Source organism: Lagopus leucura, unplaced genomic scaffold (assembly GCF_019238085.1).
Source record: "Lagopus leucura isolate 7727_CA_CO unplaced genomic scaffold, USGS_WTPT01 Super-Scaffold_100008, whole genome shotgun sequence".
NCBI classification, from domain to species: Eukaryota; Metazoa; Chordata; class Aves; order Galliformes; family Phasianidae; genus Lagopus; species Lagopus leucura.
Window position 1 is genome coordinate 20392832 of NW_024962265.1, and position 129962 is coordinate 20522793.

Genomic DNA, 129962 nt, shown 5'->3' on the forward strand with positions numbered 1-129962 from the left:
AAAAAAAAAAAAAAAAAAAAAAAAAAAAAAAAAAGCCCCAAACCTCTTTATGTTCATCTAAGTAATATTATATTTTATTCTCACTTCCATCTCTCAGGCATACAAGGCAGGATCTTGCTGCTATGGCCCATTTTGTGGTGAGATGGGGTCTATCTGCTGAGTTCTGCCCTCAGTATTCCCAGGCAGGAGCAGTGGATGTAGCAAAGGATGGTCCCTGGGCATTGGCCACCTCCCTGGAGGCAGGGATGGGCCCTGAAAGATGTGTGCTTCTTATTCTCTTGCCCCAGAATTAATTAATTTATAATTTTTGGCCACAGATTTCATACAACTTTTGGCCTATTGATACAGCCAGGTCAATCTGCAATATGCTTTTGCATCTATGTGGCTTTCCTACCCAGCCAAAGTTAGCCTTCAAAGAATCTTTCAGTTTTGATGGAAATAAGGCAGAAGACTGGGGTAAGAAATAAAGTACTGAACTGTGCTGGGCTGGGAATCTCAGTCTCTCAAACCAAAAGAAGTATTTCCAAAATATTAATGTAAGTGTTACAAAAAGAATTGAAATATCAGATTAAAATATAGGATTGATGACTTCAAACATCTTTTTTTTTTTTTTTTTTTTTTTTTTTTTTTTTTCTCTCAAAAGCTCTTCTTTCATAAAATTATCTCCTTGCAAGGAAAAACAACTCAACCAGCAAAAAAAAAATATTTGTTCCATTTCAGAGTGATGAACTGCTAGAAAAAGATACAGGAAGTATGGGGTAATGATGAAATAAACCTCTAACAGTTTCACTTGGCTACGTCTCTCTGATTTCATTGTTGTCAGGCTGCAGCACGCTACTGCAATCTAAAGTAATTTGAGAAAAAAAGTATCCTTATGAAGAAGCAAATCAGCATTGGGAACTAATAACAAAGTTAAGCAAGAAGTGGTCATGCGTCCGAGCTCTGTGTTTTCTTTGCACGATAAATGCCATCGGCAAACATAGTCATGATTTAAGTTACATTTATTCTACCAAAGTGAAATTCATTTCTCTTTAATAATCCCATTCCCATTTCTAATCCTGAGAGGTTCTTCAGTTTATTATTTCTCCATCTGATAGAGAAATATATAATCAAATCCATGCTATAGCATTTTCATTCAGCTGTGATACATCATACAGTATTCTATTTTTTTACTGCAGGAAGGAGAAACATAAAGGTCAGCTTATACCATGCAACCATATCACCATGGCCAGAAAAGGATGAAATTCAGCAGCGTGTGTATGTGTACATTTGTTCACTTCTGTTTTCTTCTTAAAATTAGCTTATTGGAATTGAGTTATACTGACCTTTCTCAACATCCTTTCTGACTCTCCTCAGTATGAAATATGTGTATACATGCAAGCATATATATATATATATATATATCAAATATAATAGGTTAACTAAAAGAAAATAACAGAATAATGGTTACACAGTTCCATTCCATGCCTGTCATTTCAGTAATACAAACAGTACATGACTTATTTTGTTTTCTTTTTCCTCCGCTGGAATACGAAACAGGACAGAGGAATTCAGATTCCCACACTGCCAAACATTGGTTAAGTTGCTAGGTCAGTTATTAGCCAGATTCTTCTTCAATGTGTACGACAGGCTACTGGGATAGTTGATTGTCAGAGGAATCACAGTAAGAGTTCAAACACTGCTCTGTTACACAAGATGAGCATTCAACATGACTCCACTTACTTGACATCAAGAAGTAACGGAACTGCTACAAAATTACAGCATCCTGTAGAACAAAATATAACCACTGAGCAGATGATCTCTCTTCAATAGATACACACCCAGTGAATACCTTCAAGCAAAGACACTGATCTTCAGCCAGGTTATGCTGACTCCAGTGCCCACTGGAGTCCGTAACTAAAGTACAACTAGAAACCAGGCTATATTCTCTCTGCTCCCTGCAACGTTTTATGCTGAACACACTCACTATTTCAACGACTGGCTTTACAAATAGTTTCTCCAGTGTCAAAATGAAAGATGAAGTAGGAACAAAGTCACTGTACAGTTATTGAATGAAAGAAAGTGGATCATATGAAGAAAGCTGCAGGGCAGAGTATAGATCACTCCCAGAAATGCTGCTCTTAGCTCTCTTTCCTCTGTTCAAAAGTTTTAGGTGTTACTTTAAACATAAATAAATTTGAAAGTTCTCTCTTCAGTATGAATCTCAGTTATGGGGTATCCATATACGTGCTTGTGTTTCTATAATTAAATACATCAGTTTAAAACAACAGCAAAACCAGTACACTATGTTATCTTGTATTTCTTGTACTGTTTTACATTTGCAGTCCATTTTCCTTCCATTCTGACATTTGTCCACAGGGCTGCTTCCAACTTATTATTATGTGCAAACATCAGCAACTCTGTGGGACAGTGTTTTAACGAGGATGCAGATATTCCACTTAAAAAAAAAAAATCAGGAAGAGAAGGGAAGGGAAGGTATTAGCACCACATTTTTTTTCTAAAGTTCATCCTCTGTCAATCAAAGGAAATCCACCATTGTTACTTTTTGTTCTAAAAGTGTATAATAAAAATTAGCTGTAAGTAATTTTTACAAAGGAATGCCCAATGGATTTAATTATGAAGAAAGACTGTGACACATATGGAATAAATATGGCATTATATTCAAACCTTTCATGTACCCTTCACCCACCAGAGATTACAGAGTTGACCCCTCTGCAGCAAAGGAGTCAGCAGTTTGATTTTTAATGTCATAATCAGAACAATTAGTATATAGTGTCTGGATTTTGACACATCACGGCAGAGGCAGAAGAGGATGAAAAAACATGGCCTAGAAAGAGAAAAACAATCCAAACTAAAGAAATAAATGATAGATTTATAATAGATAGATAGATAGATAGATAGACCAACCAACCAATCAACCAACCAAGCAAACAAAGAGAATTAGAGCAGTGCTGCAGAACTGATTCTGCAAATACAGATGGATCAATGTCTCCAAATGGCTCAGTTTCATAACCTGTAATACGATTTCTGGGTGACATATACCAGGTTTATTAATTTTTAACAGCTTTTCTACATGCTGAGTTACTTCATATTTGTTACAAACCCAAAGAACAGATTTGGAGGGCAACAGAAAATTATTTGCATGGTCTCTCCATGGGAGAGCAGGACTACTGAGCACTCTTCCATTCTTGCTATCTATTTGATTTATCCTTTTCTCCACCTGATGAGGCATACGTATTCTTATTTCATAGAAAAGGCCACTGCCTGACTTAGTATAACATCTATAATAGGATGAGAGACTTTTTATTTCAACAACTGATAATATTCAGTGGTACATCATATGTGATTAGCCAATCCTACTCAATGTTATTATTTTGAATAATGGAGCTCTTTGCACAGCAAGTGTGTATTATAAATACATATAAAGTAATTCAAAATATTTCAGTTAAAGGGAAATGGTAGCAAATGTAGATAAATGGGTACAATGCTGATGTAATCACAATTAACACAGTCTACGTAGGATTCAAAAAAGCTTTTGACACTGTCTCCCACAGTATTCCTCTGGAGAAGCTGTCAGCCCATGGATTGGACAGATACACTCTTTGCTGGATAAAGAACTGGATGGTGGGCCAAGCCCAGAGAGTGGTGGTGAATGGAGTTAAAGCTGTCAGCTGGTCATGAGTGGTGTTCCCTGGAGTCATTCCTGTTTAATATCTTTATTGACAATCTAGATGAGGGGATTGAGTGCACCCTCAAATAGTTTGCAGAGGACAAAAAAAGCAGGGAGGAAGTATTGGTCTGTTTGGGGAATGGAAAGACCTACAGATGAATCTGGACAGGCTGGATTGCTAAGATGAGGCCAATGGGATGAAGTTCAATGACACCAACTGCTGGGTCCCACACTTTGGTCTTAACAACCCCGGGAACTCTACAGGTACACACTGAGGAATCAATGAGAGGCAATCAGATCCTTCAGCTTTCCATCTTCATCTTCTTCTGGATATAAGGGAGACAGAGGACCAAGGGTCTTGAAACCATGTTGCGAATTATTATTCAGGATATCTTTTCAGTTCTCATCTTTCAAAGCACTGTTGCTCTTTCTGCTGCTGCTTCTCACCGAGAAAGGACTGAATATAATTTGACATTATTAAGGTATATTTTGACAGGCTTCTTTTGTCTGTGATGGAAAGTGGAGATAACAAAACGGCCTCCATGGCTAAAACATCATCTGCTTTTAAGTTAATGGAACTAGATCTCATCACATGATAGTAGTGAGTGGGAATATGCTAATCAACATGCAGTAGTGCAGAAAGAAGTTATGTAACTTCATTGTTGAGCAGTTTCAGTTCAAAGCAGTTGTGGGTCCGATTTTTTATTCAACAGAAGAACTGAATTTCATTTTCAGTGGTCATTAAATACACATTCTTAAAATTATTTCAATAAGTGGTTATGTGAACAAATATCTCAGGACAATATATATATCCAAAGTAATTGGAGGAGGGAGGTCAGTTGACTAAGTTGAAATTTCATCTTCCCCTTTAAATTGACCTAATGTGAGTTTCACTCATTTAATAGCAGGATTTATTTCACTTAACTAGATGCCTAGTCTGGGCTTGTCATTGTTCTCTAACTTGTGGAAAGAAATGAGCACGGCCAGAGAGAATCCGTATTGGAGACCTATTTTTGGCTATTATGACCCACTCTAAGAGCCATCTTGACAAGCATCTAGACATGTAATTTTCAGGTAACTGAGGTCAGATGAGACATATCCTATTAAGCTGTCAATGAAGTTATCTTCATAGCATTTTCCATTCTAATAGCAAATAGTTAGCCACAAAATTCACATGTACAAATCTGTATTAGAAATGAATGCCATGTTTTAAATCAGCATTTTCGATGTTTTTCAAGGAAGTAGCAAGTTTCATGCAAGCAGCTGTATTGGAAGTCTGGAGTCCTGTGTGAACATTGGCCACTGCTTTGTGCTTAGAGAAAATCTGTAAACTTTACTCTTCTGGATTCTTATAACGTAACCTGTGTTTCAATGAACAACATCTGAATCCTTGAAGGAGAGTAGAGGAGATGTTTTCATACCAACGGGCAGCTGCCTGCTCATTCCGCCTCCTCAAAGAGGGGGAGCAAACAGAATGAAAAAGGGATTGAGGGCTGAAATGAGGACAGGGAGATCACTCACCAGTTACTGACACAGGTAAAAAAGACTCAGCGTGGGAAGATTAATGTAATGCATTGCCTATAACTAAAAGACTAACGCGGGGATAACTAAAAGCGAACTAAAATACCTTCACCCTTTCCACCTTCTACAGCCTGCCCTTGAGCAGCACAGGAGAACGAGGAACGGAGGCTGCGGTCTGTCCCAATGCTTTGCCTCCGCTGCTCCTTCATCCTCACTCCCCGTCCTTGCGGGATCTCTCCCACGAGATTCCGACCTTCCCGAGCTGGTCCTGTGCGGGCTTCCTACGGGCTGCAGCTCTCCTAGCACTGCCGTACCCCTTCAGGCCGCATCCACTGCCGCACCGCGGGCCCCTCCGGGGCTGCATGCGGGGATCTGCTCGGCGCGATGCCCGGCTCTGTGCGCCTGTCCTGGGCTGCATGGAGCTGGAGCACCTCCTGCCCTCCTCGTGCCCTGAGCTCGGTACCGCTGCTCTCTCGTTTCTCCTCCCTCTCTCCCAGCTGTGCAGCGGTTGTTTCCTGGCAGCGGCGCTGCCCTGCTGGAGCAGCCCTGCTCTGACACGGGACACTGCGGGGCTCTGCTTGCACAGGTTACTGCTGAAGCCCCCACCAATCAAGACCTTGCTGCATAGGCCCGATACAGTAGGTGAGATATTTTGTTGTTAAAAGTGGACCTTATTAACTTATTGGGAGTTCTTTTTACGTAGGCATTATGGACAAAGGCTAAAATACTTGCTTCTAGAAATGTAAACAGGGCAAAATTAAACTCCTAAATTTCCCCTTAAGGTTTTCACCTTAGTATTTGTAGGAGTTCAAAGTGTAACACAAATCTGTTGGTTGTACATTAATCTTCTTCACGCTGCCACTAAATCCTCCAAATAACACGCAGTAATTTCTGGCTGTGAAGACAATCTACAGACATCTTCTTTAAGTGTTACGGATTTCTGTATGCAAGCAGCATGCAGTGGTAGTGAAAGGTACTTTGTTCTTACTGCCAAATACAGAACAAGCTTCTTACATTTTCTCTAACCTGGTTTTATAAAGAATATCCTCTTAAGTGCAACTAATACTATCTGAGACATATATTTACATTTATACTCGGAGATTAAAGATGGAATTTGTAAGCCAAAAGATTTTTTGAAATTATCTCAGATGGTGTTTTCCAAAACCAGAGACATAGTGATGCTATTTTTACACCAGCCCCTCTGTCAAATCATTTGTGCTGTCATCAGGAGATGTGCTGTCAGAAAGGAAGGCAGCAGAATACAGTGCTTATTTTGTACGTGACAGCCACGTCTTAAACCTGCTCCTTACCTACAAAATGTGAAATGTTTGTCATGTTATTGGCACAAATATACCAGTCAACACAGCTCTGCAAAGATGATGACACAGGCTATGAATAATTCCTTTTTCTATTATGTTTTCTTTTTATACCCAGTAGGCTATGTATGCTAGATATTACTTTCTTTGCCTGATCTACATAATATTTGGAGTTGTTGGTGCTGAAGTTAAGATCAAGTTTTCTGATTCATGATCACAAACCTGGAAATCCAGTTTAGCTTTAGTGCATAGCATTGCTCCGTCAGTACTGGGGAAGAAGAACAAGAGCTGAGCCTTTGAAAGGCCTAGGATGGCATTTTGGAAGGAGAGAATTTTTTTCTTTCCCCTAATGTTCTGAAGATGCAAAAAATGCTCATAAGAGTGTTATTGCATATGTAAGCCCTTTCTGTGCCTACTTTCACACTATGTGTAAAAGACCTTCTACTGTAAGAGACTTTGCCAAGAGCTGTAAAACATTTTTTTTAACCTGATATACCTGCTAAAATAGTCATTATGTTCATTTGAGAAGCCCAAAGACTCTCAAAAGAATGGTCATGCATATTTCAAGCCCAGCGCTGTCAAGAGGTGCTTCCTATCTTATGAAATTGCATCTCCCTTGAGCTACAGAAGTGCAATTTCCATTTAGTTCATCTGCAACATGTCAAAGCAATATAATACTATATACTGCAAAACTGGCATGCACCATTTTCATTTATTCTTCCTTCTCGTAGAAAAAGAACACACAGTAAATGTTTATGTGTTGTCTTGGGATAATGGGAGCATACTAGATGGCATACAGACCAACATCATCATACATAGTTGAAGCTGAAAGCAGTTTTTTCAATCAGCTATTTCCCTTTTATTTCCTGCTCCATATGCAAGGAGCAGACACACCACACTAAAGACTGCATGTATGAATGCATATATGCATACTGTTTTGCTCTGAGTACATCCCAAAATATTAATTTGCCAAAATTATCAATGCATAATGTAAATCAGTTTAACAAACTAAAATCCAACAGAACTTGACTTAAAATCCTATTCTGTGATCTGGGAAAACACAAAGACAAGGTAAGCTTTCTACTAGTAAATTAGAGAACAAATTCATAGAAAATCATATAGTGTCACTTCCTGATTTGAATACAAAGGAGATGGAAAACTAGGCAGTCAAAGATACAGTGAAGAGAAAGACTTCAAGAGGAGGAAAACTGGTAGAGCTACAGGAAAAAAGGCATAGTGTAGAAACAGTCATTCACAGAAGATATCCTAATATATTTGGAAAATTTGGTGTGGGCAGTAAAAAGCTAAGAAAGCTTGTGCAGTGTTGAGAGGAACAAAACAGAAGGATCTGAATTACATCTGTAGAACATAAAAAGATACATTTTACAAGTGGTGGACAGGCAAGAATAATAAAGCATAGTTTCTGAAAGATATCTATTATTAAAGATAGCAAGAAATAAAAGTGCTGAGGAAACACTAAGCAAATAATGCTACAGGGAGAAGTGATAGAGCAAATAAAACTGAGTCAAGTGCTGGAAAACAGAATCGAGGAATCTGTATCAAGATCCAGAATCAGCTTTAAATACAGAGACCTGTCTGAAATCCAATGATTATTCATTCGTTTTTATTAGGCATAAGATTGAAATAATCCTGAGAACTCAGACTGGAGCCAGTGCTTTTTTATGCAGCATTTTGGTGTTCAGTTCTGTCTTGTTAACTTTTTTTTTTTTTGGGGGGGGGGTGGGGAGGGGAGGGGGAGTGGGGTGGAGGAGGATTTGTTTTGCTCTGAGCCTCTCTGCTGACTGTTAATCTGGACATTCCAGAGGTAGGCACTTGTTTTCCCCAGACTGGACTGCATCTATGCATAAAGATGAGACTGAGTCCAAAATGATGACTTCAAATTAAGTGACTATTCATGGGGAATAAACTTCCTTAATACTTGTGTTGTATGTTCCAGCAACATTACTATATTCCACCAAATAATAAAGTTTTTGGTTGCCAAAGAAGGCCATCTGAATCTCATCCATCCTCAGCAAGGTTTAAAAGACAGAGGTTGTTAAGACCTTCACTTTCACAAAACTCTTTTTATCATAGCACCAACATTTCTTTTGGGTTTAGATCATCTACTCTTACTTGTTTCCCTAAGCTCATCTGCACTGCTTGTGGAGAAGTGTTTGAGGCAGAAGCAAGACAGAACAAATCAAATGAATGGTAGCACATTTGATTTGAAAAGTCAAAGACAGATTAAGAAAATGGGCCATGATCTCAAAAAAACCCTGAGCTTTTTACCCCTGGCCAATTGCTGATGCAATTCTTTCATTATTTTTCAAACCAGAGATAAGGAAGGTATACACTTACGAATGTGGTGTTCCCTTCTAAATTTCTTTACAAGTGTGTCTATACAAATTTGCCAGTATGTAAACAACTGCATGTTTACCTGAGGTGAATCTAATAAATGTTTAATGCATTCCAAAGGAAAATAACCTTTTCAAGCCAGTGCTACAGCTGAATCTAATGCTTGCTGACAGACTCTATTTTGGCAATTATTTTTAAAGGTCTGTTTCTCTTCATTTTATTAGTGCATGATAAAGTCAAGCCCTAAGGCATCCGATTTCTGAGGTAAGTGATGAAATGCAGTAGTTACTGAAGAGGACTAAATTAAAAAGATAGAAATTATATTATATTTTTAAAAAAGATCTCCATGCAAAATGAGTTTTCAGAAACTTGGTATCTTACAAACTGTAGCTAGTATAAGGGGACAGTACTTTATTGACAACCCATTCTTTATATTTAAGTTTGTATGTCTTCCTATTGTACTAGGCGATAAGGAACATGTTGCTGAATGCAAGGGAGAAAATTAACTCCTCTGACTTTATGCTGTTTGGAGATAATTGTTAATTGACTTGGTAGGAAATGTATTGACAAAACTAGTAAGAAGGGCAGAAAGCTGGCAAGCCATCAGCATCTATTCTGCAAGTTATTGATGATAGACCTCTTCATTTTGGAATTGCAGTGACGGACATAATATTCTGAACAGAAAAACTGTCTGCCATTTCAGAACATGTCTTCTTGTCCAATAAAAAGACAGGTTTCACTAATTATCTACATGTTTCTAACACCAGGAGAAAAGGATTTATAGCAGAACACTGTTTCATCTTCCTAGGACTACTTATTTATATTGTAGGGAAAAGTCTTAAGACTAGGTAATGTTATAAAATATATAAATTTAAAGGGAGCTTAACTCTTTTTTGGATGCATAAAAATACTAAAGCGTCAGTAGAAAACTAATCAATACATATAAATATCTTAGAAAACTAATCAATACATATAAACATCTTCTGAATGTAGATGTGATGGAGAAGCTAGTGAGATCAGCAATAATCCTCACTTACATTATTCAAACTAAATGGCATTTAGTAATAGCACAGCAACACTGTTTCTAAATGACTTATGAGTCACAGTATCAGAGAATCATTTAGGTTGGAACAAAATGATCTTAAAGGTCCCTTCCAGCCCAAACCATTCTATGATTTCCTGTGTTTGTTGCCCCAGACTTAGATGCAGTACTCCAGCTGGGGCCTCATGAGAGCAGAATAGAGGGAGACAACCCTTGCCCTGCTGGCCACCCCTCTTCTGATGGAACCCAGGATGCCACTGGCCTTCCAGCCTGCCAGCGCACACTGCTGGCTTAGTTTCATTGCGTTGCATCATTTCCCACTCAAGAAAAGTGACCAACACCCTCCTCACTGCAACTTCTTTTCAAGTAACTGTAGAGAGCGAGGAAACCTCCTTTTGGAGATTTCTCCTTTTTTTTCCAGACTAAGCAGCTCCAGTTCATTCAGCCTTTCCTCATAATCATTGTTTTTTAATGCCTGCCTCAGCTTCATTGCTCTTCTATGCACACACTTCAGCTCAACTCCATATTTTTTTTGTATTGAGGGGACCAAAGCTGAACTTAGTACTAGATACAGTACCAGATGTGAGGTCCCACCATTGCCACATAAAAGGGGACAATTTTCATAATGACTGGAATGGTGCTGATAACACACTGATGTGTTTTAGTACCAGCTGAGCAATGCTTATAGTCAGGGACTCTCCAGCTTCTCCTGCTTCCTTTCCAGTAAAGAGGCTGTGGTACATAAGAAACTGGGAGGGCACACAGCCTGCACACTGGATTGTGGTATGTATCATGGTAGAGTTCTTATCTTAAAATAAACTGGATCAAATATTACTGCTTTTCCCTTTGATGGTGCGGGATATGTGCTTTGAACATCTCAATCATAAATGTATCCAAAGAGAATATGATGAATTCCAACTCCAAATACAATGGAATTGAGTGGCCTCTGTACATATCCATGTATGAGAAAGCAAGAAATGAAAAACATACCTATTTTAGGAAGCTCCCACTTTTACCACTTGAACACCTCTTCAACTTGAGTGAATGGCTTTCTGCAGTTCCATTAGTAGGAATGTATTTTTAAAAAGCTTCTTCTACCTCACTGACAAGTTCTAACATCTCTTTTTCAAGTAAACAGAAGTATGACTTCCAAAATACGCAAACCAAGCCAGTGAATTTTGTTCAGTTATGGTATGAATTCAGCCATAGTGAGATGTTCCGATCTGAGTATTGTTCTCCAAGAAAGATGCAGACCAAATGAAAAGATAAGATGAGAATAATGAGAATATATAGAAACATGCCATATGAGGTAAAGCCTGAAGAAATAGGATTGCTTGCAGTCTTTAAATATATAAAACTGTTGAGAAAGGAAGTAAATTGTTCATAGCTTCTGTAGTGGATAGGAATAATGTGTTTCAGTTTTGCCAAAACACATTTAGACAGTAGGCAGTAGGGAAGTTTTTCATAAAATCAAATGATGAAACACTGCCAGTGTAAGCTAGGTTGTTTTTGCCACTACAGGTTTTTAATTGGTCAATCAATTCCTCATCAGAAATTTACTTCTAGTTTATCGTGTTGAATATAGTAGCAAATGGATTACATGGCCTTGATCCTTTCAGGTGTATCATCTATTAGGCATATTTGCTAGACTTGAAATTCTTCCCAGAATCTAAGAGAATTTACCATTCAGAAAAGGCTCATTATTCTCTACGTTCTGATCTCCCAGCAATTAAACTGTCCTCAGCAAAGACAGACTGTGAACACGCTTACTCCAACAAAAATAAACAAATCTACTTGAAGAAAGAGGACTTGACTCACCAATAATGTAATCATAATTCAGGTTCAGAAGGAACTTTAGATATCATCTAGTCCGTTCTCTTACTCCAGGCAGCTACCTAAGTGCACCAACAAGGTTCAATTGCCCTGACCACTCTTAAATCACATTCTATGTAATCTCTTTGCCAAGGATTTGCTGCATGTGTCAGTCAGCTATGATGTGGCACAGCTATAACATCCTGGTTCAGACTTCTGTGAAGACAAACTGTGATAAAGAGCAGTGAGAAGCTTTGTATGGTTTTTCTGATCATGCACACTATGCACATTGGACCCTAAACTGCATGTGACGTAAGGTTCTTGCTTTTCATCTCTGATTGAGCTGTAATGTAGGTATGTGTGCTTTATATGTTGTTAAGCCTGGCCTTGTTGACTTGAATTTCTGGCTTAACCTCAAGCATGCCTTGTCACCACAGAGATCTCTGGTGATCAATGGACTGTTGGATAAACCTGCCACCACAAGGTCTACTCTCCTTTTCTCTTTAGGGTACTGTGGGATAGTATCCCACATCTGCAAGGGAAAATTTGTTTGCAAAAAGCTATTTGTGCCTGTTGCTTCTTGTCCTACCTGTGAGCACAACAGAAAACAGTATGGCTCCATCTTTTCCTTCTCTTTCATTAGGTTTTTACAAACATTGACATGATTCCCCTGAGACTTCTCCAGGCTGAACAGTCCCAGCTCTCTCCGCCGCTTCACATGTAAGAGATCCTTTAGTCATCTTCTTGGCCTTATAAGGGACTTGTTCCAATATTTCCTTGTCTTATACTGGGGATTCCCGAACTGGACATCATACTCCAGCTTTGGCCTTACTAGTGATTAGTAGATCGGAAAGTCCCTCTGACTGGCAGTACTACTGTCTGGCATATCAACCACTCTTCCCACTGTATCATATTAGCTTGTATCATATTAAACTTGCTGACAGTATACTTTGTCCACTGTCCAGATCACTAATGAAGAAGTTAACATGCACTTCCCAGGATTGAATCATGAGATATTCCACAAGTGATTTTTATACCAGTGATCACAATTCTCTGGGCCAGTTGCTTAGCCAGTCTTCAGTCCAGCTCACTGTCAGCTTATCTAACCTATATTTTGGCATCTAATCTGAGAGGATGTTATGGAAGACTGTGTCAAAAGCCTTACTAAAGTTAAAGTATTGTAAAAGACTATCAGGTTGGTAAAGCATGATTTCTCTTTTGTACATCCATGCTGACAACTCCTGATCACCTTTTTCTGCTTTTCACTGTGCATCTCCGAGAAGAGTCTAGCTCAACCTTCCTCATTTCATCCTTACCCTAAACAAATTCAGCTTTGCAGTCTCTATATCTGAATTATATGCTAAAGTCCCAAAAGCACCTCAGTGGCCCTCCACTGGATCCTTTCCACTTTGCTGATATTCATCCTCTACTCAGGTAGCCAAATAGGGTGATATATTCTGGCAGATGAGGGAATGGTTGTTGATGTAGTCTACCTAGACTTCAACAAAGCCGTTGACACTGTCTCCCACAGTATTACCCTGGAGAAGCTGTCAGCCCATGGATTGGACAGATACACTCTTTGCTGGATAAAGAACTGGATGGAGGGCCAAGCCCAGAGAGTGGTGGTGAATGGAGTTAAATCCAGCTGTCGGCTGGTCACAAGTGATGTTCCTGTGGGGTGAATATTGGGTCCTATTCTGTTTAATATCTTTATTAATGACCTGGATGAGGGAATTGAGTGCACCTTCAATAAGTTTGCAGCTGACAAAAAGCTGGAAAGAAGTGTTGATCTGCCTGGGGGATGGAAAGACCCTACAGAGGGATCTGGACAGGCTGGATTGCTGGGATGGGGCCAGTGAGATAAAGTTCAATAACACCAAGTGCTGGGTCCTACACTTTGGTCACAACCCCAGACAGTGGTACAGACCTGGGGCAGAGAGGCTGGAAGATGAAATGGACCTAGGCATGTTGACTGACAGTTGTCTGAACATGACCCAGCAGTGTGCCCAGGTGGCTGAGAAGGCCAAAGGCATTCTGGCTTGTATGAGAAGTAGTGCTGCCTGCAGGAACAGGGAGGTGACCTTCCATCTGTACGGGCAATGAAGCTGATGAGGAGTCTGGAGTACAGGCCTTATGAAGAGTGGCTGCAGGAACCAGGATTATTTTGTTTGGAGATGAGGAAGCACAGGTCAGACCTTATTGCTCTCTGCAACTACCTGAAGAGACGTTGTGGAGTGGTGGACAGTTGGCCTCTTCCATGTAACTAGCAGTGAGACCAGCTGGAATGGCCTCCAGTTGCATCAGGGGAAATTCATGTTGGATGTTAGGAAAAAAATTCTTGTCCGAAAGAGTGGTCAGGCACTGAGACAGGCTGTCCAGAGCGGTGGCAGAGTCACTGTCCCTGGAGGTGTTCAAGGAATGTTTACATGTACTGAGGGATGTGGTTTAGTGGGAAATATTGGTGATAGATGGGCAGTTGGACTGAGTGATCTTTGGAGGTCTTTTCCAATCTTGGTGATTCTATGCTTGGTTAATAAGACATACAACAATAATAATATAAACTATCTATTCCTTCTCACTGGTGTTTCTCATTTCCATGACACTGGGATGAGGTGGAATGGGATGGACATTCAACAGATAACAGAAACAGGGAAACTGAAATTAGAGTAAGGCAAAACTGAGATGTTTTGCTTGTTTGAATATACTTTCTGTTCCTCAGAAAGTTAAATTATTGTGCATTTGCTTTTGTTTATTCTTTCCAACAACAAAAGAAAGAAGAAAAGGTCTTCAATTATAAGATTTTTCAAGTTGCTTTCAGTCAGTGTCATAGGAGTCAGAGCTTTTATCACTATCAAGAAAAAAAAAAAACAGAAAACAAAACCAACAATTTTATACAACCTTGTTTTAATAAGTTCCATGTGAAAAATGGGACTGAAAATTTTAGGCCAATTACTGAAACTCATAAAAAAGGACCAGGATTAAATTAAAAAAAAACCAAAACACAAAAACAACACATCATAATAAGGAAAACAAAACTTATAGAATTTACTTGTATAAAAATGACTGACAGCATTATTGATAATGTTCTAAAATATAATAAAAATTAAATGAAGTCATAAAAATATATATCTAATAAACATTTAAAACATTAGCTAGCCCTCATGAGCCATATGCTGGAAGGTTGTACATATTTTCTTTCTAACTTTTACTACGGTATTTCCAAAAAGCAACATTTTAAGGTTTAATAGACATAGTCTATAATAAAATGGTTAAAGCAGGTAGTTTAAAATGCAAATTGTATATTCTCATGCTTTGTGTGAAGTGGGCCCGTATGTGCAATATGGTTATGGTGAGAGTTTCCTGACAGCAAGAAAGATTTGCCCATTTTTTCAGAGGTAGTTAAGAAATAAAGCAGCAATCAAACAACATTAGCGTCATGCAACATTTCAAGCTCCTAGTTTGAGGAGAGCTACTACTCCCAAGTTATAATTATTATTTATGATTAATTCTTATCTCATACATTCTGTCTGGGATCACTGATTTTCTATAGAACTTTTCAGATTATTGTCTCAGAGGAGTACATTTAAGCTAATAGCAAACTAGGCTGACGCTGTGATGAAACTGATGCCGAAGTGTTTTAAACAGAAAGGGCAGAAAAACAAAAAAAGAATCGAAGCAAAAGGACAGTGTGCAATATTTACATCTTTGTTCTTGCTTTTCAACAAGAAATTCAATAAAACACCTGTCTTAAAGTCTGTTTGCTCCTTTCACTATCTTTACCCTTTTGTCTTTTAAAAATAGCTCTGCTGAATGACTCTATGCTTTGCCTTCACACTGAGCTTCTTTTTAGTTTCTCGTGCTACATAAATTGTGTTACATAGACAGCTTGGTTAAAAAATACATGTACTCATACAAGCTCACACTTATTCCAACCAAATTAAAGTTCTCCTTTAGATTCAGGACAGATTATTCAGAAAGCTCTGTTTAAAGCCTCTCTGCTTCCACTGCCATCTGGTTGATCATTTAAGCTAACATTACATGACTGCTAGTGCAGATGAAGTCTTTAAAAGCATAAAAAACTTTAGCCTATGCTTCCATTGAAACAACAGGGATTTATTACTGAAATTAGTGGGTGCTAACTTCATATATATGCCATTTTTTCTAAGGCATTTAAAGATTAGGCTAAATAGTTTTGTAATGACAAATCACAGGAATAGTAGGCCATTGGAATAGATTTCAGCTTTTTTTTTTAAGGCTTTCATCTTAAAATGAAATCACAGAAGTGGGATTTGAGTGGCATTCCAGTCCAAATCAGCCTTGATGATGTGGTTGAACTGTGCACCAGGGACCCAGCTGCTCTGGGGATAGATGTAGATCTCACACAGTGCTGCAGACCATGTGTCCTGTTGGATTTAGCTTTACAAGAAGGAAACAAACACTGGATTAACAAAAGATCACAAGACAAACCCCATTCCTTATCAAAACTACTGCTGTGGAGCACAAATGGGCAATCTACTTCACAAGGAGGGGAAGCCACAGGTGAGGTTAGCTAAGCAAAGGCATCACAGTCTCCATCAGCACACAGGCCCGTGGTATCTGAGCAGGGTGAGCATAGCAGAGACGTCCAGTGAGGGTCCAGTTAAGCAGACAAACCACAGGAAACAAATCAGGCATAGCAACCATCCAGAAAATCAAATCAACAGCTCAGGAATGGCAGGGAGAGTAATGAAAATAGGAGCTGTACAGTGTAGCAGTGATGAGGACAAGGGGTCCAGGATTTAGGTTCATGGGGTTCATGGCAGAGGACAGGCTGGGTGGTTGGGGGACCCAGGTGTGGTACTAAGGTCTCTCAGTGTCCTCAGGGTCTTGTCAGCTATTCCACGTAGGAGCTCAGGAGCCAGGAGCCTCAGCAGAAGATATTTTCACTACTAGGAGGAAAATGTTCTCAGCAGGGCCTCTAACTTGTCCCCCTACTTCTGTAGCAAAACATCCCAGTCTCATTAAAGTTAGAATTACCCTGGGTAACAGACTGTGAAGGAAAAGTAAATGACTGTAGATAGACCCATAAAACCAAAGAAATAATTAAATAGGTCCTTGTGGATAAGTAGCATTCCAGAAAACACAGCAATGGTTCAGCCTATTTATTATTTGGTAGATGATGTTCTGACTTTATGGGAAAGTGCTTATTACTTCTCCCATTTTCAGTATTGATCTTGGTATTGTAAAAAATAGTACTTGGATTACAATGCCAGCTGGTTCCTGGAAAGATATAAAGTACACAAACACATACCATCCTGGTCATTTCATCCATGATTAGAGTTAGTTAAATTTAGAAAGAATAAAAACCTAGAAATACAGATCAAAAGAGATATTCCGTTCACCAATTCTAGACTCTTGCTTTCGATTCCATTGTTCAATTCATAAGCTTACCATTTGAAGTATTGGTGTTTTTGCCCTCAGAAGCATCACTGATTAACTCTTAATGGTGTTTATCAAACAAGTTAAATAAATGTTCTGACCAGGATTAACAGCTCCATTTGATATCCAGATAGCACTGAAGTGTTGCAAATAACTGTGGTAGAAGGACTCTTCAGCTGACAAAAATTCAAGACAGAACAAGCTACCAAGCGAGATTACTTTGTTCATCAATTTTGCTTCACTCTTTGTCCTCCTCCAACTTTTCTCTAGTCTGGGGCAGAGGTATGCTAAGAGTTGCCCCATAATGGATTAACATTTAGAAGCATTCACTTTCCTCCAATTCTACTAGTTAGTTCAACTATTGCCACTCTGTGTTTATATTATATTTATTTTATATTTAAACTTCCATGGCTACATCACCACCACCAACAGTGAAAGGTCACTAGAAGCAGCATTAGTATTGGCAAAACAGTTTGAGCGCTGGAGTAATAGATTGCTGTGCAAATTTGGATAACCTCAAGCTAGTCTTAATCATAAGAGAAACTAAACTGGCCTCTGGCTTTCTAGGATCATAGAAACATAAATTTACCTTTAAGCATTTTTCAAGGGAAATAGTATGGGCTAACACAGCTACTCATTAGTCTTGTGTAATGTCTGATTATTTTTTAATACAGTTATAAGGAGCTTTATAAAAAATAAGCATCCCAAGAAAAAATGCTGGTTTCTTCCATTTGAATTGCCAGCTGCCACTCTGAATGTTGTGAGCTGGATTCATAACTTTGTGAGCACCTGCCAATACTTTTGAGGAGGGAAATTTGATCTAGGACAAAAAGAAGAAAACACAAGGCTAGTCAGAAGGGCTTGTAATAACTTACCTCAGATACTTAATAAAATTATGATGGTTTCTTTCGAGGGAAATCACATTTTTACAGCATTGAAATCCATAAATTATATTTTTTAAGCCTGCAGTAAAATTTCTAAGGGGATAATTTTTTTCTTTCTTAGACGAAATTCCACTGGAAGAGAGAAGCAAAATGGTATGCGTTATATATACATTGATTATACAATTTATGTATATATATATATACATATTGCATTATATTATATAATATCATATATAGAATCATGTAATCATTTGAATTGGAAGGGACCATTAAAGGTCATCTAGTCCAACTCCCCAGCAGCAACCTGGGACACCTACAGCTAGATCACATTGTTCAGAAGGTTCAGAGGGTGCAATTTTTTCTACATGGAAGAATTCAATGACAACACCTTTGCTTATATGCACTTTCATGTCAGACATTATTTTGTCAGACTGCCCCTCTGCTGCCATCTCTCACACAGTAACAAAGTAATGGAATACTGGCAGGAAGGTGCAACCTCTACTGCCGTACCGCCACCACCCACCTCATTTCATGGGCCAAAATGATGCTATAGGAGACATTAATTTTGGAGCAGCCCTTGTAAATATATCACACACTGCTGGCTCTTTATGCATCATGTATTGCTTTTCCTGAGTTGTGGAACTTAACTGCCTGTGCCGGCAAGGTTTTTGGGGGTTTTCTGCAAGATTTTGTCATGTGCCATCTGTAACTCATCCAAAGACTTCCTGGGTGTGTTACTGGAGTTAGAAAATTCCAGTGAAGGTTTCCAACAGGTAGTTTTCATGCAGCCACTGTATTTCCCAGGGTAACAGTGATTAGGAGCAGGTTTTTCTGTATCAGCCGGCGGCAGGATCCAGAAATATTCTCAGTAGATTTAATTTACTAGCATAATTCTCAAGTTCTCATCTTCCCTTAGTTTTTACCTGATCTCTGTAAAAATCCCTCTGATCTCCTACAACCCAGAATTAGTAATACTATGTTCAGATAAAATGAGTTGGATTTTTCATACTTCTTTTTAGTAACAGAAAATAGAAAGGGGAATGCTATGGTTCTTGTTGTCAAAAACTAGCAATGATCATTTCCTGTAGCTGTTTTCAGATGATGAGCAGAGTGAACAGTGTACTCACATACAGGAAATCACTGAAGGCTTTGTGAACAATCTGCTTCATGAATTGCAAGCTGGAACAAGTATCTGGGATGCAAAGAAAGTAAAAAAAAATCATCCTTATATTATGCAGCATTTTTCATCTCAAACAACATCAGGGTTTGGGAATTTACAAGCCTGCCAGGTGAAACAGTCAAATTGATTTCCTGAAAAGTGTTTTGAGAAGAGTGGTTCAATTTGTCAAATTTGGTAGTTCTCTTTGCTGACAGAGAAATGTCTGGTGTAGTAGCATAAATCAAACTACCTCCAGTAATGTTTGTATGCATGTAGCAAGAACAAAAGGATTTTGTTATTACCCTCTCTGACACATAACAGGCACAGCAGAGCCAAGCATGCAGGTTAGTGCCAAGGCTATGAGGCAAAAGCAATTCTATAAAAGATTGAAAAACACATTTCTAGTCCTGTTTGTGTCATAAATCCTTCAAGGACTTCTGTGACTTTGTGAATATCAATTGCACATCTCTGCCCACAGAGAGCAGTCTCAAGCTCATACTTCTGCTTACAACTGAAAAAGAGTCCTGCTGATTTGGTCAGCACTAAAAGATCACTTACAGTCCTCTGAAGCAACACCGTGTTCGCTGCTCTGCTAAACAAGTTTGCTTTGTCTCTGTACAGAGCCCGCTGTTGTTGGTCAAAAAAGCCAATGCAGTTCTCAAAAAACTGATCTAATCACTCCATGCAAGATACCACCAAATCAATACAGAAAACGGGGGAAAAAAAAAAAAAAAAAGTTGGCATTCCTCCAAATTTCTACATCATATCATGCAATGCAATGCACTGTCAATAGGTTATCTCATTTGATGACGTTTAATGATCACAGTGAAACTTAATTCTACCTTGGAACTCCATAGATTCAGATTTGTTATATGTGTTTAAATTTTTATTTTTCTTTTTCACTCTTTTTAGATAATTTTGCTTCTTACAGCTTTTGGCAACTGTTAAAACATTGACAAAATCAATTTGAAAAAAAAAAAAACCAAAACCCACAAATCATGTATAAATAGAAAGCAGGAGAGAAAACCTACCTTTTTTTTTTTATTTACTGCTGTTTATATTCCAATAGTTTAATATCCTGTTCTTCTCTGCAAGAGGGAAATAAAAATAATGAAAACTGTTAAGTTGAAAGGATAAAAATATTTGAGTAATGCAGGACTGAAATTGTTTATCCAGTCAGCAAAATAAGTGGTTTTGTTTTTATTGCCTGCTGAAGTGCTTGAAGTTAAAGGCTGTATTCTCCTCATTTTTTGAACACACATGCCAAGAACTTACAGATACGGACCAAACACATCCTCAAGGAAAGTATGTTGAAGCACTGTTTTTTTTTTTCCTAGATCAGCGAGATTTTCTGAGGTAAGTCTGCTGCATGGCAACGGTTGTTAGATAATTTTTAATGAAGCCTTCCTGTTACCTTCCAGATTCCTTTCTTTCATTGAGATTTAAAAATAGCTTGCACTATTTCTGAATTAGTCACATTTGAAGCCAACACTGGAAGTTTCCTTGCAGGTCTCTCAGAGTTGTTTCCTGCACAGAAATGTTGACTTCATGAACTGTGAAGAGACGGAAGAAACTGACAAATTTTTCGGCTTGAATTGGAACATAAAGACAGATTTCTTCATGAAATAAATCATGTGAAATCCATTTCCAAGGAGACATTTGACAAGCTGTCAAGATATTGGCTGGACAAGCATTGGGTAGCACTACACAGGAGTGAGACAGTGACAACAGTGAGGAAACGTGTCATTTCAGCTCTGTATTCTATTTCTTGAGAACCAGATGTCATCAGAGAGAAATCATTCTTCCTGTCAGATTGATTTTATGTACTAGAACTCTACAGGCTGACCATTTCAAAGATGCACATTCACAGAATGTAAATTTTGAGCCCAAAGTATGCAGATTCCTTTCACAACCAATGGTGAGACACACAGGTGATTACTTTCATGAGTTCACTCATCTCTTGGGCTCTTGTTGGATCATTTCTCTAGTCTGTCAAAATCCCTCTGAAGGAGAGACAATACACAACCACTCCTCCCAGTTTTTTATTATATTCAAACTTACTGAGGGATACACTCTGTGCTGTTATCCTGGCCATTAAGGAAGATGTTACATTGCACTGGACCCATGATTAATTCCTACATCTCTATCTGTCCTCCCACACGATTTTGTCCTGCTGATTACAATCCTTTCAGACCAGCTGCTCAGCCAGTCTTTATTCCAGCTGTCAATTGTCTCTGAATATATAAGAAATAGAGTTGATAACCCTAATAAAGTCAAGATAAACTAAAGTCAAGTCTCCACAAGCAAGCTTGTCACCCCATCGTAAAGGGTTATCATATTGGTTAAGTATGATTTCCCACTTCAGAAATGCACGCTGACTATTCTCTACAACCTTTTTGTCCTCTTTATGTTTGGAAAAGGTACCCAGGAGGATTTGCTCCATCTTCATCCTACTTCAACATTCACAGGTTCATCTACCACAGCATGTATTCAACAGTACTCTTTAACTAAAGACAAGTCTTAGTTCCTCCCATTGGTCTTACCACCTGGAATTCCTCTTACCAATAAAGACAGTCAAAGGGGGCACTGACTAACTCAGCCATCTCTAGTCTGCTATCACTATGTTTTTTGTCATCGTGCCTTTTGTCACCCCAGCAACATGCATTTTCCTTAGTCTTCCTTCTGCTGCTGATACATCCAGAGGTCCTTCTTGTTGCCTCTCATGTCCCTTGCCAGGTTCAATTCCAAGTGGGCTTTAGCTGTCCTCCCTTTCAGTGACTGTTTTTATTCAGAGGGATTGAACTGTCAGAGAGAAACATCAGACCAGGACATATCAGCTGTATGTCAACAGGGCTTCCTTTTCCAGGAAATTTCTCAGGAAATATTTTGGCCAACTTTCTGCATAGCAGCAGTAAAAGTTGTTCAGAACTGAGATCAACATCTAAATTCTAATTTAAGTTTCTAAGTTCAAATTCAATATTCAACATTTCTGGAGACAAATAAGAACAGTTAAGTATTGCTAACCTTCATTAGAAATCTCCCTGAGAATGAATAGTTTACAAGTGTGATCTTTCCTTCCTTTTCACCTCTGCTTGAAAAAAATACGAAGTTAGGACACAGACAAGCATGTGCGTACGTGGCAGGCTTTATTGCGCATGTTACATCTCCTGCGCTTTAAAATCCTGATGAAAAATCATGAACATTTTTCCAACAGTATTAAAGAGTATCATTATTTTTCCATTGATTTAAAGGAAAGGTATTATGTTAATTAGAATCACAGAATCACAGAATTGTAGGGGTTGGAAGGGACCTCCAGAGATCATCGAGTCCAACCCCCAATCCCAGAATCATGGCCTCACCTGATGAGTCTGACATCTCACAAGATCCACCCTTACTTAATATCTTTTGGGTTTTTATGAGAGCCTTATAAAATAATAAATTCTATGGGGGGACTCTTCTGCTTAAAAAATCAATAAACCTAAGACCTAATTGTTAGTCTCCTCTTTCTTGAAGTTCTTAATCATCTATGCCCTGAGGAATATTGTATTTGTATTTTTTAAACATCTTGCTTGCAAGGAAAATGTTAGATGTCTCTTTTAGCGTTTCTCATAGTCATCTTTTTCTCATCATATTCATTTTCTACCTCACTTTCCATTTCATTTTTTCATATTACTTTTGTTTGGACTTCTATGTAGACACGCCTGTGACAGTTAAATAATTCATATCAGGACTGCTTATGATTCCATAAATATCCATTAATTTATGATATCTCACTTTGTATAGAGGTCCTGAATCAGTTCTCAGGTAATAATAAGCAACACCTATTGATACTGGTGGAAGCTGTGCTCTATCATAGGTTATCATCTTAAGTGGTACTGTTAAATTAAACATTTCCTAAAAAATGTTTTCTGACATATAAGAAATGAAGACTTTTAACATTCCAAGCAGTGTGTGATACATTCTCTTGCAAGTACACTACGTGGGGAAATCACTTTATATTTCAGTGATTATTATGTTATGAGTAAAATTATGGTAGTAAACAGACTACCAATTCATCAGTGTCTAACCCTAACCATACCAAATCATCACTGTATTACTGTCTTGCCTGGATCTTCGTGGATCTTGTGTTCCTTCTCAGATACCAAGAGTTTCATGAAACTTCAATGAAGAAGGCTAGGTGAGTTAAAAGGCAGAATTAATAGGCAGGGATGGTATTTTCAGTGTTTAAAGACATTTACAAAGTAATTATCCTTAATCACTATTGCATTCTTTTCCTGAAATGATCTCATTTTGTGATTTCCAATATCATTTAACCAAATACACTAGCTGCAGGGTATTTGAATCCTCTGAAATGGTTATTGGATATTGCTCCAATGAAGTTAATGACCTATACTTTTTTTTTTTAAATCTTGTCCACCACGGTTCATGTCTTCTGGCTTTTTTCCCTCCTAACTTTTTCTCATACGTTTGAGATTAGTTTGTGTCAGACTAACAGGAAAATGCACAGATAACTCACTTAGAAATTTGACTGGTGATGCTGCCATTGTTCAATTTGCTGCTCTTTTAAAGTTATGTCTCATCAGGCTGACCACATTACCTCACTGCCCTTTTTCCTCTCCCAATGTTTTCCTCTTGTCTTCTGGCTGAAAGAACTGTCAGTAGGTGTTGCTCCCTTTACTGTAATTTAGTTTTAGTTCTTATTTTCTACTGTAATAAAGATAATGAATAATAATCAAATTTGTCCACTCAGAGAGAGATTTAGAGCAGAATGTCAAAAGAAATGATAAATTATTTTTTCTATTACATAGCAATGTCTGTTGAATATCAGGTAATCTCTTCAGTACAATGTGGTTTTTGTTCTCATTTTCTACTGTAATAAAGATAATAATCAAATTTGTCCACTAGGAGAGAGATTTAGAATTGGATGTCAAAAGAAATGATAAATTATCTTTTCTAGTACACAGCAATGACTGTTGAATATAAGCTAGATCAGACCAATAAAGTACATATCTTATACATTATTTATTTAAATTAAAATCCACAGGCTGAAGTGGATTTCCCATCAGTGAACCTGTTGGCACCTCTGTGAATGCATATTTAAGAAAGAAAATGCTGGCTAATGGAGTAGAGAACAGGGGGATAATTAGGGAATAGAGATGGAAACAGAAAGAAAACACCATTTCTAACACCAAGGTCAGAGGGGCAAAGGTGGTGGAGATGTTGCTGAAGGGCTGTGACACCCAGGCGACCCACAACACAGCAGAAGAAAAGAGCAGAAAGGAATGGGTGACGAACAGAAACGTCTATGCCATGACTGGCACCTTCTCTGAGCCCTTCATGTTCTCAGTGGGAAAAGGAGGGATTGGATCTCACTCCCATTCTTTCTATTTGCTCCCCAGTTAGTTGAGGGTGAGGAGAATGAATGAGGCAAGGTGGGTGCTTGGTTGCCAGCCAGGGCCATCTCACTCCAATCTTTTCAGTAGCTATTTTTTTTCTATTGTTGCTGACCTCTTCACCAGTCCCTACCCTTAAAATGAAATTAACTTCCACTGAAGAATCTACCGGTATAAGTCAGAGTAGCAAAAACTCACACAATCCTCACTGTTTTAAGTATTTTAGAAATAGCCTGACATTTGATAAGACATATTTAGACGTGGTGTGTTTGATCAATTATGACGTTGTTCAGTGAACAGAATCACAGAAAAAATAGTCATATTAAAATAGCAAATAAATCCTCATATTCACCGGGGTTAAGAAAAACGTGACTACATGAGTGTGCCTGAAGAAATGTCCTGTTTTCTTAAAGTATGCCTAGATCCCTCTGAACACCATCTCTACAGCTGTAAGTGATATCAACATTAATAATAATATGCAAACAAATTTATCTTCTCTAAGAGAAGACTGTGTTGGCAAGCGTTGCAAGCTTCAAATTTGGTATTCTTTTTTGCACCTTTAGGTAGGCTTGACTGCTTTCTTAGAGACACTGAAATCAGAATCAGGAAGCCTTGTCCATATTCGTTGCAAATTCAGCATCCAACTGCAATTTTTCAAAATAATGAGATGTTTGGCTGAACACCTAAATTTAGTCAGTACTGGTGAAATTATGATGTATCAGAAAACATTGTTAACAATGTTTATTGCTTTATACTACTAATCAAATTATCAAATAAATTAATAAACTATTTTAAAAGCACAGCATTTCTTCCTGAGATATATGAAAGATGACAGTTAAGCCAATAACACTAGAACATTCAAGGCACAAAACTGAAAGGCACCGTCAATACACAAAAAAGAAAGAACAAAGAATTGATGTGGCATGAAAATGTGACAATGAAAAATGATAGAAGATGTTGTAAAATTAAACTAAATGATAGTTTCTAAGCATTTATTAACCACATTCAAACAGATGCAATGAACAAATGCTGAGCCACAAAAAGCTGCATATTCTAAATATCTATTTCATGGTCTGCACAGGAAAAGACTCCCTGACTGGTTCCTGACTACTGGTCTGTTTGGGTTCAGGCAAACAGCTTTGAATAATGCTATCTGAGAAAAATACAGCTTTAGCAAGTGAATAAACTTGAATTAGATAAATGTTTTATATAAAATCTTAAAGAATCATCAAAAAATGAGTTGATCATCAAAAAATGAGCTGAAGTGACCTTAAGAGGATACCTTACCCATCCATCTACTCTGAGACAGATCAGCTAGTCAAACTAAATCTTCTATTAATCTGGTACAAAAAAATCCACACATCAATGCAAATTTGGGGAAAATTATTCCACACCTCAACACTTTATTTTTTGTCAGAAAGTCTACCTAATGTGAATAATTCATTTTGGAATTTAAGCTCATTAACTTCCTTTTTTATATACCTTGGACAGGGAGAAACAATTATTTCTTCTTTAGTTGCATTTTTGTTGTATCCTACATAACTCCACATGAGAAAAAATGCCCTTGACTTCAAACTAAATAACCCCAGGTCTCTCCATCCATCTTCGGAGGTCAGGTTTTCTAAGCCTCTCATCATTCTCACTGGGATCCTTTCAACTTTCTCCAACTGACCTATGTTTTTCTTGAAGTTTTATGACAGAAATTGAACACATTACTTCAGCTTGTGAGAGGCCTTGGACAGGAAGGTTACTTTATGTATCTTACAGGTTGTATATGTCATTTATTCTTCTTCAGAACAGAATGACACGGCTGACTCACATCCAGCTGTGAATCAGTCCTTTTTTTCTCTAAATGGGTTGCCATTTAGCTGGCCCTTTATCTCTACATGTTTATGCAGTCAATTATTTTTGCTTAAGTGTAGTATGTTTTGCTTGTTGCTCTTGAATGCATAGTATTTTTTTAAATAATAAATAATATATAAATAATAATAATAAATAATAAATAAATAATTTTCTTCAATTTGTCAAAATGCTTTTGTATTACAACAAGGAATCAACATCTTCAGTACATGACATTTTTTGAGTGCTTTTCTTCAGATTACCATGCTTCCTAGGTGTGCTGAATTTTGGAGACCACAGCAACACCTTTGTCGCCAAAGATGTCAGATCACAGGTATATTCTTATAATTCTGGAGGTTCTGAATATCTGTTTTGACAGCATTATGAAAATTGAGCCTGTTAGCTCTCAGTTAAAGCTGAGTAGTTTACTAAATGAGCTCTTAATGCAGCTGAAGAATCCTCACTCTTGCAAAATTTCAGGTGGATTTAAGTCCCACCGAGTCCACATTAGAAAATGAGGATCACACTATTGAGGATTCACTTAAAAAACTGGCCAGTAATGGATGAACTCACAAGCACTCTTAAGCAAGCACTAGAAGTAAAGATGAGTGCATCATCACTAAGCTGTTTTAACTGGTGTTATCTTAAAGATTAGAAGTCTTTATTCAGTTGTTGATGGACACTTACTCATTTCATCTAAGGTCAAAACCCCAAAGGTATACTTCAATATTTAGTGTATATATATATACATATATATATATGTATATGTATATATATGTATATATTTTTATATATAGTGTTTACCATGTTTTGGAAAATGCTGTTTCTCTTAGCCTAACAAAATACACTGATTAAATAATTGGAAGATTGAAGACAAGCATATTTATAAAAATATTTTAAAGTAAGGAGGTCAGTCAGTCATCACAGATAAAGTTCTCTTTAGTTTTTCTTAAAACACTTAAGTTAAAGAGGTTAAAAGCACGGGATTTTTTCATTTCAACGTGTCTCACTGCATTATAGATTAATTCCAGTTCTAGAGTTCTTAGTGTATTTTGTAAATCTAGTGGGGTGGAGACTGGCTTTTTTGTTCTCTATTAGGTTGTTAAACACTGAAGGATTCTACTTCATAGAATTCCACAGTGAGGACAGTGATGCCTGTGATAATAACCAAAATTCATTCCTGAAAGAGAATATTTTCAAAATAAACTGGTTCATAAAGAAAAATGATAATAATAATTTTCAGGCTTTAGTACATATCAGAGGAAAGCAATTGTTAATGAAAATAGCAGAGCAAGAAACAATTATTTTGCAGGTAATACTTGAACGGCTCTTGCAGAAATAATTCTATTTATCTGTGCTCACACAATTGGACCCTTAAATAAGTTCTTTAATGACTTCCTTGAAAATATAAGCCTAGTTTCCTATCTGCCATTGTATACACCTGAAGCACACTTACCAAAACTCACACACAATAAACGACATGAAAAGACTTCTCTGATATGAAGTTAAAAAAAAAAAACACTTCAGTAGTACCATATTCATTTTAACTATCTTCTATGTATGAACACTGCATATTTTTTTTTTGTTTATTCTGTTGAACAGATATTCTTGGTTTTATTCCTGTGTTTGAAATGAAAGAAAAGATCATTATGTCAAAAATGTTGAGGTTTCCTTTCATTATCCTACACCCAAGACATGCATCACACTAGCAGGTCAACTTAGAGAGAAATAAGCCTTTAAGCATCAGTGAAGAAAGTATGAACCTCTGCAGCTGGTCAGACAGGTGAGGTGTTAGGGTAAAATACAGTCTTTTCACATTCTTAAAGCTAAGGAGTATTTCATGTAATGAAATTTAATGAAAAACAGCTACAAGTACCCATTATTTCTCATTCCTACAGAAAGTTGTTGGATGGCTCACTAGAAAATAAAATCCTATTGCTAAGCAAATTACCTAAGAACACTAAGCAAGAATATTTAATGAGTGTATTCAATTTAGAAAAGAAAAAAGTGTCAGATTTAACAACAGCAAACAAAAGTCTAATTTTCAGTATCTCTAATGATTCAGTGGATAGGAAAGCTTTGAAAACAATGGAAAAACTATCAATGACTTTCAACAGCTTTGGGTCAGGTTCCAAACTTTAAACCAATTACAATAACTCTTCATGTGCTATTAAAGTCTATCTTAATGCTCAAAAACCCTGTAAATTTTGAAGCAGCCAACAGGCACAAGAGATTCCACATATCATGTAACACCCTCCTTACAGGAGAACTTGGAGATTTTCAGACTTTTTTTTAAAGCTGCTGAACTACAGAACTGCCACAAGCAGAGAAACCTCCAGAATCACAACAGTGGAGACCTTCCTTCTTCACACCACTGCCAACATTCAGCCTCTTGCTTTTTCCTAGATCATCTCCTGTTTTGTTTACTTATCTTGTAGGAATGGGAGAAAATTGTTTCCTGCCCTGAATCTTTCTTCATCCACTACTTCATTCATGAGTTATCTGAAGCTGGCTTCTTCTGGCCAGGGCGCCAGTTATGATTCTGCAGTGTGAGCCAGCTCCTGAAATACCAGCAATAGCCTGTGAAAGTGTTTCATTGCTATCATATAGCATATACAATCCCTACCCTATGCAATTTGGCCTAATAATAGGCATTATCCTTCTTTGCAAAATCTTGTTTCTTAAATTACAATAATTTATCCATTAAATACCCACTAAATGTATGCTCTTTTTTTCACATCCATATAAGCTATAACATAAGTGAGCTCAAATTACACAGAACAGTACTGTAAAACAAACAATGAAAAATTAATTATTTGTACTTCTTGTACATTTATTTCAAAAGACTCTCTTATCCTTGTTTCTGCATTTCAGGCTTTCCAGCAGTGACAACAAAAACTTACAGATCTTTTAGAGAAGGAAAAATATTTAAGCACAACACTTCGTAGGCAGAAGTATGATATAGTCATATGATTCCTTATTGATTCATTGCACACAAACTACGTCTACAAAGATGCAATTAGTCAAAATGTTTTCTGGGAAATCACTAAAATTAACTAAATACTTACACAGCCATCATCTTAGTCATTGTAAGAAATTTGAAGTAGCGTCTATTAGTCTATCAGTTCTTTTAATATCTAATTCTAGATGTGCTGCAGATGATCTATGCCCAATAACTGATTGAACTTGGCTTGTGTCCATAAGAATCTACTAAAAAAATCAAGTGCTGTGAACAAAAGCAAGCATTAAAGGAGCTGGATTGGGCTGTGTTTAGGTATGGAAGCAGTTAGGAATAGTTTTGATTATTTTACTCTTTTACAGCAGCTCTGAAATGAAATCAAAGCTGACCCTTTTTGAGATCTGCATTATTTGTCATCTGTGTATTTCACATTTAACATTGTACCAGTAGCCTATAAAATGTCTCATGTTCAACATAGAAAACATTATACAGAGACAGCTTCTATCAGACAATTCTGCTATTACTTAATAAAATATTGGAATAAAATAAAGTTAGGCAGTATTTTCAATATTGCTTATGGACTTGACCGTCACTACAACATGTTTTTTAAAACACATTTGGAAATCATAGAATAACAGAATTGTCTGAGTTGGAAGCAATCTTCAAAGTTTATCTAGTCCTACTCCCTGGCAATGAATAGAAACACCTGGACACAGCTACATCATGTTGTTCAGAGCCTCCTCCAGCCTGATACTGAATGTTCCAAGGACAGGGCAGCAGCAACTTAACTAAATGAACTCCAAAAGAACATGGAGAGGGAATTGCAGTGGAAGAATAGCACAGGTAGGAAAAGGAGAAAATAATTTCCTGCGGGATTTTCTGGCGAGGAGAAGCAAAAAAAAATGAAACCAGAGCCAAGCTCCCAGGACTACAGAAAACAAAAGCTACTGAAAAGCGAACGCCCCACCACGCCGCCACTTTTCCCTTCCCTCCCGCCCACCCAAGACCGCCCCGCCCCGCCCCGCCCCGCCGGCCTCCCCGCGCTGCCCGCCCCCTTTCGGGCCGCGGTTGAGGGCCGCGCTTTCCTGCCTTCTCACAGCGCATGCTCTTACTACCCATCGGCACGGGCAGTACGCATGCGGGGGTCCTTGCTGTGAGCAGCGGGCGGAAGCGGGAAGGTCCGTTCCTTGCCGCCCTCTCGAGCAGGTAGTGGCGGGACGCGGAGTTGTGTCCTCACCGAGGGCTGAGGGGAGGAGTGCAGCTGCCCTGTGCTGCCCGGACTAGGTTCTGCTTTCAGTGTGAGCTCATGCACTTCTCTTCTGCTTGAACTGCCCCGCAGCCGTTCTCTACGGAGACCGAGTCCCCGCTGTGACAGATACAGTGTTATAACGGTTAGAAGTATCCATATATATGCTATTATTTCTTTTCTCCTAATCCTGTTTAAGCTGGTTTGGCGCTGAGTGCTCACAAGAAAAACGTTTATATCATCAGTGCTAATAACCTTGTAGTTCTCATACTAAAGTAAGCATTCAGGCCATTGGTTTTAAACGTTGTGCTTTCTGGTAGTTGTTGGCTTAATGGTAGTCCTCACAGTTTGTGCACTGAGCTTCCTCTCTCTGCCTTCACAAGAAGTGCAGTTCTGCTGCTTCTCAGGGCTGAAGTGCTGCTGAGATAAATGGCAGTAACAGAACATTTTCCACCAGAAATGCATAGATTTGGCCTGTTAAGCTGTACAATTAGTAGATTACAAGTTGAAATGAATAAATGAGTTTGTATTAATCTGTAAGAATTCTAATTGTATGATAGTAGTCAGCTCTGTTAGAGCAAAAATGGGCTGAACTTACTGCTGTTCATGTGCCCCTGAAGGCTTGTGCCAGCACATGCTAAAGCCCAGCAGCCAAGGGAGCGAGGTGTCATGCTGCTCTCTTGGCTTTTCCTTTTGTTTAGTTAGACGATGTCATGTTTTCTCCTCAGGTTACAACATGAGGGGGAAAAAAACTTCCAGACTAGGTCTTTCTTCTTAAGTTGTCTTCTTGGTTTTATTAAAACTGCAATACAACAAAAGATTGCTCCTGTCGATGATGGGAGGATTGATCCAGGTTGTAGGACTTCTGTTTGTTTAATGGTTTTTATGAGAAAACTGAACAGAAACTATAAGACTACATTACTGTCTCTACGTACACGTTTGTGTTAAAGGTGGACCATTGCCTTCTTCAGACTTGTTTTAGATCTTTTAGAGTGATCCCAGATATTGTGCTGAGTCCTTTGCGTGTTTGCAGGGGCTTCAGAAATATACCATTTTGGCTCCCCCCATCAGTTATATGCTAATGTTCTTGGCTGTTATGTCATTCTTCATGGCATTTTGATGAGATTTCCTCTGAGTCCACAAAATAATGCATTTATTCTCTGATTTGGAGAATGACTTAAAGCACATCTCTGCAAGTAGCATCTGCTTTGATAGATAAGGAATTTCCTTGTGCCTTAAACTGCTATAGCTTGTCCCAAAATGACATTAATCCTCTTTATGGTATTTTCAGTGAAATGTTTCTTGTTACAGAGAAAAAAAGTAATCTTTCCAGTTTATCTATTGCTTCTTGAGATTTCTTTATTTTTCTGCTTCAGAGCTAATCTCATTTCTGGAAAGAGAGTACAGAAGAACAATCTATTAGTTGCAGTAATGCCTAAAAATAGGACCCATAGTGTATGCACACCTTTGACTTGAACAAAAGCTAATGGGTTGGATGGGTCTGTGTAATCTAGTTAGAAATGTAGTTCTTTTTTATCCCATGCTGGATAATCTGTCCTGGATTAATGTACTGTTAGAATAAAATGGATGCAACTTTGGTTTCCTCCCGCTTGAACTTAATTCTAGGGTCAGGATGAGGAGTATCAATGGACTTATTTTCCAGTGTTGTTCTTTTCATGATTAAGAGCAGTTGCATTATCACACTTGCAGGGTCTGCAAGGTACTTCTATTGTCTGTAGCATGTATTTCATATTCTGACTATTTTGGTATAAGCAGTAAGCAGTGAAGGTTGTCTTACATCTCTTAGGATTGTATTATGAGCTCTTTTTTTTTGTTTGTTTTGAAATGTCTTTTGACTCCCCTTCTGAAGATAATAACAGAATTGTATGTTTCAGAGAACTGGACATGGAAGACAAAAGTGATGGACACATTCAACAAATAAATGCAGCACGCAGTTCTTCCTTTGTAATCTCTTTGTCATATTTTTGACTAAATGCTTGTTTCCCTTGATCTGGAGTGGAGAAAAAAAAGCAGGACTTTAACTGTGATTGTCATTATGTTATTTTCTTTATATTACTGGTTCCTCATATCTACTCAGAGGTACAAAGTCTTTTGAGTGATAATTCCATTACTAGTAAACTGAGTTATTTATAATTTGCTATGATTGTAAAAATTCAGTTGATCTTCATTGCATCCTAGAGATTCTCGAAAAGCATTTTCCAAAAGAATTCAGCAACCTGTATATCCAGAATGTATGTGAAGTGATTCTAACAGGAGGCTGACTTGACCTATCTGTCATGGCTGGTGTGTTTTCAACTGCAAGAATGCCCTCTAGACTGTTACAGCATGTTGGTATATTTAATTTAACATCAGCAGTACACGAGAATGTTTCTGTGTGCCTGCAAGCTTGCAACCTGCAGTTTTCTGTGTTGAAAATATTGTAGAAAATTTTTACCCCTTTACTATGCTAGCTGAAGTGTAAGATTTGCTGTTTTGTGTTTCTTAGAGATACGTGGAGGAAAATCAGAAGTAGTGATTAATCTTTTGATGATAAGAACAAATTTATACTTCTTTACATTTCTGTACATTTCTTCTTGCATGTTTCTTAGTAAGAAAAATATTGCTTACTTTTCTGTTGTTATTCTCTCATTCATGCTGTGATACTGTTCAGATCAGCAGTTTTGTTTGTGACTGTGTGGTGTTAAATGCATTTGCCACTGCATCTTGTGTTGTCTTAATGATTTGCAGTGTGCCTTAAAGGATTATAGAGCTAATCTGAGAGTTCAAGTTCTGGTGTTTTTTTTTGTTTGTTTGTTTGTTTGTTTTTTTGTTGTTTGTTTGTTTGTTTGTTTCCCCAAACACATTTAAGATCTTTTAGTTTTAACAAAAGTTTAAAAAGCCTGTAGGGGGGAAAAAAAAAGAATATGACTTTCACAAAAGGACTTCAATGCTCAGGCTCTGCCTAACACCCTATCTTGCAGTGTTCAGTTCAAAAATTACAGTCTTTAAACCACATCTAAGCTACTGCTTGATTCTGTAAGTGCTTAGGCTTTTGGTTATATACTTTAACACTAAAGTTACCAGGCTCTCAAAGCTTGTTTCTGAGGTGTGTTGCAAGTAAAATGGAAAGCTAGTTCTTTTGCCTTCTGTCTGAATTGATGAAAGGACTGTGAGCCTGACAGCTTTTCTTGTGCCTGCACCCGAGACAGCTTCTTAGCTTCCTGAATGAGGTGTGAGATTGGTAAAGTTAAGCTGCAAGAGAAAGGAATGAGGTGGAGTCCTTCTTTATTAAAACTTATTTTATTGTAGCATACTGTTTTCTTTCTGAACCTCGAGATGGAGACATCCTATGATTGCATTATCTTGGTGGGACGTCTCAATGCATCCAAAACAACAAATTCTAAAATTGCTGCTTATTTTTGTTGAAGGTTAACCTTTGTTTAAAGCTTTTTCTACTAGGCAGTTGTTCTCCAGTGTACTGTGGTTTAAGGCGTTTTATATGCTTTTGGAACATATGTTAATATTCCCTAGACAATTAAGATAGAACTGTTGGATTATAGTAGACTGTTCTACTGTCAGAAATATAAAAGTTAGAAAATCAGGTAAAATTAGGTAGAAAGACAATTATGGGGTAGAGCAGAATGTGGAAAGTTCAGCCCATAGCTGTCTTCAAAGTTACATTTCACTTAGTAAGCAAGTGATGAATGACCTCTTTTTCTCTCTCTTCTGAATTCACGTGCAAAATGAAATCATTTACATAATTCTTTGATGGCTAAAATTATTAAGCCTTTACAGAGGCTGATCTGTATGTTTGTCACTTTTAGCTTTTGGAAGGCAATAGAGGTTTTTCGTTCACTGCCTTTTTCTTTCTGCTGTGTGTGTTTTGAACCCATCCACTTTTTCTGCTGTTCGAGGAGTGCCCCGTGATGCTTCCTACCTATCACAGCCTGATGAGTAACTGCAGTGCCACTTAGAGAATTCTACAGCAGCAGACTCAGATTTGAAGGGATGCTTGTCAGTGCTACGCAGTTAGCCTTTTGAGAACAAGAGACACCTGGCAGACTTATTTTCACTGAGCTGCTGTTAACACTGAGGAGAGCACTACAGACATCTGCATCTAGATTTGGGATGCCCGTGCTGTATCAATTTGATCTCGAAAATGTATTTCTGTGGGTCTTAGAACTACAGCATATACATGTGCATATGCATGTGCACACATCCACATTAATGTCTTTATGTTTTAATTGCAGAGAACAAAAACCTGAGAGCGTCAGTGATTATTATTTAAAACACATGAACTTATTTTTACATGTATGGAAACTTAACATTTACAAAAAAAAGAACACCATAAACCATCCTTGTTTTCAACTTGTATATTATTTACATAAATTACCTAAATTGTAGGAGTAAACATGAAGTAAGTAGTGGAAATAATATGGCTGCGTCCCACTGCATCAACTGACATATGGCTCCTTTTCATAAATTTTCCTTTCTAATCATAGAGACGCTTGCAGAATATTTGTCCAATTGACATAAATGGCAAAATCTTTTGTCTCAAAAGAAAGCAAAGGGGCTGCAAAATTTGAAGGCGGTTTTTGAACCTGAATTTCTTTCTTTGTTTTGATTTAACAGCCATCTTTGAACGGTAACAAAATGCATCTTGCTGTTACACATCTCTGGGAAAAACAAACATCTCCGTAATTGCTCAAGTACTGTAACTGCAAGAAATTTAAGAAGTGTTAATTCATTATGTTGTACATCTTCCTAGCTCATTATAGTGCTGCTGAATGAAAAGTAATGTTACTGATTAACTCTGAAGTTCACTGTTTCTAGATGAAATAGATCAGATGAAATAAATTGTCATCCTGTTAGGATGTAGTACGAAGTAGAATCATGGAATGGCTTGAGTTGAAAAGGACCTCAAAGATTATCTGGTTTCAACTGCTACATGCAGGGTCACCAACCAGCAGACCAGGCTGCCCAGAGCCACATCCAGCCTGACCTTGAATGCCTCCAGGGATGGGGCATCCACAACCTCCTCAGGCAACCTGTTCCAGTGCGTCACCACCCTCTGTGTGAAAAACTTCCTCATAATATCTAACCTAAACCTCCCTTGTCTCAGTTTAAAACCATTCCCCCTTGTCCTACCACTGTCCACCCTTGTAAACAGTCATAAGTAGATACTTCCAACTGAAAAGTTTTTTGTTTTTGTTTTTTTTGGAGCTTTCTTGTCTTGTGCATGCTGAGGTGGAAGTTACAGGAAAAAAAAAAAAACAACTTGCTGACCTAATGTATGTTGTGAGGTAGGATGCATGGCACTGTGGCTTTGTTACTGACTCTGAGTACAAGTGGCTGATTAGTTTTTTCTAAATTGCTTTTGTGGTTCTGGGGTTCGATGAAGGCTGCTGCAATTAATTCTGGGGATTACTGCATTGCATCTTGAGATCAGTGCCAGGTGAGGCAGCCTATCTGTGTCTTGGGCAGCATCATGAATGCAAGTCCTCAGCGCAGAGATCTGCTGTGTGACTGATTCTCACTAACAGCTTCCCATTACTGTAAGGACCTTTCTGTAGTGTGTGGTAAGCCTAGTCAGTTAACATGCAGTAACTTAGCTGTTTTTAGTTTTGCAGAGTTGAAATCTTTCCTAAAGCACAAAATGTTCTGAAAAACAGAGCAGTACAAACATAATTTGTCACTTGTGCACCCTCTTCTCTAAATTGCTGAAATACTGTGATTGAGCTCGAGCTTTATGTCTGCTTTTCGTGGCAACATGATTCTGCTTTTTCCATTCAAAGTCCCTGCTTGCTTTCTAGCATGTATTTTGTATATAAAGTATTCATATTCTTTATCCTTTATATTCACCAGCTGCTATTAATCATGAGTAAAATAATATTTTGTTGCCATTTTCAACACAATGGAATGTTTTCAAAATAATCATGGAGGTCTGTCAAATGTTATCAGATGTGTAGCAAATGTTACTGTCTCTTCCTGATGTATTTAATACTGAGACTGATCCGTCTGAAGTTTTTTAGTCATTTAATAAAGCTCTCCCTTTAGAAAATAGATTTCCCCTTCTGAGTATGCTGGAACTTCTAGTAACTCTTAATTTGATGTATTTGGGTAACATCAGGAGTCTGTTTCTTGTCATTTAGATATCAGCTATGCCTGTTCAGTTGCTAAAGATCATTAAAGGAAAACTTGAGACTCAGCTTCCAAGCCACTTGCAGAGGGAGGAGTTAAAACATTTGCAAATAGGACTTGACCATACCAACAAATATTTCCAGGTAATTTACTAACAAACAAATTTTGGTTTGCTTTGAGATAGCTCCTGCCTAATTTGTGAAGTGTCCCCACATTTCAGCTATGTTGTTGACTTACTGGTGCTGTTTCTGTTCATCTGTTGCATATCTTTTTTGTTGGCAGTGTTGAACTTCATTGCATTGTTGCTATTGACTTGATTGGTTTGCAGTTCTTCCTCTTACCTAATTACAGTAGTATACAGAAGACTGCTGAAAATTGAGGGTTTTAGGGAGGGTGTAAATATGTATATTTGAATAGCATTAAGCACTACTATGCTCCTTATAGATCATGTTTCTCTGTTACGACCGTTAAAGCAGTTTTCCTTTCTTGTATGAAGCAATTCAGTATCCATTTTTATGAAAAGATGTCTCTGTGGCAATTATCTGCACCACAGTGCTAATAGTTTTGTTATTTATTATCAGTTGTGCACTATATTTCTCTAGGAGTCCCAAATATATTTCAGATTCAAAGTACAGTCCTAGTGAAGTGCAGAAGTAATATTTTCATTCCTAAAACAAATATACTATGTAAAATGCAGCATCAGTTCTTGAGGGTTTTCTTTTTCAACCTGTTTAATTTTTTGCATATATGCTACTGAAAATCCTGTTTGTCATCTTCGGTACTTACGAGGCAGAAAGTCAACATTATCCCAAGCTTACCTTCTGACCAGAATGAAAACAAATTCTGGAAAAAACCTTAGGCGGCTTGCATCGTAAAGAAAATGGCACAAATATTTTAGAAACATAAACTGAACCAGTTTGTATGCAAAAAGAACATCTTGCTTCCCCACCTGTGTATTCCCAGGTCCAGCCCTAGTGCTTTTGTGACTCTGTGTTGAGTCAGTTCAGGGAAATAAATTGCACAAGTCTAATCATATTAACAGTGAGAGGGTAGTTTTCACCTATTCTTGTTCTCTAGACTGATTCATTATGGTGTCAAAGAGATGCCAGGAGTACTGCAATTAGATAAATCAGAAAGGAGCAAAACTGCCTTTTTTGGAAGCGCAGCAGCGTGTGATAGGAGGTGAATTGATGTCATGAATAAGAGTGATCCAGTCTCCGTTGGGTCTTGTAAGGGGACAATTGGAATTATCAATGAAGAGTGCTGCTTGTAAGCAGGGTTTTTATTCCTCAGGATATAGTTTTCTGTCTTCGTTCACCTGCAGGGCATATAGGCTTTCTTACTTTTAAAAGTTCTTTCTGCAAGAATGGTTGGACACTGACAGGGATTCTTGTTTGCAGAGGAAATACTCAAGTAGGCAGAAGTTGAATTAGAAAACGATTCTGCCAAAATGTTTCCAATAGGTAAGCAGAATGATTATTAACAGACTAAGCATACATGTGATATTGTAATTGCTGGAAGTGCACAGAATCTTTCTCAGAATTTTGCTTGAAAAAAACTTCATGCTGCATGGATTAGTAGGTGACTGAAATGGCTTGGCATAAAAACAGAACAACTGCAGGACTGATAAAGCTTGTGCTAATACACCATTAAATGTGTCGGAGATTCCAGTTCCGCAAGCCAAGCTTGAAGCAAGTGTGAGAATGCACTGATTGCAGGTTATCTTAGTGATGGCACAGCGTGCTACTCCAGAGTTTCAAAAAATCTTTCTGAAGAATATGGAGTTTAATTTGAATTTATGGTAAAACAGTACAAAAAAGTCCTTACCTCCTCAGTTGAGCTGTGCCCTGACTGAACCTGATGCCACCTCCTGTTAACTTTCTGTCCTCTGGACTTTACCCTGGCAGCTGAACCGAAAGTTGAGAATGTGCTGTCATGTCCCTACAGCACTGCTACAGCTGCCAGGTCGGCTTTTGGACCAGACTGAGGAACTAGGCTGTGGCAAGGAGGGAGACAGATTCACTAGAGGCATTGCACATAAGCAGCGTGAGGATGAGTTTAGTGGCATATGGAATGAGGAGGGATTTGGAAGAAGTTTGTTGAGTTTTAATGTACAGTGCAAGATTTGTGGGGGAGGATTGAATTTGAGCAGGTTTTTCCAGGGCAAATTTTAGATAAGTTTGGAGCCCAGGGGTTTTAGGTGAATTAAGAAAGCAGTGGGTGGCATTTGTGCTGGGGAAAAGGATTAGAGAGTAGGTGTTCAGGATACAAAGAAAACTGATGGGGGCAGGCAGTTCTACATAAGAATGGGGTACCAGAGTCTGAGAAATCATTTGAAGATACTGGAATGTAGGAGGAAAAAAGTGGAAAGTAAAAATGGCCAAAAAGCAGAGTCCCTTTCTCATAAATGTATGCTGTTTTTTAGTGGATTGAGTGTTCTTTACTAAAAGAACATCGTGTGCCTGAAATGATTTGGTTTTATTGCAGATTTCATTACAAGAAAAAAATCTGTGGAATTTCTTTTACTGGTGAATACAGTTCAAGACAAATAATCGCAGCAAGAACAATTGTACCTAGTAATTGCAATTCCAAAGTTGTGATTTTGAGAATGAGTGAAAAACCTGTCTTTAAGTATTCATACACAGATCTCAAAACATTATTCTGCGGATGCTGATTGCTAAAATAAATATTTGATACCGCAGTCCCTCTACAAAATGTAACTGTGTTCCTTGTGAAAAGCAGGAGCTTAACTGCTCAAGACACGTAGTCATAGATCTTTGACCTTTATTTTGGTCTTAAGTTATTCCTACTGTCTAAGAAGCAATAAAGCAATATGGTAAATATTAAATTAATTCAACATAGGGTGCTTTGTTTGTTTTAGTGTAGTGAAATTTGTATGCTTTGGGTTGGAAATGGAGAACCTGTGAATTTTAATTCTTTATAGAAAATAGTCAAATAAGCTATGTTGAATTTTATTTGGATCCTTCCTTAGTTAATTTGTTACTACAGTGTTAACGTTACTCTGAAAAGCCTCTACAATAGCAATTCACTGCTGTATATTTTATCTTAATGTGGTTTAAGAGGTGTTTACTAACATTTAAATAATGTTTCCCACAGAATATGTGCATTATAAGATCACAGTGATTTACCTGACTGTTGTCTTAGTGTTGTCTTTGTGCAGTTACAGATGATTGCATCTGTTGTCTCCTTACAAGAACCTTCTTATTTTATTTGCTGTCTTGTTTTATAGTTCTCTTAGATGTTCGTAGACTCAGTTTTCAAATTTCTGTATTTTTCTTCATTGAACCAATCTCTGTGATTTTATCTTTGTGGTAGATATAGTGCTTTATCTACCATACTGTGTAGAAATACGTTTGGCTGACATCTTTGTTTCTACTGAAGATGAAACTTTATTGATGAGGTGCCATGTTTCTGAAAAGCAAAATGAAAACCAACACATTTGTTCCGAAGGAATGTTAACATAACAAAAATTGCTACAGTTTGCTTCAATGCAAGTTGGAAATTCACTGTAATGATTGAATATACACACACATACATATATTTGCATCTTTTAGAGCATTAGTGTTATTGATAAATCAATATATTGCTGAGTTTCCAAGTTTTGTGATGCGTTCTTTGTCATCCCAACTATTTTTTATATTACAGGATGTTGTTTATCTCTGTGTCTTTTATCTCTTGACTGTGATTTAATTTGGATATTTATGTTGTAATCCTTTGACAATAATTTGATATAAGGTTTTGAATGTCCTATTTATTTTAGCAACTTATTAGCCTTTGTGCAAAAAGTCTAACTGTTGTGTTAATGATGTAAGCAGTAAAAAGGTATTTCCATAGCTACAATTTCTGTTTACTATCCAGGCCATAGCATCTAAGTAATTTAAACTTGTGCTATTTCATTCATAGTGCTTCCTTTAAATCTCTAGAAGCTCATTTATGCTGGCTTGTGCATGTTTCACCAATTAAAACAAAGAAAGATATGTTCTCTTTTTTTTTTTTTTTTAAGCTTATAGACATTTCATTTGTTATCAGTGCTTCGGTAACCAATAGATTGATTGTATGGTCCCAGTTCATATATTTATATATATGTATTTAATTTTGTTCTTACTTTTTAGGGAATAGTTATTCTTTCCTACCCACTGACAAAACTTGGAGATGGTACAGACTTTTTCAAGATTGTTCTTCAAGGTACTCCATCTAAATACACTTTTATTTTTGCTAGACTTCTCAACCTTTTTTTTTTTTTTTTACGTTATACTGTTCCACCACTACTAATTGCTTTGTTTAGTATTCAGTAAAATTTTTATACTTGAAACATGTTCATTCTCCATAAAAAATAGATTTATTTTAAACTTTTCCATATAGGCTATATGGTATTTGGATTTACGGTTGACTTCTTGTTACAGAATCTTTTAAAATACTTTTCAGAAAATTCATTAGTCATGAGTACAGCATATTTTTAAATTACTTATCATAGAGAAGGTCTAAGAAAAATACAGAGTCAACAGTTACCCAGTGTATGCCATTTCAGTACACATTTGATATAGAACAGTATGCTAATTTGCAGTACATGTGTTGCATTGCTTTAAACTAACCAGTTCAGAAAGGGATTTTGAGATGGTTTTGAGGAGCTTGCCATTTCCTTGAACTTCTTTCTCAGCTTCTTCTTTCTGTTAGGGAATCATCACTTGCTCCTTATGAGCCTTTTGGAATATATAAATTCTGTGTCTGTGACCCAACTGTAGGCTAAGGAGTTCAAATCCTACATGAAAATGCTGCCTGTGTTTAGTGTTACCAGAGGTGAATGAAGTTGATGAGAACAAAGTCGTTTGTCTTCTAGCTTTGGGATTACTGAGGACAGCAACAAAGCTTCTCAAGTCGTGCTAATTTCACAAGGCTTTTCAGGAAGGTTAAGAGTTTTCATATATTCTGCACAGTCTCAAAAATAAGTTCACACATCTAAATCATTAGTGTTATTTCTGAAATGATAACAGCTAGAATAACCTTCTAAAATAACTTGATGTCTGTTTCAGTCTATCTGAAAGACTACTTACTTGATAGAACCATGCAGTGACTTGGGTTGGAAGGAACATTAAAGCTCATCCCGCTCCACCCCTTCTGCTATGGTCCGGCTGCCCAGGGCCACATCAGTCCTGGCCTTGAATACTTCCAGGGATGGGACACCCATAACTTGTCTGGGCAAACTATGCCAATGCCTCACAGCTCTCTGAGTAAAATGATTTCCTCATAATATCTAAATCTCACCTCTCTAAGTTGAAAACAATTCCCTCTTGTCCCATTGTTATCTGTCCATGTAAAGGGTTGGTTTTCCTCCAGCTGATAAATTTCCTTCAAGTACTGGAAGACCACAGTGTCGTCTCCCCAAGAGCCTTCTTTCTTCACCTCTCTCACCATGCTGGCCACCATCCAGATTGTTGATTTACCTATAGTTAGCACATAAACTCAATTGCACAGCTATTTATGTAATTTTCTGTTTGTAAATTAATTGGAATGAAAAATGTTATGTTCTGTAGATGCGTTTATTTTGGAAACCTTTTCCCATTGCTGTTTTAAAGAAGGAATGATAATTGGATACATTTTTTTTTTCCTAGATGACACATGTTCAAGGATTAACAGCCTCAATGTTCTAATATATGGAAAAATGGCAGAGGATTGTGCAAAACTTATACGTAATGGGGTAAAATATATTCACTTTTTCTTATGTTATGGACTGTTTTCCAGAGATGTTTTTATTTTATCTTCATATAGCTATTATCAACATTAGAAATAGTTTATTCAGTCTGTTCATATTTATAATTATAAACTCGAAAAAAGTATTTGTTTATGTAAACTTTTTGACAGTAATACTGAAATAGAGCAGTTCTTTTTGTCTGTCAGTGCTGTTTCCTTTACCTAGCAAGAAAAGGATTGAGAATATGGATGAAAGAGAAGCCGTCCATTTATGCTTCTAAGTCAGATGTCTTGCCACACTTTTGATAAGATTTTAAATTTTAATTGATTTAAGGTTTAAGTTACACTAAAACTTTTCTTTTTTATAATTTGAAGCTACATGCACAGACTTTTTTTATTATGTATGTTGCTAGCATCTTACTTCATTAGAAAAGGAAGCTTGGTTTTATAGTTCCGAGGTAAAGGACATTGACAAATCAGTCTGAGTTTGATGAGAGTGTGTTGCAAGCTGAAAACAATTACCTCAACTTAACAATTTTGATTAGATTGCCTGTCAGTTTGCTGACAGATAGCCAGATATCAACCTAAAGTATGCTGTATGCTATGGGCTCGTGTTAGTGCTTTATTATTTATGGTAGAAATTCATATTGAAGATGGAAAGTTATTTAGTAAAGAAAACTGGTTTTTGTTTTCAGGTTCATGGAAATATTTTTATGAGCAACAATTTAAGGCTTTCTCAACCATGGAAATAGGAACAATTAAGTTAAAATTTTGTCAAAGCTTTTCGGCTCAGATAATAGAACCACAGAATGTCTTGAGTTGGAAGGAGCCCACAGGGATCATCAAATCCAACTCTTGGTTCCATACAGCATCACCCAGAACTCAAACCGTATTTCCTGAGATGATTGTGCGAATGCATCTGGAACTCCAATTGGCTTGGTGTTGTGATCACTTCCCTGGAGAGACTGTTCCAGTGCCTAGCTACATTTTCAATAAGGAACGTTTTCCTACTCTCCAGTGTGGTCAAGTATGCTTGGAATTCAGTTGATTTGAAAAGGCAGAAATTTCAGCAGAGAGGAGAGCCTATTAATTTGACCTTGAAATTGATGCACAGCTAATTTTAGCCATATGTGTGAACTTGGGGAAATGATACAGAGGGTCATCAGTCTGGATAGTAATCTGTGCAGGTCAGAGGGTATTAAGTTCTACAGGAGATTCTGCTATGAATCAAAGCCTGGTTTTGATGTTTGTCTCATGCCATGCTGTTCTGCTTATGAGGAAGCAAAATTGTTTCTGACAGGTTCTTGGCAATACCAGGCAAAGTATTTGCAGGTAGGCCAATAATCATATAGGGAGAGAAGAGTTGAATTCACCCAACTGGTAAAAGGGACCTCTGGCCATGCAGCGCTCCTTCCCAGGAAGCAGCCTAGATGTAAGAGATGTTCTCTTTTCAGTGTCTAGCCATCATGTTGAGCCTAGGGTGGCTCTGCCTGTGTCCATGCCTTCTGGTGCCTTCTGGTCATGTGGGGAGCACAGATACAAACAATTTGCCTGTGCTACCTGGGCCAGCCACACTCCTTCACCAGGTGCTTAATGACCAGTTAAGGCTCTGACCTAACAGTTCCCCTACATGTGCAGAAGAAACATACCTTGAAGATCAGCAGTCAGTTTGGGACAGAAAAATCTTTCTTTTGCAAATCTTAGATTTGTATGTGAGATAACAACTGTCAGTCTTTATACAGATTCCTGCATTCCAAGAATTTTGGCAGTAATTCCTGGTTGGGAGGTCTTTGAATTAATTTGCTAAATATACAGGATGCAGAATTTTTAAATATGAGGAACTGACTATTTTTATTGTCCTGATTAAAACACACGTAAAAGGCCCTGAGCAGCAATGAGAGGATAGAAAGATGGGTCCCAGAGAGTGCTATAGGAAACAACAACTCTTAGCAACCCTTCAAGTGGTAGTAACCACCAATGATCTATTATTGTTCACAAGAAAAATCCTCAATTTATTATCGACATGTGTACGCACTTGAGTCTGTGTAATACTAAAGTTCCTCCTGACAAAGGAGAACAAGTCAAGTCAGCTCTACAGAGCTCCAATCCTGACTCAGCAGCCAAGTCCCAGAGCCTTATGCCTCCTGTAATCTAACAGAATGCTGAAACAGGAATAATGCATGAAGGTTAATTGCACTATTGAAGGAACACCATGAAAGAGCATCAGCAACAGAGAAAGGAAAGATGTGCTGAACTTGTTTTCTGCAAAAAAAAAAAAAAACAACCTTAATTTTCCTGAAGTGTGTGTTTCTGTGTATTGCTTCTGTCTGTATATGAAAAGAATGAAACAACTTTAATGTACATTAGCTGGATTGTGTGTTTCATGTGCAGAGAATATTAATCCATGTAATTGTTTTCACCTGTTTTAATCTATTTAGTTCTGAGTACATCTTACACTTAGGTGACTTGCACATTATCTTGTAGTCAAAATACACATTTTATTCCTATATATGGCACTAGTTTTGTGTATCAGACTGTCTGATCAAGCAATCTTTTTTGCAGGGTGTTTTTTTTGTTTGTTTGTTTGTTTTTTTACTTTAATGATTATATTGATAAAACCTAAGGTAACAGCCTTTTTTAAAAAAAAAAAAAAAGAAAAAGATTTGGGGCCCTTTATTATTGAGGTCAGCATTATCAGATTGCTGACATAGCTAAAGGAACTACTGTCATGCAATATTAAACAAACTGTCAGCTTTAATCATGTATATGTTGCAGTGTGTATTATATATATATATATAAATATATATATATGTTATAATCAAATAAAAACATGGACAAAAGTCATTCATAAAAAACTTCAGAAAGTGCTTTTGGTAGAAGCTTGGATTAAAAAGGCACCAAGTCTAATATGGTAGTTCTCAGGTGTGTTTGTATGTGTGTGGAAGGTTTTGCAAGAGCAGGTATGATGGAACAAGTTTGCTGTATTGTTCCGACAAGAAAGCATTTGACTCTAAAGGAGCTTTGTTTTGTATCGTAGTTCCTAGCGTTGTGTTTCTTTTGGTCAGAAATACATTTCTTAACATGTCTATCTCCTAAATGTGTTTTCCTTCATCTGTCTTCTCTCATTTATTTATTTATTTATTTTGTAAGGTTGCTACTAAAAGGTGATCTTCTGCAGGAACTTAGATCTTTTTCTGCTTAAGTAATTCTTTTTCTTCTTTGCTTTGTGATGTGTGAGGAATTTTGTACCAAAAGTGAGCATGCAGCAGCAAATGGATTTGCCTCTTGTGCCAGAAGATTAAGAGGGACATCACAGAAGTTTGTAGCATCTGTTTTGCTACCCAAAATTTAGTCATTTACTTAACTGTTGGACCCCTGAGGAATAAATTGGAGGATATTGATCCAACTAAATTGAAAGTATCTACGAGAAGACTGTCTTTGAAGTGAGGCTGTAATACACTAACAAACAACCACTAAGAAGGAATGCTTTCTCAATATTAATTGGTTGTGTGACTGCTTTTTTTGGCTTAGTTAATTTTATGCAGGAAAGAGTCAATGTTCAGTATATTCGAAGAGTAATGATTCTCTTTGAATTAGAATTAGGGTAAAATTGCTACGTAAAGGAAATTAAAGGCAATGTTTGGATTTTTTTTTTTTAACTGAATGTCTTAAGACTTGAGAGTGAAATTTGACATTAAATCCTCTTTTAAACATAATGTCATGCACAGCACTCATCTGTTTATCACCTGTCTCCGTAGGACACCTTTGTGGTTTCTGGATTTAAGGTGACAGAATCTCCTACAGCAAGAGAAGATGGTAGACATGCTTGTCACCTGCAGGTGTCTGAAGAAGCTGGATCAGCCATTTATGTAAGTGGGTGCTTAGATTTTTTTTTTAACCTCTTTTTTCCAAATACCATCATTAAAATTATGCTTTACAATAGAGAAAAAATCTATTAGAATTTGAAGTGCTGCAGATAATTACAGCATGACCATGAGGAAATGATCTGGACACATTTGTGTGTGTGCCTACAGTTATGTAATACATTCTTCCATCCATTTTGTCAAAGTAGTGTATGTGGATGAAACATTTGTATTTATCTCTGATGGATGAGAATGGGTTTTATCCTTTCTGCCCAAGACTCTGTAAGGTCTGGATGGGGATTGTGTGCTTGAAAGTCCTTCATGGTAATACTCTGTGCAGAACAGTCCACGGCAGTGAATAACATTTTGTAGTAGATGACAAACGAGAGTACAGTGTCTGTGTCAAAGTATACGATATAGAAATGATGCAAAGTGTTGCCAGATCCAAATTATCTTGATCTTCAAGGTAAATTTCTACCTGCTGAGTGCAGGAATTTGACATTAGTTAGTTTGAGATAGCTCCTTAGAACTTTCTGAACTGCTCTTGCACATAATGGAAGGGAATAATGCATATAAGGTAAAGGGTGGGAGAGGAGTTTCTGCTTCAGAAACTGTTGTTTAAAGTTGCTTTTGTCTGAGTGTAATCAGAACAGATATTGTTTATTGTGTAGAATAAAGTTTATTAGATTCAGAGGTGTCAGAAGTGATTCCAGTAGCAAAGTTGTTTATTATTCAGCTGTATGAGATGTTACAATATTTGTGCTGCCTTCATTTTTGTAATCAGTTAAGTTTGTGTTTGTTTTTTTTTCTCCTCAGATTCGTACACAGCCAAGCATAACTCCTTTTTCAGAAACTACATCTGCAGTGAGTTTATATTTAGGATATTTTTTAAGCAGGGAATTTTCTAAAAATTCAGGATATTTTTAATATGAGGTGAACTGCATGTAAATAAGAATATGTAGAATTCTTTTTCTTTCCTGTTTTACATCCATGGTCCTATTCCGGCAGTCATTGTTTAGCTTGTATTTCTACAAATGGCATGCCTTGAAAAGAGGATGAAATATGAGAAAGTAATATTTCTGCCATTGTTTCTGTCTGGTTCTCAAAATAAGCTACACATTGGCTTAGGAAATATGAATAAATAAAATACCTTCCATACCAAAGGAGGTTGTTGTTTTTTTTTTTTAAAAAAAGGTTAATCTTCCTTTGATTAAAATCAGACTTTGTGTTTTAATATTTCTTTAGGTTTCTGCTAGGAAAAAGCCTTTACCTATCTCAATTACAATTCTACAGGAAGTAGTACATTAAAGGCCTAAAATTTGATAGATGATATTTAGTTGTTCTTTATCATCAGGTTAAAGATTTAGTACTGAAGATAACGCAGCTTGACTTTGTATTAATTACCTGAGAGTTTTATTTTTTTCCACAATTCAATCAGTAAAATGCAGTTTTCAGTCAGTTTGGGAGAACTCGTTAAGAGATTCATGTTCTGTAATCTTAAGTTGAGAAGAGAGTTGTCCTTAGATAGTAGAAATTAGTCCTTGATTTCTTTTAATCCTCTGACAGGTGTGCTATTAAAAAATAAACTTACATATAACTGTGAGAAGTAAGATGCCCAAAGTGGTTATTCTGTGCAGCAGTGCTGCCAATATTAGTTTAAAAATAATTTGTAGCTTAAAAAAGCCATTTGGATGGATGTGTTAATACCAGCCTGTAAAAAACAAACAAACAAACAAAAAACATTATTATGATGACTTTCATCTTCTTATTCTTCTGTCTTCATTTCTGTATCTTACTTGCACCTACTGGCTGACTAGTTTGTTGTAAGAAATATTTCACAGAAGAAATGGAATGAGGTTTGCTTTTTTTGTATGTGAATGAATGAATAAAATTCTGAATAGCATTTAGAAAATCTTAAGTGAATAAGCTAGGAAAAGAATAGGTAGCTTTTAGTTATTAAGACAAATTAAAAACATATCTGAGTCTGAATGGTGTTAAAAGCACAGAATTCTAGATGAACATTTGCATAATTTTTTTTCTTCTGTCCCCTAATTTTACCATGCCTTTCTAGTCTGTTGCACCAAAATACGTGTATACTCCTTTGAATTGCTTGAAAGATGGGACTGTAGTGAATTTGTACGGCGTTGTGAAATTCTTCAAGCCTCCTTATATAAGCAAAGGAACAGGTATGTGCTACTTTCAAAAAAATTTAAAATCTCTTTTCACAGAACTAAATTCATAGTTATTTCTGTTACAATTGATCACAGAAGTCCTTTGGCAGATCCTTTGGCAGTGGTTCTCAGATAACATCAGGAGAATAGAATAAGTAATGGATATCTGAGCCAGTGTAGGCAGACTGGTGCAGATAGCAAGTGAAGTAAATATTTATCAGGCAGATGACAAAATTTGCTCCTAGAAAACCATTCCCTGCACTCTTAAGAAATGTTGGTGAGACAGTTGTATTTCTCAACTGTGAAACAAAAAGCAAATCTAAAGAACATAGGCAACTGAATTTCAAGCATTAGAATTTAAAAATAGATGTTCATTTAGGAATGGGACAAGTGATGGTCCATCTGTTTTGTAGCAAATACAGTGCATGTATTTTTATCCTCTTGAAAATAAATAAAAATGATTATGTATTTTTATATACTCATTTATACACAAAACTTAATAAAGGAAATTATACACTGCAAATGTTTCAGATGAAAGTCAATTTTCGATTTGTGTAGTAACAAATAAACAGTTTAACATTTTGCTATTTGATCAATTCTAAAATCTTCCCTTGCATTGCCTGTGAGGAAAAACGAAATCTTCCAATTACTCTTTTCTTTTTCAGCACATCTTATATGGGGGCATATTAGAGAAAGGAGGAAGGCATTTAGGGAGTAATTGGTCAATTTTGGGTGGCAATATGATGGTTTTGTAATGCAAACCTGTGGAACTTTTTTACATATCTAGAAAAACAACCAGGAATATCTGTTTAATCTGCACTATGTCTAGACATCTTAGTAGTCATTTTAATTTAGTAATTACTTTTTTAGATTTACTGATCTGTAGGCAGTTCTCATTTTCTGAATGGTTGATGAATGCGGCCTGCTGTTACAGAACCCCCTGCCCAAAGACTGATTACATTCAGCTATTTGAGCAGTGAGTTGTGTTTTCTGAGAAACAATGTTATATACATCTTAATTTTTTCTGATTGTGAAAAATGTTTCTTTACAGTGCTGGCAGTGGCAGGTTACCTTCCCTCTTCTCTTAAACATTCTAATTCTTTTTATAATTTAGTTGTTGAAATAATTGTTAAAACCTCACCAAACCAACAGAAAGGCCAGCCTTGGTTTCTAGTACCTCTTAGTGATTGACAGACAAAATAATTGTAAATCAGTGCCTCTGTAAAACAAGCTCTATCAATTTGTTTAAAAACATGCAGAACTGAAAAATTGTTTAAAATTGACTTTGTAAGACATTACCTGATGCTATTCTTTGCAAGTATAGCTCTCTAAGGCAGATGAAAGATAATAAATTCAAGTGATAAATTCAAGCTACTGCCTTCCCACGCAAAGAATGTCACGTTATACAATTTATTGTATATGCATACTTGGACTTCAGTTTGAGACAAATTATTGTGAGGAGAACACACTTGCAAGGTTCTTTTAGGTTTCATAGCTACAAGTCTGTGTGCACCAATAATTGGAAAGTGTGTGTGGTGCTGGGGGAAGTCATTTGTCCAGGAGCAGCATGTGCCAGCTTGCCAGGAGGTGCTGCTTCTTGTTATAGTCTGCAAGTAGCCTTCACATCAAAGCAACCTGTGGACCTTTCAAGACTTGCTCCATGTAGTAGTTCAAGACAGCAGGCAACTGAAGCGTTCCACCATGCAATAGCAGATGCTCCATCAACTGCTGGTAGGTGGGAGAAATACAGGAAGGCTGTCAGTCTTATTTTTATGGAACAGAGCAATTACCTTGCACGTTTTGACAAGAGGAGAACTTAGTTCAGTTATCAATGGAAGGCGTGTGGCAGTTTGTTCCACTGAAGATTTACTTCATGATGTGACATTCAGTGACAACACTGAAGTTCCACTGTGGAATTGCATGTTCCATTAGAGTACTTGAAAAGTATGGGTGTTTTCAAAGTGCTGATGTGGAAGGTACTCTATACCAGCCCATTAAAAAAGTAAATGTTCTTGTTTCTTGTTCAGCTTGAAAGTACTTCTTTTCTATTTTGATCTTATATATATATTATATATGTGTGTGTGTGTGTGTGTGTGTATGTATCTATATATGAACATATATATATATGTATGTATGTATATGTATATATACATATATTTTTTGACAAATGTGATTTTTTTGTATGCTCATGCCCTTTCTGTAACTTTATTTTAAAGAAGGAGGAGAGGGAGGGAGAAGAAAAAACTAATTGAAACCTAAGGCAGCATTTTAACATTAATTATGCTCTAATACACTGCTTAAAGATTAAAAAAAAAAAAAAAAAAAAAGGTTAAGGAGAAAGTAAAGGAAAAAATAATTTGAGTAATTTAATGTCATTTTTAAAAAGAAACAAGGACTGAGAGATGAAATAACTCCAGTATATGAATGAAGTATATTGCATATAGAAAAAATCTGGTTACGTTGAAGTCTGTCAGCATATTTTGTAAGTACTTCTCATGGCATAGTAATAGAACATCTAAGTGTTGTGTTCCGTGCTTTCACTCAAGAAACTCCCCCAAAAAAACAGAACAGAAATGTTTGTTATGCCCAGTTGTTTGTTTTCATCACCTTCAGTGAACCATAATACAGCAGTTCGAAGATCACACTTCAGCACAGGTCTTAACATTTTTTTTCAAATATTTGTTGTGTTTACATACAGAGTTTTTTATTCTTTTTAAAGGTAGTTAACTAATATGAGGGAAAAGTAGATTATATTAAGACGTTTTTTAAAATCACTAAATTTTCATGTTATTCATGGATAATTTCAGATCCTCCTAAGATTTTACAAACTTGATACATCTGGAAATAGGTGACTTCATTCTTGAAGATTCTTCTGTAGAGTTTTGTAAACTGCTTTTCTTACTGTGAATTTTCTTACTGTTGTAGTTGTGATTCATTTCATACTTCATCATGAAAATCTCTAAAACACTTTTAATTGATTTTGGTTTTTGTGTAAAAATGTTCTCAGTTAAATATTTCAATTTTTGCATGATCCAGGGCTCTATCTGCTTGAGAAGGTATAGAATGCTTTGATGATTGCTCTGAGTTGCCAAGGCATGAAATAGCTCTTGTCAGAAAATTCTATAGTCACATTCGGTCTGTCACAGTCCTGCACTAATACCTTCTATTTCTGACACAGTGTTAATGGAATCATATAGCTTTAAGCTTGTCCCTGCTGGAAGTGTGGGTGGTAGAGCCACTCTTGCTTCATCCATCTGGATCTTTATTCACTATATGGATATTCCCCTAGATACGTTTCTCCTTACGTGTATTAGAGCTTAAAGCTGAAGCTTTACTTCCTGTTCCCACTGAAAGCAAGTGGTACCCAATTTAGTCTTGTCATTTTATAATTAAAGCATCCATTTAGCCAGATGCATCTCATTGTTACTGAAAGTTTGAGTACCTCTTAAGTGCAGCGCCACGTTACGAATAAGCTGCATTAAAGCATCTTTCATTGGATTATTTAGTTTGGACTTCAGCAGTATCAGTGTGTTTCTGTGTGTATATTGGAAATAGATAAGTGCATAATATATGTATGTTCTCATGTTTTTTTGCTTTCCCTATTTTGTAGCACGTATTTAGTAACTTAGCTGGTTCAGCTGTTCAGTTTTAGACTGTTCTCAGTAACACTGGAAAACTTTATTCATGATTAGTGTAGTTTTGAAGAGAGAATAGCTTGCTACAGAAAAATCTTTTTTTAGTATTGCAATATAAGAAGCAGAAGGTAATCTTTGAAGTCTTTCCTTACCAGCAGCCTTTTTATCATTTTTGTGGGAAGAAGTTATTGATCCAGGATAGTCGATTTTGTAAACTTAGAAGTTTGTGAATATATATGCAGTTAACCAAGAGGGGATTCATAATTTAATCAACGCTTCCTAGCTTTAAAATTGATTTTACGAGCATATTTGTTATGGACTGCTGAAGTCCTAAATAAAACCAAAATAAATGCATTTAATCAATAAGTACTGAATTGCCTTTTTACAGAGCTTTTGCTGCAGTTTTTTTTTTTTTTTATGACTGTAAGTGAAACTGCTTTTTTTTGTTTTCTGGTATTGCTACTCTGTGCAGAGTGCTGTCTTTCTGAGCATGCTAATGACTACTGTAATAGTCCAAAGAGGAGTACAAATGCTAATGCATTTTATAAAACAAAAGCTGTAATGTAGAGAGCAAGCTTGAGTTGCCATAGCAGTTGAGGAAACTTTGGCTTTTCAGTGACCGTTAAAATTACACAGACAACACATTCATGTTTTATGCTATTTTAATTTAGAGCTCAGAAGCTTGAAGGTTAGCACCCTCCATATTGTTAGTGTAACTTTCTATTGATGTTGACTTGGAATTTTACTGATTTTCAGATAGTCCTTGTAATAATAATGAATTCGTTTTGTTTATTAAACTCTTTTATAAGCGCTGTTTCACTACACGATTGTGTTTTGTTCTCTTTGTTTTATTTAACAAGGTGAAATGAAAGACTTCATCTTGTAAAATTACTTTAACTATTAATTTGGTAATAGTTTTGAAAGAGCCTTAAGGAGTTAGTCTAAAAGAATATGAGGAGCATGTAAGGCAGACAATTCACTCTGTGCTTCCCATTTAAGTGGCTTCTCTCTCCTAGTTATTTTAAGAAGTGCCAATCCTGAGGTGTTACAAGTGTCCTTGTAGGTTAACTGTCCATTCTGGGTTGTCCATCACATGCTGTTAACCTCCTAATAAGTAATTTCAATAAGTATATTGAAAAAGAAAAGAGAAAAAAAGAGAAAAGATGCAGTTTGGAGTGCTGTTATTGTAAGACCAGTCCTTTTGCTGAGTCAGTATAGTATTGAAACTTGATAATTTTCTACCATTCAGATGACTGTACTATGCCAGTTTTTATACTGCTTGAGCTAAGGTGTTGCTTCAGCTGACCAGCTGATAACTTCTCTGAACTGAACAGTACAGAACTTGCTTATTTAGGAGTCCAGAATTTAAATTTTGCTCTGGGTGTTTGCAGGCACAATGCAATGCTGAAGTCCTTGTCTTTTACTGGAAGCAGATATTGCAGAATATAATAGTTACGACTGAAAGCAACAACTTGAATTGCAGCACTGTTCATGCTGCCGTAATGATTGTCTTTCCTTCTCTGTTCACTTTTAACTTTTTGATTTTGCAAGACTACGGATCTGTGAAACAATAAGCTCATATAGTTCTCACTATTTTACACATCAGGACAATTTCAGGTGACTGGCTTTTATTTCAGGCTTTCTTAAAAATTCAGTTGTACTTTTTAATAGCTAGGAGACTCATTCCATAATCGTTTTGTTCATTAAAAAAAAACTGGTTTTGGCCTGCAGATCCTAAACTGTTGAAACTTTAAATTCATTTGTGCTGTTAAGAATGATTTCATTATTCATTTTGTTAGGAAAATTCAGCCAGTAAACAGTTATCAATATTTTGGATTTACTTTCAAAACAGTTTAAAACCTTCGCTATTTAAAATGTTCTTGATCTGGATGTGATACAATATGCAAGTAACAATCAGTAAGTTTTTTAACAGCTTAGATTTTATGCATCTGTGTTTTTTTTTTTTTCCATTAAGGACGTCAGTCAACTCTAGAAACACCAGATTTTTTTGTGTGTGTGTAATAAAACTCCAAGCCAATTAGCAATTCACCACATTGAAGAAATTAACTAAATTCAACATTCCCTTTAATGCTTAACAGAAATCTTCAGCCATCGCAAAACAGCTGTGGTGAGAAGAGATCTGCAAAGGTCATCTTATCCAACACACAGGGCCACCTAAAGCTGCTTGCCCAGGACCATGTCTGGATAGTTTTTGAGTATCTCCAAATATGGGGACATCAAACAAGTTAAAGCATTTTAAAAGGTTAAAGCAAACTTTTGTAGTATGTAAATGTGCTGAGCTTTAGATTTATTTTGCCTGCTTTTTGAAAGGTATCTGGTCCATGGCCCTTTTGTGAGACAGTAAGTACAATAAGGCAGGGAGGCAGTGAACCAAGTGTGGTTAGCCACACTAATTTGTGAGAGCCGATGAGAATGTGAGATTTTTTTATGCCAGCAGGGTTATCTGATGGAGGTCATCTTGGCTGGGAGACAATCTCAAGAAACAAACCTCAGTCACTAACTGGCAGACTAAGGAGCTACAGGCACTGCTTCTAACATCACTTGTAGCTGATCATGTTGTGAAATGGGGATCCTGGACTGGGAGGATGCTGAATTTTCCTAACAAAATGAATAATGAAATCATTCTTAACAGCACAAATGAATTTAAAGTTTCAACAGTTTAGGATCTGCAGGCCAAAGGAAAGTATGTTGTAAAATAAAAAATCAGAAGTTTGAGCAATTACATTTATGATGTTGTTTCATCTACACTAGGACTCTATCTTATTATTTAAATTCATCAGTTCTATCTAGAGTTTAACTTACCATTTGTACAGAGAAGTAAATTCAATCACTGAACTCTCATACTCCTTTGGAAAGCAGAAAATAATTTTCACATTCCGTATGGAAAAGGAAGGACAGATGACTTTTTCTTTGTTCACCTTCAAAAAGGACTTTCTGGTTCAGGATTTCTTTAAAAGAAAATCAGTCCTTATGCTTTGTTCTTGAAGAAAATTAGTTAGATTTATTGTAGAATTGATGTTTTGAGGTCTTTCTTGAGAATGAAAGACTACAGTCACAGAGAATCTATATTATGTAGAAGGTCTTTTCTGATTGTTTAAAGTGCAGTATTTTATACTATTTAGAGTAGGAAGGATACTGATCTTCAGGGTGTGCTAGTTGCAAAGAAAATGGAGGAAATGCGTTCACTTCCCCCCCCCCCCTTAAATAGGCAGCTGCAGGTGTATGAAACTGACTGGGGTGTATAATAACAGCTTCAAACAGTAGCAACAATTTTAGTGTGCTGTGGGCTTGATATTTCACTTTGGATTCATGGTTGAATTATATCAATGCACTGTAATGTGCTATCGTGTATCTTTACAGAATTGTAAATCAGTGAACCATAAATTTTTCTTCTTTATAGCTGATTTTGCCCTTGTCTCTGTGCATCTGACCTGTTCAACTTAACCCAGAGAAATAAAACAATCAGTATTTGGATTACAGTAGTAAATACTTGCAGTTTCATATCAGCCACTGGCTATACTTTATTCATATCTGCTTATCCTAGCACAGAATATTGGATTAGATGATACATAGTATTGACCTTGTGTCTTTTGTGGGAGTGTGCAAAAGAATGATGCTTAGCAACCTCTACGTGCAACAGATCAGAATTTATCAGTGTGAGAAAATATTTGAGAGGAAGAGAAGCATCCATTTTATGGAAGTACATCAATTTTTGTTTCTGGAGGAAAATTAGTTTTGTTTTTCATCTTAGTAAGCCTTCAGTGATTTTTGTTCTTGGAACAATCATTCCGATCAATAGAGAATTTGAACTTTTAAGTTTACATGATAGTAAAATTTAGGGATGTATTTGCTGGATACAATGGAGTATTTCTTTTGAAAGCACAGTAAGTACACAGACAAGCATGCATTCTAATTCAGTGTAATGTATCTGTTGTCTTCAAGTTCGGGGACTTTTTCACTGTGAATTTACTCATGACAATCATCCACTTTTGATTGCATTCCTGTAGTTATTTGCATTATACTGATCTGTTAGTTTCAGTAGACTGATAGTTTTCTCTTTTTCAAAGCTGCCTAGAACAATTTATTTATGTTTGTATCTTTGTTTTAATGCTTACAGCATCTTTGTTCAGTTCTCATATTTTTTTCTTTTTCTTTTTTTTTTTTTTTTTTTTGAGAGCTGGGGAAATTTAATTCATTAGCAGTTTACATAAATGTTTAATTACTGCTTCAGATATTGAGAAACAGAGAAGACAGACATTTAAACTCTTAGGGAAGATTTGTTTTCCCAAGCTCATCTTCACTCTAGTTCTCTCTCCTTGCAGTCTCCAATCTCCTTTCAGTTCAAACTTTAGAGTTCCAACTTCAGAAGTTTTAAACTATAAATTATTTATTACTGTTAATTTAATGCCTAAAAAGTGTACTTCTTGCTGGAGGATCTTTACTAGCTTTATTAAAGCCAAAATGCTGTGTACCTTAATGTATAGTTAAAAATAATAAGTTAGGATGCAACATTCTACAATTTTTATCTGCTTAAAAAGTTGTGATTTAGCTCTGAAGTGTAAGTTTCAGTAAAAGCCAGCATAATAAATAACCAAAGGAATCTTTCCATCTTCTTGATTAAAACTTAATAGGATAAGATTTGCAAATGTTTGAGGTTCTGAACATACAGCTGAGTTAATACTGGGTGTTTGAAAAGTTATGAGGAAAGTTAACCAGCTACCATACCAAGAAAGAGCAACTGCATGCTCAGTGACTTCAGATATGGCACAGAAGAATAGATGTTCTTCTTTAATGTGAAATGGCAAATAGAGTTTTGTTTTATGTTGTCTGTAAATACTGTCCTGTACTGGACTGTTTTGTTCTGTCCTGTTTGTTTTGCTTTGAATTTGATTTTGTGGGTCATAAATAAAAATAAAATTCTGTTATGAATGTTTACCCTTAAAAGGGCAGGTTCCACATTCTTACTATACTTTCTATTAATTACCTTGTGACTGTGTCCTTGCAGAAAATACCTTGTTTGCATATTTGGGACACAATTAATGCTAGATAACTTTTATAATTTGCTTTTAGAGCTTGTTGAACTCATTGCATCTTCAGAAAATAGTGAAAACAAGTCTTCGAAAAGAATTGGATAGTGGACATATGCGTCCTCATATTATAAAGAAAATCATTGGAAGTTTAAAAAAATAGCACACCTGTCAAGTACTGGAGAAAATGTTTTGTGTGTTCCTGGCTCACAGACCTGTGCTTGACCACACATTTTGTTTTCAGTTACCTGTGTTAATTATTTGCATGGTTGGCCATTTGCCAGTTGTTCTGCTGCTTTAACTTTGGGAGAATTGCAGAGATGACAGCAGAAAAGATTTGTCCGTATCATTGTTCACTCCATCTATAACGTCTGTATACCAGTAGCTTATGTAATGTCTATTATTCATTCAAACACTTTCATATTTTACAGATTATTGCTCAGTCGTAACACTGGTGGACCAATCGAATGTGAAGTTAACATGCACTCTTTTCAATGGAAATCTAGATTCTCTACCAAAAATTTACAAAAATGGAGATATTGTTAGGTTTCATAGAGTAAAGGTAGGTATTGGGTATTTTGTTCTGTTTTTAATGTGTTGTGGTTGTTGGTTGGTTGGTTGTTTTTGTTTTTTTGCAGTGAAAGAACTGTAGGAAGAATATAGTTGTTCGTATCTTGAAATTCAATTTTGAAGGTAGAGGATAAAATAGTCAGTTGATAAAATTGAGTGTGGTTAAGGTGTGAGCCAAAACAAAACCATCAAATTCTTAGAACAGCAACAACCAAAAAATCCAGTGTTCTATAGATGATTATGTCAACTCCTGAATGACATCTTCTGTTTTGAGACTCATTTGTTCGTGCATATTCTAAATACCTAGAGACAGAAGCTAGCTAACCTGTTCCTGCTTAGTATAAAGCTTCTTTAAAGGCTTCTTTGTGTATAATTCAAGTAGAATTAAGCTGTAATGAGGTTTTGATGCTTGTGTTGCTTATCAGTACCATATGTGTGGTCAGTCTTGGAAGTTCATAGATTTTTCAGCGAGGAAAATCTAATGCTTGATTTCAAACTCTCTCTGAATCCTGTAGGATAAGCATTACAAACATACTAGTTTCTGAAATTCAGTGGAGGTAAAAATATGTTTCTTGTGTCTGAAGTAAAACTGTGTTTTATATGTGTGTATATATATGTGTGTGTGTGTGTGTGTGCACAAAAAAAAGGGAGAGAGTAACACTTAAAAGAACTGAAAAATTGCATGGGCAGTAAGTAAATAATGGATTATTTTTGAGATGTGAAGTACAGGCTAAGAAGTCCACTTTTATGGAGGTGTTATGTATGCATCTCTGTTATGCAAATCTAACAGTGTTTCAGCTCAACTACTGATAAAGCAAAAACAAGAAAACCTTATTCACCTGATTTGGGAACAGCTTTTTGGGTGTTGAGCTGAAATACTTCTCAACTGATTAATCATTCTTCAGGATTGTGTCAGTATTTCAGTAATGTTCCAAAGTCTGTTAATGTTCCCCACGCACAGCTTTTTTCGTCACTGCTGAGCTCGTTTAGGTGGTTTCCAGCCCCAACACTTCCAGCTGCCCACAATCCATATCCCCTCAGATGCATAAGCTTAACAGCATGTCTAATTACTTACTAATTTAAAATGATCTACAGTTAGTTTAAATAGTTATATTTTTCTGGACAGGCATGTTTTGACTATCTTGAGATAACTGTAACTTTGCAAGTTTTGTTCTCCATTCTGAGCAGGTAAAAAGCTGGTGTAGGAGCCTGTTGACAGCTGTTTGGAGATGTGAGAGTAGGGTGACCTCTTCTTTCCTTTCAACTATAGCCAGTTCAGGATTTATGATCGCTGTGCAACACAGTTCTCAAGAAAAACATGAACAAAACAACAAACACTAATTAGAGTTCTGAGTATGTCTGCAATTCCTCATTCACTGTCTTCACATTTTGCTTTCCAGCCTTTTCACCCTCTCATAGCTTACCAAATGGAAAGCAGAGGTTCTAGCCTGTCACAACTATGTTTACCACGGAGAACAGATATACATATTCTTTACAGTGTTTATTCACATTTCTGTGTTCCAGAAATGCTTTGAGAGACTTCCAGGGAATTGATGTTGATAACAAACGCGTTTTAAAAATGGCTGCTCTACTCAGAGGTGTTGGCAAAGTCCTGGAAGAGGTTCTGTTGGTGTTACTCTGGATTGAGAACAGTTTTATTTGCTCAGGATTTATTTAAGAGAATTACTATTTTAAATGTCTTGTTAGTTGGGTTGAGTGATAGTTCAGTTTAAATTACATTTCTGTTAATATTTCTTGAAATACATTTTTATGATGACTAGTGATGATGCTTCATGAATTACAATGCTTAGTGAATTACAGTCCCATATTTGGGCCTTCAACCATAGTCAGTACTGACAGTGTGGGGATCTTTTTTGCCTCCTACCATAAAAGCTAGGCCTGCAGTCTTTCTAGTTCCCCTTTATCTTTTGGCAAAGAAGGAATTATTTCAAGTTTCTTTCTTTTTTTCTTCTTCACTGTGGGTGCTCTTAATAAATCAGACTTAATGCTTACTACTTGAGCTGCTAAATGGAGGGAATGGTCATCCAGCTGCTACTGGCTAAGTCTGTATGATTTTTATCCTCACTTGACTTTGAGTTTTGGCTTGTGTTCAGCATTCTTAGCATTAGACAAACCCTGCCACGATGATAGAATTGTTCATTTCCTCATCGACCTTTCTTTCGTATTCCTTATTAACTCCGAATGATTCTTGAACAAGAATTTATTTCCATGCTCTTGGTGAAGTGAATTGCTGTTTTATTTCTATTTCAGTGTTTGGGGATTGGAGAGCAATGAGATTGAAATAAACCAGAATACACTTTTGAATACACATCTTGTTCAGCTTGTTCTCCTTCAGTCATTTATTAGAGACACTGGACATTTTTTGTTGATTTTTTTTCCAGGATGTATAACGTTATTGAGCACTTTGCATTTTCAAAACACTGTATTCTTTGACATCTAATACAGTCGTGAGTGTATGCTTCTACTACTCAGACCCTGTGTAATTGTAACTCAAGTTGAATTCTTGAAATGTGAATATTGGTTAACATAATGAGATGACCTCTCATTGTAAACTCTACTTGCTTGACTTTCCCAGCATAACACAACCTGTAATAATTGTGATTAAAAAGATCAAAATCTTAACTCGCTGACCTATTTCATTATATTGCTACTATTATCTTTTCATGCTTTGACTTCTGTACCTAGGTTGAAGTTAGTGCAGCAAATGAAATGGGAGTCTTAAAGATGACAGCTTCTTCATTGCACATCATTTGTTTGTTACCACTGACTTATCAGTCATGCACTGCATAGGAAGATGTTCTGTAGAAATATGAGTAGTGGAATGGGTATCATAAAATGATTACATCATGAGCTGAATTGTGCTTAAATAGACAACAACTGTGTCATTCCAGTACTTCGGAATGTGTATGGTTTACAGTTTTAATGTTCTAACTTCAAAGTTAGATGGAGGAAAACAGCAATTAAAAAAACCCCTCTCTATCAAGTGCATATTCAGCTGTTCAGATTCAGAATATAAACACTCTGCTCCTTTGAGCAAAAGCACTTTATAGCCATGATACATGTGACTATACCATCTGTGTAGGTCAGTCAGTTCAGTAGAGTAAGATATGTTCTGCTAGTGAGTTTCAAGGCTGTTTGCTTGTCAAGAATGGAGCGATACTTAGCAATCTGATTATCAGACATAAGAAGCTTGCCTTCATAAATACAGCAGAGTCAATCACACGTCCTTTCTAATATCCCTGCTAGTTCTGTCTCTGTTCTTGAGCATCACTTTCTTCAAACTCTGTAATACTTAAGGCAACATTTGTTCCATTATATTACTAACCCTGATCTAAACCAGTTTGCCACTATTTCCAGGAGCACTCACCTTTGCACTTGCGTAGTGATTTTCTTGTCTCAGTGTATTCTCTCTTTCAGTTTAGAATCATAGAATCATAGAATCACTAAGGTTGGAAAAGACCTAAAAGATCACCCAGTCCAACCGTTCACCTATTCCCAATAGCTCCTACTAAACCATGTCCCTCAACGCAACATCCAGTCTTTCCTTGAACACCCCCAGGGTCGGTGATTCCACCACCTCCCTGGGCAGTCCATTCCAGTGCCTGACCACCCTTTCTGAAAAGTAATACTTCCGATTTCTTTCCGTTTAGTCAAGATTGTCCCATTAACATTGGTTCCTTCTCTTACCACCTGGTACACTATGGAAAGTACTGAGAGACCAGTGCAGAATTACATGCTCGGTCTTCATTTCTAGTCAGCTCTGACCATAGTTGTCAAGTTGTAAAGCATAAAGAGAGGAAAGCAAGTTTATGTCCTATAATACATAATGTCAAGAAGTATTAACTCTAGGCAATTATAGTCTTCTTCCAAAATTAGAAGTTCTTAGAATTTCACACGTTTTCTGAAATTTTTGTTCTGAGTTGTATTGGATCAAGTCACCAATCCTGTCTTAAATACCTAAGGATTTTTCCAAAATATAGTTATTTATTGCTTTATCCAAATTTTCTCAAATATACTGGGCCACTTTCTCTGTAGAATATTTCTAAAATGGTATCATAATGCCTGCTGGTTTTCAAATGATAACCAAAGCCGAAGTTATTTAATCTGGTTTAGGTATGTTTTCTTTGTACATGCAGTTCTTGTGGACATCATGTTTTCTGAACTGGTAAAAGAAATGTGCAATGTATTGTTGATTGTTTCCTTTAATTTGTGTTTAATTACTACAGAAATTTCAACTGATATTTTGAGCACAGTAGTTCACAGAAGTAACAGAAGATAAGTTATAATCAATGGTCTTGATATCTCTGTATTTTTATATTTTCATTTAAAAATATTCTGCTTCCATGTGACTTCTTAACTTTTCGTAGGAAGATGTCTGCAGATTTTAACTCAATTTCTTCTTGTTATATTTAAACATGTTGAAAACAGCTTAATTCATACGAGCACACAGATTATTTATTGTCTTACTTTAAATTGCTTCTTTAGTTCATTGCAGCTGAAGCTGTATGTATACTAGGAGTACAGTATTAAAATACAAGGAAATGTAGTCTACATACAGTATTATCCAAACTTGTTTAGACTGTAATGACTATACTGGGTGTGAGAAAACTATTTAAAAAATATAAGAAAATAGTGAAAATTTGTTTTACTCCTCTAACTGCGCATTTTTTATTTGAATAGAGTTAGTGACAACTTTCAGACTTTTACAGCAAAATCAATCTCTGGATATGATAGAAAGTGAAGGTGCAGGCTCAATTGTCTGGCACATTTCTGAGCAATAACTTATTAAATTAGTAACAATTCAAAAATATAATTTTTTTTGGTGCTAGAGTACTGGTTTGTCTGTAGGTATCTTAAGCTAACCTGTCTCACAAATGACATTCAGAAACCTGGATGCGATTTCAGTCAGCTAATTTTAGTTTTATGAGAATGGGTCAGAACAACTGGTTGAAAATCAAGGTTTGAGATTTCTGGATGCTAAAAAGATTTTGAGACTTGTGAGTGAATTAGTCTGCACTGATGCTGATCTTAGTCTGCTTCTTGAAATAATTTTTGATGTTAGAAATTCCTCCTTATATGCTTTGCTTATTTGTTAGCGTTAATTTGCTTTTTTCTTCTTATTTCGTCTCTTCTGCTGGCACCAGGAATGAAAATGAGTAGTGATCCATTATTGATGCATATGATAAAACAGAAGCGTAAGCATACTTCAGTGAAGTACAATCATTTTTTTTCATGTTTTCTTGTAGATCAGGGAATACAATGGACAAATGCAAGGAATTACCAGTGCAGGATTTGCATCCTTGACATTTGATGGAACTGTAGGAGCGCCAGTAGTTCCTCGAGCTTCTAGCAAAGTGTATACCTTCATAGATGAAGAACAGAAAACAGTAGAAGAATTACGTATTTGGGCAGCCAGTAATCTTTCTGTCTCTGGACCAGAAGCAAAATTGTCTGATGTTAAGCCAATGATGTTCTTCGATCTCACTTGTCAGCTGGTAGGGAAGGCAAAAGTGGATGGATCATCTTTTCTTCTAAAGGTAGATATATTTTCTTTAAGTAATTTTTTTATATTGTTATGTGGATTAATATGTAGAGATTAAGGAAATGTATGATTCTGTACTATTTTTATGTTTCTGTGGAGACAAAACAGGAATCTCAATTCTTTTTATTTAATTCATTTATTTTGAAAATTTTTTAAGATGGCATTGGTATGGATGGTAAGTACTACAAACATTTCTAGGTAAATATAGTAAGATTTCTTAAAGTTGAGAAATAATTTTTGGTTTTGAATTGTAACCTTGTTTTCTGCTCAGTAGCAATTATTGCTTATTTTTCTAGATGTACGGTATATAAGTAATTCAGTACGTGGTACTCTCTAGAGCTCCACGTAGCTTCTTTAGTTACACATGAGCACTTTGGGGGATCATTGCTTAATGAAAGCACAGAATATAAATGCCACACAACAGGAAAGTACTTTCTGAGGAGTGATCCTTAGCATCAGCTAAATATAAACTAGCTCTCCTTATTTTTCTTGGTTTAACTCCCTGTGCATCAATTTGATGTTATTCTGAAACAGCTCTGTATTTATTTTCAGTTTTTTAAATTGATTGTTAAACTGTAAGCATTGAAGATGTTTTTTGAAGACAAAGTTATAAAATGGAAAATAAAAATATTTAATGGTACTTCTGTATTAAGCTCACTGATACAATCTTTTTAGAAACAGCAGGTTGCATCGTTCTCTTAGTAAAGCAGGAAATACTCTTCTATGTGCTGTACAGAAGCAAAACTTAAGTGTCACCCTGTATCACATTGTGCAACTGTTACAAATATTTCCATTTAACTGTCTCTTACGAAATGGTTGTCAAATGGCATGCAGTAAAATTTCAGAACCTTCTAGCCTAATTCTCATTCATTAATGTGTGTTCAGCATTAAAAGGCCCTTTGCAAGGAGAAGCACAAGGACTTTAAGTAAATATTACTTGTTTACCCTTTTTTTTCTGAGTTGTAAATTTTGAAGACTGTTTTGTCAACTGCTTAAAACAAGGAGGTGAACTTCACAGGGTGGAGCTGTGCGGAGTCAGAATAGTGAAGTCTTAATGAAATCCACTAGCACTAGATCAGTTTTTCTCATACTGAATCCTCTGTCAGTATCCTTTTTTTAGCACTTTAAAATATTAAGTACTTAAATTTGTATTAAAATGAACCAAACAAGCTAAAAACTGATAGATTAACATAGATGTGGTGTTGCTAATTGCAAGCAGGCCAAAATTCTTTCCTTACATGTAGAATGTTGGTAAAGCTGTAAGAGAAGCCTTTTTATAAATATTGTAGACAGAGGTCTGATTATTTTGTTGATTCATTAAACAAAAAATCAAAGCACAACAAGTTCAGTTTGGTTGATCATTACATATCATATATTATTAACTTTCTGTTCTTGGGCTTTTTAGTAATGGTGTACATTTACTGTGTCATTGCAAGACACAGTTATTTTCATGGTTGATAATACAGTGAAGTATAATGACAGTTTTAAGCACTGAGCTCAAGTTAACTGGTGTGATTGCTTCAAACAGAGCTATAATGAATGTTGGTGATTTCTGTGCATCACCCATAGCATAACCTTTAATATTACACTCAATAAATTATTCTGTGCGAGCATGGCTCCTTAAGCTGATGTGACATGAAGCTGTGTTGCTTGTCTTATGAAGGTAAGCTTAAATTGAAATGAAGCGGCAGTTAATTATTTCGGAAAAATTTAATTTCAAATCAGAGGAGTCTTCACGCTGGAAGTGCTGCTGTCATTTTTCCATTTCATAAGGGTTTTATTAACTATTCTTCTGTCAGTTTCCTGTGTTATGTCATACAATCAGTATATTCTGTTGGAGGGCCTTAATGAGTCAGGAAAGCAGGGTTCATGGTGCCTCCCGTTTTTCAGCATTTTGCAACATGGTGATCAGATGTCATCACTAACTATTCCATAATTCCTGTTTGTTCGTGACTAGTAATGAAACTATTTGTTGTTTGTTATTCAAAGTTTGATTATTGTTGGTAAGATTGAAGGCATGAGGATAGCTGTTCATAGCCGTGGCACTGGCAGATACAGAAAAATTAATAGAAAGCCTTGGCTCCTGTATTTTCATCTGCAATTTAAGTAGAATGCATCTGATAAGCTCTCAAAGTAGCTGTGCTCTTGTACAAGTTTAAAATAGTAAATAAAATCACATAAAACACAATTTTCCAAAGAACTTTCTTTTCTTGTAAAGAATGCTTATTGGCTTAGAAATTCTTCAAAATACAGCCTGACATCAGCCCCATTAGCTCCTCTTGCAAAGGACATTTTAAGTTTTGACCTGACAGGGCACATTCACATTATTTCAGTTTGTAAGATCCATCTTACAAGTGTGGAACTACCAATGTATCTCAAGCAAAGCCAGTTTGAAAAACAGTAGGAAACTGAGCATCTAATTTCATGACATATGCCTATAGCATTAAATCTATATTTTTCTAGGTCAGTTCTGGAAAAGCTTAGCTAATTCCAGGAAAGGGCAGCATCTCAATCAAAGGTGGTTTTAAATGTTTCATAACAGGCCTTTTTTTGCTTGTTTGTTTCAATCTGTGGGGGCATGTGCAAGCTCATTATGTGAGTCCTTCAAAATACCCTACACTCTTATTTGGGAACATTAATTTGATGTTATGGGTCATTTTAACTGTAAATAATTTCCCCTTTTATCTCTTGATTTGGCATGAGCATTTCAGCCATGAGTTGTTCTCCATGCGTGTAAACATTGCTTTGCTGCTTCCTAGATCTTTTCCTTTGTGTCCTTTGATTCATAGCAGTTAAACATTCAGAAAGGGGGAGAAACCCTTTAAAAATTGACCTTTGGTGTCTTCACCCTTCCTTGTCCCTGTTTCCACCCCACCTGAAGAGCGTAACTCATTGATATCTTATTTTCTGTTGCACCAGTATGTATGAATTCCTGTGCATTAATATTTTGAGTATTGAAATAGTTGGTTTTGATTGCAGGTATGGGATGGCACGAAATGCCCCTACCCAACATGGAAGGTACCTGTGGAAGCAAAAGAACTGGAGGGAGACAGAGTTCTTCTTCATCATCTGCGAAATCTAACAGTGGATGTTTTAGTCTATGATAACCACGTACAACTGGCAAAATCACTCAAGGTAATTGTACAATTCATTGTTTCCAGCTCTCAATTTGTGGTCTATTTTCTGTCTGGAACTTGCTTCAGAAAATGTATCTGTGCAGTTTGGTTCTTAATTAGTCTCAAATGTGGCTCTTCATTGTTCAGTGTACTTCTCATACCTTTTATTTGAATACAGAACTCCTTCAACATGTGTAAAACAGCCTCATTACCCTAAATTGCCATGAAAGAAATTCTTCCAATTAAGCAGTTCTCTCCGGACATTGTAATATCATACATACTCTGTACGTAGTGCATTCTGAAAATGTATTCTGTGCTACAGAATTATTTTTAAATGATATAAACAAGGATTGAATTTATTGTTCCACTTAAGGCCTGTAATTCTGAATAAAAGATTTTATCTGTTCTGTAAACTTCTGCAACTTTCAGTGTTGTCTTCATTTAGTGGGTCAGTAATGTTGATTTTGCTCAGTTAGAGAAAGCAACAATGTAATTAAGCACTTGATCTTCAGCAATACTGCCATCTTGCTTCTAAATACAGTAAATTAGCCAAAAGTACATCTTTAATCTTATGGGTTGTCTTCTGTACCCAAGCATAGTTTTTAAGGTAGTGTTTGACACAAAACAAAGGTACATGGTAGACATTTCTTAGGCCAGAGCCTAAGAATGCTCATAGTGGGAGGTTGAAGGTTGACCCTTAAGGCCCTTTCCAACCTAAACCATTCTATGAAAATGAAGAAGGAAAATATTTACTGTTAGGAATTAAAATTAATATTTAAGGAATATATTCAGTATATTCAGGAATTCCTGTTGATTACGTGCAAATAGGGAGTTTTTCATTAATTCTCTCTTCTGGTTTTTTTCAATCTTACTTGTTCTTTCTTAACTGTGAAGTATCTGTGCTTTTGTTGGACACTGCATAGTGCAGAGCTAAAGCTCTGATGTGAAACTGTTCAGGAACCTGACTTGACCTACTGAGTGGCACAGGCTGTTTTTCTCTACAGAAACACAGGAAGTGTTACTTTCACTCATGTAAACTGTAGAAGTGTTAAGATATTCGTGTTTTGTGGGGGTTTTTGTTTGTTTGTTTCCACTTTTTAGTGGATTATCCTAGTAGAGTTATTGAAGGAAAAAAAATAATAATACCCTTATAATTAAACTTCTGAAAGATTTGCTGAGTTCAGATTACAATTTACACAAGTTTATTTTACGGTAAAATCTAAATTGCTGAAGTGGCTTATAAAATTTAATATAATAAAAGGTTTATTTTTAAATCCTAGCGAAAATCATATAGTGTTATAAGAAAGTGTAACTAAAGTACTCTTCTTTTACTCATATAATATTTTATTTCAAAGTTTTGTTATACAAAGATTTTTAGAAAATCATTTTGGTGTACTATTGAACTGGTGGGAATTTACTTCATGTATGTCCACCTTCTGAGTGTGAGCACAAGAATAATGTGGACAGAAGCTGCGTACTGATTTTTTGCCAGTTCATTGTTTCAGAAACAATAAAAGTGCTCAATTTTTGAGCCATCTCTTCTGCATCTGAATGTAATGTAGAATTGCCTTTTTATTGGATGTCGTTGAGGAGCTGTTAGGCTACACTCCCATGTTGTACCATTTGCAATGACAGTTGCACTTCTGAAATGAAGTTTTATGTAGGAACAATACACTTTATGCAGTTTTTCAGTCTGCAGAAGGGCAGAAAAAAACACAATAAATCTGAATTATTTGTTCTTACATTAAAATTGTATCTGTAGGTTACATGCTCAGACAATGTTGTAAATAACCAATGCACAGTGTAGAGAAACTGGCTTATATATTATAGTCAGTTGATAGTAAATCCTAGAGCACAGTGTCAGAAAGCAATCATTTGTTAAAGTCTCTTTTAAGGTATGCTGCAGTTGATACTGTACGTGGACTTTTTGTCACCTGTTACTGCCCTCCCTTCATGTAATAAAAGTTGTGACTTTTCAGCATTTTCTGCCTTAGCAAAACACAAACAAAATTTTCAGAAGTGTTATCCCTCTGAATAGATTATTTCCTGGGACAGAAAGACATAAACAGAGCTACAGCTAAGCAGAGATAATGGTGTTCACTGCTTTTTCCAGAATTTCCCTCTCCTGTGCACCCTGAGTGCATGAGGCTTTCCCATTTTTCAAGGAACTCCAGCCTGCAGCTAGCTCTGCAGAGTACCCTTTCTCCCTGTAGGTCTTACTTTGTTATCCTTCTGTCTTTTATTCCTGTATTTCTAGAGGTTCTTAGGATTTGTGCAGACTTCACTATACTACTCAAAAATTAGATCTATGACATGCATTTCTCCATTGGTGGTATTTTGCTAAGTACTAGATAAGTGATTTAGTGGGTGTCAACCCTGCCCATGATATGGGGATTGGAGCCAGATGACCTTTAAGGACCATTCCATCCAGAAATTTCACAGTCCTTTTCATGGATTTAAATTTGTGGTATTCCTTTCCTTGGATGTGAAGGACCGCATCCCATTACAGTGTATGTGCTTCCTGTCACATGCAGGTAGTGCACAATTAGTGAAATTGAACTGCTGATAAGATAAAATGATCACAAAAAAATCACCTTGAATATCTGCCATAAAATATGTGGATTCTGTGATCTAAAAATCACAGAATCACAGAATGGCCTGAGTTTGAAGGGACCTCAAGGATCATGAATCTCGAACCCCCCTGCCACATGCAGGGCCACCAACCTCCCATTCACTACTAGACCAGGCTGCCCAGGGCCCCATCCAATCTGGCCTTGAACACCTCCAAGGACGGGGCATCCACAACCTCTCTGGGCAGCCTGTTCCAGCACCTCACCACTCTCTGGGTAAAGAACTTCCCCTGACAGCCAACCTGAATCTCCCCTTCCTTAACTTAAAACCATTTCCCCTTGTCCTGCTGTTATCAACCCTTTCAAAGAGTTGACTCTCCTCCTGTTTGTAGGCTCCCTTTAGGTATTGAAAGGCTGCAGTGAGGTCACCCTGTAGCCTTCTTTTCTCCAGGCTGAACAAGCCCAGCTCCTTCAGCCTGTCTTCATAAGGGAGGTGCTCCAGTCCCCTGATCATGTTTGTGGTCCTTCTCTGGACCTTCTCCAACAGCTCCCTGTCTTTTTTGTACTGGGGGCTCCAGACCTGGATGCAGTACTCCAGATGGGGCCTCACAAGAGCAGAGTAGAGGGGCACAATCACCTCCCTGTCGCTGCTGGCTACCCCTCTTCTCCCAGGCTACCATTTGCCTTCTTGCACACTGCTGGCTCATGTTAAGTTTTTCATCTATCAAGACACTCAGGTCCCTCTCTGCAGGACTGCTCTCAAGTATTGCTCCTTCCAGTCTGTATGGATGCCTGGGATTACTCCGGCCCAAATGCAAAACTCTGCACTTTGCCGTGTTGAACCTCATCATGTTCACCTGCGCCCTGTCGAGGTCCCTCTGAATGGCATCCCTTCTTTCCACCATGTCAACCACATCACTCTGCTTGGTGTCATCAGCAAACTTGCTGAGGGTGCACATTGATGTCACCAATAAAGACATTAAAGAGCACTGGTTTGAAGACAGACCCCTGGGGGACGGCCTCCACCTGGTCATAGAGCCACTGATGACCACCCTCTGACTGCAGCCTTTCAACCAGTTTCTTATCCATCAAGTGGTCCACCCATCAAATCCACTTCCCTCCGATTTGGAGATGAGGATGTGGTGGGGGACCATGTCAGAGGCCTTGCTCAAGTCCAGGTAAATGACATCGGTCGCCTTTCCCTTGTCCACCAATGCCTTTGCTCCATCACAGAAGGCCATCAGATTGGTCAGGCATGACCTTCCTCTGATGGAGCCGTGCTGGCTGTCTCGGATCACACGTTCATTCCTCATGTGATCAAGGATGTAATCCAGAATGATCTGTTCCATGATCTTCCCAGGCACAGGGGTGAGACTCACCGGCCTATAGTTCCCGGCATCCTCCTTGCTCCCTGTCTTGTAAATGGGAGTGATGTGACCCTTCCTCCAGTCATCCAGGACCTCACCTGACAGCCAAATCAGTACAGATGAATTTAAGTGATTCCTGTGCATAAAGACAAGCTCTGGACAGACACTGGTGACAAAACATCAACATTTAGCTGCTGTGACAAATCACTTTCCAGAATTCACCAGTGCTAAATGTAAATGCAACCCTTTTGTTTTGAAGAAATTGCGAGAATTTGCTTTGCTAAAAAATGTTTTTAACTTGAATAGTTGCAGGGAACTGTGTATGGGACTTGTTTTTTTAGTTTTCTTTAGCTTTGATACCTATTTTTAAGAGTAGTCATGTTTGAATTGTCCTGCAAGTAGGATATCATTACTGCTATATTTTATGATACTGCCAGATTTTTTTCTTACTGTTTTAATTTTATTTGAAATAAATTTTCTCTGCAGTAGGCAGGTAGTTTGTAAATAGAATTGCTGTCGGGTCAAATAATTACGGTACTTTTGTACTAGATTTTAGTGATGACTCTGTAAATCATGGATTTTGCTTTAATTTAGGTTATAATTTGTCTCAGACAAGTATACAGTGTATACTGTGATCTGCAGGCATTCAGTAAACACAAATGCAGTAATATTTTAGCTGTAGTACACTCGGTAGTTACTCGCTGCTACTAAGAGTAAGCAATGCTGCCCCCCCAAGGAATTTATGGAAAACGCAGGCCTGTCTTGCACAGTCAGATCTGTTACTTTGTGTTTGCATTTATACCTTCCTGACTTTTTTCAGTATTTGACAGTGCTGATTATAATGCATCTTTGTAATACAGTTGTGAGTGATATTAAAACATAAAATAACAATAATGCCTTCAGAAGAGATTTAATAAAATGTGGATGGAAAAAAATAATATTTCTGTGGTGATCACGCATCTTGGGAAGTTAATTGTTGTGTTGAAACATTGCTTTTTGCGTTAATTTCAGCATGCAGTTTGAGAAGGCAAACCCAGCATTTTATGTTTTTGATTTCTTGGCTCTCTTCCACTACAAGTAAAGTTTTAAGTTTGTGCATGTAATTAAACATTAAATACTTAGTTTTTTCATAAGGTGCTTCTGAAACAAAAAGATGTTCAATTACAGCAGCCTTTTTTCCAATGACTTCTACACAGGTCGCTCCAAAAGTAATATCTGCTATTTATTTCCATGGAAACTACGGCAGATACAGGGAGCACAACAGCACTGTTTTGATAGAGCAAGTACTCAGCTACAAAACACTATTTTTCAATGTAGCCACTGCCAGTAGCTGTGCATATTTCACCAGCAGTGAACAGGAGCCTGTGTGCCACGCTCAAAAAAATCTTCACCAGCAGAGGTGACCCACCGTCACTGTTGCCACTGCTGAAAGAAGCCATCCACCCCTCATTGTGCTCACATCCACTGTTTGGTCTCCATAAGTATTCAGCAAGTGTCAGTGTCAGTGGGTGCAGTTTTTTTCCATATGGAGGAATTCAGTGACACACCTTTGCTTCATATGCACTGCCACGTCAGACACCATTTGTTATACTGTCCCTCTGCTGCCATCTGTCATAATGCAACAACATGTATCTGAATATTGTCAGGAAGGTTTGTCCTCTACTGCCATTCCACCAAGATCTACCTCTGACATAGTGAGCCAGTGTAGTAAAACAGGAGGCATTATTATTGGAGTAGCCCTTAAATTGCTTTCTGAAAGAAAAATAGTTTGACATAGGGTTATTTTATAAGTAGAACTTAGCTAGGAACTAAGGCTCTTTATCCAAAAGCATTTATCATAGTCATTGGTTTAGTTTTATGTTGTCTGTCCCTTTGATTTTTGTTTATTCAATGTCCAGTCAGTCTCTTGAACACCATCTAAATGTTGAAACTTTCCTACTGATATCAACAGGCCTTGCATGCTTGTTTGTTTCTGTTGGTGATTAGCAATAAAAAGGAAAGGAGGGCTTGAAAAATGCAGGGAATTTTTCTGGCATATTGCCATAGATATGTACATTACTGTGTTGGTACAACTGTAAGGAGTGTTTCTGTTTCAGGATGAATTAAAATGATGTAATGATGTTCAGTTGCGTGACTGAGTCATAGTCAAAAGCCCTTTTGTTATAACAAACATAATGCTAGATATGGGTTCAGTTACTGCAAAATGGCTTCAATTCAGCTGTGGCTTCAATTGCATGCCAAGTCCACTGCTTCTCTGCAGAATGTTTGTGTGTTTAAGTTTCTTGACTGAGCTTATGGAGATCTACACATCTACTCTAATTTGGGGAGGAGAACTGAAAAGTGGATTATTTCACGTGGAGGTTAAGACAGGAAGAACAAAATAAGCTAGGTGTGGTGCTTTTTAAGCATATATGTAAAGGAAACATTTGATAAAAGGTCAATGATGTGATGCTTTATAGTGTGACTGTAAGATTTTTTTTGTCCGTTGAGTGGGAGATGACATGAGTACCTCCTTTCTAACCTGTTTCTGGAACACTGATGCTACCAGTCTGTCACCAGTATTTAAGTGGTTGTGGAATATACGAAGAATGAGTTGTGTGAAATGAGCGTGATGCTTTGAATGAACAAAATGAGCAACTCCTTACTAGTGCACATCAATTAAAACTCCATGCTAAAAGCCAGGTGCATTTTTTATGTCCCAGGTGCCTGAATTTCAAAGTATGCTACCTTTTTCATACGTAATTATTGTTTAAACAAGCTGTTTGATACCAACACTATATAGTCGTAGGCTGTTCTGTGATATAGAGGAGGATTCAAGAATCAATATGCTGCTCTATCTGATTTTATCCATATGTATGTCTACATGTAATCTGTAAGACCTAGCCAGTTCAGTCTAATAAGCACACTTCTTCACTTTCTGCAGATTAAAGTTACTCTGTCACTGGCTGTTAGTGTATCTAAAGTGAGAGCTGAAGCTGAAATGAGACTTAACAGACTGGCTGCTGTAATATTAATGCTAATGGAAGTCCATTTAAAATAATTTATCATTTATATAGTGCTATTTAAAAGATACTTAAAGCAAAAGTAAATCCAGGTTATTGAATATAACTTGCCATCTATCAGCTGAATCTTTGATTATGCTTTAAAAAAGTTATTTAGGTGCTAGTAAATTTGTTTCAAAGGCCTTTGTACCCCATCAAGGGTAAATTAACAATGTAATTCGGTCTCTCGATTACCTTCCTCTAGAACATTGGTTTGGGGATTTTTGGAGGGCGGATGGCGGTGAAAGAGATAAAGGGAGTGAAATTTAGAAGTAAAAGCATGGTTGCAAAGTTATATTCAGTGATCACCGCGCCTTAATTTCTTTCTGAATAGGTATTTGTGTAAGGTAGCTGAAAGTCCCTTTGTGTAACTTGACACAACTTTTAGAGAAAATACAGAATGACTAAGCAAAATAGGAAGTGTGTGCTCTACGTCCCTGAGCAGTAAAGCTGAGAAAGTTTGGGATAGTGTCGGAATCACTGAATTTCTAACACACATCCTTTTTTTCTGACACTGAAAAATGTTACCTGGAGCATGAAAGTAAGAGATGGTTGATAAATGTGTATAACTGGATGTGTATGTTCACCTAAACGGTATGCCATGCATGATGATGGACATGAGGTAAATTGCTGAGTGTTCATCATACCTGGGAAGATTACAGCACGTCATTCGCTTGAAGGCTGAACAGTGAATATAGAAGACAAATTATGCCCTTAGAAACGGAATACATTGGCTTCCTTGGTCTGTCTTCCTGTTTGTTTGAGAATCAGATTCTGTAAGAACACTGGTTCTGAATGCAGCCTTTGCTGCTGTTCACATTGTCTGATAAAGCAAAATACATAGGTCAGCCTGAGAGCTTCTGGAGTCTCCGTGTTTGAAAATATTCAAAGTACAACTGGATAAGGCCTCAAGTGACCTGCTCGAGTTAACTCTGCTTTGAGCAATGAGTTTGGTCCAAACAACATCCAGAAGTCCCTATCAACCTCAGCTATTCTGTGATTCTGTAAAAACAGAGAGAGCTTTATGAATTTTCAGATTAAGTAGCTAACTTTGTTATAAATCTTTGTTTTCTCTTTAAGATCGGAAGTTTTCTGAGAATTTACAGTATTCATACAAAACAGGCAAGTGCTAAAAATGAAGATATATCATCACATATAGAATTTCATCTTCATGGTGGCACTTGCTATGGTCGAGGAATAGGAATCTTACCAGAAAATAACCCAGATGTTGAGGAACTGAAAACGTAAGTACTATACATTTTTTCCTACATGATTCTGGACAACAGTTATAACTATGCAGTTCAGAATTGTAGATGGATGTAAGAAACTGGGAACTCTGGAACAGAATATGACTTTAGCACTGTTAAGATGAAGAATAGATATTTGGGAGGGTAAGTGAAGGCTAATTTTTCAAATGGAAAATTAAGATTTTATCTTATAGTGCTATAATGATAAATCCAGGGCACAATAATACACTGTTTCATAGCGACATAATTTTTAGAAGATGATCATCCAAATGAGGATATTTTGAGCATGTGCATGTAAGTGCTTTATTGAGCTGAATGTGTACATGAAGAAAAGGTAAGTAACTGACATCTCTGTTTATTTACTGGAATTCTGTTTCCAGTAGTACGGATTTCTTTTGGCAGTGTATTGTGTTTGAAATTCCAGAAGTGCTTTGGAAAGGAGGCTGTTGCCTGCATCATTAATATACATTCTTCCTGCAGCTTCTGATTCAGTTGAGTTTTTTGTCTCTGTTGAAGAATTTGTCTGGGCATTTTACCTGTGTGTTGATAAATCACAGGATTCATTTATGTGTAATTTATACGTCTACCTGTGTGTGAAAGTCTCATAAGACTATGAAAATGTGTTGCCCTTTATTTTAGGTTCTTAGAATGTGTGGAACTGATAGACAGTCAGAATATGGAAAGCATGTCTTCATTGGAATTAGGTGACACTTTTGACATTGATACAGGTAAAAGCAATTAACAATTCACTCTTTTTTCTTTGATATGTATATATAAGAATAGTATAGTCGAGATACATATGGTCCAAATAAGTGTGTGATGTTACTTTGACAAAACTTTAGGGAATTCTTTTGGATTATTAAACTGAACGTTGACATAACTGTATCCATCTCACAGCAGAAGCATTTCACATGTAACAAGAAATACTTTCCTGCGAGGAAGTGAATAAATTATTAAACACGAACAGTGTCCTTAAATGTACTCTATAAAGGTCATGAAGTGGAGTGTTGTAACTTCCTTACTCGAAAGGAGGATTCCTCAAAGACAGATGCTGAAAGCACCACTAAGCTGCTAGCAACTGAGAATCCTTTCTAAAGCCATTGGATGGAAAAGTTGTGATAGGGGCAGTTTCAAGGTGCAACACAATGGAAGAGTAATAGCACAGGGACAGTTCTCCAGATTCAGTCTTACTTTTTAAATGGTATTTTAATCTTAAAAATAGCTAAATATTAGTTAAACCCTAAAGCTAGAATATAGTCTATGCCTTTGTTGCTGGCTTTTAAAATCCTACATTACTTAGCCATCAATAAAATATTCAGAGATTTTTGCATAGATTTGCTGCTCCATATATGTGTCATAGAGGCTGTTCAAAGAAGGGACTAGGCAATCTTTCTTTTTTTTTTTTTTTGAGTAATATCTATATTTTTGTCCAGAAAGATTGCAAAAGTATGATTACTATTAGCAACTATTCACGGTATACAGTCTGAAAATTTTTATTTTCATGGGTGTTGCTATTTAATATATGCACTAACTTCTCCACAAACATAATAGCTCTTGACATCTAATATTTGTCTCTTGCATGCTTTCCTTTTATGTATTATTTCCATATGTTATTAGGATTTCCATTCTCCCTTGCTCAGCTTTTTGTTTTGTGTGCGCACCTGTCTGTTTGTCTGGTTTTGTGAGTCTACGTGATAAAGATGTAAAGAAGGAAAATAATTCCTTCTTGATTTCAGGTCTTGAATCACCATTACAGAGATGTCAGCAATTATCTGCTACAGGTAGGAAACATTTTGTTGTCAAAGTAAACTTTATTCTCACTAGAAAAAAAAAAAAATTGTTGAAGTAATTTCCATTACTTACTACAGTAAGAACAGTTATAAGATTGGAATCTTATAAGTTTATGAATTGTTTTGATTTATAAAGGAATAAAGCATATTTATATATTTTGTTTACATTTGGTTCTTTCTATACGTTGAATTTCTACACCATGAAGTACGCCATGATCCCACAGCTTGTTATGATTTTACTTAACAGCTGAAGTAGCATGTTGTATTAATAAAACTGAGGCTGCAGCTGAGGAAAAAAAAAGCAGGGAATTAAGGCAAAATGCTTATCCAAGCTGATGATTCCTCATGTTCCAAATATTATGTTATTTAATAGGTACGTATGGGTTTTTTTTGTTATTTTGCAGTATTGACAGATCATCAGGATATGAGTAACACGATATTGAAAACTGTTCTGAACAGCAGAGCTCCTCAACAGTATCGAATTAAAGCAAAGCTGAGATCTTTTAAACCCCAGAAGCTTTATCAGTCTGTTAAACTTCATTGTTCCAAATGCAATACTTTGTAAGTGTTCTAGGTAATAAAAGTAATTTAGAAATTGTTGTATATGTTTTAGGTTGTCTGTATTTTCAGTGTATTTTCATTTTCTTTTTGTGTAAAACAAGCTGCGTTTAAATGTAATTCATTTCAAGCAGAGATTTGAAACTGGTAATAAGAAAATTTGAAATCATCAGGTGATGTGCATTTGCAGAATCCTTTGAGTGCTTTCAAAACTTTTCTTAATTTTCAGATTTGACAGTGAAGTTTTTTCCCTACTAACACTGCATTAAGTACTTGTTTCTGTCGTGCAGTTTTAAAATAGGATATGCAAAAAGATGTGATAGTCTCCAAATTATGGTCTGCATTAATTAATAAAATATCTTTGATTAAAGTAGATCTTCCAGAGAAGATATCTTATCCTGATCCAGAAATATAAGAACAGTACCATTCACTTTAGTTTTTTGGTCTTTTTTCTAACTTGAATCAGTTTAGTTACCCATTTTATCAGGTGATGTGGTTTCTCATTGTGACAAATAATGCTTTTGTAAATAATCTTACCTAGAAGCTTCTGCTAATAATGAGGGAAAGTTTGGTTGACATAGCCCAATTTTGATTAAAATATTGAATAATATACTTTGTAGAGCTATTCTTGATCATCTGAATCCTGAATCACTTTTTTGCCTGGCTTAGCCTTGCATAAGCTCTAAGAAAGCAGTTTTATAGCTACTGGTGTTAATAATTTTCTTGTGATAGCGTTTTAGCATCTCCTGTCCATTTGAAATTTTTTGTATAATTGAGTTTTATTAGATAAACATTGCTGAGATAACAAAATGCTCCTGCTAGCCTTCTCGTAGTGCTCTAGGTGCAAAGTGGCATCTGCTGCTTTAACTATTTCTCCTTGTCAGATCTTACTGCGTTATCTTGGTTGCTAATGTGAAAAGTGCTTAATTGTCTTCACAGTACACAAGTACCTGATCTTTATTACCAAGTATTAATGGAAAATAATTACTGTCTCTGCCATTTCTGTCACTTTTTTGGATATAATTGCTAACTCTGTATAAGCCTATAAAATTGACAGGAATTTGTTTGTTCCTTGTTGACTGTGTACTTACCTTACAGTTTTCCTTGACTTTTTATGTATTCTTTACTTGTCACATTCTCCATTTGAAGTTTCACTTCTACAAATTACTGCCTTCTCTTTGCCACAGAATGAGGACAGATTTTAAACCAGAAAGTTTTGCAAGACTTCAGTTAGCATATTTCTTATTCAGACTACCATCCTGCTGCAATAATTGGACTACTTGCAATTATTTTCTAGAAATTTGATTTCTCTTTTCTCAACTGTATGCATGAGGTAAAAATATTCAAGAATATGTAAGTTAACAGACCAGGGAAGAAAATACGATTTGAGCTCCTCTCTCCTTCCTCTTACATATTGTACTAAGGTGAAGAAGTTCTTTGTCTGTTTTTGCATACTTGGCATATTAAGCAGCAACTTGACTGAACAAAATTCAGTGAGAGTTTGAACCTTTAACATTTTATGCAGTGAGGTGCATACAGCTCTTCATAAAGTCTTTCAGAGAGGTGTATTTTTGTTTTTCAGACTTCTGCTGAAGTCTTCCTTCTAAATTCCAAAATGTTCACAGAATCACAGAATATTGAAGCGGGAAAGGACTTCTTGAAGTCATCTGGTCCAAGCCCGCTGGAGGAAGCCACACAGATTATGTGCATGTGGCTTTTGAGCATATCCAAGGAAGGATATTCCACAATCTTTCTAGGCAGCCTGTTCAATTTCTCAGTTACCTGCACAGTAAAGTGTTTCCTGATGTTCAGGCAGAATCTCCTGTGTTTTAGTTCAGGCTCATCACTTTGTCCTGGTGGGCACAACTGAAAAGAGCCTGATTCTGTCCTCTACAACTTTTTGAGTATTCATATATGTTGATGAGATGTCCCATTAACCTTCTCCAGGATAAACATCTCCAGCTCTCTTCAGTCCTTCCTTACAGGAGAAATACTTCAGTCCCTTTTTTTTTTTTTTTTTTTTTTTTCCCTTTGTTGGGTTCTCTTCAGTATCTCCATGTCTCTCCTGTACTGGGGAACTGAGAAGTGGACAGAGTACTCCAGGTGTGACTTCATCAGTGCAGAGTAGAGGGGAAGGATCACATCCCTCAACCTGCAAGTGATAATTTACAAAGCAGCACACCAGCAGCATTCTTTGTGTCAAGGGCACACTGCTGACTCATGTTTAAGCCAGGACCCCCAGGTTCTTTTCTGCAGAGCTGCTTTCCAGCTGGCTGGACCCCAGAATGTATCGTGTATGGAGTTATTTTCTGAGAAAGTGCAGCACTTCTTGAATTTCACAAGGTTCCTCTTAGTCAATTTTTCCAGCCTGTTAAGGTCCTTTTGGATGGCAGCACAACTCTGATATATCTGCCACTCTTCTGAGTCATCAGCAAATTTGCTAGGGGTGCACTCTACCCCATCATCCAGATCATTAATGAAGATGTGAACAGGACTGTGTTCCATATTGACCCCTGGCATACTTTGCCAAGTCTCTAGATAGATTTTGCACCCTTTGCACCACTGATCACCATTCTCTGGGCCTAGCTGTTCAGCCAGTTCTCAATAACCTTGCTGTCTGCCCATCCAGCCCATTCATCAGTGACTTGTTTGTGAGGATCTTTATGAGTGATAGTACTAAAAGCCTTACTGAAGTCCAGGTGGGCAATACCTGCTGTTTTCCCTTCATCTACTAGACTGATCATTTCATTGTAGTAGCTTATCATGTTGATGAAGCACGACTTCTCCTTGGTAAATCTGTTCTGACTACCTCTAATGATTTTGTTGTCCTTCACATGCCTGGAAATGGTTTCCAGATTTAGCTGCTGAGTCACCTTACCAGAGACTGAGGTGAGATTGATGACGGTTTAGTTCAGTGAGTCCTTCTTGCCTTTTTTTTGTTTTCTTTGTAGCTAGGAGTAGCATTTGCTTTCCTCTGTTACTGGTAAAAATTGAACTAGTTACGTTTGTATATCTGCACTAAAGAGATTATGACTCTTGTGTATCATTTAGTTCAAAAAATAATTCATTCCATTCCTGCCTATGCAGGAAATCTACAGACCATAGAAGCGAGGAGAGTTCAGTGAGTGTATCAGGGGTAATGATCTATTATATTAGGTCCATTGTTTTCCCATTTAGAGTAGTAATCCAGAAACACACATTGAAAGAGTTCATGTGGACAGCACTGTTTTCATGTAATAAAAGTTAAATAAATTTTAAAAAAGACTTTTTGTATGGTAGTTTTGCAGTTATAGCAGAAGAATATCAAAGTTTGGGTTTTACGCACAAGAATTATTCTCCTCAGTGGTGAAAGCAGGGGGTGCTCTTGGATTTGAAAGAGAAATCATCAACATAAACTTCAGGAGTTGTCGTTATTTTCTTTTTGACTCTACTCTGAAGTTTGCTACCTACTTTCCTTCAAAGTTTTATGAAATAGCCCAAACTTCCACTTCTTCTGTCATTGTCCATGCCACCGTTAAGACAGGTCAGGCAGGTCTGGGGAGAAAACATTCTAATGTATTTTTTTTCTGTCTGTGCCAGCTGCTGTCTCTTTGCCTGTTTTTGGCAATAGTAGTAATTTTTGAATTTCTTGTCTTATTTCTCTCTGGGTGAAACAAAATATGTGAGTGATGCATCTGCACATGATAGGAAAGAAACTGTTACATGGAGTTGCAGATTTTCCATTTACAGTGCATATGTGAAGTTAAACTGCAGTTTTTCATTCTTTCTCTAAGCTACAAAGCAAAATAGGCTGGAACATGGAAGTTCATATAACTAAATGTTATATGAGCTTAAGTGGTCATTCAGTTACAGTACAGTGGAATGCAATTTTGTGTGGGTTTTGTTGTTTTTTTTTAACAGCCTAACTGAAGTCCCTTAAATTTCTCATTTGTTTTTCCATGGATTTGCATATGTGTGAACAATGCTGCCATGCTGCCTCTGCTCATAAGTAAGCTTATGTTACTTAGTGTTTGTTAAAATGGAAATGAATTATCTTTATATAATTTGCTATATAACTTTAAGTGTGTTAACTGACATAAAAACAAAGCTGCTATTCCTTCATGTACTTTTAAGTTTTGTGACTACATTGTACCATTTATTTAGAAGTCTGCATTCCTTTTTGCTAGATTGTTGTTAGTATTTGCTTACTAATTTTGGAAATGGTTTTAGGCAAGAAGTTCCAAATGGAGATGCCTTTGACTTCATTTTGCAAGGCTGTGAAGCTACTGCCCCAAACCCAGAATTACAGAGTATGTCCTGGTATGAGTCTGTAATGTGGACTACACAAGACGAGAGCAGAAGGAAAGTAACTATTCATTTTGTAAAGCATTATGAAATGCTTCAACGTCCTGAAAATACCTTGCTTATGATAGAAGGTAAGATGAAATTGTAAATATATCGCTTTTTATAACAGTGCCCACTCTGAGTTTACAAATAACTAAACAAAGTTAAGATATGCTGAAGTTGTATTCAGTATAAGTAGCAGTGATCATTAAGGCATTTTATAACAAATGGAGACCTGACCAGGAAATTTGTAGTACACACAGGAAAAAGTAATTTTTGAATGTTCATAAGGTTGGTCAGGTACTTCTGTCTGTTCCAAACAATTCCCAAAATTAAAATGTTAATATGTTATTTTCCATCTGTGCTTACTGATTTGCTGTTCAGATTTGGGTTGTCTAAACGTGTTTTTTTAGTCTTGATATGGAAAAGGTATGGAAGACTTCTGCTGCAAGAAAAAGGTTTGGGAGACCTACAAGCCTACAATTAACTTTGTCAGCCTCTGGATGTCAGTGTTGTTTCAGACAAATAAGGCATCTTACAGCATGTTTTTGTAGTTCTGGTTTTGTTTTGTTTGCTTTTAAATCAGGTTTGCCTAAGGGAAGGGAAATACCCACTGATCTTTAGACAAAGCAATTTAGCAGTACAAATAAGGAATGTTTTGAGTAGAAGAAGAACAGTAAAAATGTATGCATATAGTACCATTCTGATTCCAGAACAAAGTCCTCAGTTGTGCCCAAGTATAGAGGTGAATAACTAAGTGTGAGTCAGAGGATCCTTTGCATAGGGTTTAGGACAAACCTACTTTTATTTCCTGCTGTTTTATGTTTGACTAATTCTGACAGCAGGCTTATGTCTGATGTGTACAAGACTGGCATTTTTTTTCTATGTAATACAACCTTATCTTTATGAAAACAAAATAAAAGAATGATATAACATGGTAAGTCATTTTCAGATATTAAAATGCCAGCAGCCAAGTATCTTTGTAAATTTAAGCACTTCATGTTGGAGCATAATGAGTGTTTGGACTCATTTTTCCCCAACACATCAATTATGAACTGTTCCTATGCAACGTCCATGTGATATTTTAAGTTTTTGGAGGTTAAGATTTTGCAGTCTCCTTCGAAATCTTCTTGATGCTTTTCTGGATACTGACCATGCTCAAAGGGCAAATACATTATATCACTTAATGGGCAGATATAATAAAGGTTATTTATGTTTGTTAAACAGAAGCAAATTGCTCTTGTTCAATACAAGACTCTATTTCTTCCCATAATCTTTATCAAGAACTTCTCACCTCAAGCTTGGCACTTATTTGGCTGCAGCTGAGGAAACAGTTGGATAACAGACAAAATTTTTAGGTGGGCCTCCAAAGGGAATGAGGGAGATCAATAACTACTGCTGCAGATTAGTTGAACTGAAGAATGAAATGTTTCAGTTAACAGTAGTTTAGTGTGATTCAAATCGCTGCTAACCCCTGCTTGATTCTCTTTTATACTCATCTCTTAGGAGTCTGAATACATTCAGTTGATGCAGCTTTATATTAAAAAAGAAAACAAGTCTGGAGGCCTCTTAGCAATGCCATGGTTAAAACTACTCTGAATTTTATGTATTAATCTCTGGGATGACAGTTCAGGTGTATATGAAAGGTATGAACTGTGTCACTGGACTTGGAAGACCTTTTCAGAAGCAATTTCAAATATCTGTTTGTTTTACGTATTTTTTTGTAATGAGAAATGCATTTTGGAGGCTCCATAATATTGGGCATTTTACATCAGTAGTAATAATGCACCTTTACTTATTTCGTCTATAATTACCTCATCAATAAAAGTAAGAGATATATACCATAAATATTTTACAACCCAGTGCCATAATTACTTGTCATAAAGTCTTGATTATAGTTAGTGATAAACATCAGTTGTCCTCAGATGAACATCTAATCAGCCAAGAAATTCAAGTTCTTCCATTTACTTTTGATTACAGTTTAAGAAAACATTTTTCCATTTTTAATAGGTGGAACCTTAAAAGAAATCTGGAAACTTACAAGAAGATTTAAATGTGTTATTCCTGTGAAATCCAAGGAAGATGATCTTGAATTATTAGATCTTTCAGCTCCTTTTCTTTTACAAGGAAACATAAAATATTATGGGTAGGTTAAAAGTATTTATTGATAAGAATTGCAGTAATAGAGATCAGTAATTCAAACTGCAGTGCTTAAGGGATAACTTATCTAAGAAGTCTTTGATGCAAAGCAAATATCAAAGCATCCTTTTGGCTAAATTGCATTTGGATTTTATCTTGCTCAATTACACTATAAGTCTTGTATCTTTAAGTGCACAGCACCCCAGCTTCAGTCTTGCCTGTGGTCCATGGTTAGGGCAGTAATTTCAGAGACTGAAACATGTGTATGAGTCTGTACTGACCGCAGAATGTCCAAATCTTCCATTTTCTAGACAGACAAATAGCATTTTTTTGGTCTTTCTTGGTAGACAAAAATCAAAACATAAACACATACATTGCTTTGAAACAGTAAGCTGTGGCCTTTTTTTCCGCACAGATAAAAATAGAGGTCCCAGAGGATTATTTCAGTCTTAAGTCTTACTCTCTTTTAAATTCCCAGTGTTGGGTAAGATTTCTTTGCCATTGCTATTTATTGAGATTCACAATAGTGTAAAACAAGTTGTCAGTTTGTAGGTGCTGATCTCTACAGGGAAAGCTTCAACAGGTGTCTGAATTCCACAGTTCACAGAGAATGTGCAATGTGGTACACAAATCTAGGTCTGGTAACGGTGCCATAACTTTTAATACTGTATTACTTTTCAGTGAGTGCTAGCTAGTATGTTTGCCCAGTACTGTGCAGCAGCATATAATTCAGAAAACTCAGCAATATGTAGGTCACTCTGAAAGTAGTACCTCCTATTTCCTTGGAAATGACAACAGATACAAAGAGAACAATAACACTATTTGAAACCTGAATTTCTCAGTTACAAGACACTACTTCTCAACATAGTCACCACCATTAGTTTTACATTTTTACCGGCAATGAACAAGAGCCTGCGTGCCACACTCATAAAAATCTGCACCAGCAAAGGTGCCACCACTGAAAGTCACCACCCACCCCTCACTGTGCTCACACATATTGTTTGGTCCCCATAGAACTTTAAGCAAACATCAATGAATGTCAGTGGGTGCAATTTTTTCTGCCTGGAAGAATTCAGTGACACCTTCACTTCATACGTGGTTCTTTGTCAGATGCTGTTGTGTCAGACTGCCCTTCTGCTGCCATCTGTCACACGGCAACAAAATGTAACAGAATACTGGTGGGAAGGTTCAACCTCTACTGCCATACCACCAGCATGCACCTCCAACATTGCAGGCCAGCATAGAATCTTAGAATCACCAAAGTTGGAAAAGACCTAAAAGATCATCCAGTCCAACCGTTCACCTATTCCCAGTAGCTCCCACTAAACCATGTCCCTCAACGCAACATCCAGCCTTTCCTTGAACACCTCCAGGCTCGGTGACTCCACCACCTCCCTGGGCAGTCCATTCCACTGCCTGACCACCCTTTCTGGAAAGTAATACTTCCTCATGTCCAGCCTGAATCTCCCCTGCTGTAGCTTGAAGCCATTCCCTCTGGTCCTATCACTAATGACACGAGAGAAGAGGCCGACCCCCAGCTCACTACAACCTCCCTTCAAGAAGTTATAGAGAGCAATGAGGTCCCCCCTGAGCCTCCTCTTCTCCAGGCTGAACATTCCCAGCTCCTTCAGCCTCTCCTCATATGGCCTGTGTTCCAGACCCCTCACCAGCTTTGTTGCCCTCCTTTGAACACGTTCCAGGGCCTCAATATCTTTCTTGCAGTGAGGGGCCCAAAACTGGACACAGTACTCGAGGTGCGGCCTCACTAGTGCTCAGTACAGGACAACATAGTAACAACAGGACAACATAGTAACATAAGGAGGTATTACTTTTGTAGAAACCTTTTTTACTTTTGTGGAAACTTGTATTTAATATGTTGGAACATAGGTAAAGCCAAATTTCTCTTCTAACCCTGTTGCGCTTTTAGAGCCTGCCACTAATTCAGATTCATTCCATCTTTTGTAAAGTAGGATGTTGTCTGTATTGCTAAACAAGTGATGATACACGAATATATGCTTAGCTATGTAAGATGTACAGACCAAGTTTATTTCTACTCAGGAATGATTGAAAAGCAGCATTAAGGGTTTTGATATGGCCTAAGTCTTGTTTCCAGTAGAATAGTTGTTTAAAATAGCAGAAAGTTTAAGCTGCCACTGATTAAGGAAATTTGAGTTATTTCTTTCTGTGCAGAATGTCTCTGGTATAAACGTTGCAATGGTTGGTTAGTCTCACTATTCTTGTTTTAAATGCTAGATGTAAGAAGTGTTCAACTCCAAAGAGTATCAAGAATCTAAGTTCCCTAGCAGAAAAACGAGAACCATCATGGGAACCAACTGAAATAGCACAAGGTCAGCTGACATGATACTGTCCTGAAACAATTTTGCCTTGATTCTTAAGTGTGTATCCATAATGCCTCGGTTATCACTGACTTAAGACTTTCGCCATGTATGGGTAAGAGGAGTAGGAGGATCCTACCAAAAGGTAGAATCTAACATCTAAGCCAAGGTTAGCTGTTCTATTACTAGGATAAGAGTATCTTAAAATCTTCTGGTGTTTTTGCAGTCTCACCTGTTAAAGTGTATCTAAGCAAGTTGCAACGCACTCTCAAAATACAAACCACACTTTGACATTGAGAGCCTTTATTTTTTTGGCCTATCAATTTATGATTTAATTAGAATATTCAAAGTAAGTTACCACTGAAAGAGAGGTATTGTCTGCGTGAGTTGTTATGATTTATCTTGCATATTCACTGTATAAAGCAGATCCATCTTTTCCTTCAGTTTTAGGTATTGAACCACTCCAGTATGTTTTCGTTATGAAGTTCACACTAGTTGATGGAACAGGAGCACTAAATGCATATCTTTTTGATTATGTAAGTAACCCTAGGTAAAGGTAAGCTATATGAATTATGTGGATTTGAATTTTATTTATTAGAATAGCAAATGTATGTATAGAAGTATTCATTCTATGTTACCTGCAGCATTTTATAGTGTCCATTGCAAGTGTTACAATTTTATTAATGCTGCTCATCAGTGAAGATGCTCAGGATGCAGATCTAATTATTTTTCAATAAAATTTATAGAATATCAAAGCATAAAGACAAAGCTGAAGCTTGTTGATAATTTTGTATCTCCGTAGACTTTTATACTTTTCTCTGTATAAATTCTGCTTTTATTGACAACCTGAATGCTACTTGAATGAATTTCAGGATTTATGCAGTTCAAAATGTCATTACTTTTTTTTTTTTTCAACTCCAGACAGAATCTAAGTTGTCCATTGAGTAATTCCCGATTGTTTCATATGACCATGAACTACAAGAGACCTTTCTTTCCCTGATACTAGGTTATAGCCATAGTCATGCAAATATGTGTTTGATTCCAGAAGCACTTTAATACCATTACTTTGCTTACCCTAGAATTAATCTACTTCCAATCTCCTCTGAAACAACTTATGTCCATTGAGACATTGAAAAATACATACTTTGCCTGATACTAAATGCTGTACAAGTTTTCCTTCTGAAGGCTGTAAAAACAAGGTTAATTTAATCTTCTTCCATCTAAAAGTTTTTTATCAGTACCAGAGGTGGGTTTTTTCTTCCGTATCAGAGTTTTTGTAAGCTCTGAACATTCTCACTTTTGTTCTGAGTTCCTCTCTGTTGGCCCAAAATTTCTGTGAGTACCTTAGCATGAGTCATTAACACACAATGCTTCTATTCTGTAATTATAATGAGGATGAATAAATTTCTTGCTTACTGATTCTTGTTTGGTACATTCTTCTCATTTCTAACCAGAGCTCAGCTTATATAATATAATATATAATATAATATATATAATATAAGAAAATGAGACATTTTCTCATTCTTTGTGCAGTTGTTTTGTCTTGCTTAAAACACAGTGTTTTGTGCATGTATCTAGTGAAAAGTGCTTGTCATCTTTCTACTGTTCATTTTCCTTTTATATGAAGAAACTAAAATGCAGAAGGGAGGTGGAGGAAAAGATTTTTAACTGTCTCTCCATTTAGAATTCCAGAAATCTATAGTTTACAGTAGCCAAGAGTCTCATCAGATACTGTTTACAGCTCAGCTGCAGGAAAAAGAAACAAGTTTCTTCTGAAATAACAGCTGCTAGCATCTCTGCTGGTGGTAACTTCAAGGACAGGCTGTGCCTTCCTAGCCTAAACTTCAGTCCTTCAGCATCACCTCAGAAGAAGCTGGGCTACTTTGAAGTACAACTTTACACCACCTTCCAGTCACGCTTTTATTGGAATGTTGTCAGTTCTTTTTCATTATTTGAGTTTTGTAGGAAAACACTGTAAAGTTGTATAGTCAGAAGAACTCAAGGAGGGGAAAAAGCAGTTACCTGTGTCAGTTTTGCCACTGGATTATCTGCTGACTTACAGTCACTTAAGCGTCTCATACAAAAATTACACAAAGGATAAATTATTTAGTATTTTAATTTTTTAAAATATGATAAATTGCCATCAAAAAATTGAGTTCACTTTGTGAAGCTGTAAAGTGATTAGCCCTGAGGGATACAACATTAGGTAACAAGCATGGAAATTATAAAATTGGAGTTTTGTCAGTGATGTTACTGTAAATAATATCTAAAGAAAAGGTTTATCTAACATCTCCTCGTTCCATTATTTACTTTTCCATGCAGAAATGCATCCTGCAGTATCAGCCCTTTGCCATAGTTTTTTCCTATATCTGGACTTAGAAGTATTATTTTTTTCAATTTCACTAACTATTTGGATGATTTTTACTTCTTTAAAGGGGCTAATGAGTTCATACCCTTCTTCCAACACCTCACTCTCTTCTGTTCTCTTCCAGGAAAAGTTTTTCCAAATTCCTGCCTCTGAAATCTTAACTAATAGTTTTCTTCAGCAAAAGATGGAGATGACCATGAATACACTTTCTCCTCCAGGAAGAAAATTAGGTCAGCTTGCTGTTGTTTTAGAGGGAGATGAAAATGGAAAGGGTCTTTTGGTCTGCTATTATTTATACAAAGTCTTAGAATTCAGCTTATGCTTGGGTAAAAATCAGAAGTGAGAAATGCTGGTGTCTGTAAGGGGAGTTCTAATCAATTTGTTTTGATACGTTTCTCTAATAGTAGAAGTCCCTGTTGCGAAAAAACAAAAGTAATGATTCAGTGAATTCTCATGTGGAATGCAGTGATGTGTGAATACCGTCATGTAAAGGTAGACACTAACTTGTCATTTCAGTTCATATGGAAGTGAACCAGAACACCCCTGTGCTGAGTGTCACAGCACGTTAGGGAAGAGATTCAGTGCCTGGCATGTGCAGTGAGTGAGATTCTGTGTTTGCATGTGCACATTCTGATTTAGATCATCCCTTGCTGCAGGAAACTCCCTTAGAAATTAAGCAGAAAACTTCAGTCTAGATCCAGACAGGTTTTTATGTAGTAGTTTTGTTGTGACAGAAAGTAGCTGTGTCCAGGCCACGTCCATGCAAGGTATCTCTGTGTCTCTGCCACAGCTTTGACCTCAGAAGCATGGTCCCACAAAGTACATGAGTGTCAAAGGCAACCACACCAAAGTCTTTTTTTTTTTTAAAAAAGTGGTCCTTTTGTAAAGGGTGTAGAAGATTCCCTTTGTGACCAGTTTCATTAATCTTAGTATGACTGAGATTTTGTTTTAGAAAGTCTTTATAAATGCTATAGTACTGTAGAACTAGTGTTATCAAGAGCTTTCAAGGTGGAGGTGCTCTAGGAGGCTGCTTGTCACTGATCAGCATTTCTGGTGATGCATGAAATTTTGAGATACGAACTGGAATGCTAGTTATGAATTTTAATTTCAAATGAGTAATTATTTTTTCTTCTCTTTAAATATTTTATATGTTTAAGTATCGTAGTTAAGATCCTGCTCTAGTTGTAATTCTTGCCTATAAAAATTAGAAATGAGCTTTAAATTATAATTTGGTTTTGATTTGTAGATGACTTGCCATGGCTGGAATGCTTCATCAAGTCCTATAACATTGCAGATGGAATGAAACATCAAGTTTATTACCAAATTTTTGACACTACAGTTGCTGAAGATGTTGTATAGAAATGTGTTACTAACAGGAAGTCATCCAGTAAGAATTCAATTATTTTTTATATATCAGACTACTTAAAAAGTCCATGTATATATGGCATTTTAGTTTCTCTTAAGAGGAACGGAAATTATGTTTCAATGTATTTTCTACATTTTTACATGCAGTCTTGTGATCTCACTGCAACTGGAAGAGACTAAGCTTCACTGGAGGCTGCTCAGCTCAGGCTGATGGGAGAAATCTAATACCCAGCTATCCTTCTGAAAGGCAGCAATAAGGTTATAAACTGATGATTTTACTCAGAAAGTACAATCAGAATTATGCTGCTTTGTTCATTTCTGTATTAAAATAAATGATGTTGGTAAAGACAGAGAGAAGAAGCTCTACAGAAAACTTTGAGACTATTTTCTGCAGGTATTTTGATGGAGTTACAAATCTGATCGTGTGATGTTTATCACTAAAATTGAAGTCAGGTCACGAAACTAAGAGTTTAAAATTATAAAATGAATATTGAAATTCGGTAAACTATGAAGATTTTTAAAGTGACCCAGTTGGGGACCAGAGTTTATTGCCTGGGTTTGTGTTTTCAAAGGCTCTCATATCTAGGTTAAATTTACTGTCAGATTAAACTGCCAAGATCTGTCTTTTCTATCTTACATAATCAGATTGTTTGACTAAATTTAGAGATACCAAACTAATCTAGTGATATCATGGCTTGAAAGTACTGCTGGAGAAATTACTTGATGGTTTTATTTTGCATTCAGTAGTATGTAGGAGAAATTCAGGACAAGTTTCTCCACTAATGAGAAATCCCTGTCAAATCAAGTGCTTCCCATCTGAGAAAAATCTCAAAATATTTACAACTGTTTTTTAAAGGAGATCAGAAGCAAGATACAATACTTGTCAGCAGATAATTATTTTAATAAAAACACTTTCTTTTTTAATTTTTTTTCAGAGCTTGTTAGTAATTATGCAGTTTGTCAATTTAAAATTTCACCAAATGTCTTCTGATAATTTTTGGATACTCTAAAAGATTGTAGTGAATTTCTGTGCCATAACCCCAGAGAACATGCACTTTATTGATCAGTGTGTAAGGGGAACTACTGCTGAAGGTGATTAGTGCATACTTCCTTCAAAGGAAAATCTGAAATTCAGAATGGAGCCGGCTATTTACTGAAGAGCAATACTGGTTCGTGAAGCAGTGCCTGAATCTGTGAATAACTGCATGAGAAAAAAATATTGTGTTATTAAATGTGCATTATTAAACCTGAGGCACTGGCAGGATCCAAATGACTCCAGAAGTTGAGATTTAAACTGAAGACAATCTTTTGTAACTTTTCTTGTATATAATGCATGAAAATATTGGAAGGAGATATTTTTGTTATTTTATTTTATTTTTGTTACCAACTGACAGCAGTAATTGACAGCGTATGTTTTTTATAATGAAGTCTTTTCATTGCGTCTGATGTCTGAGATCCCTGCCAGAAAACTGACACTTCTGTGCTGGTGAATATTGTAACTATTAAAACATTTAATAAAATCTTTTTCAAATATTGAGGTGTTTTGTATTTGACTTTCAGTTTCTAGTTCTTAAGATATTGAAAACTTTGCTATCAGTAGGCTTGCTTCAAATGAATGCTTACAGTTTGTTGGATTGGAATGCGTATTTAATTCTCTTTCCAAACACGACCTGTAGAAATAATTGTAATTAGTAATGAATATATATATATATATATATATTACAATACTAAAGATCATTATGTAGAACAGAATTAGTGCAGAGTTGAAAATGAACATGAACTCTGTTCTTCCCCCACCCTACCAATTACACAGGTGAGTGCATCAAAATGGTGAAAATGTAATTAAAATGAGGACTTGAGTCTTCTAGAAAAAGCAGGCAAAAAAAGCAAAATATATGTAGGAATGGTGTTTTCAGGAATATCTGTATGATTGGGCTCCTGAAGTCCTTGTTTTAAGGTGGTTTAAACAATTAAGATTGGAAGTCTTTCAAAAGTCATTTGAATTTAAGCTCTTCGTTGCCTAAAACCCTCTTGAAGCTTCCAAAGAAAATGTCAGAATGTACAATAATAACACACATTGCAGATGCAAGAAGGCATTTCTGATGGGTGACCTGCTGTTCAGTGGTGATTGAACTTTCTCATCAGCTTTAGCTGTTACAGGATCCAGAGATTTACAGACAAGACTTTGAAATGCTTTGCTTAATACTAATCCTTTGGCTACTGAGCAGCAGGAAGTGGGATTGAAAACACAGTGGAGCTGGGTCTAACAAGCAACAGAAGGAAGAGAGTTTGTTTTAGAAAGGATGAGTTCTTATCTCTTCATACCACGATGTTTTACATTGCAATGAATTTATTCATTATTCAAGTATGTGAAACTGGCATGAACTGGGACATAGCAACTGCAGAAAACTTTCTCCAAAGGAGAAGAAAGAAAAATCGAGTAAGCATTATTTTCAAATAAGTATTATTCCAAGTGTGCTTAACAGTGAGTGTAAAGATAGGAAACAAGGAAATTCAACAGAAAATAAAGGAGAGAGGAAACTTTCAAAGAATAGCAGCAAAGGCAAGATGTAGTAATGGTAGAGAGGCTTGATGAGATTCTTTGCTGCACACCCTGCTCAGATAGTTTCCTACATACTAAATACCCAGGAAGTACTGTGGCTTGTAGAAACATGCACCCGACAAAGGATCACTAGGTCTGAGTTGCTTTAAAAACGTAGAGCAGAATTATGTTATAATAATACAGTAATAAATACAATAATATAATAAATATCATAATATAATTAGTAGCTTTTTTTGTGTCTTTGTTGTTTTTTCCAAACAAACCAAACAAAGAAAAAACTTTGTTGTTTTTCCCAGAAAAGGTATGGATGGGCCAGAGAATTTCTTGTATGTCAGAGCAGTGCCGTAACATAACTGTGTTCTTTCTTTTCTGATACAGCTTAGATGACAAGTTAGAAAGGCTGCTAGAATTTTTTGACTAAAAGAGCAAGAAAACAGAACAATGAAATCTGCTGACCAAATAGATTTGAGTGCGGTCTTTTGCTTCCTTCTGTCTACAAATAACTCCTTAAGCAACTCAAAGCTTCTCTGAGCCAATGTTTCAAGCACCAAATATGATCAGTCACACACAGGATGTGTATTACCGGGGAATGTTGTTTTTAACTGGGGAAGGCAGCAGTGTTTAATGCCATTGTGGCATAACTGTGCTTTAATATGATACTTCATCTTGAAAAATACTTCGTCACCATTTACTGTGTTAAAGGTGAAAAATCCCCTAAGAAAGTGGAGCAGTGATTGAGTTTGACGTAAATCCACAATTTAAAGAGAGGTCAAAGATATATTGGCATGTCACTCTTTAGATACTCACTGTGCTGTGCTCAGGTACCCTTGCATATTTACTGTTGTCTGTAAGGTCTCACTGCTCATAACACTACAGTTTTCTTAAAGTCAGATGATTGGGTTTGATTGCTTTTCTGCTCTATGCTGTTCTGTTAAGGTGGGCAACCAGCAAAGCAAGTAGTGGTAAAATTAAGCAGAAAGGTGTGAAATGATCTTCTCCTAAAGGTCAGTGAATTCATTTATTAGCAGTGTGCCGCTGCTTGGGTTCTTTTTGCAGGAAAAAACAGTTTAAAAAAAAAAAAAAAAAAAAAAAAAAAAAAAAAGATTGAAGAGCTTTGTTTGAAAGCATGGGAAAGGTCAGAAGATTCACATTAAACCTTGAAGGACAGTTCGGAATGAGAAGTGCCTGTTAAATATCTAACAGTGCACTTCTAAAAAAAAAAAATCACAGAATCACAGAATGGCCAGGGTTGGAAGGGACCTCAAGGATCATGGATCTCCAACCCCCTGCCACATGCAGGGCCACCAAACTCCCCATTTAATACCAGACCAGGCTGCCCAGGGCCCCATCCAACCTGGCCTTGAACACCTCCAGGGATGAGGCATCCACAGCCTCTCTGGGCAGCCTGTTCCAGCACCTCACCACTCTCTCTGTAAAGAACTTACCCTGACATCCAACCTAAATCTCCCCTCCCTCAATTTAAAACCATTTCCCCTCGTCCTACACATATGAACCCTTTCAAAGAGTTGATTCCCCTCCCCTCTGTAGGCTCCCTTTAGGTATTTAAAGGCTGCAATGAGGTCACCCCGCAGCCTTCTTTTCTCCAGGCTGAACAAGCCCAGCTCCCTCAGCCTGTCCTCATAGGGAGGTGCTCCAGATATCCAAAAAAAGTCAGATACTGTAGCCTGAAAACTGATTCAAACCTATTGTTTGCCGTGAGCTATGTGATTTGGTAATTTATAACTTTTTAAATATTATTTCAGTCTGTATGCAAGTGATTAGCGAGACTACCAATTCACTAACTTGTTTGCAAATTAGTTCAATTCTTCCGGATCCATGTCCTGGAAATTGTTTCTATTTGACCTGAGAGAGATTTGTTTTGTTTGTTTTTCTATTAAAAATTGAATAGCGGAAAAAAAATCTTGCAAAAATACCATATCCTCCACTGAGGATACATTCTTGTACTTATCCAAGCAACCAGAACTACTCACATCAAGTCATTTTTTTCATCACAAAATGATACCTCACAAATATATCTTTTCACAGCAATCTTACAGCATTGTAAAAATAGCAATAGTTTTCAAAGCTCATTTAGCGTCTCTAAGGCCTGGAAAAAAAAAGGGAATGCCTTTGGCCTACTTTTCAATCTGGTTAAAGAGATGGCTGATCTGACGTGATGGGGCAGGGAATTCTTAACTCATTTCTTAGTGTCTGTAGTGAAGGTACTCATAGCCTCATTTTACATATTGAGGTCATTGGCTAATACGTGTCAGGAAAGCATGGAGCTGTACCAAATACTGTCAAGAGCACATGCAGCAGTGCAAATCAGAATTGGAAATCAATTCCAATTGAAACTGACACAAGGAAAACTAAAGCAGAGGGAAGTGTGACAGTGATATATTCTGCTTTTTGTAATTCTGCTTTGGTAGAGAATTCTATTCTGAAACTTAAACCAAATAATAACTAAAAATTCACGATGACATAAAGATTAATGAAAATACTCAGAGAGGCCACAAGTGACAGTATACTGAATGTGTATTTATTTTTGAAATCACAGAATCACAGAATGGATTGGGTTGGAAGGGACCTCAAGGATCATGAATCTCCAACCCCCTGCCACATGCAGGGCCACCAACCTCCCCATTTAATACTAGACCAGGCTGCCCAGGGCCCCATCCAACCTGGCCTTGAACACATCCAGGGACGGGGCATCCACAACCTCTCTGGGCAGCCTGTTCCAGCACCTCACCACTCTCTCTGTAAAGAACTTCCCCCGACAGCCAACCTAAATCTCCCCTCCCTCAACTTAAAACCATTTCCCCTTGTCCTGCTGTTATCTACCTTTCAAAAAGTTGACTCTCCTCCTGTTTTTAGGCTCCCTTTAGGTATTTAAAGGCTGCAGTGAGGTCACCCCACAGCCTTCTTTTCTCCAGGCTGAACAAGCCCAGCTCCCTCAGCCTGTCCTCACAGGGGAGGTGCTCCAGTCCCCTGATCATCTTTGTGGCTCTCCTCTGGACCCTCTCCAACAGCTCCCTGTCTTTCTTGTACTTTGCATTCCAGACCTGGATGCAGTACTCCAGATGGGGCCTCACAAGAGCAGAGTAGAGGGGCACAATCACCTCCCTGTCCCTGCTGGCCACCCCTCTTGTGATGGAGCCCAGGATACCATTTGCTTTCTGAGCTGCAAGAGCACACTGCTGGCTCATGTTAAGTTTTTTATCCACCAGAACCGCCAGGTCCTTCTCTGCAGGGCTGCTCTCAAGAACCGCTCCTTCTAGTCTGTATGGATGCCTGGGATTCCTCCAGCCCAAATGCAAAACTCTGCACTTTGCCGTGTTGAACCTCATCAGGTTCACCCGGGCTCACCTTTCTAGCCTATTGAGGTCCCTCTGAATGGCATCCCTTCCTTCCACCGTGTCAACCACACCACTCAGCTTGGTGTCATCAGCAAACTTGCTGAGGGTGCACTTGATTCCATCATCAATGTCACTGATAAAGACGTTAAAGAGCACTGGTTCTAAGACAGACTCCTGGGGGACGCCTCCACCTGGAAATAGAACTATTAATCACCACCCTCTGTCTGCAGCCTTTGAACCAATTGTTTATCCATCAGGTTGTCCACCCAGTATAGAATTAGAATCATAGACTCATAGAAGAATTGCTCAGTTTGGAAAAGACCTTAAAGATCGAGTCCAACCGCAACCTAACCATACTACCCTAACTCTAACAACCCTCCACTAAATCATGTCATGAACACAGAATTTAAGCCAGAAGTACTGTAGATCTTCCACAGGTACAACATATTACAAAACCTTGCTAGCGCTCTTTAAGTTGAAAACAAACAACCAAGCTAAAATAACGCACAACTAAACTGCTACAGATGATAGGAAATATGTCATATACTCCTGGGATGGGAAGGAATTTTGGTAAGTGAAGTTCCCAGCTGATACTAGGAAGAGGACCACTATGGAATGCACAAAGTCCTAAGTGTCTTTGATAAAATGACCAAGCAAATAACTCTTCATGACTCTAAATCCGGTGACTAAAGATAAGAAGGAGAGGGTGGCATGCTGACCTGTGACTGGTGCTACTAGGAGAACCAATCTACATTGCCCCTGCTGTCTATATCCCTTCCAAAGAAGGTAAGCAATGAAATGCACCCAGAAGCCAAGTAATTCAGAGTTAAAAAAAAAAAACAAAACAACTACAAAAACCTCACCTTTGTTCCCCATCCCTCCAATTTGGAGATAAGGATGTGAGTTGACCTCAGCTGGCTGGCAGCTGTCCACTACATCTTTGCAGCTTGTCCTTCCTATACAGATCCCCTGCTCCAGGTTGGCTCTTTTCCACAAGTTGCAGTGCCTCTCAGAAGCCTAATCCAACACAGGCTGCCTGCTGGCCACCATGCTTTCAGGAAACATCCACCAACTCTATCTTGCTCTCTTCTGTAGGCTACAGGGGAATCTCCGCTGCAGAGCCTGCAGCACCTCCTCCTTCTTCTCTGTATCTCATATCTCTAAGGCACTTTGCCTTTTCTTAAATACATTTTTTTCAGGGCACTGTGGACTGTGGGGTCCAGCTGTGCCTTGTCACAGGGCCGTTGGAGCTGGCTAGATCCAGCTGTGCCTGGCATGGGGCAGCCTCAGCCTCTCTTCACAGATGCCCCTGCATCCTCTGCCAGCACCTGGGCATGGACCAGCGCTCTGTCTAAACTCTGTAGACAGAGAAGCAAGCTCACAGGCACTCTGTGAAGCCTATTTACATGTCCTTAGAATGACCAAGGGTACGAAAGGCTGATGGACACAATTTTCTTTCTGTACCTCTGGCAGTATTCAAGCTCTCAGGCTGATAAGATACTGACATCTTGCTATTGCTGGCTCGGTTATTCTGATTTAGTTAAAGAGAACAGCATGAAAATTGACAGTATAGTAAATAACGCTAGAAAGCTGTTAATTCGAAAATCTTAGCCTGTTCAGTGATGGAGCTGAGCCAGGCCGTTAATGAGAATATGGTTTCGGTAAACAGAAATACATTTGGTCATGATCCATAAATGGCTTTATTTCTCAAACTGAGAGCAGAAATTATGTGGGACAGAAATGTGCAGTGTTCTACACTTTGTTCAGCTGTCTGAAAAACACATTATTAAATACTCACATCATTCTTCCCTGTAATAGATGCACGTAACTTAACTTGTAGTTGGCAGTAAAGGACTTGGACATTTTAATCAAGAGAAGAACTTAACATTTAAGTCCTAATTGTGCAAATAACCCATCTGGTTTGAACAGTTCAGAACCAAAGTGATATTTTTAAAGCTAAATCAAGCCCTTAGAAATTAGACAATCTGTTGCCACTTCTACCCAGCTGTACTTCAAGCGATGGCACTATTATCCACTTACTCATCTACAACTAAGCAACATGCAAGTGGAAGGGCTTCAAACGACTGAGCAAATATTGGTGGTAGATGTGCGGTTGGACTGGATGATTTTGGAGTTCTTTTCCAACCTTAATGGTTCTATGATTCTAAATGATTATCACATTTCTTCATTTAGTGGTACTATCACAGTGATACTCACTGAATGTTGTTTCACTTATAAATGTGCAAAACAAGACATTAGGAAATTTTCCACAGCTTGGACATGGATTTTATCATTACTTGCAGGTACTCTGTAGTAAATGCTTTTCATTTAAGTAAGATCTTCTTGACAAACACTCTAGCACAAACCTTTGACTCTTCATTCTGTAATGGCAATGTCGTCATCAAGTATCTGAAAGATATTTAAGCTTTTCTTGTTTATTCTCATTGTTCAGGTTGTAGTAAGATGTTTTCAAAGGGAAACCAAATTTAAAGACAGCTGTACTAGTTAAGGGAGATGACTGAAAGTTGGATCAACAGAAAAGAGACATAAAAACTATCCCAATTACATTTTCTGAAGTTCTTCTGCACTATCATCCAGAAAAACTACCACATTTATTTTATGTTTTGCCATAGGCTCATTCATCTATCTAGCCATGTGTACACGTAGGTAACATCTAAAGTTAAATCCTATGCTTCAAAATTTACCAGTAAGTTCTGATATTCAAGTGGAACAGATGAATTAAACAAGTGGTCGAGCACAGTTCCTCAGTACTGAAGAAATTACTAATATCTGAAATAAACACTCACTTTAATTCACTATGGTCATACTTCAAAATTAGCTGAGAAGATACACAGAAAAGGAAGGAAAAAACAATCTCACACAACAAGCTGAAAGGAAGTAAGTATTAGTTCTAAAAATTGACTTTACACGATTAGTATGTATTTCATTGTAATTTACCTATCAGTCTGAAAAATCATGTTTTCTTGTTAGAATTACATCTGAAGTATTTTCTATTTGATCTCTATGGACAGAAAATATCTAAAAAACATTACTTTTGAGGCAACCAAGCGAGGGACCACAGCCAGTTGTGAATCCTTTGTGCTACGCTACTCACAGACAGCTATATAGAGGTAGTTCTTACCATAGATTGGGTATAAATATGATCAGATGAAACAGAAATGAAACAAATGAAAGCAGGGGATGTGAAAGAGGGGATATCAAGTTAACAGTGTAATTAACAAACTTGCATTGCAACTACAGAGCAGCTCACCACGTTAATATTCCCTGAAGGGGAATCATTCTGTTTCAAGTCTACAGAACACAAGAGATTTTGGTTTCCTGTCTTAGCTTTGCTAAAGATACATAGTCAGTGTTTCAAATATTGCTTATCCCCCACTTGAGAAAGTGACTATGTTTTAAAAGGCACTTTCAGAAGAGCTGTTCATCTTGCTTTCCAGAAAGCTGGCTATGTTTTTGCACTATGACTTTGTTAGAACCTGTCATTCAGAGCTCCAAAGCATTATTCCTTTTCCTGATATGGGATCAGGTGTAACAAGAATTTATAGTGTCTTTCATCTTGTTATGGGCTAAATCTATTCAGATGTCAGGTGGTATAATAGAGTTAACACTGTTTAACTTCAGCACTTCACCTTCTGAAGATAAATCACCAACAGATCTCTTTGCTAGTCTTCTAAAAGAAATGGGTATGTATATCTACTTGAATCTTCAGTGTTAATGCAATTCATTGATTCAGTTAATTGTACATTTGCACTTAAGGAAAGACCAAGATCCAGATTTCTGAACATGATGAATAGTACATATCAAGCCACTGTCAGAACTGGTTTCACGCAAGCAACTACTGTGTTCAAGAATTTCAGTACTGATTTGGACTATCATGAATAATGGATTGGTGGTAGCTGCTGTTTGTGATCTCCTTTTAAATCGATAGGCTAATATGAATGCACTTGTCTGAGGCCTTCACCTAATCTCTAACAGAGAAATGTGACATAAACTCACTACCTGCAAAATCCTGATTCACTTAAAACTTAAAGGTGGTCCTGGACCTTCTGGGATTATAGTGCATACAAAGAAGCAAAAGAAGTGCAAAAGAAGTGCAAAAATAGTGTAAAAAAAAGCTAGGAACTTGAATCTTTACAACTTTTTGATTGTGCTCTGTGTCAGGCAGGAATCAATTTTTGAAAGTTTGCACAATGTTTCGAGTGCTGGTCTTCATTTTCAAGCAAGCTAAAGGTGTTTTCTTTATGCCAACAATCTTAGAGTTTGAGGTGAGATTTACACAGCCCTTCTTTGAATGCTAATGAATAATCACCATCTTTAACATTTTATCTTTGGAAATATAGTAAAGTGTCCTCTTGCTCCTTCCTAAAACTCAACAGGCCTTATTCATCCTTTCTATAATTGTGGTGGTTTCAATGCAGTTAGATTACAAATAGGTTGGACAACTCATGTGAATCAGATGCACTGTGTATGGGTCTTTCTACATAATGAATGAAGACTTAAAACTATTGTATTTAGTAATAAAGATTTACAGTTTTCTTCAAAATATTCCAGCTGATTGCTGATTAGTTATTTGGCCTTAACAACAAAATTTTATATGAACACAGAGAAAAGCTTTAATTAATATGATCTCAATCTTTTTAGAGTGACAGTTACCACACTATCATGGGAAAACAAGTAAGGATATTATAAAAGTAAAGGGAAAATAACTTTGAGTTTTATTTAATTGACAAAAGGCTAGAGCCCAATTCTCACGCATCACTGCTGGTAGCCTGAATTGTCGTCACTGGATTCTAAAAACAATTGCTGCCCTCTCTAACTTCTCCACTGAAGGACATAAGCATTATCAGGCTATGCATAGATACAATTATTTCTAAAGATGTAATTTCATAAATTGTTTATGCCTGAGGTAATCCATAAGGCCACCCAAAAGATCAACTCTGGTTGTAAATTCCCAAGCCCACATTCATTTTAGTAGTAAAAAAGACGCATGATTTGGCTGATCAGTTCCGTGGTGCAGCTCAAAGCTAAGCTTACTAGAGAGAGGAAAGGAGGAAAAACATAGAAGTGATCTGTGCTGATATAGGGAGAAACCATCTGTTTTAGTAACAGCACTGTCTTAAGGTCTTAAGCAATTAAGACAATTAAATCTGTACCCAGCCAGAGGTCACTATAGGAGAAAAAATAATTTTCTCTCCAGAGCTCCTAGAAAGAGATCAAATTTGTCTCCACTTCCTGCCAGAAAGATTTGCCATTCACAGTGTTCTGTGCAGATTTTGGCAGCATGATTGGTCATTTTAGTGTGATTTGATCAACACTGAAGTCATTAAGAGTATGACCAGAAATTGCTCTCATTAACTGGTCATAGCTAAGATGAGTGTAGCTTTTATGTCTCAGGACTGCTATTTCAGATTTTCTCCCTGCAGACTGAAGGAAAGGTTCCTGCGCTTCTTAATATTCACTCAGCTTTTGCTTACCAACTACTTTTCTTTATTACTGATTTATTTACTTATTTATTGAGGTTGTAGCTGGAAGAATTTAAACTTTGGAGGATAGTACACAGGAAAATATTCTTCTTGCACTGTGCTTGCTTGCTGCATTGATGGACAAGCAACTAAATGTGCCGAAATCCTTACATCAATAGATGACTTCTGAATATAGGAAAGAACAGATGAGCGAGTTCCTGTCTAGACTGTTTACTGCCACTTCCAAAACCCATTGCTGTGGCCTCAAAATCCATGTGGCAAAACCCTTATTCAAAGAACAGCTTTGGATATTTTCCAAAGCACCCAGATGCATCTAACAATTAGGGACTGGAACAGTGCCTACCAGGTAGCTCCACTCCCCCAGTGGGATGTAGAAATGTAGAAGTGCTGCTGTGTGCTACTGACCCAGTACAAACATGGGCTATGATGTGACAAGAGCAAGCTAAAAATTGCTCAATAAAATGGAAAATGCCAAATATATTTAAACACCGGTATTTTGCAGAAACTCATTCCATTCAAACCCTTCTGCCGGAATGCAGACAGTGCTTAGTTGAACACTTGACAGTTGGCTGAAACACCCGATGCTGAAGAGCCTCAGCATTCAGGGTCTGTTCTTTCAGGCTGCACAACCCTATGGATAGCTCTGGGCCTCCAGGGCTCCCAGATTATCTGCTTCCCATCATGGTGTCTGGAAATCAAGAGTCTTTACTTAAGGTGAATGTCTCAAGAGTTGGCTTCCCTCTCCTTAGCAAGAAGACCCCATCCACAGCATTTTCATCAGGGATGCAATGTGTCTTTTTAAATAACCAATTTGGAATTTTCTGTGCATACAGAAATTTTCATTTGCTAATAATAAATAGGTGGTTGCTTTGAATCCAGTGGAAAGCAGGATTTCAAAAGGCCATCTAGTGCTTCTCCTTCCCCCATGCAAGGCCAGCTATGCCTAGGCCACTCCTAGAAATGTTTGTTTTGACCAGCTATAACTGACCTTACTTCTCATGTCAGAGTTCAGAAGAGAACTAGGACAGTGAATTCCACGATGTCAAGTAATGCAGAATGGCAGCATTTATCATGTAGAAGTTATTATGGCAGGCACAGCACTCATAAAGTTTCCTTAAGTTTGTAGTACTGTATAGCCAGGATAACCTACAGACAATCAATACACCTTCATATTTCTGTTGGGGAACATTGGATGAGTCATCTCACATGTATGTGTGTGAAAACTGCAAAATTAAATTTATAATGGAGATAATCCATGATGAATTTTGTGTAAGCAATAAGTGCTAAATAATAATTTGCTAATTAAAGAAGTGAGGAGAATGAGGGAAACCAGAAAGAAGGAAGCACATTACAAAAAAGGAAATGCTGAATAATACTTCAGTAATCAGCGCTTAGCATATTGCATGTCTTCTATGTCTTTTTTTCTGAATTAATTGGAGGAATTTATACATGAGGTAGGTTTCATTCACATATTCTAAAACTTGGCCTGTTACAAGGAATTGTTCAGAAACAAAAGCAGCCTTAATATCTCTTCCAATCTTTCTCTAATGAAAACTGCTAAACCACCAAGCAAAATCTTGCTTGGAGAACTTCTTTCTATCTAACCATCAACACTGGTGGTTGCCTCACATTTCAATAATTTGGCATGTTCTTTGCAAGATTAAAACTTCATATTTGGAAGTCAAAATAAGAAAAGCATGTTTGTTAATAATCTGCATAAGCCCTGATTTCAGACAAGAAAATGCATATTTGTTGTATTAAAAAAGCCCTGCAGACTGAAGTGGATATTTTGGGAACTGTCAAAAATGAGAAACACGAGCAGCTAAAATCTTACAAAAAATTGTATTTACTTTAATTGTGTCATACCTGTAGTCAAGTTAGTAATAAGCATGCAGGTCATTAAACAGCTTCATTGAATTTGAGTGACATCTGCTTCTGAACAATTAGATGGCACAGCATATTTTCACAATGAGAGAACTGACTTAATTTCCCTCTTCTCTCACTGAAAGTTTATTAAGTGATGCATCCATTAAAATACTTATTTATTAATGAAGCCCAGATGGCCAAACACTATAAGTGTAAAGAATAGCTGAGCAGTGTCAGGCCTTAATTAAGTAATTACAAATTAGAGGAGTATCACTCAAAGCACAGAAGCTGAAATTATATCCTTTTTTTGCTACTATAATTCCATAGTGGGGAGAAAAAAATATAAACGTACGACACGTTCTGAAAATAAATATAACCACAACAATGTACAAAAATGCGCGATGTACCTTTACCCAAACTCTGTCACTGCTTCTGTTGAACATACCTGAATAATTTCTTATGTGTATTTATTAGGAGCTTTCACTCCTTCTTCTCCTACTCAGAAGCTGACGAATTAGGAGAGAAGTCTGCCATACACACTAAGTTATGTCCATTTTCTTTCCTCACTCTGGAAGGAAGTGAGCATATAATAGTCACGCACACTCTTTTTCCCCTAAATATAAGTAATGGCTGTGGAGTGCGAGACTGGGAAACACACGCACTGGGTTAGGCTAATTATTTTAATATGTGCCAGATACTGTGGGTCTGTTTTCTTGGGTGAACATAGAACAGAGATTCAAACCCTCCCAGCTTAGCAGTTTTTTTGTCCCAAAATACCTTCTATACAAAGGATGCAGAAAGATGTAATGGTTTAGGCAGCAGGGGGGTTGCATTTCCTGATGGGTAATGCTCAGGCCAGAGAATAGGCTTTCTTGGGCAAAGCTGGAGGAAGAGACAAACAGAAACCAGGTTTATTAACAGAGGATGATGACAACATTAAGCCCTTTCTATATAAGATTTTATGAATATGGATTTACGGCAAAACTACCACAGCTTAAATAACAAACATGAATTTTGTTGGATGTTTGAAGTTCCTCTGTAACTTCATCTCTCAAAAGTGTAAGAAGAGTTTCCATAACAAAACATAATTCTAAACAAATAGAGGAACTGTTACAACCCAGACATTCAATACAAATGTTATTTAAATAACTGCAGATACTAATTAGGCCAACTGTCCAAGCTAGTGCTCAAATACTGAAAATCAATTTAAGCTTAATGTTGCACATAACTCTTCTAGTGTAAAGACTGCAAATCTATAACACAATTTCCTTTAAATATTTAGAGATGTTCTGGTTGTTGCCATCAGCAAAACAACTACAACACAGCAACTTTTAATTGTATGTGGCCATGATACAAGCCCACCAGTCCTTCTGTTCCCAGAACAGTCCTCAGTTTTTGCAATGTCACCAGCAAGGATTTATCAGGGGATGGACCTGTCCCATTTGATTTTGACTTCTTTTATTTCCAAAGACCACAGGCATTGAAGATTGCTTTGCAGCCAAATGTGCTATGCCCCTGCAATCACTGCACCTCACTGCAGGAAGCACCAAAACGTGTTTTGTTGGCTCAACTTTTAGCATTTCACTCCACTGAATTGAAAAATCCACTAGTCGCACCACCTTCCCAGCATGAAGTAAGAGGTGAGTTTCACAGTGGATCCACTAAGGATGAAAAGAGCAAAAGATGATGAACAAAATAGATGATCAACTGGTGAACAATGCAGTCAGTACATTCCTGGTGTAGCTGAAATAAGTAGGCCTGTATTGCTATTAATTCTGCAAAAGGTTAGATTTAACCAAAAGATTGCCTGTACCTTACTCCTGGTAGGATTTATGACTAGAGTTAATTGCTTAGCAGTTCTTTCTTCCAGTCTGTAATTGACTAATTGTAAATATGAATGCTCTGGTACAGGGCATTCCTAAACCACTAAGGTGCATCAACGGAGATTTTTCTTCACCGCTTTTTCTTACACTCCTCCTCAGCTTTTAAAAGATGAAAGAAGTAGGGCTATATCTTATCAGACCTTTACAGATAAATGTCTTGAAACTCTCTTGCAGTTACATTTAGAGGAAAACTGAAAAAGTTTAAGGTTCACAAGTCTCACTGTAAATTTATGATGACTGAAAAAAATAGTCCTTCAGCTCATGTTGATTACAGTGTCTCAGCATACTCCATTATGTCTTACTACTAGGTCTTGTAACACAAAAGTATATAATTTTCTTTTTGTTTTACAGGACTGTAGTGTATTTATTCAGCAATTAATATCCTGAATGGCCACCCATCTTTTCAGTCTTCCTAGTAAATCCTGCCTTTGTCTTAATAAGATGGATTTGGCTTCTTGTTTTAATAACTATCCTCATTATTTAGTCTTTGATAAAGGGGTATATTTGAAAGATTAGATATGCAGCACTGGAAGCTATATATATTTACATAGCTTCCTCAGCTATGGGCCAGTCCATCATTTGTAAGAAACCAAGACAGCACAATCAGTCTCAGTAAGGCTATGCCCCTTGTTGTGGCTGACTCCACAAATATATTGTGCAACCCATCAATACAGTACCACCGACACCAAAAAGTAATTGTGTTTTAAAATATTTGCTGGATGAAAGCAGAAAAGGGAAGAATGAAAAGTGCATCGATATTTCAGTGTTAGTAATTCTGACAGATGTATTTCTCTTAGTGAAGTGATAATTTGTGGCCAGATCATAAGTCCTGGTGTACCTTTGTCTGAAAGGTTCTTCGAGGAGCAAAGAGAAATATTGGCAAAGGTTACACAACCTCAGTGACAGATGGAGACCTAAGTGCTTTATGCCCTATGCTCAGCCTCATGCCCAGTACTCAGGGAAACAACAACAGAGATGAAAACTGTTAGCTTCATCTTCTTCATCTCTTCACAGATTCCTTTAGAAGGCTCATTTTGCCTCATCAATTTTTTCGTAAACTTATTTTCAAGTGTGAAGATTTTCTATTTACTGCTCTCTTGTGCCATATAACAAGGTCAAAAGAAAGAAGCCTAGCAGTATGATTTATACATAAACATGCCTTGATATATTGCAGATCAGATGCTGAAAAATGGTTGACATTCCTTTTGACAGACATATTTAATACCTTCTTATTAAAACAACATATGTCTGGATTTACTTTTTTAATACTAATGGATTGCTCATTTATATTAAGCATATGTTGAGAATGATGTGTTTAAACCCTGTGAAGATTCTCTTCAGAAAATAAAGGAAGAGGATCTGAAATTGACACATCAACTGTTCTACCATCATAGAATCCTCAGAGCTGGAAGAGACCTTTAAAGGTCATCTAGTCCAACCACCCTGCAATGAACAGGGACACCTACAGCTAGATCAGGTTGCTCAGAGACCGATCCAACTTGGCCTTGAATGCCTCCAAGGGCAGGGCATCCACCACTTCTCTGGGCAACCTGTTCCAGTGCCTCATCAATCTTATTAAAAAACTCTTTCCTTATAACCAGTCTAAATCTCCCCTCTTTTAGTTTGAAATAATTTCCCCTCGTCCTATCACAACAGACCCCACTAAAGAGTTTGTCCCCTTCTTTCTTACATCCCCCTCCTTTAGAAACTGAAAGATTGCTCTCAGGTCTCCCAGAGCCTTCTCTTCTCCAGGCGGAACAGCCACATTTCTCTCATCCTGTCCTTGTAGGGGAGTTGTTCCATATCTTGGATCATTTTTGCGGCACTTCTCTGGATGCGCTCCAGCAAGCCCACATCTCTCCTGTACTGAGGATTCCACACCTGGACACAGTACTCCAGGTGAATCCTCATCAGCACAGAGTATAAGGGCAGGATCACCTCCCTCGCCCTGCTGGCCACACTGCTTTTGGTGTAGCCCAGGATACAATTGGCTTTCTGGGCTGCAAGGGCACACCACTGGTTAGTGTCCTGCTTGCCATCCACCAGTACCCCCAAATCCTTTCCAGCAGAGCTATGCTCCATCCTTGCATCCCCCAGCTTGTATTAGTAGTGGGGATTAACGTGACTCAGGTGTAAGACCTTGCACTTTGTTTTGTTGAACCTCATGAGGTTCTTCTCCTGGTTTCTCTGTTCAAGCCTGCCTAGGTCCTTCTGGATGCCATCCTGCCCCTCAAGAGTTTTTTCAATAAAGCAGATACACTTTCAATTTTTGTAGCTAAGGAGGACAATTTGAGAACATGCATTAAAATTTCTAGAGGTAAAGAAATGCTGTTTTGCCATCACCCTTTCAGTATCAAAAGAAATATTTTAGAGGGAATAGAAATAATGCACTCTTCAGTAAGTACTATATAGCAAGGTTAACAATCTATTCTACAGCTGTGGGCTGGCAAGATAAGAGAGAATCAGGAAAATTTATAGGGTCATACTAATTTTTAACTGCAGTTTAAAAGTAAACTTTTGGTTCAGTTTTTAAATCTGAGTGTCTCACTGTTGCCACTCCCACTTTACCCAAAGGGATGGGATGCATTTTGATTCTCAGGTTCTCTAGTGAGAACTCTGGCTCGGCTCTGTCTGCTCAGGATCTTAATTCTGCTGTTATTTGAAGTTAATGGCAAAACTTCCCCAGATGTCATTGGAGTACACTCAAGATCAAGGCCAAATGCCGGGTCCTGCACTTCGGCTACAACAACCCCAGGCGACGCTACAGGCTTGGGGCGGTGTGGCTGGAGGACTGCGTAGAGGAAATGGACCTGGGGGTATTGATTGATGCTCGGTTGAACATGAGCCAACAATGTGCCCAGGTGGCCAAGAAGGCCAATGGCATCCTGGCTTGCATCAGAAACAGTGTTGCAAGCAGGAGCAGAGAGGTGATTGTTCCCCTATATTCAGCACTGGTGAGGCCGCACCTCGAGTACTGTGTCCAGTTTTGGGCCTCTCACTGCAAGAAAGACATTGAGGCCCTGGAACATGTTCAAAGGAGGGCAACAAAGCTGGTGAGGGGTCTGGAACACAGGCCATATGAGGAGAGGCTGAAGGAGCTGGGAATGTTCAGCCTGGAGAAGAGGAGGCTCAGGGGAGACCTCATTGCTCTCTATAACTTCCTGAAGGGAGGTTGTAGTGAGCTGGGGGTCGGCCTCTTCTCTCGTGTCATTAGTGATAGGACCAGAGGGAATGGCTTCAAGCTACGGCAGGGGAGATTCAGGCTGGACATTAGGAAGAATTACTTTTCAGAAAGGGTGGTCAGGCACTGGAATGGACTGCCCAGGGAGGTGGTGGAGTCACCGAGCCTGGGGGTGTTCAAGGAAAGGCTGGATGTTGTGTTGAGGGACATGGTTTAGTGGGAGCTACTGGGAATAGGTGAACAGTTGGACTGGGTGATCTTTTAGGTCTTTTCCAACCTTGGTGATTCTATGATTCTATGATTCTAAGATTATAGTCTTATCATTTGAATTCCAATTCTGGGAAGGTCTTTGATATGACAGACCAAGACTGGATGAAGAATATATGGACGGAACAGAATGGTTTTAGGTAAGGGCTTACAAGCTGGTTCTTGGCAATCCCAGACAGCTTGTTGGGGACCAGAATGTAGCTATGGGCTACTGAAGTGTAATCAGTGCACAAGGGAAGAGAAAAGGGCTCTTAATGCTGTGCATTATTAACAACTGCTGCAGTCCCATTTCAGATGTATTAAAAAAAAAAAAATGTGGAAATATGTTGTGATCTGTAGGGCAGAGAGAAAAAGATCCGCTGGACCACACAAATCAAACCTCCGATAAAAACTTCCTGTCAACTTCTGGCCTGAGTTTATCTTGGCACCTTTAGCTGAGCATTAAAATGTAATTATAAATCTACTGGATAAAAACAGTTAAGTTTATTATTCTAGATGTTATTTGAATTTGAAATGCACCTCAGTGTTTCTTGTAGCTTTATATCATAAGCTTAGCACTGGGGGAGGAGGAGGACTTCGATTAATGCTCACATCATTTTTATGATTTGCATTGCTGTCGTACCCAGGGGACCTGGGAAGCTTGGATATTTCCAAACATGAGTTGAGCAAATAGAAGCAGAAAATAGTTTCTAAAACACTTTTTCTCATCTTTGGTAAATCCATTAATTATGTTGCTTCTTATAAAAGTCTGCAGGACATACTTCTTATACAGGGTGCATAATCCCTTAAACTGCTTCATTCTTGTAAACACATGTAGTTTTAGAATTGATCAAAATAGGTTCTCAGGCAACAAGAGCTGATCTTGAAGACAGTCAGTGTCTTAGAAAAAGAGATTATTCTCTGTGTATGCTGATCTTATGCTATTCTTGAAGCACTGGACATCAAATACTTTTTGAGGCAAGACATCGTGATGGATGCACTGACTGAGCACCTGCAGTTCTTGCAGCTTTTTACTTTTATACCATTATGCTCCCCGCACGCTGACTGTGAAACAGATGTTTCTTTTATCTCCATTTTACTGGGAGAACATCTCAGCCCTCCAACCAGAAAAGATTAGTCTAAGAGATGCAAAGTATTTTTTTATTCTTAGGGAAGAATTTCTTTAATGAGCTGTTTCTGTTGAGTACCTTAAATACTCCTATTATATTTTTAAATGAAGTTACAACCAAATGTCTGACTATAATTACTCTAAATAGAGGAAATACTGTACAAACAGGTCAGCAGGTGCTTTTTGCTGCTGTAGCTCAATTAAAAAGGTCCCTGATTTTTCCCTTTAACACTTAAGAAATAGGTGTGAGATTGGTCCTCTCTGGCTTGCAGCAGTACCTTCTGTTTTGCAGGGGAGGGAGCTATTCCCTACGTATTTTAGGATGTTATGTGAAAAGTCAATTTAGTATGCTAAAGAGAATTACACAGCAAGTGCAGCCATGCTGGGTAAGCTAGAGATACCTACAAAACACATTCTGTATTGCTCTGCCTCCAAGATGAAAGCAGGTAGAACAGAAGTGTACTTTCCTGCAGATTTTCAGCTGAACAACATTTTCCAACCACTCTGTCTATCTGTACACCCCCACTTCACCGAGGAGGAATGGTTTTAAATTGAGATGGGAGATTTATTTTAGATATTAGGAGGAAGTTTTTCACACAGGGTGGTGACACACTGGAACAGGTTGCCCAAGGAGGCTGTGGATGCCCCATCCCTGGAGGCATCCAAGGCCAGGCTGGATGTGGCTCTGGGCAGCCTGGTCTGGTGGTTATCGACCCTGCACACAGCAGGGGGTTGAAACTGGATGATCATTGTGGTCCTTTTCAACTCACGCCATTCTATGAGTCTATGATTCATCTATATATAGAGAGACATGACTATTTAGCTGAGCCTTCCAGTCTCAGTCTGTTTTTAGATAAATGTCTGCATACATTTTATGGTGGTAATGCCACAACATTCTCCTACCAATAAAAACGAAATACAAGGTTAGAATAAATCCTATCAAATCCCGGCTATTTGTTGGCATCTGGTGAAAGATTTCATCGCAGTCTTGTGCCCTGCCAGAAGGTGAATTTCCCATGGGGAAATTGTACTAAGGATCCTTAAAATATGAAGTAGAGTCACAAATTGGTGAAGGAGTAATCTATACATTGGTAGAGACTAAATCTGCAGTACCAGTAGTGCAAGACCCTGGGAAAATTACAGATGTTTCTTGCAGGGCAGACAGCATGTGCTTTCTGATTGAGTTTGAAAGTGGGCGGTGCTGGCTGAGCAATGTATCCATCAGTCTGTCCACCTGTGTTGAACCTAGGGGAAAGAATATCACAGCCAAAAATGGCTTCCTGTTTTATCCACATGCAGCCTTAAACTAGTTCAGAACATGGGAGAATTATGCTTAAAAATAAATAGGGACACAGATAAATATATATAGTAAATACATAAACAAGTAGATGGAAATATTGACGCTGGCAGCTGAAATTATCTCTGCCTCCTCTCATTTAGTTTCCAATTCAAATTTCCACACGAGTTCCATTTATGCTGCATAACACTGCAGGCTGATGAGATTTCAGTACAGTCTAAACCACACGAGTGAAACATGCAGAAACATTCATACGTTAACTAGATGTATCAGTCAATCATTTGCACCTTAAATTGAAAATCACAATAGGATAGATTGTATTGGCTAAACACTATGAAAGCACTAAACACTCTAGATGGGAGGCAAGGGAATATAAATTAAATACTTAGATTTGCACCATCCCTCCCATCCTTCTCTTTCCTCCTCAAGATTGTATTCATTAGTGTAACGTGTAGGTAAATGACACTTACCTGCCTTTTCATGCAAAAGGTCAAGCCAAAAATTGAGCAAGTCACTCAAGTTTATCAAACCTCGGGAATTTCAGATTAGGAAGACACTGCTGAAACTGGCAGGGCTAGAAGGTAACTTCCTTATTTATATATTTATTTATTTATTTATTTTTCTCTGCAATGCTCACATCATTTTAAAATTCTTAGTTTTAATTCTTACATTTGAATTAATCTTTTTTTTTTTCTCCTCCTTTTTTCCAAGGGAGAGATGTAAGTGCCAGAAGCTCACAGTTTATCTCAACAAGCCAACATGGGAACAAAATGGATCAAAATAATTGTAATAAAGAATACAATTCTCTTTCATATCAACTGATGGCTGTTATGGAAAACCACAGAAAGAACAATTTTACAGTGACTGTCATTATTTTGAATGCCATCTTCCTCTTTTTTATCCTTTTTCACTCTTGAGCAATTGTACTTATGGATGTTAATAGACTTTTTATTTCTGTTCAGACTCCTTTTCTGCAAAAACAGCTACAGTATAAATTGTCTGTAAAATCCTCTTTAAAGCTCAATTTATGTCTGTAGTGAACACATTGATGTTGAAGAAAAATATAAGAATTCTGCTCATTATTACACAGAGAGAGTGTTCAGGCTAGAGAAATAGCTGTCCTTGCTTCTTCATTGGAACCTAATGCTGATCATCTGCTAATATTATTTATTACTTGTATACAACTACTTTTGATACAACTTTACATTTGAAAGGCTTTATATTCTTCTGAGGTTGTTATATTTTTATAAGACAGACTCATGATCAGTATTTGCATTTTGAAAAAGATATTTATGTGCCATTCTTGGCACAGTATTTACTATTCAATTTTGCAACAATTCACTCAGTTTTATGACAAATGTACTTGAACAAGCTCTTTTACTTCTGTGTTGTGGTTTTTCCAGCCTGAAGGATAGTAGCTTCAGTAGCTTCAAGGTAATCTGATACAGTTATCTTGGCCCTTGTTGTTTGATTGTGATATGAAGCTGTTTATTGCTTCCTGTCAGTAAAATCGATAACAGCAATCTAATAAATAATCATAATAACACATCAGTTCAAGGATTCCAGAAGATGGAAAAATAATTAAATATCATGGCAAAACAAAAACAAAACCAAAAAGCAACCATCACGTTGGCTAAATTTCACCAGCTTGAATTCACAGTTATTTGCCTGGGTGAAAATAAGGAACATAGCCTGGAGGCAATGAAGAATTATATCAAGTGTCAGATCAAGTGTTTGATCAGCCAGATACTTTTCTTGTTTCTGTTCATTTTTCTGGCTCTCTGAAGGGCCTATTTAGAATGAAGAAGTACTGGACTGAGTTCAAGCCAAAACCAAATACTTTATTCTTAGAATGGTGCCTTCAGGGCCATGGGTTCCACCAGGAGTTCAGCAGAGCTTAGTAGTTCCAGGGGTTCCTGTACTGCCAGAAGAGCAGCACTCCATTTTGGTGTGCAGCTTCTAAAGCACTTCATATGTCCCACCGCAATCAAGTTTCCATTCTGACCCACAGTAAGATTTCTATTCCAAATAAAGCTCAAAAGGCACTCCCTCCTGCTATTAAGGGGATAGGCAGCATCTGCTCAACCACTGCTTGTTCCCAGAAGGCTCCTACAAGTTAGGGTTTCACATGGCTGCTCAGGATTACTTCTCAGTGATTAGATTATACAACACGAAAAACTTCCCTGGGTTATCAGCTGCTTCTTACTTCCAGGTGACCCACCACCCTAGGAGGAGAGGTAAGCAGGGGACAGATGTCTGAGTGACTCTGTGCTAGAAGCTGAAGGTGGGCAGCTTTTTCTTGGTTTCCTCAATTTCCTATTTCCCTGATCTGTTATGCAAAAAGGGAGTGCCTACACTCTCCATTCTGGAGCCCCTCTTTCCTCTTTGTTCCTGTAACTTCTACATCCTTGCCTACAAGAAGGAAGTAACTGGGCTGAGGACAGTCATCTTTCTGGGCAAGCACCTTAAAATATAGAATATATTTTAGAACATAACAGAAAATTTGGCTGCTATTGCCACAGTGTCATCAACTTCAATGGGTTTGGATCAGTCATCTAAGCTTTACTGCCTGTCATCTGTAGAGCCACTAAAATCTCTTGCTCCTTCAGTAATTATCTATCTTTGCTGCTTCAGTTCTTCTGCTGCTCATTATGCCCTCCCCAGCATTCACACTGCATGCTTCTCGCTAATCTCTCTAATACTTGTTGTTGCATTCTCTGTTAGTTACAGCTATGAATCGCTAGACAGCAGCATATTTGATGATTTCAGTTGATATCTTATTGTTAAATACTTAAGTTGCAGCTCATCAGTTTAATTTTTATTCTTGCTACAGTAGGATTGCTGAGTTTTCAGTGGTAATAACAGTAGCATCCTTAGAGGATGTTCAGAGATTGCTATGCTAATGGTACTCAAATTTCATCAGTCTTGCAATGAGGTGAATGTATTTTTTTAACCAAAGAAGTATCACATGAAAAAAAAAAAAAATTGTCTTTTAAAGGACATCTCAGCAGAAATGGCTGAAAACTCTCACTTTTATCCTGACTTAGCTGTTGTGCGATTTATAAAACCCTTGTGAATTTGTTGCAGTGATCCCAGGGAAAAAGATCATGTTATGTCCCTTTCTCATTTCAATATTAATTTACATCAGACTTCAAATTTATTTCTCTATTCAATCTTGTCAAGTAAAAACCTGTTTGCAAGATCGGCAAGTGGGAGCACACTCCAGCAGCCTTTGAACATCCTTGGTTGCTTGTTAAGAGAGAGGTTATCTCCTTCCATCTTACTGTAGCCTCATTTTAAAATGTGTGTGAGGTGGAAAGAGTTTTCTACAGGTATATTATATTGCTTCAGGACTGGTGTCCTTGCTTAGTCATTGTCTTCAAGATATCCAGCACAGGCTCCTTTGACAACTTAATGTAAAGTAAAAATCCTGTGCTTTCTGAGGTTGCTAACACACAGACTGGGAGATGTTTGCTGGACAATTTTAGAAATGTCTCATGGAGATAGTCATCTTTTATCCTGCCTCATTGGAGAATAAATTATAGTTTTCTGAAGGTCTTTCTTCAGGCCTCAGTTCTAGAGATGCTATAGTGGTATTCAACCACAGCAGCTTAGGACAACAGTGCTTTGTGAAATTCCCCCTTACAAGATCTGAATGTGAAGATTTCAGAAATATTTGGGCAAGAGGATAAAAATGGGCATTCCTACACTTCTTGTGATTATATGCAGCAAGGGAAACCAGCAAGAAAAACTAAAAACTTGGGGTCTCAGTCTCTCAGTCACACTGAGCTAAGTACCAGCATCTGTGAGTGACACAAAATGTCCCAGTTGCAGAAATATAAAAGATATATTTCTACAGGGGCAATGCAGCATTCATATTTGTATGTGGTCAGCATTGCCTTTAAAATATGAAATACTAGGACATGTGTTAATTAAATGACAGGCTGAGCCGGGTCATCCAACTCAACAATTACTCCCTAGGATAACAAATTACTGCAGACCCTGCACATATGGCACCAAGATGCATCATCAAATGTATTTTCAGAAATTTGCTGTCAATCACAAAAGTAGAAAATCAGAAGTGCATTGAAAAGTGTGAATTCAAATTGAATCAGTAATAACATCAGCTGAAACACTTTGCAAAAACCAGGTACTGTGTTATTGCCCCCTGGCTCTTTTGTGAATATACAATTAGTGTAATCATAGCATTCTCATATTAATAGGCCCCAATAATTTTCTCAGTTGTTGTCTGCTTGTTCTGATAGTCTACCAAGCTATTCTATGTCAGTCTGATATAAAGGGCACTCTAGAACATGTGGATAGAAATACATCAAAAAGGAGCAGTCAGACACTACAATGAATTAGAATGATAGGGTGGTCACTCATTTAGCAGGCTAGTCTCTAAAATAACAGCAGGCCCTCATTATGTTATCCTGCATATCGTTCCAGAGAAGGGCTGCGGGGGATGTCAGCATAAAGATTTTTAAACAGCTCTCATTGCTGCCAGGCCCCTGCTTCTTCTTGCTGTCAATACTCTTCCCTCTCTTCCCATGAGTACCAATCATGGAGATAAAACAAAAAGATCTTTAGCAGCAAAGAGGGAGAAGATGGAAAAGCATTTTATTAAGAAGGGACAAGATTTTATATTTTGCAGGGCTTGGTGTGTATTCCCTTTGTCCGGCAGGCACAGAGTTAGCAGAACTGCCAATCCTTGAGGGGAAGCTACTAACTGAGCATTTGCAGTTCTGTTCTAAATTCAGAGATGGGCATTTCTGCTGTTGCTACCAGTAGATATGCAGTGTAATTTCCTGACAGGATACATCAAGGCAGAATACTATCCCTACCCCTATCACCAGTATTTCCCCACTAAAAATCATGTTCCTCAGTACACCATCTAAAAGTTTCTTGAACACCTACAGGGACAGTGTCTCCACCACCTTCCTGGGCAGCCCATTCCAGTGCCTAACCACTCTTTCAGAGAATAAATTTTTCCTAACAGCTAACCTGAATCTCCCCTGGTACAACTTGAAGCCACTCCCTCTAGATCTATTGCTAGTTATGCAGGAAAAGAAGCCAACCCCAATCTCACCCTTGCTCCTGTTCAGAGCGTGTTTAGGCCCTCAGCACTGCTGTGGTCCTTTCAGTTTAGGTGGGGCTCTGCAGCAGCAGCCAGCTGTTTTAGGGGGTTGATGCTTGCAGCAGGTGTTCACGGCCATAAGAGCCCAGACAAGAACCCTTCCTGCTGTTGTGCAGTAAAAACCTGGCTTCCCACAGACATGGTTGAAACTAGATGGTCTTTAATGTCCCTTCCAACCCAAACCATTCTATGATTTTGTGATAAAGAAGGCAACATTCATTGTTGCAATAATTCTGTATCTGTACAGAGCTACAACTGGTATTTTTGGCTGAAATATTTTTAAATGCAGCATACTCTGTATGAACATTTTAAATGTAAATAACTGGGCCTTTCTTGTGCAACTCTGAGACCTGACTGGGGAAGGAGGGTGCAGTACCACAGAGGAACAGTGGTGGGATAAGGCTTAGGAGTTCCTCTTTGTCCTCTGTAGCTCAGTAGAAGTTTTACGCAGAATAGCAGCAGATCTTTTGTTCTCTTCATTGTCCTCTGTGCTTGGTGTCCCAGCTCATTTAACTCCATGGCTGTGGACTGAGAAATGACAACCTGACCCCACTTCTTTGCCCTTATCTGTTATCTGCCCTGTCTGAATGTACAAGTAATGAGTTACACCACCCCATCTTCCTCCTGAACACGTGGCCGTTCAGCATAGGTGTGTGCACCCCTGTACTGCACTTCACATTTGTGCTGTGCCATGTTGTGCATGTTGTGACAATTTTTCTTCTTCACTGTGACAGGTGGCTCAGAACTCACTCTCCAGCTCCCTTGGGGTTCCTCTTCTGCATGCTCTGTCTCACAGAGAAAGTCTGGAAAGCAGAAGAAAAGTCATTTGAACAGGTTTGATTTGAGCAATCCTGAAAACATATGATCCCAGCATTTCCTGATCAGAATTTTCACAAAAGCAAATCTCTGTGAGCGCTGTAAATTGACCCCATGTCCAAAGTGGGACCTCTTTTAGAAAGGTCAAGATTCCTCCTCAGACCTCCAGAAACGACCTATCATCAGACATGGACTGGTGGAACAAACGACTGGGCAAACCCAGGGATTGGCAGTCATCATTTAGGGAAGTAGTTCACTCTGGAAATACACATTTAAGTGTGCAACCAGTTTGAAAAGAATCTTTTCAAATCTCAAGGTTGGAATTCCACAAGAAATGTGGAATGCTAGCTTTGCTGTAAGTCCATTAAGGAGCTCAATAATGCGTAGGCTGGAGGTGGTTAAGAGTGGGAAAGTAGCCTTCATTCAAATATCTTCTGAGCATGTAACTTATAAATTCTCTTAATATTATCAACAGTATTTCTGAGACTAAAATGCTGAGAGGGTGAATTCCCCTGAAAAAGCCTCAACTGGAAACAGCAGTGCTCCTGGCACAATTCTCTGGCCTTGAAGGGCAGCAGCAGTAGAAGGCTATTATCCTCTATACTGCTTTCAGAATGTTTAAGAGCAACATTTTGGACAGCAAAAGGCTGCCAAGATTTGGGATTCCTGAGCTCTTCTCCAGATTCTAGAGATTTTTGCCCAGTCTCATCCCAGCCTTCTTCTACCCATCCATGTCTTCTCCATCTCCTCTTTCTTTTTTCAAATCCCATTTTTCCATTCAACATCCCTCTGCTCCTGACTCATGTGTTGTCATTCCCTCAATTTCATCCTCTCTTCTGTTCTCTTCTGTTCAGTCCCCTGACTCCTGCTTTCCCTGCTGAACTCCTGTACTCTCTCCTTTCCTGGTGCTGTTCACTCAGGTTCAAAGCACAAACAGTGGTGCTGGCTTATGTATGGCTTGGTGAGAGTGCTGGAGTAGCTGTAGTGAAAACAGGATGTGCAGTAAGCATCCTGCAGAGGTAAAACACAGAGCAGGTGGAATAGCATCACAGGGAAACAACAGAAAGGGACCTTTCTTTGCTTTTCTTCAGTGTATTTCAAGCTTCAGCAAGAAAGCTTTCAAAGGAGACGAGTGTCAGCACTTTGTAATGGTCAAAACAAGAGACTGATTGCTTAATACTCTGCCCAGACATTTTCTAAGGAAACAGCCTAAAAATTCAGCCTGGTGCAATTAATCCCAGTTGGCCAATTTCTAGAAAAATGAAAAGCTCCATAATGACAGTTAAAGGCAGCACTGATTTTAGATGCTTCTACCTGTGCTGTCCCTAGAAAAGTTTAGTTTTGCTTTCATTGTCTTTTCAAAATAAACTGTATTTCTAACCAGTAATATTTCATTTTATCAACCAAAAGAAATTGCTGATGTTTCTAAAGCTGTTCTCCTGTGGTCTGACTCGCAGTTTGGCAGTGCACACAGGCCCAAACAGCAGGGGGACATTGTGTGTTCAACATTTTATAGGTGCTTTGCTGCAAATCAGTCACAGCCCTAAAAGCCTAGAAATATCAAGTCAATAAAACCAGTAAGAGTGATCCTCTTTTGTCAATAATGGGCACTAAAGAGTGCCCAGCTGAATCATTTCCTTGAGGGCACACTAAAAGAAGTCTCTCGGAGTCTGTATCTCTCAAGGCCTTACCCAAAGTATCCTTCCATTTCTATCTGTCTAAGAATGAGGGAAGATAACTGGCTTTGCTGGGTTACTATGTATCAGAGAAAAAGAATCTGAAATGTGGTACCTTTCAGGGCTTTCTTCCTTTCCCATTTCCCATGCTGTAAATACGAAGTCTCTTAGTGGGATCATTACTAAACACAGCACAGAAGCCACCATTACACTGATGAAGAAAGCTGTGCTTTTACGGCCTTGTAGATGAGGGGCTTGCTTTTAGGGAAATCTTGAAAGATACTGCTATCTGAATGAATCAGCAGTTATCAGTCCCCAAAACCTGAGAAGGTCCTTGCTCTCAGCAAAGGTTATCTGCCTCAAGAGGATGCTCAGAAGTCTCTAGTCTATCACCATGCTGTGTGTGCTAATGGAGTCTTTTATTATTTGTATTCAGTTTCATTATTCTAAGGCCCTGTCACAGGACTCTTGGTAGGGCAGCTGACGTCATTGCAGCTGTACATTATCTCAATGTGACTGGCTATTGTGACACATTATGTCCATCCAGCAATTTTTCTTTTCCTTCAGCTGCTACTTACTATTTCTGAATCTTTCACCAGGCTTTACTTGGGCTATATTTAAGAACTACTCACTGAGAAATATGCTTGTTTGCCTCTGTGCTCATACACCACCCACTGTTCAAAGTTTCGCTTTTGAATATAAAGTCAGCCAGAGAGCTTAATCCTAACAGTCTTCCAGAATAAAATTCCTTCTACATCACATTGTTCCAGTTTATCCATTCAAATAGTTATGAATTTAGAGTGAAAATATATCTCTGCTTTCTTGGTTTTAATACTGATGTACAAAACAACATAGAAAATATGATGAATATACCTTACCAAATCATCTATGGCATAGCATGCACTTGTGTGGAACAGCATGTTTGCATATGTGTATTTACAATATGCATTATTATACAAATGTAATGGATATTAAATTGGAATATGCAGTCTGTACCCCAAAAGAGCCTATAACTATATTTCAGGATGTTAGTGTTATGAGCTTTTATGTTCCCCTAATAATTTTATAAGCACAGTATGAAATACTGTGTAACATTTCTATTTGCTCTTCTATGTTTGCAATTGCATTCCAAATGCTGTTTAATATCATACTATCTTGTACTATGCAGATGTCACAGAGTATGTGAATATTTTATGATAAAATGTACATAGTGCAACTTGTCTCCCAAAGGGAATCCCTCATTTATAAGTGCTTGATAAAGATGTTTAGATTTTACATGATATTATTTATTTTTGATAACATAGCAGGAAAGTTACCGTGCAGGGGATAATCTTGATGGATCTGCTATGACAGATCTGGTGTTTTATAATAAAAAGTTCTACTCCAAAGAAATCAGTTCTCCCATAGCATTGGCTCATGGGAAACTCAGCCCCATTAACAGCCGTGCGTTGGTAACATTGCTGCATGCATATGCTGGAAACTTATTTTAGCTTAAGATTTACACAGCAAACATAAAGAAAGCACAGGGTTTTGGATGGACTCAAACTAGCTGCCATGCATTACTTCCCCACATAAAGTAACTGCAATATTTATATTCTGTCCTTTGTTTTGCCATGCCAGCCTTCCTTTGCACTGTTCCATCACCAAGAGCACTGCATGGCTCTCTGAGGAGAAAGCCCTTCCCCCACACACGGCCTGAGACTCACATCTGTCTGTCTGAAGTCATTAATCCAAAGCCCTCAGCGAAGGCGGGAGCCCCATCACTAACAAGCTGGTGCCTACCCTGCAAGCATAGCATCAGGATCCTCGCAAACATCACAGCACAGCCTTTGCCTGGCTAAAATATTCATTAAATACGTTCTTAAAACTCTTCACAGAAACCGTTACTATTGCAGTGTTGGAGGGGGCATGGCAGAAATCTTTGCTCACAGTAAAGCTAAATGATGCACGTATGCACACTCATATGTCTCACTCTGCAGCCAGCCAGCTCTCCCTCACCCTTGTTGACAACATCCGCATGAAACACAGTTTGACAGTGGCTGCTAAGAGCAAGAAATGAGCATATCGAAACAGATAACATTTCTTTCATGAATTAGACTAAAATAATTCTTAACTTACAGCCTGTAAGTAAAATCAGACAGAAAAATAAATGCCATCAGCTTTCTTTCCATTCGTAGTCATATAAGAAGGGATTCATGGTTACCCAGTGGATTTTGGTTTATTATTTTTAAAGCAATTTTAAACACCCCAGTAATATATACTCCTTCTGCAAGACGTATCGCTTCCTCTATTCTTCATGGTTCCATGGAATTAAGTTCTTTAGGAGGTCAATAATGCATTTCTAAAGCTCTTTATAGCCACCAAACCAGATTCTTGGCCTTTTTCTCCCGATCCTTTTATGCTATGAAGTATGCATTAAAAAGCAGATAAAACAAAACAAGTGAGATTTTCCTGAATTAAGAAAATTGTTGCTTGCCAAACACCATGGAGGAAGGCTCTGTGAGCCCCTGGGGAGGAAAGGGCTGCAGACACCACTCCTCAGCACGCCTCTGTGAGCAGCCCTGACCCAAAAAGCTGTGTTTAAAAGCTTTAGAGTCAACTAAATAAGAGAGAGTTTGCTTTTACTCCATCCCTGTGTCTCCTCTGGCCTTATTAGCAAAGAACAGCTGCAGCCAAAGATCTGGACATTGTATTGGTCATTTATCCACTGCTCCAGGGAAGGCATTTCTGATGCAGGGAATGACAGCACTCTCAGTGTCAAGATATGTGTCTTGTAAAAAATATCTGCAATCTATTAGTGGATACAGCTAACAAGTACCTTCTGATTATACGCCATTTGACAGAGAAATCCTGGTAATGATGGCATGTGCTTCATGTAGGGCATTCACAGACTATTTAAAGGGAAGAATATACCAGCTCATGCTGCAGGCTGAGGTGCAGAAATAATGCTGATGCAATTTAGGTAGAAAAAAAGCATAGCCTAAGATATCATGACAACAAGCAGTACTTGCCAGCACTCTCAGAAGCCTTGTGTGGCCCAGGACATCTGTGAATCATATGACCAATGACAAAAGAGCTGGCATCCCTGGCTGCCTCTTCTCCTCAGTGACCTTCTGACGCTACCAGAGACTTCATACTATGTCCTTTTTAAGAGATGGTGATGAATTCTATCAGTGCTAAGGAAGGAGAGAATTTTCGCCAGTGAAACACATACAGAAAATTGTGCAAATATAGAAAATCAAGCAAATCAAGCTACCTCTAAAAGAGGTAATAGATATGTCCCTCATAAGGGCATAACATGAAAATGCCCTGTAAGTAACACTCAAGCTCCTGAGATGCAGTTAGTAGCTCTCTAGTAGGACTAATTGCAAACCTTCAGAAGCTATCAATTTGCTGTGGGATATAAAACAAGAGAGAGAGGAGGAAAAAGAGAGGGAGAGAGAAAGAGAAAGGAATAGAAAAGAGGCCCAGAAGTTAAAACAAGATATGAAATTTGACAGCTAAGGGACTGATCCAAATTAATTGCACTGATTGGGAATATTCTCACCAACTGTAACGCACTGGATCTGAGGTTAACTTAGAACAAAGAGGACACAAAAGGAAGAATGTGTGTGAGATATCACAGATTTCTAAATTACTCTTCTCCCCAAGGCAATGTATTTACTTGTAAAGAAGAAAGCAAACAAAATATACAGAGTGGGCTAGTATTCAGAGAGAAGATGAACTGTAGAAGATGATTTGTATGAGCAAGAGCAAAGCATAAAATCTCGTGCTTAACCTGAATCTATGAAGATTTCCAAAGAAAGCTGATGACTTTGGTGATTAAAAGTAAATATATTCTTGTATGTTTTGTTAGACTGAGGTCAAAATGCTCCACAGCTTTCAGAATAAAGCCAAGAAGAAGTTTGTGATACCTAAGGGGATTGTTAAAACATATAAAATAAATGTAAATGTTGTCTCAAAGTAGAGCTACTTTAATATGGGAAGGGCAAGCAAAAATCATAATTTCCACATGTGTTTATTTATTATTTGTCTTTATTGAAAGCAGAAGGTTGATGGAAAGTCAACTGCAGAAATTTGGTATTCATAGTGCAGAAATAAAGAAAACAGCAGCATCCATCCAAACAGCCCAAGTTAAAGACATCCCTGAGTGCACATGAAAATACAAAGCCCTTAAAAATTATTTCTGAAAAGTTACATAGCATAGTAAGTATAGCCTCAAACATCAACAAAGAAAAGTAGAGTAGTTCGCTAAACAAGGAGTCTAATTCTAAACATACTTTATTTTGAGAAAGAACAGAACAAGTGCTGAGGGGAAAAAGAAAATAAGGAGAGAAAAAAACAACAAAACACTTCACTAAACATTCAAAGGATAATGGAACTATAAACAATAAGCAGCATGGGTTCATAAGGAACATGTCGTGCCAAGGAAACGTGATTGCTTTTTCGATAGAACTGCAGAAATCCTGGATGAAGGATACACAGCATGATTTTAATAAAGGATTTAATACAGTCTCACTAAATCTCCCAAAATGAATTCAAATTGCTTTGGACATAAGCACTGTCATGTAAATTGAAAACAGGTTGAAGGATCACAAAGTCAGGCTGATGAGAAATGGCAGTGGGTTGCACTGTGTTGTTGGGAGGTGTGCAGTTGGTCTACTGCAAGGTATAAACTTGTTTCTTATTGTAATAACTTCATTAGTAAGCTGGAAGGAAAGGTAAAGAACATGTAAATGAGTTCTGCAGATGAAATTACAGTTGAGAAACTCTAAACTGAACAGAAAAACAGGCAGAAAACAAACCAGGGTCTAACTCAAAAAAAAAAAAAAAAAAGAAAAAAAGAAAAAAAAAAATAGAGTGAGAAGACAGCATAAGTCTACTTCACTAGTGAAAGGACAGCCCACTACAGAAAAACAAATATCTCATATGGGCAAAACAGTGACCCAGGCGTAGCAATAGGAATGAAGAGCAGCATACATATGAGGGTTTGGAGTGCACTTCATTAGTCACAAAGTGAATGTATGTTTAGGCAGCATGTTCAGTAATTTCACAAGGAACAGGGAGGGAGAAAATCCTCAGCACACAGAGCCAACACAAGACTTTAAGTGTTTACAAGCAAATACATTCTGGCATTTCAAACTAGAGAATAAGCCCAAGGGCCACACATGGTGTGAGGTGAAGGAGACTACAACACTGAAAGATAACAAAAGTCTAGCAACAGATTTTCTCCTCTCCGCTGAAAAGGCGTGAAGCTGCGTCTACACCTCCCCTGGAGGCTCTCACATCATTTTGTTCTTTAGGCTGTCCTTCTTTTCTTATATTCTCTCCAGAGAATTACCACTTCCTCACTGATGACTTTTTTTCTTTTTTCTTTCCTTTTTCCTTTTTTTCTGAAAGCCTTCTTGACTCTTGTCCCTCCTTCCCTCATTGTCTGTGTTTTGCTTTAGAGCTGTACTGGCTGTTAAAAGCCAACTTCTGAGATGTCATTCATTGCTTCTGCCAACGTGAGACAAGGAAAAAATGGTAATCAAATGTAGAAAATGATACCAAACTCTTGATAACAACATGCCATCTCTTCTTTGCCTCATGGGGAAATGCAAGAGGTGATCACCGCCGTCTCCATCTGGGCTGGCGTTGGGAAGATATATTAGGCACTCAGGGCCATCCTAAGCATGACAGTGCTTCCAAAACCTTTTGAACCTATGAACTACTGCCATTACTTGGAGTTTCCAAGCACTGGGAATAATGGAGTTTTCAGTCTTCCGTTGGGTTTCCCATATCAGCTCTGAAACATTTGCTATGGCTTCTCACGTAGCAAATTCATTCTTAATTCAGTTCTTAGAAGCCCATACTGTTCATGATTTTTAATTTCCTTTGAACTTTAGATTTTGATTAAATAATAAACTAGTGCAAGCAATAACTGGAGCAATGTTCCTGAAGATTATCTGTATCACAAATGCGGAGTGACTTTAAGCCCTGAACACCAGTTTGTGTCAATGTGCCAATCCAAATCAGATGAAATATTCAAACTTGGAAATGAAAAAGAAGAGGAGCACCATGGCTATTTTTCTATACTACAAAACTAAAAAGATCAGAAAGAATAGGAAAAAAATATTTTGTATAAATCATGTTGCAAAACAAATATAAAACATCTAAGAATTTTCTGAAATGCAATGATCAAAAGAATTTCACTGTGGTGACTATTGTAGAAAATCAGTGATGTTGAAAGCTGATGCCACCTAGCATTTGAAAAGTCTGCAAAGGTTTAACAAGCATTCATAAGACCTTCATTGCCCCTTTATGTTTCTTAACATCTGTAATTAAAATCATGTATAATAGATGAAATAGGAAAGGTTTTATTCTTTTCCCAAATTAGAGTTTCAGAAAATGAAAAAAGAAGTCTTTATATCTTACCTCTAGCACCACTGATTACTGAGATCTTTTATCTGTTTGAATACTATATTATACATAGAAACTTGTGAAGATGATCACAGATAATAGGGATCTCATGCCAAACACGAGATCCTGAAATAGAATGATTTGATGTGGATGGGCATGACTTGTGGTTTTGCCTTCTCCATGGCTTTATCCATGGTCTCTCACTAACAGCTACTCCTTTCTCCCAGGTTCATGCTATATAAATGTAACCTATTCTCCAAGTAATTCACCTTTAAAAAAATATTGACTTCTTCTGTCTCCAACAATCAATGTTGCTAGATATTCTATATATTGCTCTGCCTTTTGAATAAAACAGAACAGAAAAGCAGTAATGCAAGTATCAATCACATTTTAGTTTTCTATGTGATATAGATCACTTGTCTTTCTATCGCTAATAGTAACAGAAGGGCTGCTGGAAATTATTTTTCAAAACAAGAATAACCTTAAAAGCAAATCACTTTGGTCTATGTGAGCACCCACCGCTTGCCTTTGAAAGCAGAACTCAAGCTTCAGAGGGAGAGAAAGGTTAAAAGGGAGAGTATTATAATTTTAAATGTGAAGCAAGTCAGAAATAGCAATCTATACTCAAGAGCCATCATAAGCTTTCCTAATGGACCTCAATAAATGCAGAATCACAACAGTAATTACAAAAAAGTTCCCACTTTTATCATCAAACTTTGATTTTCTTTTTGAATTTCATCTTCAACCTTTCCAACATTTATTTACTGAGCCTGGTTCAGCCATATAAGCAACAAAGTTCAACAGTAAAAGCTTTCCATTGACTGGGGGGTTTGGGTCTGCCTGAAATAGTACTGGATCACAGAAATGATGTTCTCTCTGAACTCATGTTTTTCTAATCAGGTGATACATATGAAAACCCAGGGATCTGTAAGAGGACAGTGTCAACAGATCAGTTTACTGAGTGCAAGGAGAAATTTTGTCCTAATGCATTTGCCTAAATACTGAAAGAGAGTGTAGTGTGAGGCAGCCAATCATACTGTAGTTTGAAACCAAAAAAGAACAGAAATCATTTTGGATTATTTGCTCTTTTCCTTCTTCATTGATGAACTGTTGCACAGCAGCCCTGAGGAGGACTAAGAAAAGGCAACACTCATCCCTTCCTGTGCAGCACCACAGCGTGCTCAGGCTGGGAGTACTGCAGTATCACGTATTCTGTTAATGGCTATAGGAGATGTCAAACAAAAAATCACACTGAAGCATTGAAAGCATATTGATTTCTTTATCATAGTTAAAATGTCATGGAAAACCAACAAGAAGAATGTAGACTTGGAAACTTTTCAAATTCTGCTCTTTTTCTCTTTAATGTAGGAACACATTTATTGGTTTTCCTATAACCAACTTTGGCTGCAAAAACATCTCAAACTTTAGTTTTCATTTCTCCATCTAACAGAAAAAAAAAAGCTGTTGCTGTTTCCTTCAATGTGCTATGAATCTAATTGTCTGCTGGTGGCTCTCAAGGCTGTTTCCAGGCTGATGCATGAATTGGTGGGAAGGGCTGTCACTGCTCCACAGCTCCTTCAGCAGCGGCGCACACTCTGAGCTGTGAAAGCTAGCGGAACCGGAGGCGGCATCACAACATGCCAGAGCAGAGCTTTGTCCTGAAGGAAGATCTCACTGCAGGAAATAGCTAAGTGATCTGAAGGAATAAAGACATATGCAAAACAAACAAATGAAAACACAGATAAACAAACAAATTACACAGATTGCAGCAAATTTGTAATTGAATGTTTGAGATGAAAGAAACTGGGAAAGCTAAAGCTTCTGATGCTGACTTTCAGCACTGAACAGGGTAGCAGTAGTAAACTGGGGGCCATTCTGACAGCAAAGTAACTGTGCAGAGGCAACGAAGGGAGACCTTTGCAGACAGCAGAATGAAGTCATTGCAGTGAGGTGCAGAGGCCATCTGCCAGTCCTAAATCCGCACAGAACTGTGACCCAATCAGATAGGAAACCACTGGGGAATATCATTCTTCTGACACCCTTTTATGTAAAGGTTTCAGCAAAGCAAAAGTGCAGAAAAGCTTTCATCATTCCATACAAATAAGACAAGCTTCTCTGTTCCAAGCAGGGCTGCATGGCCACAAGCTACAAAACACAATATATATATATATATATATATATTTGGCCACTGCTGCTCTTTGTAACAATCCAAATAGTTAATGAAATAAGAAAAATGTGACAAAACTGTAAGCAGAGAACAATAATTTATGGGACCTTTTTTGTGTTTAGAAATCAATTGTCTCTGTTATAAACAGACAGACTGCTGACACTGGAAAACTGATGCAGAACTCAGTTCTTATCTCACCATTAAAGGACCACTGATGTAAACCAAGTGCTGCTTAACCTTATTCTTCAGGATGCATAGCTCTTCCAGGAATACGCAGAAAGGCAATGCATCTGCTGACTTCTGTCTGCTTCTCCATACAAAGCCAGGAGCAATACTCCTCGGTATCCTTTAAGAACAAGCAGTGAATTTATTATATCTGCTTGTAATGCCCTTTGGGACTCTTGAGGAAGAAAGGCACAGTAAATGTAAGCTCATTAGCATCATTAACTCCTTTTATACACCAGCTGAGCTCCAAAGAATCAAATGGGAGAAAAAAAAAAAAAAAAGAATAAAAAGGTAAAATATATTTACCATTCCCTTACTTTCCTGCTCTTTTTCTATTCAAAGACACTCTTGTTAGATAAAAAATATTATTTATTATCTTGGCCATTAAAGTCCATGAGGTGGCACATTGCTAAGGAAGAATAATAGCATAACTTATATTAAGGAGCATTCTGTGCAGCAGTGCCAAACTTACTACACCTGTTTCCAAATACTTAGAAAAATTTCAGGCTGCCCACAGTTACATTCCAACTCCATGTGTGAGAATGGTGTCAGGAGCAGGACGGCACCTGGGTCCTGAGAGCTTTCTGTGTGACAGCCATGGAAAGGCACTGCTCCTCAGTTAGAGTGGGACAGGATTCACTCCTTTTAGCCACTCTGAGGTCAATTTTTTTGTCCTTCTGGGGTAGGCAGTGTTCAGGGACACCTTCAGACAGTTATTTGCATCAGATATGTCAGATGTTCCATGCAATACCTGATCCCAGGAGCTTCACGCTCTGTTGAAGGCAAAGTCAGTCCAGCGAATGCCTTGATGCAATGCTTCCCTTCTGCCACTTGGGTGGGTTCGTGTTTGTCCAGCCCAGAAAGGCAACCGGATCCTCGGCTGTGTCGAAAACTGGCCAGCAGGTTGAGAGAAGTGATCCCGCCTTCCGCTCTGTGCTGGTGCAACGTCACCTGGAACACTCCCCTACGAGGACAGGCTGAAAGAGATGGGGATGTTCAGCATAGAGAACAGAAGGCTCCGTGGGGATTTGAGAGTGGCTTTTCAATACCTATAGGGGGGCTGTAAGAAAGGAGGGGACAGACTGGGTCTGCTGTGACAGGACAAAGGGAAATGATTTCAAACTAAAAGAGGGGAGATTTAGACTGGATATAAGGAAAGTGTTTTTTTTTTTTTTTTTTTTTTTTTTTTTAATAAGGGTGGTGAGGCACTGGAACAAGTTGCCCAGAGAGATGGTGAGTGCCCTGCCCTTGGAGACATTCAAGGTTAGGCTGGAGGGGACTCCGAGCAATCTGATGTAGCTGTAAGTGTCCCTGTTCGTTGCAGAGTGGTTGGACTAGATGACCTTCAGGGATTGTTTCCAACTCAAATGATTCTGTGAAATAAACTATAAGAAACAATCCATACAGAGAACCCTTTGGGCACTACAGCTTGCCTGTGCCCCTCCGTGACAAAGCGGCAGCAATATGTCCCTGATTTAAGCTGGCAGGTTGGCTCTGTGTGTGTGCAGCATGTATTTTCTGTCACTGCAGACTGACATTTTCCTTTGTTGGTCATTAAGACAAAAAGCCTGCAAACACACTCCTTGTGCACAAGGTCGCAACATTTGCCTACAAGAGGAGCCCACAGCTCAGTTAGATGCACAGCCATGAAGCACAGCTCCAACTGCTTACTGATCTCATAACAGCTTCAGCTCAAAGGGGAACAAGAATACTTCTCAAAGTGCTTCATAAGAAGAATGTAAAACTTTTAAAGGTGGTGGGAAGGAGCTATGTAGAGCCTCTTAAGGATGGAAACTAGAGACAAAGTCCTTCAGGCTACTTACAGGGAAATAAGTGGTGTATCCAACTTGGTTAAGCTAAAAAATCGCTTGGATAATATAAAAACCGGGGAAGCAAGAAGGAAGAGCTGTAAAGTTTATCAGACTGAACAAAGCCAATAAACAAAAACGTTAAAAAACGCTCAAAACGGGAAAACAAACAAACAAACAAAAAAAAACAGAAAAAAACAGAGCAGCCTTCGTGGGCCTCACCACCATCCGGGGATGCCTCCGGCGGTGTCCAGTCACAAGGGTGGTGCTTTCGGCCCCATCTCGCCACCTTCCCTCACCTACCGGAGCCGGACCCGCCGGGCGGCGCCGCGGCCACGGCCGGAGTCGGAGCGGTCCCACCGCGCCGCCGGGCGGCGCTTGCGCACTGCCAGGCCGCCGCGCTTCTCGCCCGCCTCCCTGGCGCGCTCCCGGCCGCCGCTGTGCCCAGCCGGGCTGGGCAGAGCCGGACTGAGCGGCAGCGGGTTGAGCCGGGAGAGCCCCGGAGCCCAGCGCCCCGCAACTCCCGCGCGGCGCCGCGGTCGCCGCCCTCTCGCTGCAGCCGGAGTCGGTAGCATCCCTCAGGGGTCGGTCCCGGGACTGCGCCCACCCCAAGCGCCGTGCTCGCCGCTGGCCGGAGTTTGGCAAAGCGCTCAAACACGCGGCAACCTGTTCTCTCCTGGAGGAGCCGGTGGCCGCGGTCACCCGGGTAGGGGCGGCGGTTCAAGCGGGACTTCACCCCACCGACAGCCGAGCTGCCCGAGGGAGGATGTAAATAGGCGGCACGCGGCGGGGCGGCAGCGCTGCCGCGGAAGGGCGGAGCCCCCGGGGGGGTCCTCCCGGCTCCGCACGAGCTACATTAACTCCGCGCGGCGGAGGCGGCGGCACAACTTTCGGGCTCTGCCCCGGGAGGCGGCAAGAAGCTCGGCTCCGCGTGCGGGCATGCCCCCCGCCGCCAGTCCCGCCGAGCCCAAGGGCAGCGGCTGAGCCCCGTCGCCTCCCGGCCATGCGGCCGCTCCGCGCTCCCCTCGCCCTGCTTTGCCCGGTGCTGGGCGCCTGGGCCGCCTGCTCCGTGCTCGCCGCTGCCGGCTCCGCGCTGCCGGCGCCTCCGCAGCGCTCCCGCTCGGCGCCGACCCCGACGCCGCTCGCCCCCCCCGGCCGCCGCGCGGCCGCCG

General features: G+C 37.9%; 2 protein-coding genes and 1 long non-coding RNA gene across 3 annotated transcripts in view; 2 read left to right on the forward strand and 1 right to left on the reverse strand.

Moving 5' to 3' along the window:
• The first annotated feature begins 30584 nt into the window (after positions 1 to 30584).
• POT1 (protection of telomeres 1) lies at positions 30585 to 91017 on the forward strand. Its single transcript, XM_042872660.1, has 21 exons — positions 30585 to 30759; positions 32814 to 32962; positions 36767 to 36898; positions 40889 to 40961; positions 42386 to 42471; positions 46223 to 46333; positions 47144 to 47191; positions 48399 to 48513; positions 57613 to 57743; positions 63019 to 63309; positions 66294 to 66449; positions 74489 to 74652; positions 75295 to 75383; positions 76392 to 76436; positions 76850 to 77006; positions 81213 to 81418; positions 83337 to 83472; positions 85719 to 85813; positions 86246 to 86337; positions 88294 to 88399; positions 89416 to 91017. Exons 2-21 carry the CDS (start codon positions 32912 to 32914, stop codon positions 89526 to 89528), a joined length of 2397 nt encoding a protein of 798 aa, XP_042728594.1. The 5' UTR covers positions 30585 to 30759; positions 32814 to 32911; the 3' UTR covers positions 89529 to 91017.
• Positions 91018 to 125352: 34335 nt separating this feature from the next.
• Positions 125353 to 127974, reverse strand: LOC122180913. The gene is made up of 3 exons (XR_006179260.1): positions 127734 to 127974; positions 126956 to 127103; positions 125353 to 126286 (listed from the first exon to the last, which is right to left on the reverse strand). It is a non-coding gene; the product is annotated as an uncharacterized LOC122180913 (long non-coding RNA).
• Positions 127975 to 129793: 1819 nt separating this feature from the next.
• GPR37 (G protein-coupled receptor 37) overlaps positions 129794 to 129962 on the forward strand; it is a 12459-nt gene continuing 12290 nt past the window's right edge. Inside the window, 2 exon segments of the mRNA XM_042872705.1 lie at positions 129794 to 129960; position 129962. The exon segment at position 129962 is cut by the window's right edge and continues 426 nt beyond it. Of these exon segments, the coding sequence (XP_042728639.1) occupies positions 129794 to 129960; position 129962 (168 nt within the window).

Excerpts from the sequence above, each read along its gene's own strand:
- POT1 (XM_042872660.1), top strand. The coding sequence starts at position 32,912 with ATGGCTGGTGTGTTTTCAACTGCAAGAATGCCCTCTAGACTGTTACAG. Across the intron at positions 40,962-42,385 it reads TTTCAAGATTGTTCTTCAAG|ATGACACATGTTCAAGGATT; the intron begins GTACTCCATCTA and ends TTTTTTTCCTAG. Across the intron at positions 48,514-57,612 it reads TTATATAAGCAAAGGAACAG|ATTATTGCTCAGTCGTAACA; the intron begins GTATGTGCTACT and ends CATATTTTACAG.